Source organism: Macrobrachium rosenbergii, chromosome 48, assembly GCF_040412425.1.
Source record: "Macrobrachium rosenbergii isolate ZJJX-2024 chromosome 48, ASM4041242v1, whole genome shotgun sequence".
NCBI classification, from domain to species: domain Eukaryota; kingdom Metazoa; phylum Arthropoda; class Malacostraca; order Decapoda; family Palaemonidae; genus Macrobrachium; species Macrobrachium rosenbergii.
The window spans coordinates 26,893,975-27,003,974 of record NC_089788.1 but is presented as its reverse complement, the minus strand read 5'-3'; the positions used below and the strand labels follow the sequence as shown (position 1 = coordinate 27,003,974).

General features: G+C 38.6%; 2 protein-coding genes across 4 annotated transcripts; one reads left to right on the top strand and one right to left on the bottom strand.

Annotated features, from left to right (window-relative positions):
- Window positions 1–3,814: 3,814 nt before the first annotated feature.
- LOC136831311 (juvenile hormone epoxide hydrolase 1-like) lies at window positions 3,815–30,805 on the bottom strand. 2 transcript variants are annotated; one of them, XM_067091504.1, is made up of 10 exons: window positions 30,630–30,805; window positions 17,163–17,342; window positions 16,579–16,757; window positions 15,375–15,610; window positions 15,010–15,142; window positions 11,634–11,836; window positions 11,127–11,289; window positions 10,327–10,407; window positions 4,886–4,990; window positions 3,815–4,458 (listed from the first exon to the last, which is right to left on the bottom strand). In XM_067091504.1, the coding sequence occupies exons 2-10, from the start codon at window positions 17,340–17,342 to the stop codon at window positions 4,353–4,355; spliced, it is 1,386 nt and encodes a 461-aa protein (XP_066947605.1). In that variant the 5' UTR covers window positions 30,630–30,805; the 3' UTR covers window positions 3,815–4,352. The 2 variants fall into 2 exon arrangements, with proteins under 2 accessions (XP_066947605.1, XP_066947604.1); XM_067091503.1 differs by lacking the exon at window positions 30,630–30,805 and adding an exon at window positions 30,359–30,377.
- Window positions 30,403–61,720, top strand: LOC136831313 (juvenile hormone epoxide hydrolase 1-like). Of its 2 annotated transcripts, none has more exons than XM_067091506.1 (10): window positions 30,403–30,441; window positions 41,342–41,524; window positions 50,935–51,113; window positions 51,250–51,485; window positions 52,186–52,318; window positions 52,775–52,977; window positions 55,121–55,283; window positions 56,246–56,326; window positions 58,132–58,236; window positions 61,479–61,720. In XM_067091506.1, the coding sequence occupies exons 2-10, from the start codon at window positions 41,342–41,344 to the stop codon at window positions 61,576–61,578; spliced, it is 1,383 nt and encodes a 460-aa protein (XP_066947607.1). In that variant the 5' UTR covers window positions 30,403–30,441; the 3' UTR covers window positions 61,579–61,720. The 2 variants fall into 2 exon arrangements, with proteins under 2 accessions (XP_066947607.1, XP_066947606.1); XM_067091505.1 differs by lacking the exon at window positions 30,403–30,441 and adding an exon at window positions 31,886–32,082.
- The last annotated feature ends 48,280 nt before the right edge of the window (window positions 61,721–110,000 follow it).

Sequence of the window (110,000 nt, the reverse complement as noted above, 5' to 3'; positions counted from 1 at the left end):
AATGTATCTGCGTATATAAGAAAGACACATAGGAGTACAGACAATAATTTTTAGATATGAGTAAACTGAACCAAATGGTCTAATTTTATGACTGATATTATATTATATTAATGGTTGGTGCAAGGACTCTTAAATTTACATTTATTTATAAATTTTTAAGCAACCGTGTTGAACATTTTTCATCAATCAGTTTAGAGTAGAAAGAAGGAAGTATTTGTATATATATTATCACAATATAGCCACACAACTTCATTTTGTATATATACAACATACTGCTCGTATTAAGCTTCAATAAGACGGGATGGTTTAGAATCTGGAATCTAAACCATCCCGTCTTATTAAAACAACACGAGTGGTATGAATATTTATATAGATATGTATAAATATATATACATACATATATATATATATATATATATATATATATATATATATATATATATATATATATATATATATATATATATATATATATATATATATATATTCTGTATCAGTTCTATAAAGGGAAGACCAGAAGTAGCTGTGGAGAGGCATATGGAGAAAAACCAACGCGACTAAATATGAATCACTTGAGTTATTAATTGCCATTCGAATCAAATATTAGGAAGCTATGAATAAAATCGTCTTTAACGATATCTGAGAACGATTATGCACACACACACATACATACATACACACACATGTACATATATGTATGTATATATATATATATATATATATATATATATATATATATATATATATATATATATATATATATATATATATATATATATATATATATAAATATTCATACTACGTGTGTTAGGTTTCAGTAAGACAGGATAGTTTAGATTCCAGGTTCTAAACCATCCCATCTTATTGAAGCCTGATATGAGTAATATGAATACATATACACTGTGAAGCTGTGTGGCTATATATATATATATATATATATATATATATATATATATATGTATATTTATATTATCTATAAATATGAATATTAAATTATATATACAGTATTTAAATAGACAGTAGTTAGATATATAAATCTTGTGCTTTCTTTATATCAATGCTCTTCCTTTTTTGATATAGGCACAAGGCTGATTGTACAGAGGTCTGAAGAGAGAGAGAGAGAGAGAGAGAGAGAGAGAGAGAGAGAGAGAGAATACTACCCAATTCTCAGAAAATGATGCAACGCTGATATCCGGACGGATTTGTTCATAATGCCATCAGTTAAGTTTTTCTTACTCTTACGAGGTGCTTCTGGTAATCCAGTGTCTTCTTTGGCTTCTCAACTACGTTTACAAAGAAAGAATAATTTGGGCGCGCGCGAGTGGAAGGGAGAGCTTTTCCACATCATACCAGGAAAAAACGGATAAGTCGGAGGAGATTGAGAGAGAAGGCAAGTGAAGGAAAGAGAGAGAGAGAGAGAGAGAGAGAGAGAGAGAGAGAGAGAGAGAGAGAGAGAGAGAACAGAATTTACCAATCCTGCACTCACCTGTAGTGGGTGGGGAAGGGGGATGAGGAAGCAGTGATCATAGTTACTACAGAGCGTAGAAGGTTTTTTTTTTCGGGGCCGCAAAACTAAAATGCGTAGTTCCGATAACGATGGTTGTCCTCATTCAAGATTTGTTCAAATGTGACCTTGTTCACCAATCTTAACGAAATACTGATAACCCTCGAATGCTAGCAAACCAGATCTTGAATTGATTGAACTGAATATAGAATTTAGGCCAAAGGCCTTGAGAAAAGGTATAAAAAAACTGACAGAGATTAGGATTTCTAAATATGAACTATTGAAGCATTTCAGAGATTACAATATTATAAACAACCACACACACACACATATAGATAGATAGAGCGATAGATAGATGGATAGATGGGTAGATAGACAGATTCTACTGGTCCGTCTTTAACAGATAAGTATGTAATTGTAGAAACTGTGACTGCAAGAGGACACTGTGATTATTACAAATACATACACACACATATATATACATATACTGTATATACTATATATATATATATATATATATATATATATATATATATATATATATATATATATATATATATATATGTGTGTGTGTGTGTGTGTGTGTGTGTGTATAAGACAAGAATGTACTTTCGAGTTATGACTGAAGAATGTCACCCACAGTTAATAAGTGATCTTAACAGCTAAAATTGTCAAGTAGCTGTTATTCTTGATGGATGAATAAACAGAAAGACACGCTCGTATTCACTTACAAGCCGCTTTTTTCTTAATATTGAGTGATTCCACAGAAAATCAAAATAACGGTCACAGCCAAGTTCACTACAACTGCTGTATCCATGTCCGAAAGCCTTTTCCGTACCATACCAAATGCTACAGGTACGGCGTCATTCACCTTATCTCCCCAAGTGACTCGGTAAGTTTTTATCACTTAGATCGCCAGGTCAAGATTGCTCGTATCCTTGCGCCGATAAAAGCTGGGCTATGCAGAATACGACAGTTTTACCCGTAAGTAAAAATTTTACAACAGTAACTTGTAAACTCTTGAAATGACAAAGACTACAGCGTTCTCTCAACAATTAGCCATAGCCTCGGTTCTTGCCAATCCGTGTCACTTACGTTTTCCCAGTAATATTCCTTGGAAAATTCATCTTATACTGGGCATGTTCTACTTGACCCATCATGAGATGCCGTGCCTCCAGTGCTTAGCAGTGAATAAACAAAGTTTTAATACCGATATGAGACATATTACCAACTCCTCGCCCTGTAAAGCATTCTATAATGTTTCTATGTGAAATAAAAAATCAAAGTTATAAATGAAAAGCCAATCATTCCTTAGCAAAACGTTGCTTGGAATAACTTTATTATGAGAGAAGTTGGAATGCAGGTAAGACTAGGTTACGAACCGGAAAGAAACTTCGGTGTTATGCTTCATTTCTCATTCGAACTTTACTTTCAGCCTCCCCTCCTTCTTCCGTGCACATCGACATCACAAATCACTTCCATTTTCTCCTGCTGCACGACATGTTTTGGTGTTTTATTCCTTCGTACTCGTATGCCGATCTCTCATTTCACCCGCTGTTTTCCTGCAAGGTCTGGACCATGGTCTAAGTAGACCTTGTTTACCTGGTTTTACCACGTCCGCAGTTGCCAGTGGGTAAATATGCCTCGTCGCAAGCAAGTTCCGTATGTACCAACAACCTTGGCGCGCACGACGAGTGTTGAACCTCGTGAACTGCAAGCGTGGCTGGTGACGTCTCGGGTCGTGGCTGGTTGCACGTTCACGGTTGTGCTTGTGCAGCCGCAGCGGTGGCGTCCATAGACTTCATTTGCTTTGTTGTCGTGACAGTTGAGTTTCTTTGCTTTCGTCTGGACACTTTGGCAACTTGTGCACGTTAGCTTTAATTATAAATAAAGAAATAAATGCTAAATAACGACACCTTGCGTGTTCAGAGGCAAGTAAAAGGAGTGTATTTCAGCGCCAAAAATCTCAAGCAAAAGACAATGGAAGGCCACAGGACTGCATTAACCAAAGTTTGAGAATATTTTTTATATTGTCACTACTATGGTCTGGCAACTGGAGGAGATATCTAAGGTGATTTGGCTGTCAGATACTTTTATTATTTACGCAGGACATAACAGCAAATGTGACACACCGCTATAATATTGCCCAAATAAAATACTCACAAAAGTACATAATATATATATATATATATATATATATATATATATATATATATATATATATATATATATATATATATATATATATATATATATATATATATATATACATATACATATAATCTTGGTAGGTACAAAGAAACAGCTGAGGAGAATGTCACATTCATTAAAACATTCAATACTTTTAATGGTACAAATCCGTAAATTAGACTAAAATGTCAACACAACTGACGGAAACATTCTGTACATCATAATAAATCTCATGATTGAGGCAGTAAAGATGCGTTGAATGAGATTAAAAGGATAAAACCGCCATAACTGTTCCGATTTCATTTCATTCTGCGCTGTTAGTTATCGGATCACTGAAGTGAAGCAATGTTGAGTTTGGTCATAACTTGGATGGGTGGCCTTTAATGAATGGGATGGTGTTGACTTAGGAACTCCAGTGACTGTCTCTTTGTAAGTATGGGTAAGAGACTAGCAACCTCGTTTCAAAATCTTGCTACAGACCTCAGGAGTCTGGTGCTAACGTTAGGTAATGGGCCACAGTGAGTCTCTAGAAGCCTACAGCCAGTGATAGTATTTGTCTCGTGTAATTTTTTAAGTATTCTCTAAAAGTCTAAACATGTATGTATATACATTCTTGCATGTGTGCGTGCGTGACTATGCATTTCTGAATGTGTACATTTTACACATTCTTTCCCCTTTCAACAGTCATGACAAACTGGTGAATATCTCGGGCGAGTGACCTGGGTTGCTCCATTGCTGCAAAATGTCCACCCTCTGAGTGTTCTCTGTATCAAAGAATTAAACAAAGTATTAAAATATAAAAATAGCTATTGTTGTCATCGTTGTTTTATGAAGGGTAAAGGATGGGTGTGCTGGATGATCTGAATGCAAAGATGGTTGATGGGGACAATTATGATATAGCACAAGGAGGCTACTGTGGATTTTGTTTTTCCTCTTATTATCTCTATTAATCATAAATAATCAGAGTGATTATTGTCTTATTATATGTGTAAAATAAAAATCATTCATTTATAAGACAGGAGAAAATTTATAATGTTTACAAGTAAATGCAACCAAACTACTTGTATTTTACAATTTTATGCTTTGCCAAAAAAAAAAAAAAAAATTACGGTGGTATACATCAAAAGATTAAAATGATGACAGATATATTGGTTTGTAATTAATGAATAACAACATAATAAAAGGCCTTACGCATAGTAAACAATATTGTGGAATTTGTGAGCTACCAGATGCTTGGGCATGTCAAGGAGTTCTTGAGGGAAGGAAGAAAGACCAGCTGGTACCACGCAAGGTATCCTGTGGGAGACAATTTCGGTTTTTAGATGAAAAGCTTTGGAAACTTCTCTTTGCTTCCATTTATCCTGTTTTTGTCCTCCTTTGGTTTGAGCTGGATAAAGCGCTAGGTTGTCCATCTCTCTAGCCTTGGCATACGACAAGAAGACATTCTCTGTCACTAACACTTAATTCTTCAGTCTAAGCTAAGCATATGACGAGTCTTCTACAATTTCAAACAAGGACTCAGTCCTAGTACACTTCACTTAAGGCCTGTCCACACTAGGAAGCATTGTTTGGAAACAAAGTTTGCAAACTGTTTGCAAACAGTTTCTTGAAAACTGTTTGTAAACAGTTTGCAAACTGTTTTTAACAGTGTTTCCTGTCCAGACCTCAGTTGTCGTCAGGATGCCTGTTGGTACATTAGCCTCTGTTTGTGAGGAAGTTTTTGGAAAAAGTTGGGTGTCATGCTGACTTGCGCATACCGGTTTGTATATGTATATGTATATATGAATATATATATATATATATATATATATATATATATATGTATATGTTTATATACGTATGTATATGTATATATACATTTATATATATAAATATTTATATATATATATATATATATATATATATATATATATATATATATATATGTATATGTTTATATATATATATATGTATATATACATTTATATATATAAATATATATATATATATATATATATATATATATATATATAAACATATATACATACATTATACATGTGTATATATACATATACACACAGAAACACTAAATGTTTCCATTCTGGATGGGAAACAAATATTCGGTAAAAAGTGCTTGCAAACAGTTTGTAAACTTTGTTTCCAAACTGTTTCCTAGTGTGGACAGGCATTTACACTACAGTTTCTTGACTGTCTACGATCTCACATTGGTCATATAATTTAAATACTTCGCCTCACTCATCAATATTCTCCAGTCCTCATTTTCCCTGCTCCTAAAACAAGTGATTTGTTGCTTTGTCAGTTGGTCTCCAATTTTCTTTACATGTCTGGGCTATCGCAGCTCATTCTGATCCAGGCTTCATCTGTGCCGGCAGTCTCATCTTCTTAAGGATTTGGAAAATATATATTATGTAGATTCTTCACAAACTCAGCATCCGCTATTTGAATCAACCAGAAATAAAGCGCGATTCACCAGACCATTCTACTAATATTGACATTTGGCTCTTTTCAGGGGATAAGACAAAATAAATCAGTCACTAATTGATTTCTCTACTACAGTCAATCTTCAACTCTTTCTCTATCTTGACATTTTATCGCTCACCTAAATCATATTTGTACAGCTTAAATGACACAATCTTTGTATAATCACTTTCATACTCTCACCAGTCTTTGAAACCTTTCCTGACTATCCACATATATATATATATATATTTATATATATATATATATATATATATATATATATATATATATATATATATATATATATATATATATATATATATATATATATATATATATATATATATATATATATATATATATATATATACATATATATATATATATATATATATATATATATATATATATATATATATATATGTGTGTGTGTGTGTGTGTGTGTGTGTCATGATGCATACCAAGTGTCTAGTTATTGCACAACTAATCACAGATTTCAAAAATATACCTCACTTCAGCCAGATACCTGAACTCTCATAAAAATAAAAATTACGACTGAGTACTCTAAAGGTAACAGTGATACCTTAAAAACCTTGTTAACCAAAACATGTTTATCACTTTGCCTTATGCACATAATTAATCCTATTCACTGGTGGTCAATAAATGAAACACTATTTAAAAAAAAAATTTAAATACAAAAATTTATTGTTAAATTCAAAATTTATAATTAGAATCCACAATCTGAAAAAATTATTATTACTTGAAAACAACACAAAATTTAATTAATTCTTGAGTTAAATTATTAAACAAAATTAAAACACAAAAACTTTAATTTATCAAGAAATTAAATTAATCAAGCAAAATTTAAACTATCAAGAATTATTCAAGATTTGAAAAGAAAATCTTAATAAATGAAAATTGAATCAAGTATGTAATGTTAAATTATCAAGAAATATTTAAAATGCTAAGTAAATAAATGTTAAATCACCAATAAAAATCAAGAGATTGCAAACACAAGAACAAAAAAATACACAAAAGATTTATCAATAATAATTTCACTAAGGCAAAATTTTCCTAATACACCTTATTATACCAGGGTAATAATAAGTAAAATTCACTTTACTTTACACAAGCTTGATTAAACCTTTGCAAAATCCCAGAATATGCAGGTGCTTGGATTCACAAAACACACTTTTTTATGGGGCGCCGTTACAAATGAAATAATTTTACTAAATTCAGATCTCAAAAACTATATTTAATACCAGTGACCACAAATATTTTACGTTAATAATTACTCTCTTTTTAAGAATGAGAGAGAGAGAGAGAGAGAGGAACCAGGCTGATCAGTCTCGAAAATCAGAATGAATCGATTTTTGGATTCCAGTAGCAATTCAACAGTCATATGACATCATTAAGGCATTTTGGGTGCGAGATACAAAAATTCTTCTAGAAAAAGGGAGGTGAAGTCACTTCTGGCAAAATGTTTTGAACGTAATCTTACAAAAGATGACGCAACTGTCATGTGGTTCTGCACAATGCTTGTCCATATCTTTCAAAAGGGCATATGTGACCAGAGTCATGTATGTAACATTACAAAACCTTCGTCTTTTTCTCATATGAGACAAAGCTTTTACAGAAATCTTTACATGATCAAACAGATGGGAATTGCTATTCCCAGCCTGTCATCGTGTTATCTTTTGTGGTGACAGCTGAAGTGAAACAAACCCTTCTCTTGATCTAAACTGGTGACAGATGGTACATCTGGTCTAAAACTCGAATCTCACTCTTCTGCTACTACGCTATTATCAAGAAAGATACTATTAATTCTAAATCACTAAGTCTTTTGAGATCTGATACCACTACATAAGATGTTTCAATAATTATTATTATTACACATAATACATCATAAATAAAAGAGTAAATATATCAAAATTATAGGGGATATACATACTACAAGGCAACATCATGAATATATATATATATATATATATATATATATATATATATATATATATATATATATATATATATAGAGAGAGAGAGAGAGAGAGAGAGAGAGAGAGAGAGAGAGAGAGAGAGAGAGAGAGAGAGAGAGAGAGAGAGAGAGAGATTCTTAAGTTTTATGCTCTTGATTGCTCATTATTAGACCTCCATAACAAATCAATGCATTAGGGGCTGACCTGGATACTTATTATACCTGAGGCTGCAACTAGAAAGTAGCTGAAGAAATAAGAATAAATTTTTCAAATTGAAAAAAGTTTTGACAAAAAATATGACAAAGCAAATGGATGGCAGTCAGACATGCATAAAGGGGATATACAGATATAACGATGGTAAAAATGGATTAATATTTCATCTAAGTAAGTTTAGGGCAGTGGTTCCCAACAGGGCAATTTGATTGGTAAGGGGGCCAGTTCGACAATGAGTTATTAACAGTGAATTTTTACCAGCAAGTCTGTGTGAGTATGTGTGTGTGCAAGTTTAACACATACGATGTATATGCAGTATGCATACTTATAAATACTTTTAAGCTCTTTGTTTTGGGAGAGTCGGTAGAGCTGTGGACTGGCACTCGCTAGGCTAGAGTTCGAGTCTCCAGCCGGCTGATGAAGAGTTAGAGGAGTTTATTTCTGGTGATAGAAATTCATTTCTCGCTATAATGTGGTTAGGATTCCACAATAAGCTGTAAGTCCCGTTGCTAAGTAACCAATTGGTTCTTAGCCACGTAAAATAAGTCTAATCCTTCGGGGCAGCCCTAGGAGAGCTGTTAATTGGCTCAGTGGTCTGGTAAAACTAAGCTATACTTAACTTGTGTATGTACATGTGTAATTGCATATAATATATTATCACCATCATTACAACCATCAAACGGCTTTCATAGTTTCAGTGCAGTACGAAGAAGAGCTCTCGGAAATACAAAATGACGAGTCAGTTAAAACTTCATTCCATATGAAAGGAACGACGGCTGTTCCACTCTCCGACCGGCCAATGAAGAATTAGAGGAATTTATTTCTGGTGATAGAAATTCATTTCTCGTTATAATGTGGTTCGGATTCCACAATAAGCTGTAGGTCCCGTTGCTAGGTAACCAATTGGTTCCTAGCCACGTAAAATAAATCTAATCCTTCGGGACAGTCCTAGGAGAGCTGTTAATCAGCTCAGTGGTATGGTTAAGCTAAGGTATACTTACTTATGGGCTCTGTGATGAGGCAGAAACTAAATACCCAAATTCAACCAACTTTTCAAGAAAACTGTCGCTACCGTTCCCATCTTCATATTTAGCTGAATGTGGCTTTAGTGCTGTAAATGATTTGCTATTGAAGAAAAGAAATCGACTGGATATTGCTAAACGAGGTGATTTGAGACTGCCTCGTATAAAATCTCTCTGCAGCAGGCTTGAAGCACAAGGATCTCACTAAGACTAACTTTAGTAATCTTATCTGGAATCGAGCTCAAATTCTATTTTGCATTCGATAGGTACCTTTATTTTATTGCCCAGTAATTCAAATGATGGAAGTATTACAACAGATAGCACTTAAATTCAAATGATTTTATATTGTATACATTTCAATTCTCTGTTGTATGTTTTGAAACTTTATTTGCTGTCTTCGTATGAGACAATACACAGATATTTTAAAACTATATTTTCTCGGTCTCTCTCTCTCTCTCTCTCTCTCTCCCTTTATTACCAGTGAATACTTTTTTATTATCACCATCATAATTTTAAATATCACTTAATATTCTTTTTTTTTACAATTTCTTAGTAATTCCTTTCTCAGAACTTGAACTGTCCTTTGGTTTTTTGTTTTTCTCTTCCATGGAGGCCATGTTCTTTGGAAGTTTCTTTAAATCAAGTTAATGGTATTTTAGGCTTCCTCCACGTGAACAGGACTTCACTTTTTGAATACTAAGAATTATATATCAGCACAGGGGGCATCAGGATTTTAGAGGTAATTAGGTGGGCCATGGCCAAAAAAAAAGTTGAGAACCACTGGTCTAGGGTATGTAGGGATGTTAGAAATGATAAATAAATGCATCATATATTCTAAAAGATGGAAAAATGCAGTCAGTCATCGAAATACAGGAAAATAGGAGCATAAAAAGGGAAAGAGCCAGGTCAACGAGAATGCTGACGAATCAATAAACTGTAAACAAAAAATGAGTGAAATTACCTTTCTATGATTCCAAGGGCCTCACTCTGCGCTGTGTTTTCAGCATAGTACCGCATGCTGGTCGTTATGGTTCCCGTGTACCTGTTGTAAAGCTTTCAAGTTATCAAGCAGCAAACAGTATGGGCGTAAGAACTGACAGGGTGAGAAATAGGAAGATATGTATTAGTGGTAAAACGGAAGGAGGGGATTTCATATTAAAGAAGAGTAGCAATGCATGTTTAGATAGTGGGAATAGTGCTGTCTATAAAGGGGGTTTCTGTGTGGGTGTATGGTGGGGGGGGGTAATGTTGGAAAAAAGACAAATCATGAATAGAGTATTATCAATAATACAAATATGGAACCGAGTATTAATTATGATTAAAATCTGGAATACTACCGTGCTAAAGAAAAACTAAGAACAAAGTAAATTATTGATTAAAAATCGAGAATATAACATCGTTACTTAAAAATCAGGAATAAAGTGTTACCCATAAATATTCGGAATTAATGAACATTATTACTAAAAAAACAAGTATTAAGATATCAGTAAAATTACGGAATAATAATAATAATAATAATAATAATAATAATAATAATAATAATAATAATAATAATAATATGGCTCCATCGATCTTCATGCTGGCCAGGATCCTTGCCGAAAGGCGTTGGACCTCTGCAGTCTGTCCATCCAACCGAAACACGCATACAAGCCATGCTTTTATCATGCCTTTCCTTCTCGCACGTCTCACAAACACGGCAGAGATCTCACTGACCCAGTACAGCATTCTAGGAACAACCTGGTCAACACTCCAACAGCTTACCAATAGACACAGATGTTATCCAGCATTTCGTCCAGGGATATCGGAAAATCCTCCTGTAGAAGGCCTCCGTCGGGCAAATGGGGATTCGCTTTGTGCGTCCACGTGCTGAATTTCTCCAGGATGTAAGCTGCAAGACCCACTGGACTTTGGTTCAGCCCTGCGCCTGTAATTACAGTTTTTGGGTTCAGTCGAGGTTTTTGAGAAGCGGTTGCTATGCCCATGGTCTTCTTCACCTTATGAGAAGCCCACCACAGCCAGCGAATTACCAAGTACCCACGTCAATCCTTATGCCAACAGAAGCTAGAGTCATATTACTGGAAAAGCTGCATGAGAGGCTGAGTATTTGATGTTCTCCTATGTCTCATGTTCAGACTTCTATTGTAAATATCCCCAACTCCAAAAACAGTTCAAAATGACGTTTCTACTTATACAGTACAACCCCCTTTGCTCTTTCTTCAGCCAGTCGTATCTATAGCGGACCGTCGTCGTTGCTTTTGTCTCACTCACCTATTGTATCGGGTTTCGTCGCCTGGATGTGCATGTATCCAGATTCCCTCAGCATCCTAGCAAAGAGTTCACCAAGGGGATACAGCCGGTTCTCGTCCTTTGCATCCATCACAAGACCCGTAGGGAGCACTGATCCCAACAGCATTTTGGCCATAGAGCCCGGGGTTCTGGCCATTATGAAGTTCACGTGGACTCCAAGTATGCTGTTGACAAATGAGAGAAAATCAGTTTACTGTACATTCTTGTTATTTTCCATCATGTACACCCATTCGTGCAAAACAGGCCAAAACGACCATTAATTGCTCAGTAAGCTTTCTCATTCACTCGATAGGGTCTTATGCCTCATTAGGACCCGCTAATTCTTGTAACAGGCTACTAAGATTCATTACTAGTTTGAGAAAGCCTTGGTATTTTTTTGCATGGAAGATGCCCTGAACCCACACTTAACTCTTCTCTTTTTTCTGGTGTTCTGACCAGTGCCGTTTCTAGCTATAGACGGACTAGGCGATTGCCACCAGGGGGCCGTCAAACCGAAATCTAGGTAAGAAACCCAGAGTATACTATAGACATTGAATTTTCAGTTTCGGTGGGTTTTTGCGCGTTTGCGCGCGCTCATGTTTAAATACCACCCTCCATTTAAATGCCACGTAGTCGTTCTTGACTTCTGTCAAAACATTACATATCGCAATTTCTTTATTACTTTCGGATTTTCTCATTTTTTCGTGGTTTCTTGCTATGTTTATGTTTCTCGGATAGATAAACGTTTGTCCTCGAGTCATTTCATATCAAAGGCGGTTAGTTGCAAAGCAACTACTTTGTATCGCACGTCGTTTCATATCAATGTCTCCATGAAAGTTTTTTTACATTTTGTTTGAGGTACCATGAATGACTGAATTCAAGGATTTTATTATATTCCTTCGTTTTTCCGGGTAATATTACTTAGTTCGATTCGTTATACAGTTGTTCTCCAAGATGCCTAGGCCAGGGAAACAAGTGAAACAACAGAAAGTCCATCCATAAAACGTTCCTTAAAACATAAATCGTATTCAGTGGAAAGCCTGTTGACCCAACCGGTGGGAAGTACTGTATTATGAAATGTGATTGTATTGAAGGTGTGTTTAGAAAAATGGTCTGCCCATATTGTCGTGAAAATTCTGATACTGACGTGAAAATATTATATAAATTACCTGACTGTTCCATTTTTGTTATGTGCAGAGGATGTGAAATTATTATAAATGATGATGATATAGGTAAGTCAAGCTTTTTACCATTAACTTCTATGGTTGTTTAGGTAACAATACTGTTGGGGTTAGGCTACAATGGGTTTTCAAAACTGATTGGGTGCTTGAGTTTTGGGAAAATTAGTAATAAAACTTATGGAAGATATGGTCAACACATTACTGAATTGGATGTAGCAAAAGTGAGAAATTTACTTATATACCATAGAACTTTTCAAGTAGTATATTGATAAACATGGCATTGCACCTAGGAGAGACTTATTACATATGGATGTCTCATTTGATGGGTCCTGGCACAAGAGAACAGAAATGCCTCTCCAAACAAGACTGTGGAGATATTGTCCAAAACATAAAAATAATACCAAACAGGTGCTGGACTTTGCTGCTGCACAAGCAGTTGCATTTCCAAAAACTGGATGATCAGGCATTGAGCAACCAGTGTGACAACCTCTGCATGACATTAAGCACTGGAAATGAAAGTGACATTGATGGAAAGGAACTGGCCGTGGAAGTCAAAAACTTGCAAAGGTTACTCTCAGATGACACGACTGCTCTTGAGCTCCTCACCTTTATCCACAAAAACATTTGGAGGAACTGTATCCCAGTCTGTGGGTTGCCTTGAGAATCGCCTGCACTCTGCCTGAGACTGTGGCCTCAGCAGAGAGGAGCTTTTCAAAGTTGAAGCTCATCAAGACCTATCTAAGGTCTTACATGGGACAGGATCGACTCACTGGTCTTACAATAATTAGCATCAACTATGAGGTGGGCAAGCAGGTGTCACATGAGGACATCATTGATGACTTTGCGAATAAAAAAAGCTAGGAAGCAGACATTTTGAGGACAATACATTGTTACTGTGAATAATGTGAATTATCAGTTGTTTTTCTGGTGTGTGACTGTGATGTTAATTAAGCATTATTTTAAGTGTTGGTTTTTTTATTATCTTTGCACTTTGAAATAGATGTGAAATAAATAAATGTGAAGAGTAATAGTTTCTTGCATCTTAGTAGACCATCTAAAGGGCTAGGAATCGCTTCATCACAGTTGGACAAACCCCTTGGGGATATATGAAGTACCTACCTACCTATTTATCTAGGGCCCCCGAACAGCATCTTGCCTAGGGCCCACACAAAGCTAGAAACGATCCTGGTTCTGACTGATATCTGTATTATGAGCCAGTGGAAAATTACAAAACCACCTACAGCTCAAAATACAAAATTAAGCAGAGGGCTGAAATTTAGAAAGGTGGGTAAATGCTCTCCGCAGTGCAGATATTCTCAAGTTTTGAAAAAAAAAAATTGGAACATTACTTCAATGAGCATTAAAGACAATGCTATGGGACAGGGGTACCCAAACTTTTTAGTCCATTGACCCCTTCATGGGGTCCTTGATCCCTCATCGACCCCCAGGCATGTACAAAAAAATGAATTAATAATAATAATTAAGCAGGTGTGCAGTTCTCACCGTTCAGTGGGTCGAGCCCGCCAGGTGACGAACTACTTATTAATCATAATTCCCTTTTGGTATTATTTCTGAGGTAGAGTGAATTGGGTGTTAAACGAAATTTGTAGCTTAATGTTTGTATACACACACACACACTACTCGTTTTAGGCTTCAGTGCGACGGCATGGTTTAGACTCCAGATTCTTTAATTTTCATAGTACTATGGAAAACACAGATCCTGGAATCTAAACCATTCTGTCTCAATAAAGCCAAACTCAACAGCATGAATTTATATTCACTGAAGTTTTATATATATATATATATATATATATATATATATATATATATATATATATATATATATATATATATATATATATATATATATATATATATATATATATATATATATATATATATATATATATATATATATATATATATATATATTTGCCCTACTCCTATTTCCTTGCTAAGGTAGCGCACATCCCTACTCTTATTATGGCTGATCGCTTCTTATTCATGATGGACACTGTGGTGTTGCCACATAGCTATATTCATGATTGCTAATTGCACCTTGTTCATGGTGGGCGGTGTGGGGTTGCCACATTCCTACGCATTTGACGCCTGATTGCACCTAATGAAAGGTGGTTGTGGTGTTACTTCATCCCTATTGCATATGTTGCATAACTTACTTCTCAGGGTACATAGTAGCCATGAGGCTGACAACAAGGGTGCCCCAGTCACCACCTTGCACGTAGAACTTCTGGAATCCAAGCCTCTTCATAAGCTTCAGAAAGATCTGTGCTGTTTGCAGCTGCCCCAATCCTGTTGGAGAGAACAATACCAGTCCATAGTAGGAGTGGAAGTAGAAGAAACTGCCCTCGTGAAATAATTAATTCTATTGTATTAAAACATGTTATTAAAAATTGTTTGGCTAATTAAATAAAAAGATCATAACAATAATGATAATTATGATGATGGTGATGTGTACTATAATAATAATAATAATAATAATAATAATAATAATAATAATAATAATAATAATAATAATACAAACCTTGCTTAACAGAACTCTGAGAAAATCCAAAGCCTGGAATCGAGGGACAGATGACGTCAAAGACCACACTGCTTCCATCCTGTGGAGTTGTCAGTAAAGGCAGAATGTTGTAGAACTCGACAATGGAACCGGGCCAGCCATGAACCATCAGAAGTGGTAATACCTTCACCTTCTGGTTCTCATGCAGCTGAGGTACCACCCTCATGAAGTGGATGTCAAGCCCTTCAATTTGTGTCCTGAAAACATTCAGAAACCTCGTTTTAATCTTCCCACTTCAGTTTGAGGCCTGTCAGATCGTGCGAAGCCTTCCTTTTTGTCCTGAGTTAGGTCCAATTCAACACGATGACTATAATGAGCACAACTGTTGTGCTATAAGAATAAATTAAAATCACCTTGTGTTTGACTAAATACATTAAAAACGCTAAAACACACTACCTTTTCAAGACCAACTGGTCTCCTCTTCAGGTGATTACAGTATAAAAAAATGAAAGGCCAGTACCAATCTACGAATATGATTGTATATTCTTCCAACGACCTGACTGCAGAAGAGGGATACAATGTTGGCTGATCTGTTCTTCAGAGTTGTTGATCAAGGTTGGCGGCGTGAATTGCATAGGTTAAAACTTAGTATTGCCCTGATGAGGGCAGCTTCAACTATTTTCTTTTTGTGTGTATTATTTGCTTTCAATAACAATTCAATCTTTTGCCAAAGAACACTAGGGTTGTTTGATGATACATAAATAAATAAAGCACTATTCGCATCACCCTCTTTTCCATATTTATGCCCTCAGTCTCTGACCAACAGATCTCTCTGATTCGTCCTTACAAATATTTTTAAATTTTACACAAGCAACAAAGTAGACTCCTTTATTGTTTTCATTCCCAGTATTACCAAAATTACTCAGACTTTACCTATTGTACAAGGATAATTGTTAACAACATGGACATTTTAGTCATTCTTAAATCAGACGTCTATCCACAATTACTTTTGTAGTATGGAAAACTAACGTCAGGGGTGAAATGAATAACGTTTTATTCATTCACATCTCATCAAATAACTGTAGAGAACCATGTGGCAGTAGAGTTCTGAAACTTGGTACTAATGAAAAGAAACTGTCGCCAGACCTTTCAGCTGAAGACTGACTATTTTCTACAGGGTATTTATGGGAATATGTGGCTTGACGGGTGTCACTCCTTTACTTACTTAAAATGAGAATACTGATTCAATCTTTTCTCTCGCTGTTTCCAGTCGTAAGAGTTCTTCCAGTAATGGACTATTGTCTGAAGGGTGGTCTGATTCATACCATAGGTGAAATTCGCACCTTCCAGAGGAGATGTTATGCGCAATGGAAGGTCTAGTCTAACTTTAAGGCTGTCCATATCCTGGAAATAACGGTAACTGGTAATGTTTAGCGCCTGTTTGGAAGTCATGAGTCATGAGTGGAGAGTGTAAAGGTGGTGTCACATGAACATTTTCTGGCAACCTGCAGTATCTTTCCACCAAACATTGCCCCTAGTAGTCACATGATAAAATCTGAAGTCACACATGTTTGTGATGTGTTATCATTTACTAGACACATGACTTCAGTTCTGTAACAGAATTGGAAAAAATTGGTACAATGTTTAACAGCTATAAGATAACGGGAAGCATACTTTTCTGATGTAACTGTATTACTTTCAAGTGAAAATATGCCTTTTATTTCATTTACTAAATTAACAAAAACTACAGCCCCCACACCTATATTCAACAGGTAAAATTGAGAGAACGAAAACTAAGGAAAAGCTTGCCTTTTCTGCTATGTCAATTCTGAATGGTCTGATGGATGTATCCTCTGCATGTGGTTCACCAGGGCCCCACCAGGGGTCTAGGTCTAGGGTAGGAACTGGAGGGATTCTCATGAACCTGATGGCCGCCATGTAGGCCAGTCCCGCTACAACAATTGTTGTAATGTAGAGCTTTGTAGGCATCTGTAAATTACATAATTTAATTAAAATGGAATTTACTTGCAATCTATCTTAGTCTCCCAAGATGGATTGCAAGTAGATGAAGGCCTTATCTGTTAGCCAGCTGTCTTTTTCTATAATGATTATTACAATTACTAAACTACCGGAACTTATTCAAACGCTGTCCTTAACCTTTCTTGTGAAAGTTCCAGTATTTTATCATACATATATACAGTATATATATATACATATATATATATATATATATATATATATATATATATATATATATATATATATATATATATATATATATGATTTGAAAAATACTGGAACTTTCACGAAGGCTTATTGTTATTATTGTTGTACTCTATATAAAACATAATGTTTATCCACTTAGAAGGAATGGCTCCTGGTTCACCCCTCCAGTTATCAACAGGTCTTTAGGATGGGGTAGGTGAAAATGCCACTGATCACACCACACACACGCATATATATATATATATATATATATATATATATATACATATATATATATATATATATATATATATATATATATATATATATATATATATATATATATATATATATATATATATATATATATATATATATATATATATATATATATATATATATATATATATAGGTATATTTTATATAAAAAGTATATTGAATTTTTGCCTTAGTGAAATTATTATTGGTAAATGTTTTGTGTATTTTTGTGTTTGCAATCTCTTAATTTTTCACATTTTATATATTGGTGATTTAACATTTATTTACTTAGAAATATAAGTATTTCTTAATAATTCAACATTGCATACTTGATTTAATTTTCATTTACTAAGATTTTATTTTCAAATCTTGAGTAATACTTGATAGTTTAAATTTTGCTGGATTATTTTAACTTTTTGATAAATTGACCTTTGTAATTTAACTCAAGAATTAATTAAATTTTGTGTTGTTTTCAAGTAATAGTAAATTTTTTGTATTTAAAATTTTTTAAAAACAGTGTTTCATTTATTGACCACCAGTGAACAGGATTAATTGTGTGCATAAGGCAAAGTGATAAACATGTTTTGTTCCTTTAGTTTTGCTGAAGTGAATTAAGACAGGGAAACAGTTAAAGTTGTTTGATGGAGTGATGCCCTTTTGCTCTAATATATTTCTTGTTTAATTGTTGATACCTCACACTTCTTTTGATAAACTTAGTCTGATTTCTCACGCAATTAATAATATTTTTAAGGGATCACTGTTACCTTTAGAGTACTCAGTTGTAATTTTTATTGTTATGAGAGTTGAGGCATCTGGCTGAAGTGAGGTAAATTTTTGAATTCTGTGATCAGTTGTGTAATAACCAGGTACTTGGAACACATTGTGGCAATAAAATTTTTGGTGCCCAGACCTGAGAACAAAACAAAATATCACTTTGGTTTATGGTTGATACTGGTGGTGTTAGGGATTTTTTGATAGGAGAGTGATCACATAGTTATTTTTTTATATTGTATTGTGAATTATTTTGTTGAGTAAGTTAGAGAAAATATCTTTGTTCAATGTTCAGGAGTTTTTAGCAGCTCCTTCCATCCAAGAGTTATCTGAATCCAACCTGACTAAGGCACAGTGGACGGCTTTATCAGTGGAATGTGGGGGCAATGTGTCTAGTGGTATGATTAAGGCACAAATCATATGTATTGCGATCCAAGCATTGATGGACTCTGGTGAAATAACTGATGAAGATGAGTTAGAATTAGCACAAGAGTTGTTGAATGTAGTTGAGGCAGAATTTATAAATAAGCAAGAGAAAAGTGATGCAGAGGTAGAGCTTAGACGCATAGCTGCAGAAGAAAGCTTGATTAAGCTGAAAATGCAAGCAGAAAAAGAAAGAGAAGACAGTTTGATTAAGCTGAAGATGCAAGTTGAAAGAGAGAAAATACAGGCAGAAAGAGAAAAAGAAGACAGGGAGAAAATAGAAAGAGAAGAAAAAGCAGCAGAAGAAGAAAGAGAAAGAGCAAGAGATGGAAGGGAGATGGAGTCAATAAAAGCTCGATCCACATTACCTGTGACACCATCTAACCCTAAGGTACTCAAGAGCCTGTATTTGATGTGGTAAGGGTGCAGAAGTTAATTCCAAAGTTTACAGAAGAAGCTCCAGATGAGTTTTTTTGACCACTTTAAAAAAGTGGCTTCAGGTATGGGATGGCCAGAAGGTACATGGTCAGTCTTGTTACAGAGTGTTCTCATTGGCAAAGGGAGAAGTGCCTATTTAGCCTTATTAGGTGATCATTGTGAAGAGTACAGTGTACTCAAACACAATGTGCTACAAGTTTACCAGATTCCCCATGAATATTACAGTGAAAGATTCATATCTTTGAGAAAGGATGACAAGATTATTTTTTTGGATTATACCTACAAAGTAGGATGTTTCAAACGATGGTTGGAGGCTGCTAAAGTTAAATCTATGGACGAACTTGAGGCGTTGGTAGTCCTAGAGAAATATGTTAGAGGAATTCCTGAACACATAAGAGCCTATTTAAGAGAAAGAGAGAGAGAGAGGTGAAGAGACTTGACAAAGCTGCTACACTGAGTGAGGACTATAATATAATTTGTAGCAAAAGGAATTATAATGTCAAGTACCAGAACCAACAATGCTCAGGTTTTAGGTCTCATCCAAATTTCAGGAACATTACAACTGGGAATCCTTGTAGTGGCAATACCAGTACAAAGCCAGGTAATACCCCTCAGCAATCGAATGTCAAATCCTCATCATCCAGTTTCCCAAAACAGATACAGAAGACAAATGTCTGCTTCAAGTGTGGAAGAGTAGGACACTACAGTCGAGATTGTCATCAGACAAAACAACAATCAAAGCCAGTTGGTCAAGTGGTTAATGGTAACCAGGTGAAGCAAAATATGCAGAGCAGTGTGGGGAAAACTGAGACTAAACAAGCAGAGTGTTTAGCAACCAGTGGAAATGTAACCTCAAGCAGTGAGTGGCTGAGCAGCTTGGAGGCTTTTAAGCCATATATCTATCAAGGTACACTGGCAACTCAAGGAGGGAGTGTGCAGGTACCAGTCAAGGTATTACATGATACTTAGAGTAACCATAGTGTGGTAGTTCGTAGTGCTCACCCACAGTTGGAGAAGAGTCTCTCAGGAGATTCAGTTATTTTGAGGGGTATAGGAGAAGAGGTAACTCCTAGCCTATATGCCGCTTGCACCTGTCGTGTGAATTGGTGACAGGGAATGTTGATTTTGTGTTAAGGAATCACTAGCTGTTGAAGGTGTACATGCTTTCCTGGGCAATGAAGTAGGTGGTGTACCATTTGTTCCTTGTCCTATAGTGACAGACAAACCGTTGAGGATTAGTCCTATGGTAGATTTAGAGAAGAATAACCCCCACTTGTTTTTAAGTTGTGTAACTACCAGGAGTATGAAGAGAACTACTTCTGCAAGTGAAGAAACTGAGGATTTACTGGCACAAGAAGGATGAAGTGAAGGATCTTTGAACTTAGAAGAGCTGTTCCAGGAAAATGAAGTTTCCCCTAGTGTTAGTAATGAAGAGATTTCCCAAGAAGAAGAGGATCCTGTCGTTATTGAAGAGACTCAGAGTAGTCAGAGTGTTCCTGAAGATAGTAGTGAAACTACAGTAGCAGAGTTAGCAGATATTGAGAGTTCAGCCATTGAAGTTGGTCAAGTGACTAGAGAGAAGAACGATACAAAATTGGCTGATTTGTTCTTCAGAGTTGTTGATCAAGAAGAGATGCAACAAACTCATACCTGTTATTATCTAAAGGAAGGATTGCTAATGAGGAAGCATCGACCTGCAGACATATGAGGAAATGCTGAATGGGGCGAATATCATCAAATTCTGATTCCATGTCCATTGAGGAAGCAAGTGGTAGCAGTAGCGCATGAGTCTGGACATATGGGAATCAGGAAGACTGTTGAGAAGATTATGAAGTATTTTTTCTGGCCTGGACTTTACAAGGTTCTGTCAAGAATGTCAAGAATGTTACACCTGCCAGATAGCTTGAAAACTGAATGAAGCCATTCAGAAAGTCCCCCCACAACCCATAGAAGTTAGAGGCAACCCTTTAGCAAGGTGATTATAGATGTGGTTGGGCCACTTCTGAAAACGAAGTAAGGAAATGAATGTATGTTAATATTAATGTGTCCTGTGACAAGGTATCCTGACGCAATTCTTGTAAGAAATATAAGTGCAAAAGTAATTGCTGAGAAGTTGATGGAATTTCTCTCCAAGTTTGGAATACCAGAAATTGTGCAAAGTGATAGAGGAACGAACTTTACTTCAAAATTGTTCCAGAATGTGATGAACTTGTTAGGAGTGAAACAACAGTTGTCAACTGCTTATCATCCAGAGACTCAAGGAGCCTTGGAAAGGTTCCACCAGACATTGAAGAGTATGTTAACTAAGTATTGTTATGAATAAGGAAGAGAATGGGATGCTGGTTTACCCTTGATATTGTTTGAAGTTAGGAATGCTTATCAAGAAAGTATGGGATGTTCACCTAACCAGATAATTTTTGATCGAGACGTGAGAGCCCCATTGAAAATTCTTTCAGAAAATTGGGAGGAAAATCAATAACTTGAGGAAAATGTTAAGAGAAATTAGAAAATTCTCTTTAGAAAATCTGAAACTAAGTCAAGAGAAAATGAAAAGGAGATATGATGCTAAGAATAAGCTAAGAAGTTTTAGTGTAGGACAGCAAATTCTAGTGTTCTTACCAGTGAAAAAATTTCCCCTTACCAATAAGTTTCAAGGTCCTTATAAGATAACAGAGAAGTTAAGTGATCGAACTTATGTGACTGAAACACCAGGAAGAAGGAAACAATAGAGGAAGGTACATGTGAATCTTTTAAATCCTTGCTTCTCGGAGGCTAAAACTGAAACAGTATCAATAACACAAACAACTTCACCCACAGAAGACGATGATGGCTACGAACTGGGAGCTGAAAGCAAGATGAACAATTCTTCCATATTGGAAAATTTGGAGGATAAACTAAAACATCTGAGTGTTGAGCAAAGTAGTGAATTAAATGCAGTGAGTAGAAGTTTCCCTGAAATTTTTGCAGGTGTACCTAGGAGTACTGATCTGACAAAGCATGAGATAAAGATCAAAGAAGAGGAAAACCTTTTAAACAGGGCGTATATCGTTTATCACCTTTTCACAGAGATGTTTTGAAGAAAGAAGTTGAGTATTTATTGCAGCATGGATTAACAGAACCCAGTTCAATCCATTACAGCTCTCCTTCTGTGTTAGTGAAGAAACCAGATGGCTCATTTACGATGTGTACTGATTATAGGAAACTGAATTCCATCAGTTTGGCTGACAATTATCCCTTGCCTCTTATTGATCAATTACTTGGTAATATTGGGCAAGCCAAATTTATTTCCAAGATAGATTTGTTGGAAGGATATTATCAAATTCATTCAGATGAGAATGCTAAATTGCTGTCAGCTTTCATTTCTCCTTTTGGACAATGTCAATACACTGTTTTGCCTTTTAGTCTGATGAATGCACCTGCAACATTCCAACGAGTGATGGATCAACTGCTTGGATGCATAGAAGGCGTAGGTGGATACCTTGATGGCATTGTTATTTGTTCTAATACATGGGAAGAACATCTGAATATTTTAAGGAAAGTAGTCATGAAACTACAGGAAGCAGGACTAACAATCAACTTACAAAAAAGTGAGTTTGGAAAGGCAACTGTTCAGTATTTGGGATTTGAAGTTGGAAAAGCCCTTCTCGCTCCTGTTAACGCTAATGTAGAAGGTATCCATAAGGCTAACTGCCGCGCCCCCACCACCCACCCTGCCACTACCAAGAAATAGCTACAAAGATTTTTGGACATGGCTGGATTTTATTGCCAATTCTGTCCGAAGTTTTCAGCCACAGTAGCTCCCCTGACTGATTTTGTAACCCTACTGTGTAAAAATAGAGAACATTTTTAGAAAGGACAATGTAATTGCAGATTATTTATTGCATTGTGAATCACTGGATTCAAACCCAAGATAACTAATCTTCTGAGGGGAAGAATTTCATGATATTGTCTTGTAAAATATATATCTTTCCATGATTTTTATATATTTACTGTTCTAGTTTATCATGTGTTCTGTGTAATGATAATAATTCTTGAAGTGTCGTATGTGTAGTGTCAGATCTCAAAACAGTTAGTGATTTAGATAATTTAACAGCGTAATTTAGAATTAACAGTATATCTTTAATAGTAATGTAGTATATCAGCAACACGTGTGTGGCAGCGAAGGCTTGTTTAGCTTCAGTTGTCATCACAAACGATAAAGTGTTGACAGGTCAGGGTGACAATAGGCTGCTCAGTTCTGAAAACTAATTTTGATACTTTGTCTTGTTTTAAAAACATGCCGTTTATGATTAGCCAGCTGCCGTCTGTTTTGATTGTGTTAAGATGTCATTAAAATCTTTGTCCCATACAATTTTCTGGTAAAAACATGTACCTTTTTGAGAAATACGAACAAGTGTTGCACTGAAGCACATGGCAATTGTGTCATGTTTAAGAGTAAATTTTTCTGATCACTTATTGTTCTAATGCACTAGTTTTGGCCTCAAAACATTTTGCTCAGGACGTGACATCATCTTCCTCTTCTAGAATTTTCTCTCATATCTCATTCCCAAAATGCTCTAATAATGAAGTCATCAGATTGTTTCATTTCTAACTAGAATCCAAAAGTTTGCTCATGCTGATTTCAGAGACTGTTCATGTGGTTCTCTCTCTCTCTCTCTCTCTCTCTCTCTCTCTCTCTCGAAGAGAGAGAGAAGTTATTAATGTAAAATAATTGTGTGGTTATTGATATTAAACTTAGCTTTTGAGATCTGATTGTAGGAAAAGTGTGTATATTCATAACGGTGCCTATCAAAAATTGTTTTGTGAATCTTGAGCAGCTGCATTTCGGTGATTTTGCAAGAGTTTTCACAAGCTTGTGTAAGGTAAAGTGAATTTCACTTATTATTACCATGGTATAATAAGGGATATTGAGGAATTTTTGCCTTAGTGAAATTATTATTGGTAAATCTTTTGTGTATTTTTGTGTGTTCTTGCTTTTGCAATATCTTAATTTTTCACATTTTATATATTGGTGAATTAACATTTATTTACTTAATAATTTAACATGGCATACTTGATTTAATTTTCATTTACTAAGATTTTCTTTTCAAATCATGAGTAATTCTTGATAGTTTAAATTTTGCTTCATTGATTTAATTTCTAGATAAATTAACCTTTGTAATTTAACTCAAGAATTAATTAAATTTTGTTGTTTTTAAGTAATAGTAAATTTTTTGCATTTAAAATTTTTTAAAAGCAGTGTTTCATTTATTGACAACCAGTGAAGGCAAAGTGGTAAACATGTTTTGTTCCTTTAGTTTTGCTGAAGTGAATTAAGACAGGGAAACAGTTAAAGTTGTTTGATGGAGTGATGCCCTTTTGCTCTAGTATATTTCTTGTTTAATTGTTGATACCTCACACTTCTTTTGATAAACTTAGTCTGATTTTTCACGTGATTGATAAGCTTTTTGAGGGATCACTGTTACCTTTAGAGTACTAAGTTGTAATTTTTATTGTTATGAGAGTTTAGGTACCTGGTTAAAGTGAGGTAAATTTTCGAATTCTGTGATTAGTTGTGTAATAACCAGGTACTTGAAACATCATGACTATATATATATATATATATATATATATATATATATATATATATATATATATATATGTATGTATGTATGTATGTATATATGTATATATTTATATATATTTTCATGATGTTGTCTTGTAATATGTATATCATCCCACAATTTTGATGTATTTACTCTTCTATTTATCATGTGTTATGTATAATAATAATAATTGTTGAAATATCATATGTAGTGTAGTGTCAGATCTCAAAAGAGTTAGTGATTTAGATAACTTAACAGCATAATTGAGAATCAATAATGCATTTTTAATGGTAGCGTAGTATATGAGCAACATGTGTGTGTCGTAGCGAAGGGTTTGTGTCATTTCAGCTGTCATCTCAAAAGATAAAGCGCTGACAGGTTGAGATAACAATTGCTGATCCATTCTGGAAACCAACTCGGGTTTTTCATTTTGCTTTTAAAACACACCAGTCATAATTAGCCAGTTGCCGTCTGTTTGATCATGTAAAGATTTCTGTAAAAGCTTTGTCTCATATGAGAAGAAGACAAATGATTTTGAAATGTTACACACATTGCTCTGATCACATATTATTCTGATCACGTCCCATGTGATTTTTTTTAATCACCTATGCCCTTTTGAGAGTAAGAGCACATGTCTTGATCGATTACATCATGTTTTGCAAGACTGTGGTTCCAAACATTTTGCTTCCTTCTTCTAGAACTTTCTCTTGTATCTCATTCCCAAAATGCCTTAATGATGTCACTTGAGTGTTTCATGTGCTACAGGAATCCGAAAATCTGTTCATTCCGATTTTAGAGAATTAGTTTGGCTCTCTCTCTCTCTCTCTCTCTCTCTCTCTCTCTCTCTCTCTCTTCAAAAGAGAGAAGTTATTAACGTAGAATATATGTGGTCACCGGTGTTAATCTTAGCTTTTGAAATCTGAGCATAAGAAAAGCGTATTTGTAACAGCACCTTATAAAAGGTGTTTTGTGAATTTAAAGCAGCTGCGTGATTTTGCAAAGGTTTTCACAAGCTTGTGTAAGGTAAAGTGAAATGTACTTATTATTACCATGGGATAATAAGGTATATTAAGGAAATTTTGCCTAAGTGAAATTATTATTGATAAATCTTTTGTGTATTTTTGTGTGTTGTTGTGTTTGCAATCTCTTGATTTTTCACATTTTATATATTTGTGATTTAACATTTATTTACTTAGCATTTTAAATATTTCTTAATAACATTGCATACTAGATTTAATTTTCATTTATTAAGATTTTCTTTTCAAATTTTGAGTAATTCTTGATAGTTTAAATTTTGCTTGATTAATTTAATTTTTTTGATAAATGAAAGTTTCGTTATTTTGTTTTGTTTAATAATTTAACTCAAGAATTAATTAAATTTTTTTTCAAGTAATAGTAAAATTTTCAGATTGTGAATTCTCATTATAAATTTTGAATTAAAAAATAAATTTTTGTATTTGGTGTTTAAAAAAAACAGTGTTTCATTTATTGACCACCAGTGAATAGGATTAATTGTGTGCATAAGGCAAAGTGATAAACATGTTTTGTTCCTTTAGTTTTGCTAAAGTGAATTAAGACCAGGGAAACAGTTAATGATGTTTGATGGAGTGATGCCCTTTTATTCTAGTATATTTCTTGTTAAAATGTTGATACCTCACACTTATTTTGATAAAATTAGTCTGATTTTTCACGTGATCAATAAGCCTTTTAAGGGATCACTGTTACCTTTAGAGTACTCAGTTGTAATTTTTATTGTTATGAGAGTTCATGTATCTGGCTGAGGTGAGGTAAATTTTTGAATTCTGTGATTAGTTGTGTAATAACCAGGTACTTGGTACGCATCGTGACAATACACACACACACACACATATATATATATATATAAATATATATATATATATATATATATATATATATATATATATATATATATATATATATATTTGTCACAATGTGTACCAAGTACCTGGTTATTACACAACTAATCACAGAATTCAAAAATTTACCTCACCTCAGCCAGATATATGAACTCTTGTAACAATAAAAATTACGACTGAATACTCTAAAGGTAACAGTGATCCCTTAAAAAGCTTATTAATCACGTGAAAAATCAGACAAATTTTATCAAAAGAAGTGTGAGGTATCAACAATTTAACAAGAAATATACTAGAAAAAAAGGGCATCACTCCATCAAACAACTTTAACTGTTTCCCTGTCTTAATTCACTTCAGCAAAACTAAAGGAACAAAACATGTTTATCACTTTGCCTTATGCACACAATTAATCCTGTTCACTGGTGGTCAATAAATGAAACACTGTTTTTAAAAAATTTTAAATACAAAAATTTATTTTTAAATTCAAAATTTATAACTAGAACTAACAATCTGGAAAGATTTACTATTACTTAAAAACAACACAAAATTTAATTAAGTCCTGAGTTAAATGACAAAGGTTAATATCAAGAAATTAAATTAATCAAGCAAAATTTAAACTATCAAGAATTACTCAAGATTCGAAAAGAAAATCTCAGTAAATGAAAATTAAATCAAGTATGCAATGTTAAATTATTAAGAAATACTTAAATTGCTAAGCAAATAAATGTTAAATCACCAATATATAAAATGTGAAAAATTAAGAGATTGCCAACGCAAGAACACACAAAAATACAAAAAAGATTTACCAATTTCACTAAGGCAAAAATTCCTCAATATACCGTATTATACCATGTAATAATAAATAAAATTCATTTTACCTTACACAAGCTTGTGAAAACTCTCGCAAAATCACCAGAAATGCAGCTGCCATTATGAATATATGCACTTTTCCTGCATTCAGATCTCAAAAGCTAATTTTGATATCAGTGACCACACAATTATTTTATGTTAATAACTTCTCTCTCTTGAAGAGAGAGAGAGAGAGAGAGAGAGAGAGAGAGAGAGAGAGAGAGAGAGAGAGAACCACACGAACTATCTCTGATATCAGAACGAGCAAACTTTTGGATTCCGGTTAGAAATGAAACAATCAGATGACGTCATTATTAGGGCATTTTGGGAACTAGATACAAAAGAAAATTCTAGAAGAGGAAGATGACGTCACTTCCTGAGCAAAACGTTTTGGGGCCAAAACTCGCACGTTAGAACAATACGTGATCAGAGCAATGTACTCTTAAACAAGACGCAATTGCCACGTGCTTCAGTAAAACACTTGTTTGTATTTCTCAAAAGGTGCACCTTTTTAACAGAAAATCATATGGGACAAAGCTTTTAACGAAATCTTAACATGATCAACACAGACAGCAGCTGACTAATCATAAAGAGTATGTTTTTAAACAAGCAAAGTACCAAAATTGGTTTTCAGAACTGAGCAGCCTATTGTTACCCTGATCTGTCAACATTTTATCTTTCGCGATGCCAACCGAAGCTAAACAAGCCTTCGCTACCACACACGTGTTGCTGATATGCTATGCTACTATTAAAAACGCATTATTAATTCCAAATTACGCTATTAAGTTATCTAAATCACTAACTCTTTTGAGATCTGACAGTAAACTACATATGATACTTCAACAATTATTATCATTACACACAACACATGATAATTAGAACAGTAAATATATCAAAATCATGGAAAGATATACATTTTACAAGGCAGTATCATGAATATATATAATATATATATATATATATATATATATATATATATAATATATATATGTGTGTGTATGTGTGTGTGTATGAAAATGCATATATATATATATATATATATATATATATATATATATATATATATATGTATGAAAAATGCCACTGATCACACCACACACACACACATATATATATATATATATATATATATATATATATATATATATATATATATATATATATATATATATATAGTGCATATATATATATATATATAAGTGCATGTGGTGTGATCAGTGGCATTTTTACCTACCGAGGTGTCGGGTTTACTTTTAGGATGAAGACATATGGATGGGTAGGCACGCTATATTAAAAACATGTTGACATGAGCAGTGAATGGGGTACCTGGTATTTTAACAACTGCGGTGGTCACACCCGTGGTTCAGAAGGAGATGGGGTTTACACCTGATGTCACTCTGTATTAAAAACCTTCTAACTTCTATTAACCTTCTTTGTTCTTTCCCGGGAAGGGCTTACAAATTCATCCCAAAAAGATCTGTTGAGAGCCAGAAGGGTGAACCAGGCGCCACTCCTTCTAAGTGGATACACATTATGTTTTATAGAGTACAACAATAATAACAATAAGCGTTCTTTTAAGGCAGCTTCAAGCATAAACGAGATAGTGGCCACTGCCACATTTATTCATCCGCCCACCATAATCAACTGACCGACAGGTACATAATTCACTGCGGGTACAATTGGTTTTAACGATCTGCCCCGATTGGCGAGTCTTCGCCCGTGCATATCTCGCCAGGGGATGAGCGTGCTACCTCTTACACCAGAGGAAAAAGAACTACAAGAACCCCACAAACCGGCTTATTAATAATTATATTCCCCGCCAGTATCATGGCAACTGTATCAAAGAAGTAACAAGAACAACAGTCTAACGACAATAGTAATAAGGAAATCTTCTGCATTACCCAATAAGAATAAAACGATTCGAGCTTTCAGCAGAAATAATTTTCATTGTCAAAAGTTTTAATTACGTTTTAACATTACAATTTACCGTCTAGCATTAATTAATAATTTTCATGGTAATGATAACATTAATCTGTAACCAGACAGTAGAATCTTAATTAATGTAATTCTAACTCCACCAAGGGACAGTTTTATCAGTGAGACAACGCGCGCTCAGGGTCCAAGGTGAGATTCAAGTTTTCGATCGCATACTTGGACTTGGGTGACTAACACATCCAAAGTCCTCTAACAGTAAGAAGATTAGGCTAGGTCGTAAAATGCTCTATTCTTTCCGTAGAGTTTCCGCAGAAACTATGCATTCCTTACTTGTTCTATGTAACAGGGTAATCATGTTTTAAAACACACACACACACACACACACACACACACACACACACATATATATATATATATATATATATATATATATATATATATATAGAGAGAGAGAGAGAGAGAGAGAGAGAGAGAGAGAGACCTATATCAAGTACCAAAATTAACATCAGCAATGACAATCACTTCAGCCATTTCTATATTTAGTTTAATTATTATACCAATAAGTCTTGAATAGACAACTTATCTTAACTAATCGTTCTATAGCAATAACAAAATTAAACAAATACAATGATGCAATGAGAGATATCACAATTTTTCTTCCTCGCACCCTTATCGATCACCACCTGATGGCGACTAAGGGCCAGTCGTTCCTTCCTTCAGTTGCTACGTGACCAGTCCCACCCAGTCAGCGTGAGTCAACAGATATCACGATTACGTTACCATTCTCAAGGCACTTTGTCACAGAAAGCAAAACTGCACTTGTTTGATGAGTTATTTATTTTGCAAGCATGTTTTTTGCCCAAGAGTGATCGTTAAACTTCGGCATTCCATCACGTGGCCGGCTTGTATTTTCTTTGATGTCAAACTGTAAATCTTACCGTAAATGAGCTGAAGGAGAAGGACCGGGGTTGAGTTGCTTTCAGTTGTGGCAGATTATATTACAGACTCTGAAACGATATTGACTGCCCTCTAAACTTCACCACTCGAGTTACTGTCGGTTGCTGTGGACTGTGACTTTGATTTTTACTATCAAGGCCGGGCTACCCGAATGCCCAGATTAAAATAATTGAGGAAGTGGCATCTCTGTCAGTGGTGAGACCAACTAGTGTGACGTTTTCCAGTATTTTTCTTATTTTTTTTTCGTACAATTGCTCCTCATAGCTTATCAGAAAATAACGGTCTGATAAAATCCCAAAACCGGTCAGTGGAAGCCAATTGTAACGAAGTAGATAAACACAAAAACAATGGAAATGCTTGCATGTCCACGGCATTAACATTTGAAAAACAAAATCCACAGTTTTACTGAACATTTCGTTTCTGATAGAAAGTAATTATATATGGAGGTCTTTCTTTCACGGTTCTAGAAAATTTTTTCAGGCAGATTTACGAGATGTTAAGTGGATATGAAATTGACAGTTGGCAGTGAAGAAAGGCGGATTATTGCAGCTACGATTTCCTTTTCATATCAAACTTAGACAATTAGATGAGTTATTATTTAGGATGAAATGATTCGAGAGCCTGTTAACCTTAGGAAGGAAAAATAAATAATAATTATATTATTTTACACACCCCTTCACAAACACACACACACGGGTAATGGATAACATATGAATGAGAAGTACCTGGCAATTAGACGGTTGTGGTTTGTCTCAACGAGAGAGAGAGAGAGAGAGAGAGAGAGAGAGAGAGAGATGAGAGCAAGATGGAGATGAGAGAAAGATGCAAGATGGAGATGAGTGACGTAATGTGTATAGGAAGGTTTTTGATGTTTATGAGCCTTCAGTGCAGCTGTAGGAAACTGCTGATGTTTGGGAAGCACTCTTTCCAAGGGATTCATCTACAAATTAGTTGTAAAGGTGTGAATGTGGCAGTGACCATTTCCTTGTTTTTCTCTGAGCCACCTCCTTCTGGATGAGATATATTGAATTCAAAAGCTCTGGGGCTTAATAAGGTCTGTATGTGATCTTGCAAAAGTACTGATGTCAGCTCGGGGCAAGTAAAATATCTGTGAATAATATACATGGAAAATGGTTTACATGGAATAAAAAGAAATTTCTAAGTAATACCTATTTGGCATCTGGTAAGGCATGCGATGAAAGATGTACATGTCTGCCCGTATGGCAATGTTAACGACGAGTTGCCAAACACTCTCAGAATACATACAGTCAGTCGTCGATCGTTCTCATCAGAGCAGAAGTGGTCGCTCTACTGTTCACTTTGTAATGGCGTGACTCCGTTCAACCACAAACGTCTCCATCGTTTCACGCTAAATTTTAAGCGAATATCATTGCAATTCTTAGCACAGCCAGGCCATCAGTAACACAACTGGAGGTAAGAGGGTACATTCTGAAATTCAGTTGGTGATCTGGACAGGAATTTTGTCCCTACAATATACTTTTCAAACTGGTTTCCCTCTCGTTAAGACGGTTAACTAGTTCCAGACCAAGTTTCGTTTCGCTTGGACATTTAGACTCAGCCGCGTTTGTTGGGCGCGGCACTCATAGTAATGATTTATTGTCAAGAATAAAGATATAAATTATAGAATGTTAGTAAAGGAAAATATAAAGTAAAGCAACCCAGGAAGTGAAGTTTATCTGGCTTTGCCTTCCTGTTTGATACCCATGTACGTATGAGGTATGTTGCATGTTGTACATGTATGAGTTAGCCATTGATGGCTACCTAACAAATTTTTCTTTATCCGTTCCCGCTTCATTTCAGTCTTACCGGTGTTCGTTTCCATCGGCCTTTTAAGATATTAAGAGTGGTGAAGAAAGTTACAGTAGGATACCACGTCGTAAGTGGAATCTGTGAAAAGCTAAATTATATATACATTATATATGTATTATATACAGTATGTATACATATATAATTTACATGCATATATATATATATATATATAAATACACAGTATATATTAAATACACGCATATGTCTGTCTATCTATCTATCTCTATCTACCTATATAATATATAATATATATATATATATATATATATATATATATATATATATACATATACATATACATATACATACACACACACATGTAAAGATTACTGTTAACGCTCAAGGTGGTTGAAATGAGGATAGTTCGACTATTTGCCGTATCGCTGAACTGGAGAACCCAAGTCGATGGATCCCCTATGAAATATACAGTAGTATTGTAACAAGCACTGATCTCTTCTATTTATAATCTTTACGAATATTCCTGATAACAAGGCGCCATTGAGATGGGAAGATACGCGTCTTATAGATAACATCCTCGATCTCTCTCACTTTCTCTCTCTCTCTCTCTCTCTTTCTCTCTCCATTATATATATATATATATATATATATATATATATATATATATAAATGTGTATTTATATATATATATATTTATAATAATTTATTATTATATATATATATATAATTTGCATACATATATAAATACGTAATATACATATATTTTGTATGTATGTGTATATATATATTAGTAATATATATATATATATATATATATATATATATATATATATATATATATATATATATATATATATATATATATATATATCTTGCAACCTCCTCCCCCTTACAGCTGTCACCCATGTAGGTCTGAGTTTTTGAACTCTTCTGGTTCCCCGAGGAGCTCAGTTAATCCTGTCACGTGTTAGTCTCCCAATCAAGGTCCAAGAATAAATGTCGAACCATCTCCATCTTTCCCTGTCTCATCTACGGAACTGCCTAAAATTTCTTGTAGTATCATTTCTCAGTTTATTCTGCCAAATGACTCTAATATTCTTCATGAAGCTTTCCTTTAAAAACGGCAAAATCTTTCAGAGAATGTTGCATAGTGAAATCCACGGTTCTTGTTCATTTAACAGTACAGACCGTAGTAAACTAATATATGAGCTTACTGTCTTTTGCAGTTTCATTTTACTTGATTCTCAAATCTTATTCATTCTGCCCATTGTTTGATTTGCCATTTTTTTTTTATTTGTCTCGCTCATTTCCAACTCATGAGAATCTGTGCTAGATATCAATTAAAAAGATTAGCCCCTAAAAGATTTTTGTTGACGAGATTTGTAAAGTTTACGTCTTCCTGATCGCCAGAATATTGTGTGTCAACTTTTCATAGGAATAAACCTCTTCATCCCCAACCACCTTTTTCCTGATAACGTGAGAACGTTTAACATGGGTGACTTGACATTTCTATAATTTACATCAGCTAATATTAGTTTTGCTTCTGCTTTCTTCATGGATAATTTCAGTTAGCTTTAACATAATCAACGGAGTAACGCAACCCCATCTATAATATTTGCGACTACTTTCTTCATGGATAATTTCATTTAGCTTTACATAATCAACGGAGTACCGGAGTGAGGCAAGACCTTCCATAGTACTGGTCTGAGTATGGTGTCAAAGGCCTTCTCGTAAACAACAGAGGGCATCAGAATGGGGGTTTTGAATGCCAAACGCGGCTACCCACTCTCCTAACACAAATATGTGATCCATGCAACTTCCTCCTTTTCTCAGACCAACTTGATTGTCTCCCAAGAATTTAATAAGTCTTGCCCCATCCTGTTGAAAAACAAGCATACTGAATATTTTCATCGCAGCTGACGGAAACGCAGTGCCTCTGCAGTTATTACATTTAAACAGGATACCTTTTGTTAGTGCCTTTGCCCTAACTTACAGTTTTAACCATCAGGCCGTGTTTCCTCAGTCCATATTCAGCAAAACTGTCTAGTTGGTATACAAGATGTCATGTCTTTTACAGCTAAAATAATCTGCAGTGATTGCGTCTTAGCCCGGTGCTTCTGATCTAATAGGCTTCTTTCAGATTCCAACTAAAATACCGCGACTTCATTCATTTATACATTCAGGTCGTCTTCAGCTTATTATTATTATTATTATTATTATTATTATTATTATTATTATTATTATTATTATTATTATTCAGAAGATGAACCCTATTTAAATGGAACAACCCCACAGGGGCCATTGACCTGAAATTCAAGCTTTCAGAGAATATGGTGTTCATTAGGAAGAAGTAAGATGAGGTAAGGGGAAATACTGAAAGAAGAGATCTCGCTTATTGAAAAATGAAAAATTAATTAATAAATTAATGAATAGATAAAAATTTATTAAAATGCAAGGAGAATAGTATTAGGGTAGTAATGCATTGCATCTTCGCTTGAACTTTTGAAGTTCCAGTTGAACGACATCCTCAGTTAAAATACAATTTATAAAAAAGTGACAAACAAGAGACCATCCGCAGATGGTCCAAGTCATAACTACTAATATTAGGAAACAGAAACCTACCACCACGAACCACTCCAGAGAAAGATATTTCCAGGGTAAATCCCTCTCTGATATTTTGGGAAATGAAGCAGATATTTCTGCTATCATCTCTTTTTTTAGTGTGTTAAAATTTTTTAACGATATTTAATTTACTTCTTAATATATATATTACATCACGTAGAATGTTAATGACATTAAATTTTTTATTATGTATATATCACATCATTCATTAAACTTCATACCTTTATTTATTGGTCACATCACTTCATTTATTTATTAATCATTTCCTTGATGAATTCATAACCTCAACATAATTTATTTTCTCTTCATTACGGCCCTGAATGGCCTTCTTGGCCCCAGTGCCTGGGCTTTTGCCCTAAATATCATAATCCATCCATCCATCTAAAAGAGGTAAATCTCTGGAAGAAGCAGACATCCATATCGGAGAAAAGTATTCTGGTGAAGAAAGGACAAATGACCTAAAGCAAGCTGTATTGATTTTATCACTTATAAATGTATGAGGCCTTTCGTACAATACCTAACTTTAGTGCGGCATTTGCCCAAAATTTCATTAGATGTTTCCCAAAAGTTACACCTAGAATAGTTAAAGTTTTAGACTCAATCAGCAGTCCCATCGACATGGAGGGGAGGATGGGGTGGAAAGTCTGTACGAGATTGCTAATCGATTGTGTTTTATGTTTTACTGGAGTTCAGCCTCACACCCCACCGACTACACCATTCACTAATCCGTTCCATGTCCCGATTGAGACTAAGGGCAGCTTCATTTTCTCGTAATTGGAGACATAGGTCATGGTTCGCTCAAGATCCCATCAACGACAACTCGTTGCTGCGTACTTGTAAGGAAATCTTGAAGTAATACTAAAACGTATCTACCCACTCCAAGATTCTGCGTTTATAAATAAGTGCCTTATAATTTACTAAATCGAAAGCAACGCTAAAATCTATTTGAATTACTCTACTCAAAACCTTTATCAAGGTTCCCTTGCAAATGGCATGTCAAATCTAAAAGACCATAGCAGGTACAGTACCTAACTGCTTCCTATATGCATATTTACTACTAGCAAACAATCCATTATAGAGTCCACATACTTATATAGGGGCTTAAAAATAGGTGTTTCTGCAACTTTGGAGAGCACAGGGAGAATAGCAATTGGCCTGTAGTTACTGCAGTCTGCAGATATGTCATTCTTTAGAACAGGCACTGTATTGCTGAGCTTGGCCTCATCCGCAAAGGTACTACATCGACATAAACATCTATAGAATCTACTAATCTTGGAAGACGACACACTGGAAACTATTTTAAAAAACAAAGAGAAGAGACCATCAGGATCTTCTCCGCCCCAGCTATCAATGTTATCCAGAATTTTCGTTAACATTCCTTGTGCGAATTGCAAATCTATATGAATAGGTTCAGGCTAACAAATATCAGGGAGAGTCACATCCTCAGCTGATTGCTCAGCTTCAGAAGCTTGATGAAGCAGTTCAGCTTTTTCCTTAGGGCTAGTAATCAATCTACCATCAGCTGTTAGTAGAGGTGGAATGGAAGTGGTGATCACTCAAATTAATCTGCCTATTAATTCTTTATTCATGACCTCACAACTTCCTGATTCCCAACGCTCATTCCACAAACAGTTACGGCGCACTGCCCTTCGAGAGCTATTTTTATAGGTTCAGAGCTTTATAACTCGTGCAGTGAACACATGACAACTTCATGTCTACTCTCATTTTACTGGTTTCTTTTGTACATTCCGTGTTTTATTTATTCTCTCTGATTTCACAGGTTTTTTTTTTCTTAGGAGATATTCCGTCGCTGAATGACCTCATAGGTCTCAGTGCTTGGCCTTTGGCCTAAACTCTATATTCCATTGCATTCGTAGATTTTGATTTCAATGTCACCTTCCATGATTGCTTCATTTCCAGGACTTCACTCATTTTGAATGTTTGTGTCTATTCCAAGACCATTATACTTCTCTATAAACAATCTCATAAGATAATTCTCACGTAAAAATAATATGCCAAAAGGCGAAGTCCCGTTCTCTGTTAGCCTCGTAACATGAAGTTAGTATTTGCAGAAACCTCCAACCTTCATGAGAGTTATTGTTGTCGATTGCAGAAGCCTCTCTCTCTCTCTCTCTCTCTCTCTCTCTCTCTCTCTCTCTCTCTCTCTCTCTCTCTCTCTCTCTCTCTCTCGTAGAACCCCAGAAAGCTTGGAGACTAAGCCTACTGTCAGGTGACGTCTTGTAGCTGGGAGCATGTGAGTGTACTATTCTGTCCTCGGTCTTCACATCCTCCTTATTATCAATTCACATCCTCCTTATTATCTTAATTGATCTTGTATTTAATGTATATATGAATTGTTACTTTAATTGCAGTAATACCATTTTTGATCTGACAGGATGGCTTTAAAGTAAAATATATTAAGTCACTGCCTCTCTCATTCGCATAGACAATTTACACCTGTACAATATTTCAACGCCAACATAGCACGTTCCTTGAGTAATTGGCACAAGTAATCATCAGCATCACATTGGACCCCGTACTATCTAATGTGTCATTTTCGGCCTAACTCATTGTCTCGTGGTTCTTGGTTTAAAGATCGTGTATTGTAATATATTTAGACATTCTGTCTTTTCAGCTTCTTTTTAGCATCATCCTTAGCTTAAGTAAAAAAAAAAAAAATCCTTTGATATACTAACACTTGTTTGTTCCAACACTTCTTTCAAACACTCGAGAACTGTCAGGGGTCTTGGCAGGTTCTCTTTGCTGTCACTCCTCGGTTTTGTATCATCAGCAAACACAGCCATTTCATCTTCCATTCTGGGCATCTTATCTTATCGGACAAACTTGCTCAAACACTGGTCTTCCAACCATTGTAATAATGATCAAATACACGGGGACATAGGTCACCTTATTCTACCTTCCATTTGATATACTTCTGTTGGGAGCTTCACACAAGGGAGTGTCATTTATTGATTTATGTGCTGTAGTGCTCGTACTACATTATTTATTTATTTACGAACTGAGAACTCCCAAACTATGTGCTAAATTTCTTCTAGATTTCCTTCTCTGCCTCCTCACTTAATCTTGGACGTGGCAAAGCAGATGCGTTCTCACCTCCGACGGAATACATTTGCGAGATTTCGTGTCATCTCCTGGGCACCGACACTGAGAAGCTAAGCTGTTACCTTAAAAGCCGATTCTTTGAATAAGAGAATTAATCAAATCTCCGGCGAACTTGCTGCCCAAAGCCGCTGCTGCGTGATTCTTACGGAAATTCTCCTCTTTCGGGATTTCGAAGGCTGTGATACCATAACGAGAAAAATATTTTAAATCTAACATTTATAAAAAAAAGGGAACACGTGTGAGTGTGTAGACGTGAGCGAGCGAACGCCCAGTTCATGGTGATCACAGACCAAGCAAATGGTAGAATTAACCTCGTCAGCATGATGATTCCATAAGGCCTTCCACGATTTTGCACTCACTTTCAGATTTGCACTGAGTATCCAGTATGTTTGGCAAAAAGAGAAGGTGCACGCGCCTCGCATCGGAATAGCGTTCACGCCATACTTCGGTCTACGTGGCTCAATTTCTGCCGGAAAAATTCGTACGACTTCCATTTGAGAGCGCCGTGCTTCGTATCCTAGTTGATTAAGTTATTTACTTTTAATCTGTTGTTTATGTGAATAATTGATTATTTACGTTTCATATGCAAAACAATCTCGTCTGTATTTTTATATAGCTCATATTGTGCAAAAGTGCAACAACAATAAAAATCAAGTAAAAAATGCGCCGAAGTTTCTTCGTCGCAAGCGAGTTTTCTGTGCATCTTGTAATCAAGGCCACCGAATATAGACCTGTCTTTCGGTGGTCTCAGTATAATGCTGTATGAGCCGCTGCCCATGAAACTTTAACCACGTTCCCGATGGAGGCCTGGCCTATATCGTTGCCAGACACACGATTATGGCTAACTTTAACCTCAAATAAAATAAAATACTGAGGCTAGAGGGCTGCAATTTGGTATGTTTGATAATTAGAGGGTTGATGATCAACGTACCAATTTGCAGCCCTCTAGCCTCAGTAGTTTTTAAGATCTGAAGGGGGACAGAAAAAGTGAGAACAGAAAAAAGTGAGGACGGACAGACAAAGCCGGCACAATAGTTTTCTTTTCAAAGCTAAAAACTTACAGTTCTGTTGAAATTTTTCCACTGGATAAACAAAATTGTATTATTTTCTCTGACTGAAGGTCTGCAAACACATTATATATATATTTATATATATTATATATATATATATATATATATATATATAATATATATAATTATATATATATATATAATATATATATATATATATATATATATATATAAATATATATATATATATATATATATATATATATATATATATATATATATATATATATATATATATATATATATATATATATATATATATATATATATATATATTCTTCTTTTTTAACGTGCTTTTTCCCATTTTTATATGGGGTAAGCATGATGCCTTCTTTTCGAAGGACTTTGATTTGGCGTTGGGACAGGCCGTAGCCTCGATCGGCTGCCCTGCCTGACATCGCTTAGATCCCGGTAACGATGTGTACGTGTATCGTACCAATCTCCAGCTCCCTTTCTCCCAGCAGCGATGAGAACTGGGCGGTTAGGTCGACAGTTCGAGACGTGTGAGGTGACTGGATAGAAAAGTTGGGGAAAGATGTCAGGTGTCTTATGCGACCGTAGAATCAACATAGAGGTTAAAGGAAGAGTGTATAAGACAGTAGTGAGACCAGCTTTGATGTATGGAGCAGAAACATGGCCGGTAGAGAGAGTGCAAGAGAAGAAATTGGATGCGGCAGAGATGAAAATGCTCAGGTGGATGTGTAGAGTAATAAAAATGGACACGATAAAAAATGAAAGAATAAGAGGAACTACCAAGGCCCAGAAAAGAAGACTGCAGTAGTATGGCCATGTGATGAATAGGAATGAGACGTATGCAGGGAGGAGAGTGATGCAGATGGAGGTGCCTGGTGGGAGAGCGAGAGGAAGACCAAGGTGAAGGCGGATTGATGTAGCTGGAGATCTGAGAGACAAACAATTGTCAGAGGACGACGTATTTGACCAAGCCAGGTGGACGAAAGCTGTCAGAAACATCCACCCCGCACAGAAGTGGGAAAAGATGCAGAGAGAAATATAATATATATATATATATATATATATATATATATATATATATATATATATATATATATATATATATATATATATATATATATATATATATATATATATAAGTGGGAAAAGATGCAGAGAAAGCAGATATGTATGTGTGTGTGTGTGTGTGTGTAACCTTCACACGGGCAGTAACGTGAATAAATAAATAGGTAAACAGGCTTAGACTACCTTGGGTCTGTCATTGTCTTTTCTTTTTTTTCTGATTCTTTAACTTGACTGTGGAACTGGTTGACCGCTTCAAGTTGAATGACTTATTTTTTTTGTCTTATCTTGCAGGGTGGGTTGTGGTGTATATTTTAAATTGAGTTCCACTGTAAAAACCTTTATAAAAATATCATGCTAATACATCTTTAACAATAATATTATATTTTTGTAAATACAATACAGTAGACAAGCATTCAACTCTGCAACATCTCGATTTATCAGTATTTTTGGATAGTTTTCCCTTGAAAAATTTGATTTCTAAATTGGGAAATGAAAAATGGAAATGAAACGAATAAACTTTATTCAACCTGTCCAAAATCACCGAAAAATCAAGAATCTGGAGTTCACTGTGTAAGTTGTTTAAAGGTCACGAGTGTGCAGCAGAGGCAAGGGAGGGGTCACTGTGCTTTTACACACAGTCCTTGATACCACATATATACTGTACCATGATTAGTGCCTAAGCCCCTCTCTGCTCATGGCGAGACTTGGAGGAATCGGGCAGAGGCCGCTGATGACTTAGGTGGCAGACCTGTGGGCCCAACTCAACCACCTTCTCCATAGCTCACAGAAAGGGTTGTGGTGCCATTGAAAGTCCTTGAGCGGAACTTGAACTCACCTTGTGGTGAACCTGACCCATAGACTTCATATAATGTTATATGTTTACCTTTGTTTTTTCCATACAGTTAAGACCAGTAGATTTCCTGTTTTGTTATTTATTAACACAATTGTATGTGTAGAGTCGTGGTCATTGTGGCCAGTAAATTTCATACAATGGTTATAGATGTATGTTGATACTTGGGTTAGTTTCAATATCATTACTCTGTGTTTTCCAGATGGGAGCAATCAAGTTTTTGGTCGTAGGTGTCTTGGTTGCAGGAGTGGCCTTCAAGGTGGCAGAGAAGATGCTGGTGATACCACCAATTCCAGCAATAGATCCAAACCCATGGTGGGGGCCTGGCCAACCCCAGCCTGAAGATACTACCATCAAGCCTTTCAAGATAAAAATACCAGAGAATGTAAGTTTACAAAGAAGAAAAAATTGGTGTCACATTCCATTACAGTTCTTTGATTTAATTTTATGAAATTTCAGCCAGGCATTGGTGTACTTCTTGCCATTCATATGTTAAGGCAATGAAAAGAGGGAGTTGGAGTGATTGGACAGCAAGATAAAGGGATATAAAAAAAAAAAAAAACAAAGTACAAGGATCTAAAAGTAAAAATGAGAAAACCCCCACAATTGCACTAAGAAGCAGCAGTTAGAGAAGCTGGACAGCAATATTCAAGATAGGGAGCAGAAATAGAGGCAGAGTAAAAGGTCAAAAAGTGGATGCAGCTGGAGGCTGAAGGGATGCTGCAACTACCCTTTAGAAATGCCTCAAGTTTAGCATGTGAAGTGCAATGCTGGCACTACGTCCTTACGGGTACAGTGATTGCTATGTATATTTTTGCTTGAATATATATTATATATATATATATATATATATATATATATATATATATATATATATATATATATATATATATATATATATATATATATATATATATTATAAATATTCATGTAATCGCCATTCGACCTACCTTCCTTGGTTTAATCGAAATATGAAAAGCTCTCTCTTTGTTAAAGTAAGAGGGCATGCTAGGTAGGGAAGCAAGCGAGCAGGAGTTGTTATGCCCAAAGCCCAACTGCCAAAAGGGGACAGGATAGGTTTTGCTAGGACCACCCTTAGCTAGATTGTACCTTAAGTTCACTTTTCTATGACTTTTGTACTGGCTAGTTTTTTGTCATTCTACAAACGATAACTGCACCCAACCCAAGTTGGCTTGTGGGAGAAGCCGAGACCAGTGGCGACCCAAGCTTCCACACGCTTCAAAGGGTAGATGCAGCGTAACTCCTGACCCAAACATAAGTGTTTTGGGCAGCCCACCTGACCTTTGTCTCAGTCTCGAATTTGGGAAAATTACCATCCCAATGGACCAAGGACTTTCGATGCGATTGATCACTGCATTATCTATTCCAGCGAATTGTGCGCACCCTGGAACCTGACCACCATCTGTTTGGAGAAGAATTAGCATCCTTGATACCAAGACCCTCAATTCACGCACTTGAAATTGCTTTATAGATGCGTCACAAGAGGCCCCAATCGCGTTATTTACTCATTTATGTTGAAATATCTTTTGTCTGAAGTGGGATGAAGTCGGAGCTGTTGTTAGCTCCCGTAAGAAATCAGTTAATAATATTCCTTGTTTAACTAGATGTTTGAGTAATGTTGTTGATTTAGCTCATGTGCTCAAAATAAATCGCTATATTCAGTTATCTAGTCTCAGCTGGCGACCTAATGTAGTTATGTTAACTTATCTGTCTTTTTTAGGAGACTTTCAGCCTTAATTGATAGGATTACTTGGGTCTTAGGTTGAGCAAGGCAATATAAATTCTATAAATTAAACTCATCAGATGAATGACCCATGTAACAGTGTCGACCCCTGCTGATATCTCTGGGATTAGAAGTAACATTCTCTAAACAGAGATAAAGAACTTGGAATCAAATTAAATACCAATTATTTCAAAGATAAATAGTCAGATCATATTAATTTCATGCTAAATTCTCCCAAACAGTGATACAGGCAAAGGTAAGTAATATTAATAATACCAATGTTATAATAAGAAGAGTAGGTAGGAAAGTGTGTTTTAGATGAGAGCAGCTATAATTTGCAATTTACAATAATAAGGAAACGTTTACCGCGTTTCGAATACTGTACTGAGCCAGACCCGCATACCAGTCAAGGTCGTAATAAGTTACTAAGCAAAGATTTAATATTTTGCTATTAGCTGGCCAATAATTAATGCATGATATTAAATTTTTTGAACTACTTAGCTATTGCATGACAGTACTGGGAGAGCGCGTGCTTAGTGCTTCTCTCGTAAGATGGGATGGACAATTTACAGTCCATAGGATATTTCTTACAAATCAGCAACCATGTCAGCCCTAGAGAGAAGGCCACTGATTGAGCGTCATGAAGAGAATTACTTTCCCTCATGCGAAATCATATCAAATTCCTTTTTCCATTAATATCGCAAATGAATGGTATCAGTGTTTAATTTCATAATTTGCCTTTTACACTAATGTAAATCAGGCCAGTAAGGACGTCACGTGTCCATTCCTTTGTATCTTGAAGGGCCTGCAGTAAGTATAGCCGACACCTGTAGGATTTAATTTTGGGGCCAAAAAAAAAAAAAAAGAGAATATCATAATAAATTCGTTTTCTGTCTTTATAACATAATATAACTCACATTTGTGGTATTCTAAGTTAAAACTTACATTCCCACCTTAGTCACGTTTGTTTGTAAGAGGAATTCAAGTGTTTAGTTCTTTTGTATTGTAATAACATAGCGAAGAAAGGCGGGAGGTTGTGTATTCCTCTGCCAGTCGGTGTCCACTTGCTCCCAGTAAAGCCGTTGTGTTTTGAGCCATCAGCTGTGTGTGGTCACATGACCCGTCCGCCATCTTAAGAACGGGTTGCCTGCGAGCCAGTAGCCGCCATCTTGAAGCTATGTTGTTGTTGTTTACCTGTGTGACGTCACGAATAACGTCTGCCTCACCTGCTCGACTTAGCAAACTACTTTGTCTTGTGCATTACCATACTCGCAAATCTTAGAGAAAAAAATATACTTCAATTAAAGGGAAAATTAGGTATAGGATTTGATACAACAGGTAAAAGAAAGTTAATAATTTAGTCAGGGAATAATTTACTTAGGAAATGTAACAAAAGTTCCTACACAAATGTACACTTTTGCAGGGAATTATATATAAAAAAACCTCATAATTTAACCACACTTCTCAGCCTAAGAATTAAAGAATTTTATCAAGAATCAAGAAGAGAATGGTAATAGGGCATGCTAATATTGGCAGTGTAACCCATTACCTAACATAGTCAAAATAAGAAGTATTTCAAAAAAGAAACCTGCTCGTGTACATTTACAATTTTCCTTTTTTACTCAGGCAGTGCGAACTTCGCTTGCTGGATACTTTTCTTTCTCGCTCTCCCTACCTCTCCCATTTCTTTTATCCATTTACATAAGCTTTTAAGATAGCTCAGAAGTGTACATGCACTGTCTTCATTGAAAGAACGGGCCGACATAGGAATAATTAATTAAATTAAACAAAATAAAAAGAAGCACCTCTATCCCACAGATAGACGAGGGTAATTTGAGATTAACCACAGTTATTGAAAACTGTCTGCCACGAGTGGGGTCTTTTATCCAGACTCAAGAATAAAAGCCTTCCTCCCTCCGCATGAAAGGAAGTAACACAGCTGGTGCTAGGAACTAGAAACCCATGATGGCCAAAGCAACCAAAAATGATGTTTCTTTTCCACAGTACCACTAATCTGAGGCACTGTCACAAACTGAAGCGCTTACCTATCTGTTTCTTCTTACCTTGCCTTTTTCTCCTACTTATTAGTTACACTCTGCTTGGGCAGAGTGCCTTTTTCCCCTTAGTACAATTAGTTGTACTCCAAGACAAGTGTTGGTTCCTAGGAATGCACTGGCACCATAGTGCCACCAAAGACAAAAGTCCTTTGTGACTACATAAGCTACACCTGTACCTAGAGCTACTGAGTACCATAATTGTGACCTTTGCACGGCACACTCAGCCACAGTGCCACCTTATTAAAAGGTGCCACACCACTGAAGTGTCACCCAAACCTGAGGGACACTTCTTCAATTCCAAAGTACATCCAGTCAACACAAGTAGACTCCCTTACCTACCAGAACCATGGCTACAGAACATCACAGAGCCTTCATGGATCTGGGGAAGGAGACAGGTCTCATGGGACAAGAACTCGCCAAGTGGGTTAAGGAACAGCTGGATGACTTGGCCAAGCAAGAGAGGAAAGAAAGAGCGCAACAGTGGAAGGAAAAGGAGGAACAGGAAGTATGAAGTGGAACAGAGGAAGTATGCTGAAGAATAGAGGAAGTATGCTGAGGAACAGAGGAAGTATGAAGCAGAGCAGAGGCAGCTGAAAGATGCAAGAGAAGAGAAGAGAAGACAGCATGAATTAGTCCTCAGGGAAAGCGAGCAAGCTCTCAAGGAAAGTGAGCTAGCTCTCAAAGAAATTTAGCTCAAGTTGGAGAAGGCTAGAAGGGAAAATGCTGAAGCTCAGGCTACTCAACAAGCCTCCAATCCCACACCAGCTGCACCAAATGCTCCAATCTCAAGCATTAATTCCCTAGTCCCCAAGTGGCCTGAGGAAGAGCCATAAGCACCGAGACAGAGAGGGCCTTAGTGCTTGCCAAGCACATAGAAGGAAAAAGCTAAGGCAGCCCTCTTCTCACTGGAGAAGAACCAAAGAGGCGACATGGTAGAAGTTCGTAGGGTCATAATGAAAGCCTACGAAATAACCCTGGAGAAATGGAGACAGCGGTTCCGAGGTCTTGCCAAGGAAGTTGGCTGGTCCTGGACTGAAAGGGCCTGTCACAAGACCCATTCTGGTACCCATTGGTTCGACTCCCTGTCGTGCACTAAATTCGAGTTTCTATTTAATCAGATCATGCTGGAGGATCTTTTCCAATGTGTGCCTGGACTCCTTGCTGTGTATCTCGATGACAAGCAGCCCACCACACTTATGGAAGCCTGCCTTATGGCCAATTCATGGGAAACTTACAACCAGTCCCACAGCACATCTCAAAGGCTCTTAGTGCCACCTGGGTACCTCTCAGGCTTGACTCGACTGAAGAATGGACTGCCTAAAAAAAAAGTATACCTTAGTTTTACCAGACCACTGAGCTGACTAACAGCTCTCCTAGGGCTGGCCCGAAGGATTAGACTTATTTTGCGTGGCTAAGAACCAGTTGGTTACTTAGCAACGGGACCTACAGCTTATTGTGGGATCTGAACCACATTATAACGAGAAATGAATTTCTATCACCAGAAATAAATTCCTCTAACACTTCATCAGCTGGCCGGAGACTCGAACTCGGGCCTAGCGAGTGCTCGTCCACAGCTCTACCGACTCGCCCAACGAAGAGCTTACGGACTGCCTAGCAAGCCTACATGTACCCACTGTAAGAAGGTGGGGCACACTGGATCTGATTGCTGCTACAAGTTGGGCCCCAATAAGCCTACTACCAATAACCAGAACTCCTCTCCTTCTACTTCCACTCAACCCTCTCCACCAATAGTCACTGCAGGTAACCGAGCCCCCACAAAGGGCTCTTGCCGATCCTGTGGTGCTGCCGGCCACTATAGTGCTGGACATCTGGCCTGCTCAAATCATGTCCCAGCCACCAAGTTTGTGAACTTGATAAGCACCTTGTTCTCCGTGGCTGGGCCACAGAAGATACTTCACCCCGAGAGGCTGGATACCCAGTTCATCTCGGTGGCACCCCTTAATGGCTGTAGCCTGCCAGTGGCCCTATCTTTCACGGAGGACACTGCAGCCGAGTTAGCCTGATTGCCAGGCCCCAATGCCAGCCAGGGCCATTGGTTGATGAGCAAACTCGGTAGGAGATGAAATGGGTAGAGGGCCACACCAAAACCATTCCCACAGTCAAGTTCAAGGTCACGACACCTTGGGGCACGCTACCTCACCGCCTTGGCATGGTGAGTGGAATCAGGCACAGAGTGGATTTCCTGTTGGGGTGGGACCTCCTCTGGGAAAGCCCTTCCCCAATGCCTCTTTGCAGCTACGCTACCTCCTCAGTGGAGGCCCCGACTGTAGGATCACCAACTCAAAGCACAGCCACTTTGACTGGCATGCCACCAAAAGAAGAAGAACCACCTTATGCCTGCCGAAGTGGTCAGCAGGAGGGGCACACGTAAAGCAATTCCAGGCCTAGTCCTCCCTCTCCACGAAAGGACACTGAAAGAAGCAGTACTGCTGTAGAGCATGCAAGGTGACAGGCCACTCCACTAATTGGGAGGGCTGCCCAAATAAGCAACGCCCAGTGGACGCCCCAAATCAAGACTCCCCAAGAAGCTCTGACCTCCAGCTGGGACAGGAATCTGTCTCAGCCCAACTCAAGCCATCCACGAGGTATTGCACCTCTGGACCCCATGTCAGGCATGCCTGACCGTCAGTCTCTGCCAGTGCCACTTGTGAGCTCTGAGCAGTGCCATGCTCCGTCTGTCTTGGACGCTGAACTACTACAAGAATTGGATCCTGTGCCAGATCCAGATCATGAGACGAATCCTCTTCCAGGAGATCCAGGACCTGTCGCAGCACTAATTTTAACAACCTGTGAGCCTCTGGCACCCGACACTTCCTCACCAAATCCGTCCCCAGAGGATGAACTCCTGGTGGATCAAACTGCTACACCTTCTCTGGGAGACCAGGAGCTGGCCTCCCGGATGCAGAGGTTGAGACCGCTCTTGCTCCAGTTGTCGCAACAGCTGGAGTAGGGAGCCCTCCTGTAGCCTCTGAGGTTACCCTTGACTTTGCGGCCGCTAGCCCTTCTAGCCTTTCCCCAGAGTCGGTGCCCTCATCACCTCCTAGGACTGACATAGATAGGCCTTGGAGGAACCAGAAGAAGAAGAAGAAGGGGCAGAAGAGAGCCAAGTAGTTGTAAGAGCCATGTGCTCATCCTGGCACTCGTGCCCTCTTGGCACAATGCCCTTTCCATCTCAGAGTGATCCTGGCTCTTGCCCAGAGGAGGTAGCCAACATGATCTCTGTCTTAGGAACAGCCTAGACCAGAGGAGTAAGTAGTAATAGTAACCTCATCAGTTAAACCTTGCAATGAGCAGCCGTAACCACGTAAGTATATCTTGTGAAGCCAGTAATCGTAACTGTTGTGAATAGAGCCACTGAGCTCATGACACGCATGGCCTAATACCTACGTTGAGGCACGCACTTTCCATATAAAGAAAAACTCATCTGAAGAACTCAGATTATGTCTTTGTTTACTGTGATTGCAAATTCTAGTGTAAGGCATTGCATACTTGCAAGAATATTGTGACTTAGCTAGTTCATTGTCCTTTACGTTGGTGCTACGACAGTGTTCTAGTAGGTTATGTCATAAAAGACACAATGGAATGTACTATTTGGCTAGGACTGAATATCACGATCATCAGAGGTAGCACGTAAACATCTGTAAGCACTTTAAGTAGTGTTAGGAGTCTGTAGAAAGTAAGTGATTAAAGCTCATATCCCATTCTAGAGTCAGGTAGATCCTTAGCTAGTTGCATTGCAAGGGCCAAATCTGTTCAGGGGACAAGAGTAAAGTAATCAAGGTGAACAGCTTACTTAGTACAGACCTTCATGCCTAAAAGGGAATGAAGGCCTTTTTAAGGGGGGGGGAGCTATCATAAATAGTTGTAATCGCCGTTCGACCTCCCTTCCTTGATTTAATCGAAATATAAAAAAGCTCTCTCTTTGTTAAAGTAAGAGGGCATGCTAGGTAGGGAAGCAAGCGAGCAGGAGTTGTGCCCAAAGCCCAACCATCAAAAGGGGTGGGAATTTTAGTTTAGAGGCATATCAGACAGGATAGGTTTTGCTAGGACCACCCTTAGCTAGATTGTACCTGAAGCTCACTTTTCTGTGACTTTTGTACTGGCGAGTTTTTTGTTATTCTACAGACGATAACTGCACCCACCCCATGTTGGCTTGTGGGAGAAGCTGAGACCAGTGGCAACCCAAGCTTCCACACGATTCAAAGGGCAGATGCAGCGTAGCTCCTGACCCAAACAGAAGTGTTTTGGGCAGCCCACCTGACCTTTGTCTCAGTCTCGAATTCAGGAGAAGAATTGCCATCCCAACGGCCAAGGACTTCTGATGCAATTGATCACTGCATTATCTATCCCAGCGAACTGTACACGTCTTGGAACCTGGCCACCATCTTGTTTGGAGAAGAATCAGCATCCTTTATACAAAGATCCTCAATTCATGCGCTTGAAATTGCTTTATAGACGCGTCACAAGAGGCCCCAAGCTGTTGCGTTATTTACCCCTTTATGTTGAAATATCTTTTGTCCGAAGTGGGACGAAGTTGGAGCTGTTGTTAGCTCCTGTAAGAAATCAGTCAATAATATTCCCTGTTGAACTAGATGTTTGAGCAATATTGTTGATTTAGCTCATGTGCTCAGACTAAATCGCTATTTTCAGTAATCTAGTCTCTGCTGGTGACCTAACGTAGTTATGTTAACTTTTTTTGTCTTTTTTTAGGTAACTTTCAGCCTTAACTGATAGGATTACGTGGGTCTTAGGTTAAGCAAGGCAATATAAATTCTTTAAATTAATAATTAAACTCATCAGCCAAAAGACCCACGTAAATATATATATATATATATATATATATATATATATATATATATATATATATATATATATATATATATATATATATATATATATATATATATATATATACATATATGTATATACTGTGTATAGTTTGCAAATTTTGCTGCCAAAACACATCACAAAGCTAGGTTGAAGGGTTAAGTAAAAAAAGTTTTCTGTGGGAGCACATCCCAGACCATGGACTGCTATGAGTAAACTGCCTGCTACCGTACTCCAAATCGTACTGAGAGGGTTGTACGTAATGCATTATATATAATTTCACTTTGCAGGGGGATAGCTCCAAAGATGGCTGACCTTTTGGTTCACAAGTCTCTTTTGGACGAGGTTGATAACCTGCATGCCCTTCTCCACTGCAGTGGCGATCTGCCATAGTTAAATAATTGTGAAGCACCTAATTTACTGCTTAGATCAATGGAGGCAGATGGTCTAAACCCTCCCCGCAGGAGATGGTTTGAAACTTCTGGTACCTAACTCTTGGCAGAGGTACTAAATGGTACTTTGAGTTTCTTTTATGTGAGATTCCTTTGGCAAGAATCTAATTACAACTAAGCAGCATACTTCCAAACTGGTATTGAAGTCCTAAAGAGGTCTGCCCCACCCATTTATCACATGCCTTACTTAGATTGTTTCCTTCCTTAAATGAAAGTTCCCCCTTTGGTACGACTGTTAGCTCGATGCTGTTTTTCTCCAAACTCTTGCATGTCATGAGCACTCAAAGGAATCATATAGGTTTTTGTGTTTGATTTTTTAAAATTCAAGGGCCAGCATGATAGACAACTAAATGCTCTTATCTAACCCAGGTCTGATGAAAACCTATCTTTTTAGACAACCTAACTGAAGAGCAAATCAAAATTTAACCAGAATGTACTTGGCCTTATATATTTTACACAGATCTTAATGATGCTGTTTGATGCAGAATGCCATACTGTAATATTTGCTGACAAGTATTGCTGTACTGCTTATATTTGAAAGGAAATAGAATTTCGTCTCTTATTTTAATCAGATTGTTACATTTTTAAAATAAAAATATGTATTTTTTATTTATTGAATTTTTAAACTTTAAATGAAAAGCACAGTTTGTATTGAATATCTGGAATCTTCTTAAAAAAAAAACCAACCCTACAGGATGTAGAGGACTTGAAGACCCGGCTTGGACTTCCATTAAGGCTCACGCCTCCCCTGATTGGAGCCAATTTTACTTACGGCATGAGTCAGAACACCCTCGAACAGATAGTCACTTACTGGAAGACCAAGTACAATTGGACGGAGCGAGAGAAGAGGCTGAACCAATATCCACACTTTAAGTAGGTGTTCCTTAATTAACATATATTAATAATAATAGTAATACCAATGACATCAGTTAATAATAATAGTAATAACAATGACATCAGTCACATCAGTAATAATAGCAGTACTACAGGTAACATTAATTTTACACAGGACACGGATAGAGGGTCTAGACATCCACTTCCTGAGAGCAAGTGCCAAAGTCACTGAGAAAAAAGGAACGAAAGTAGTTCCTTTGTTGTTGATCCATGGCTGGCCAGGCTCCTTTGTCGAGTTTTATAGCATTTTGCCATTGTTGACGAAGCCTCAGGACGGCAGCGACGTCGTCTTTGAAGTTATCTGTCCCTCCATCCCTGGCTACGGATTTTCACAGAGTTCTGCAAAGCAAGGTTTGGTCAATTAGTTTTCTGATGATACCATGTGGGGTGGTACAGTCTACAGTCTGCTGTGCGTGGCACACTTTAGGCGGTAGTCAATTCTTTTTCAATCCCTCTTTGCAATCCCAAGCTGTCTGTCATTTAATTTGGTTTCCACCCACCTAGCTGTCCAGCTCTTCTATGCGTTGCGCTGATCCGACTTACAAACACAACTTGCTGGCCAGTATCTTGACAGTCTGGCATTACCCTCTCATTAATAACACATCATTCATTGAATGTTTTGGGGAAGATAAGTTAAGTAGAAAATTTGTTTTCAGAAGTTTATTTTCTTTATATTCTTACACTCATTATCCAAATTCTTCATCCATAGTTAAATTTTAGTTTGCTAAGATTTTAGTATTTTTTCCAAATTTGTTTTAGTTTTTACTTACATTATTTTTTTGTAAGTGAAGTTTCATCTGGGGTTCATTTTCAAAGTTCAGGGCTTTAATCTCCTAAGGTTGATCTTTGTTCCACTTTTCAACTTTGCTACGATCCTTCTTCAGGTGTCTGCACAATTTTTTTCGCTTTTGATCCTCTAACCCAGCCATCCAACTTCGATATTTACCTCTCGTGTAGGAACAATTCTTTCAAGGCAGCCAGAGGAGTGGTTGGAAGGGTTATACTCTGTGGTATCGGTAAACAGCTGAATAATGATGCGAATAATTTTCAGGTCTTGGACTTATGGAAACATCACAGATCTTTCTGAAGCTCATGAAGAGACTGGGCTATGACAAGTTCTACCTCCAGGGTGGCGACTGGGGTGCCATCATCTCCAATTTCATGGCCACAATGTACCCCGACAAGTAAGATACGCTATTACTTTATACAGTTAAGCAAAAAAAAAAAAAAAAAAAAAAAAGCACCATGCGGTAAGATTAACGTATGGTGAGACATGAGACCTGTTTTAAATGGAAAAACTTATTTGATGTTGCGCAATATGGCATAGAGGATTTTGATAAAAGAAACATTGCCAGAAACGAGGGTTTTGTGAAAGCACTGGCAGAAGGGAAGGAAGCTTAACTAAATAGACTTCAACTAGCTTAACGGGGACTTTATACTTTTACCTTTCCTGTCACAAGACCACTAATCTAGGGGATCTAGGAGATGATGATGATTAATCAAGCATTCTGATTCGTTCATGAAAAGACATGATATTACAGTTTGCATCAGTTACCGACACGTTCACGAGGTGTGATTTTGTTAGGCTGCAATCCACTCTTTGTAGCTATTTATGTTATTTCTTCACTGTTTTTCCTCAGTATCTTAGGCGTGCACCTTAATATGGTTGCTGTGAACACTCCGGGACCAAACATCAAGTTGATTCTGGGTGCTGTCTTACCCGCAGGGATCGTAGTTGCAGAAAAAGACCAAGATAAGCTGTATCCCTTAGGAGATAAATTTTCTATGATAGCTCGCGAGACGGGCTATTTGCACCTTCAAGCTACCAAGCCAGATACTGTTGGTAAGTCAGGAATGATTTTCAACGAAATTTTATCCAGCATCTGTTAGGAGCTGGGATGTAGCATTTACTCTAGGATATAAACAGTAGGGCCTCGATTGTTGTTGCCAATCATCAGAGGAAATGTCTATCTATCTATCTATAAAATTACACTTCTCCTACCTGCGCTTCCCCCTTTATCGCTCCTTTCTCAGTGCAAATATGTGTGTGTGTGTGCGTGTGGAGTGTCCACCAGGTTGCACTTAATGGCCATAAGGCAAAAGAAATCGCTCAGGTGCAAATGGATGTGTACAGGTAAGATCAAACTGTACCAGTATCCATATGGAATATGGCCTTCAAGTAGGTACACCGAATTGTCCAATTTGCCAAGTGTTAAACTTACTTTTCTAGCGTACTGAACTGAATATTTGAGAGAGAGAGAGAGAGAGAGAGAGAGAGAGAGAGAGAGAGAGAGAGAGACAGAGAGTAACAGTCATTAAAACTTCACGTAATATAGTTTTATTGCATAATTTTTGTTTGTCAATCAATATTTTTGGGTAAATTATACACAATGTACGTACTGTGCCCTATGTTTAAAATGGGACCTTAGAAAATTCAAGTAACAAAGGAGCCTCACAAACATAAAGTACGCTACCCTCATATTTTATTATATGTTCAACATTAGTAAATCTGGTCATTGTGTTTTCATTTTCTTGTTACATTTGTATGTGCACAGCTTTCATATATAGCTCCATAAATTACGTACAATACAATAACTTTGGATGTCTCTTGTTTGACGATAGTAGTTTTTTGATCACATAATCCACTAATAGTAACGTACACCCAGAGGGAAATATATATGTTAAGCATATCAACCCGGTCCCATTATTATTGAACTCACTTAACCTTGGGAATAATAAACACTCACAGAGAAATGTATGTGATAAGCACAGCCCCCTAACCTACAGTAGATTGGAATATATGCCTCGTTGAGTTAATATGTATTGACGCTGACATTCACTTAGCTCAGTTTTCATAGGAATTCTACACTCCTGATTACACTTGCAGTGGTCAGCATCCAGTTCTCTGGAGGTTCCTCCTGAGGTCCTCTGGGATTACTTATAGTGCTCCCAAGATGACAGGTAATACTTTCACTTCAGCTTGTCATATTCTCCTGATTTTCATCTTTAGATCTTGGCAGTTTCCTCTATTTTTGTCTTTAACTCTTGTGTCCCATGTTATGGCTACATCTGTCTCAGATATGGGTTTCTTTATTTACCAGGAGAGTGTCTTGTCTTTGAGCCTGTATCACATGGTCAATTCTTACCTCATATCCCCAAAGTACCCTTTTTTTTTTTTTTTTTTTTTCCAGAACTTTTTCTGGGTTACCGCTGTAACACATATCTGTACTTGGTAGGCTATTTTCTTTGCAGATCTTCCTGTACAAGGCTTGGGTGCCTGTGTCATGCCTTGTCTATTATTAATTTTGAGCTAAATCTGGTCTCCAAACCCTGTTTATATTTGTGGCATATAGCTGATATTGATATTTGTAAGTAGTTTTTGATTTTGTTCTACCATCTACATGCTTTTAACTCTCTCTTAGTCAGCCATTTCCAACTGCCGTTTCCAGCTACATCCCAAGTCTGCCTCTGGTACTGGCCAAGCATTTGCTTGTTTTCCTCTTTACTGTTCCCTGTCGACTGTTATCCTCTCCTTGCACTGATAGGGCTCTTTATCTTCAGGGATGTGTTTTTCATTCCAAGCTGCCTTCAGTCACTCATCTTCGCTCTGTTGAAGGTACTTCTCAAGCGTTCTTTTCTCGATGTTGATACAAGCCTCCACACTTTGCATTCCTCGTCCTATTTCCTTTTTTAGTAGCTAAAGTCTTGCCAGATTTGTTCTTGACCTAGCGCATTATTGATGGCCATCACCCTTTTTGTTTTTCTGTACATGTTTTGTAAGTATTCCTTTGCCTATATATCTTACTACTGACACAACACAAGTATTTATTGATTGCTTTTATTGTTTTGACCATTGAGCTTGCAGTGTAGTACAGTGTATTATTATTATTATTATTATTATTATTATTATTATTATTATTATTATTATTATTATTATTATTATTATTATTACACAAAATATTGTTTAATTGTTGCTTTTACAATAGGTGCTGCCCTCAACCAAAGTCCCGTTGGCTTAGCCTCCTACATCCTTGAGAAATTTAGTACCTGGACCCATCAGAACAATCCCCATTTACCTGATGGAGGGCTGTTGCAGAAAGACTTCCCAATTCCATTGGATGAATTACTGGACAACATCTGTGTTTACTGGTAAGTTGGGGGGTTGGAAGATTTGAATGGCTTTTTCACAAAAGATAAAGTTTCTTGTTCCATTTTTTTCATCTCTGCATCTCACTATCCTCAACATATCGGGCTGTCCTAAAGCCTCTGTACCTTTGTGTTTCACATTCCCTGAACCGATTTATCCTTCCTTGATATTACAGTACACTGAAGCTCAGTTTCTTTTGCTTATTTACACATTAACTTATTTGTTTATGCCTTCTTTCAGTGATATTTGTTATTGATAACAGTTCTGTTATTTGTAATGAATTTTATTTAGTTATGTTATTTCAAAACTATGTACCATACAGTATATAGTGTATATTGATTTCCTTATAAATCTAACAACAGTGTTCTTTTCTTGTGCTGGTTTACTCACTTAACTGTTGGATTTAAGAAAGGGTCTAGTGCCTGGTCTGAAGGCTGTAGCATGTGGCTTGTAATCTCTTTCACCTAACTTGTTGCTTCGTATAACACTAAGATCAAGACCCACATGCCTGGTCACAGTCCCTTATAGGTGTGTACTTGGCCAAAGGTTATGGTACCTGAAGAAAAGCTCGAGCCAGGTTGAAAGAGGTAGTTCTTGGTGTGATTCTATTGTAACTGGTTTGAAGCCTCTTGTACATTGGTAAGATCTTTGTTATCTGGCCTAAAGGCTTGGCACCTGACCTGATTCTTTAGTATCGTCCTGACAGTATATTGTTTAGGAAAAGACTGGTAACTCATCTAAATCTGTAGTACTTAGCTTATAGATTTTAGTACCTGCCCCAAAAATCTGTAGCATGGCAAAAAAGCTCCAGATCTCAGCACTTTACTCAAACCTTCCTCCCAAGCTTTTCACTCAAAGGGTGTTGTCAGAGGTTGGCCAAATGGATTCGTTTCAGGCAGTGCCTGATTCTGAAAGCCCTTTTCTTTGAATGTTTGAGAGACATTTCTGCTTCCTTCCACGATAGGTTTACTGGAAGCATAACAAGCAGCATGCGATACTATGCTGAAAACTTTGGTCGGATGTCTGCAACCTTCCTCATGGACAGGTAAGCGCTTGGTAAAGTTAGAAAATTTTGTCTATGTATCTTGTTAACTGCATTAAAATCAATAGAGAATTTCACCATTATTAATAATATAAGTGTATCTGATTTAAAGTATTTTTTGCTAAGACCAACGGAATTTTGCATCAGATGCTCATACTAAAATCAAATGCATTTAACAAAATTATCTGTGCATCTAGGGGTTTTGTTACATCTGTAGGTGGCATCCACAACTTTTTTATTCTTTTTACAGTGTGGGTATTATATTTTATTTTACCATATACGTCAACATGAAATTGAGTATACGTACCATAATTTTCATTAATACAATAAAAACTGGTAATATATATATATATATATATATATATATATATATATATATATATATATATATATATATATATATTTATTTATTTAATATACTATATATAGCTTTTGTAAAATCAAACTGTGAATGGATCTAAATATAGAGCCAAGTTTAAAGATATGTATAAGCTCATTATCTTGCAAAATATCAAGATTACCAGTAATAACATGATTATGATATTCCCCTTTACACTTACTATTGATATATTTCACTATAAAGTTCATCAGTATTATCAGCGCTCAGTTTACTTCTTAGTGTAGTTAGACCAGTGGGCAGAGTGGCTTTGAATCTTAAAGGATTCAGAATTTTAATTCCTCATTTAAATGTTTGTCAGATGTGTAAGGATCGTGATATTCAGTGACAAGATAAGATTCATCGCTATAATTAGCTTCAAATAACTATATTTGATTTTTTTATTTGATAATTTTGAAGGATCACCAAATCGAGCACTTACTGTACCTATTTTCAGATTTGAATATTTCTACATGATGAAAATTTTACCCATGCTTTGTTCCAATTCCGAGATTTTACTTCTGATATAATAATTAAATACTTTAAAAAACTTCATTAAAATTTCATGTAAAGTCAATTTAAAATCAAGACCCTTTTTTTTTGGCTATTGCTTGTCTTACTGGGTCTGCCAATTATACTACTGTATTGTATTTATCAAAAATATATGTACATATACATCATTTCTTATTGCAGTAACTTTTGATGAATGTGTTCAATCCATAGGGATAAGCAGTCTTGTGTAGCAATACAACAAATTTCCAGTCCATTCCATTGCCTATGGTACCCCCAGTACTTAGTATGTCAGTTTTATTTCGGTTTAATGAACATATTTTAAATTGCTCCAGTTCATATCTGTAATTTTAAAAATCACCATACTTTTATTACACAAACTTCTATGATGATTAATTGTAAAATTAAAAGGCGATCCAGTTTATCTGAGATACCCAATACTGTACCCCTCTTCCAATCATTTATTCAACACCAGGTGTGTATAGCTGAATCGCGAAGATATGAAATGTGATGGAGAAATGTCATTATACATGTACAGTATTTAGAAACATGTTCAGTTTCATTGGCTGGAGGACATTTTATATATGTATCTAATATCTTTGTCAATCATATTGACTATATAGTATTTCAAATTATTGGAAAAGGAAGATAGTAGATAAGGTACTTTACTAAGGTAACAAGATGATAGGAAGGTAAGATATTAGATAAAGATACATTAGAACTTAGATATACAACATAAAATCTGGTAGAATCTCTGTTAAGAATATAAATACTGGTTTGTGTTGCTCGGTGTAGAGAGAAGTAAAGGTAAAGAATTTCATACACTAATGTACATGCATAGTATATGTAAACAGTATTAGAATGTACAGTTTGTTCATTCTGCATATTGCCATTAATAATAATTTGGATGCTCACCATGCAGGATACCATGCGAGGTCCCAGCTGGCATAGCAGTTTTTCCCCAGGAGCTGCTCAACCAACCAAAGAATTTCATTGCCCACAAGTTCCATGACATCGTCACATACACGTAAGATTTATGCCATTCGTGGTTGTCTCATGTTTGTGATGTCTGACCTTGTTCTGTTTCACGTTTCCTATCGCAGTGACCTTGTTTATTTTGCTTTCACAAACCACATGTGATCCTGCTTAGTATTACTTTCATTGCCTGATCCAGTGGGTTTCACTTTAACTATGACCCTGTTAAGTAACTGTGTTTGATCAAGTGAGTTTCAGTTTCACTAAATCCGATTTTGTTTAATTCACGTTCACTACTTCTGTTCCTCTTTATTTTACTTTTACTGTACTGTCTGATCCTTCTTTAGTGTTGTACTTACTCGCAGTGTAATCCAGTTTGTTTCACTTCTGCTCAGCTCTGTCCTATTTGTTCAGTTTTGCTGTGTTGGATTTGAATAGTTTATTTTTTACTGAATCTGATCCTGTTTGTTTCATTTTCACTATTCTGTTTCCATATGTCCACCTTATTGTATGTTTACCTGATCCTGTTTGTTTCGTTTTCACTATTCTGTTTCCATATGTCCACCTGATTGTATGTTTACCTGATCCTGTTTGTTTCATTTTCACTGTTCTGTTTCTATATGTCTACCTTATTGTATGTATCTGATCATATTTGTTTTGCTTTTTGTTATCCAGTTTATCCACCTCTTAATATCTGACCCTATTTATTTCTTCTCAGTATGCCCTATAAAATGAAAACAAGAAAGACGGGCCTTATGATAAATTCTTAACTATTTTATAAAAATTATTTTATAGCACATTAGAAATTTTGTATTTTTATTTGTAGATAAAATAGTTGATATGTATGTGCTTATTCATACGATGAAAAATGGCTCTGTTGAGTCTTCTTTTAATGGAATAATACAGTGCCTTTAGTTTCTAACGAATCCGCTGCACATTGATGCTGCTGACAGATTTTGATCTAAGCAAGAACATTAACAACTTCTAAACTATTTCAAGCACAGACCTGCATTTTACCTATATATTATGTACAGTGACTACAATAATGTACTGTGGACCCCTGCTTATTCGCGGGTTAGCATGAACGGATTCAGTCATTCGCGGATTTTTTCGTCGAGAAATATTCACTGAATACTGTATTTTCATGTTATTTTTGTGACTCAATACATTTTTATAATAAAATTATTTAATAATTTTCAAATATTAATATTAGTGTATATACAGCAAAATATCAGTAAAATTTGTATTTTTAATGCATATTAAATATATACAGTAGGTATTGTACAGTACCTGTGAAATCCAAGTGTTTCCCCTGTGGACTGTAAAAAGAAAACGGGACAGCTTCAATACTAAATGAAAGAAAATTGATGTACTATAATGTATAGAGGTAACTTGAGCAGGTTTCACCCTTACCCTTAAAAATTTAAGGGCAGGGGTGAAAACTACTCAAATTACCCCTTTACTTTCAAGTGCATCGTTTTTCTCTCATACAGTAGCGGGACTATCCCGTTTTCTTTTTACAGACCCCAGGTGAAACACTGGGATTTCCCAGGTACTGTACAGTACCAATATATATTTAATATGCATTGAAAAAAATACATTTTATTGATATTTTGCTGTATTTACAATAATAATATTTGAAAATTAGTAAATAGTTTTTTTATCATAAAAAATATAGTCACAAAAATAACATGAAAATAGGCAGTTATAAGCATTAAGGCTATGTTCACATGGCGTTTTTAACCGCATGGTGAGATATGCACAGTCGATTGTTCAATGTTAGCTTATGGAAACGTTCACACAAACCACGGCAGTTTCCGATACGCTGCGGTAGCGACATTCCCCTCGCCAACGTGCGATTGCCGGGTCGTGTCGCGATACATACAAGTCAATGACATCGTTCACACACACAGCGGTGAACCGTGCTTTTTGAAGACAGCAGGTGCTAGCATTGGCTGTGTGTCAGCCAATGAGAAAAGAGAGTGTGTGTTACCATAGCAACCCTGGCCAACACGCCTGGTCCCCGTGATCACAGTCACACACACTATTGCATTGCTGTCGCTGTCAACTGTTAACTATGGAGAGGGATCATTTTTGATACCAATTTATTCATAAATGAAATTGAAAATAAAAAATTTTTCTTCATGCTATCTTAAAGATGAGTACAATTTTACAAATAAACCGAAGGTATGTCTATCATGTAAAACTGGGTGTACCCAATGCCGTCTTTGGCGCTGTTTGCGCCGATTCAGTCTGCGATTCAACAGCCAAACGCAAGCTATTTCTTCCACGCCCATTCTGACACTGGATGTCACAAAAAAGTATATATATATATATATATATATATATATATATATATATATATATATATATATATATATATATATATATAATATAAAGAAGCATTACCACGCGGTGGCTGCCACGGTCGAAAACGCTTCTTGTGAACGATTACAGTGTTGAACGAGCGATGGCCGCTGTGGTTAAAAACGTCCTGTGTGAACCTACCCTTATAGAGGGTTTATTTGGTGTTTCAGCTATTAAAATACAGTTATAAGTGTTTTTAGAGGGGGTTCCAATGTATTGCGGACTTTCGGTATTCTCAGGTGGTTGTGGTACCTAACCCCCGAAAATCAGGGGGACAACTGTACTGGGCACAGACGATGCTGTGGGGGATGTCTAACCCTAGCTAGAAAGATTGAATTATGTTAGATAAGTTTTGGTTACATCCTGTAAGGGTTATCCCAGTAAGTCAAGTTTGTTACGTAAGATAAGTCAAGTTTAAAGTTTGGTTAGGATATGCAAAGTTTGTTACATATGATAAGTCAAGTTTAAAGTTAGGTTAGGATATGCAAAGTTTGTTACATATGATAAGTCAAGTTTAAAGTTAGGTTAGGATATGCAAAGTGAGGTTAGGTTACTTGTGTTTGTATAAAGTTATGTTAAGTTTCAAGGGGTTTAAAAAGTAAGGATGGAAAGCATGGCTAGGTTAAAATATTTCAGGTTATGTAAGGTTATACTGAGGTTAGGTAAGGTGAAATAGCTCATATTTGAAAAGATGGATTAGGTTAGGCTAGTATTTATATAAGGGTAGGTAAGGTTAGGCTAAGCATGTTCATCATTCATAAGGAAGGCAATTGCTCCAGAACCCGTGGAGACTGGATACTAGTAATCCGCGGATAGCATACACTGATGACAGTTTCTTTCCATTTACTGCCAAGCTGTTGAGCCTTTCTTTCATGTTTTCCCTGACTTGCAGTTTACTGGTGTCAAGTCCTTCATATCTCATTTCAGAGATCAACCTGCTGGAGGCCACTTTGCTGCCATGGAACGTCCTCAGTTGTTGGCTGCTGATATACACAAGTTTGTTTCAGCTGTTGAGAAGAGGAGATGAAGGCACTGCATAGTTTTTCAACAGCAAAAAGAGAAAGAAGCAAAATGATAAGTTGTGTTCACAGTAATTCTATTTAATGAAAGGCAGTTGTAGAAGTAAGACTTTTTTCTAGTTGGAAATAGAGAATAAAGGAGTGAGACCAGTATTTTTTCATCGGCACCTGATTTTTATAATTAAATGTAAATGGAATAGGTTTTTGAGGGATGAATTTTCTCCGAGGGTAAAAGTGAACTTTTTTTCAGCATTATTACAGAAATAATAACTGTAATGTGAATTATGAATGAATAAATACAATTCATCACTCTGCAAAACATGTGCTGAAAGAGTCCAAGAGTCTGGGGACTCTCATTTTTAATCTTACTGGAGTATTATTATAGGTGAGTTTGTGCATAATCCTCCATAACAAGCTAGTTAAGCTATGTAACTTGCCTTGAAAGTTATTTAACACAACAGAATATGTGTATGTAAAAATTGAAAAAAAATATATAGAATCTTTTTGAGGCTGAGTGTTGAGAGAACTGGTAAGAGTTTTTACCTTATCTGACCCTCACCGTAGGGGATTATTGTGACGATGGGTATGAGTAAGGATCAGAGTTCACAGCTTACTGATTTATTCAGACAGCAAACACACAGGTCAAAGGCTCTTGCGAGCGGAAATGTAGCGCCTGACATCAGGCTGGTAAAAATATTAAACATAATCACTTGTGTTTGTTGGCAGATGGAAATATCCACATAAATCGGTACATGATACAGGATTGAAATATACATACGGCTGAGAAGCTGACAGTGCAATGCATATGATGATGACAATGCACAGAATATGGGAAAAACAATAAAGAAGATGCATGTACAAAAGGTGCTTGACGGATGCTGTATTTCTTTCGTCCGCGCGGGGCCGTTGTTCTGGGATTAATGGCCGGTACGATGAAGGTGTGTGGGGTCCACGTGTGGACACCCCATTGTCATCAGTGCACCTCACACGGTGCACTGTAGGCATTACTCAAGGTTCTCTGCAGCGTCCCTTCGGTCCATAGTTGCAACCTCTTTCATTCTTTTTACTGTACCTCTGTTCATATTCTCTTTCTTCCATCTTATTCATATTCTCTTTCTTCCATCGTACTTTCCACCCTTACCTAACAATTGTTTCATAGTGCAACTTTATACCTTTAAAACTTCCTTTACTCTCAGTATTCCTTTCAGCGCTGAATGACCTTATAGGTCCCAGCGCTTGGCCTTTGGCCTAAATCTGATATTTCAACTTATCTGATCCTTCTTTGGAAAGGTAATATAGTTTCAGAGGACGCTACATTGAGCCTCCCTGAGTCAAGAAAAATCATGTCTAACAAAACTTTGCTGTGAAAAAAAAAAAGGTCTTGAAGTCTATATATAAAATTAGTCTTCAGGCATACCATATTAACTGTCAAATCCACGCTATCGTGACACTCAGAAAATGAGATTTATTTTTATTGAAAGACTTAATATTTTCAGGCGTAATTGAAGTGGGGCTAATTCTATAAACTTACTGCTACAGATTTGAAGACTAAAAAATAGCATCCGAACTTGTTCTTTAGGTATAACATTAAATAACCAGATATACAAACGCTTTGTTGTGGTAGAAACATTTTGGACCATGTGACAACTCGTGAACATTCCATTGTGGGCAAAGGGGACACAATTTACTGAAAAAGTTGTTCGTGTAACACTGCCTTAATTCAAGTTTAGTCCACTTGAATTAAAGGTTATTCTAAGTATTAGCTCCGCGCCTATTTTTACCTAGGAAACTTTTTTTTCTACACTTTTAGGGCTTCTGATACTGGCGGTGCATTTGTTTGTTGTCGGCCAAATGGAATGTCCCTTGGCCTTGTTTAGTACTGCCCAGGGGGCCGGGGTGGGGGCCGGGCGGGGAGGGACGCCCGGCCGCGGTACCCATGCGTTAACAAGTTATTGCACTAGCCGGACGGGATATGAACCGTTCCAAACAGACGTGCCCGTGCTCTGTCTTGTGAAGATCGCTTATGGAAAACCCTTGTTGGATGGACTTTAGGGGTTAACTACAGGTTAATTACATTCGTGCGACAAAAATTGAAGGTAAATCCATAATTAGCAACCAAAAAACTGTAGAAAAAGTAAAGTTAGAAGGAAATCGCCGCCGAGGAGCTACTATTTAGTTCTACCGAATTAAAGACCTTCCACATTGTTGCACTGTGCTACCAAAATAAATGAAAAACACCATTTCAGTTGCGCCTTGTCTCTATAGACCGATTGTTAGACTTGGCAACAACACTCAAGAACAAAAGAAGAGTCTATCCTTGACCGAATTGCACTTCAGCCACGGATACCAAGGGTCACCGTGAAATTCCGCAACGCATGTCTTTCCTATGCTTTAGCTCCCACATATCCCCACCCGCCCAGCCTCTTGTCTCATCCAAGTGACTTATACTCTTCTCCCAGCGATTATGTGAAGGGCATGCCCAAGCCGTCCATCTCCCTTTTAGTACTATCTCTTTATGGGATTACTTTCTCTTGCCACGTAACTGGTAATATTTTCCTGAAGCAGTACTTTCCAATTGTCAAAATCTTTAGGATATAGTTTCATTGTCAAGTTCATATAACAATACAGAATCTTACTTACATATTTAATTTCAGTCTACTGTATTTGATTTCCAAATCTTATTCAGCCTGCTCATTGTTTAATTTGCCTTTTTTAGTCTTTATCTAAATTCCATCTAAAGAGAACGTGTACTGGATATAACCCTTCCTAAATATTTCAAAGGTGCAACTTCACTCTTGTTTCATCCTCTTGTGCCTGCTCTCTCCTCATGACTTCCGTTTTCCTAGGAAGTATTTTGAGTCCCATCTTTGTAGATATATGACGAATTCTACTAAGCAAACTTTATAAGTCTTGTGGTGTTTTGCTGATTGAAACAACATCATTGTATAGTTAAAGTCTGCCAAGTTTCTTTCGTTACTACATGCCAAACTGTCTCTCATCTCTGACCACTTTTTTTTTCAATATAAAATCCTTGAGAAGGGCAAACGGCAACGGTGAAATAACATTTGCTAATAACATCCCGCTATTTCACACCATTGTTAACTGCAAATTCACATAAACTCTGCATCTACTTTGTTTAAGGATAATTTCGGCTGGCTTTACAAATGGGATGGAAACGCCATAGTGACGCAAAACCGTCGGTAATATTGGTCTGTAAAAGCTGTGAAAGGCCCTCTCGTAATCAACTAAGCCAGTTGAAGTGAATATTTTTAAAATTCCATACACTGCTGCGCAATATGCCCTAACAAATATTTGATCTGTGCAACTTCTACCTTGTCCAAAACTAGCTTCTAAATCGCCAAGCTTTTTATCAATTTCTTTCTTGCGTAGTGGGATAGTGCCATCAGTGGTGCACCTCACGTGGTGCACTGTAGGCATTACTTAAGGGTCTTTGTAACGTCCCTTCGTCCCCTAGCTGCAACCTCTTTCATTCCTTTTACTGTACCTCTGTTTGTATTCGCTTCCATCTGACTTTCCACCCTTTCTAACAATTATTTCATAGTGCAATTGCTAGGGTTTCCTCCTGTTACACCTGCTAAACCTTCTTACTGTTAATTTCCCTTTCAGCGCTGAATGACCTTATAGGTCCCAGCGCTTGGTCTTTGGCCAAAGTTCTGTATTCTGTTCTATCAATTTCTTTCTCCAGCCTGTTGAAATTAAGCGTGCTGCCCTGTAGGGGGATAGTGCCATAGTGCACCTCACGAGGTGCTCTGTAGGCATTACTTGAGGTTCTTTGCAGCGTCCCTTCAGCCATAGCTGCAATCCCATTCATTCATTTTACTGTACCTCCACTCATATTATCTTTCTCCAATCTGACTTTCCGCCCTTTCCTAACAATTGTTTCATAGTGCAACTGCAAGGTATTCCGCCTATTACAGCTTTAAAACCTTCTCTAATCTCAATTTCCTTTCCAGCGCTGAATGACTTCGTAGGTCCTAGTGCTTGGCCTAAATTTGATATTCTAGTTAAACGTACTGAATATTTTTATTACAGTTGACTTGAGAGCAGTGCTTCTATTTACTACATTCAGTCAGACCACATTTTGCTGGTCCTTTTGCTCTAACTAAAAATTTCCAATCCTCAGGCTTTTTCTCATTCCCATATTCTGCAAAACAGTCTGTTGGTATATAAGGTGCTATTCATGTTTCAGTTGGAATTACCTCGGCAATGATTCCTTCATAACCTGGTGCTTTTTTTAAATAAATAAATAAAAAAAAATTCACTTCAGAACTGACTTAATTCATAAGCACATTCAGGTCTTCTTTATCTTCTGGTATATCAAGAAAATGATCGCCCCTCATATCTCTTATTCATTACCGCACAAAACTTTTCCGTCCAGTTTTACCTAATTATAAATTTTTCAGCATTACACAAAGAAAAACAATGGTGTCACAATATTGTTTGAAGGTGGTCTCGATTCAATAAACGGCATGATTTGAAATCCAGGTAAGCAGGTTAATCCAGCCTAGGAACCCAATCTCGCCTGTTTCCATACACGAGAACTAGTCGTCATTGTTTTCTTTCACGACTGAATTTTGAAAAATTAGGACGTAAACTGTATCATCAGTTACTAATATCTTCTAGGCAAGAAAACAATCAAATAAACGACTTCAAATTTCATCCTCAACGCCTATTGTTTGCAACTACTCGACTAAACGGTTTACGAAATTGAAAAGCTCGAGAAGAAGAAGCAGAACGGAAACTAAAGTCTGACGGCTGCAGCTGCCAGCTGGTCGAGTTTCCATCAGGCTCAGGAATTATAAGTTGCTTAGGCATTGTGTACCAGTGTGTGCGCGTTTATTTGTGTAAAATTTGTGTGCGTGAATCTGTGTGTACTTCATGGAAGTTCTTCAGTTTCTTCGTCTTCATAACAAGGTATGACATTGGTAGTTTGTTATACTTTTGAAATACAGTACAAAAAAAGTGTAGGCCTAAGGTTTACCTTCGTGCTATCACCAAAGAAATTTGGAGTAGATAAAACTTCCATTGAAGTTCTTCGACTAGATCTGGCCAATATTACAATTAAAAAAGCGACAATTTCGAAATAAGCGATAACTGTACATAAAACGGCGAGGCGTTGCTTGCTATTACACTAACCCAAAACAGTTTTCTGTAAGTTCTCGCCGGCAAATTAATGTTAGTCATTGATCAAGGGGTTCTACCCACGGGTATAAACTAGTTTGATATCAGGGTAACATTTTAAAAACTACTTAAAAGGATACGTGTTCTCTGATTCTGATGGCGATGTTAAACGAACTATTTATCGATGGTGATGGCGCCAAATTGGGCTCTCACTGTCCGAATAATTTTAGCGGTAAACAGTTTTTTTTTTTTTTTTTCAGGGAATAGTCTGTCTCTTACCTTAGGATACTTCCTATCTATTTCGAAAGTAAACGTATCACATAGAGCGATACTCTTATGAGAATTACAAATTTTCCGTAGATTTGGCTGGAAAAGACTGTAGCCTTTATGTACATAGGCCTAGCCTAGGTTAAACCTCATAAGTGTTATTCTACTGAAACAATTAAAAGATCTTATACCTTGAAGGATGAATAACATAAATCATTACTCATTACATCCTTAACACTACCCATTCTGTAAATAACTTAATCAGTTAGAACGTTATGCCCTAGGGTTAATTGTAGTTTTTTTTTTATAGAATTGGTTTATATAGACTCTAGCCTCATTGGTATAGGCCTAGCATGTGGTGAAACTTATAACAGTTGTCTTTACAACAGCAATTAAAGAATGATTTTGTTCCTAGAATATTATAAAACGTAATAAGCTCATGTGAAAGCTCTTTTGACTATTTGAGTGTCTAATTCTTTAGACCAACTGACTCATGCTTACAAGTTTAGTCAAGTATACCCTACTGCTGCAGAAATGTTTAAAAATAATGAAAACATGACAAGTTTGACGATTAAACACTTGCTGCTTTGACCGTTTCTATTTCGTTTGGCACTTGCATGCCGTAATTCCACATTGTATGGAAGGGCTTAGTGCTAAATAACATCAATACTGAATTGAAAAAAAATCAGTAATTTGTATTTAAAAAATGTAACAACGGATAACATACCCTACCCGTTTATAAGTTAGCACTCATCGAAAAGTGTGTAAGATTTTAATTAGGCTAAGCTTTTCAGTGTTCGGCACACTAGAAAAACACATCTTTAATTAAGCCCACAATAATATATTTTTAAATGTAATTTATTTGGATTAACAAAAGATGATAAAGCTTTTGCTGTATTTAGTAACAAAGGGGAATGCATTCTTGTGCGTAGGCAATTAGGGTATTTTTACTTCATACCAGCCCTGCCCACTTACGTCAACAACTTAATAGACTACTATAGTACTCGAAGTCCGAGGCCGACGATTTTTATACGGTTTTCTTGGTAGTAAATAATTGGTGAATGTGATAAAAGGCAGAAACGTATAAAAAAACGTTAGAAAGGTGCTCCTTGTACCATCACTGGGAAAACTAAAACAATGAAACTACATTTTGAATGCCTAGGCTCATGTCATTAGGCTTGCAAGGGATAAGTACATTAATAATACATAATTTTTTTTTTTTTTTAGATAAAACTTTTTGCACCATTTTAGATATCGATACACACACTGTTTCCATAAAGTACGGCCCATCTTTATTAATTGCAAATTCTCTAATGTTCTCCCGCCTGAATTTTAAAGAGCTATTATAATGCTACCCTCATGCCTTGTGCACCACATGGTCCATTGTGCATCATAGGTCTAGCCTAATTTATTCTTATGACGAGATGTCTACTAACTTTAACAAAACAGGCAATATAAGGAAGGTTATTGAAATCAGCATGGGAGTAAGTCAATGGGAAGTATGCAGCATTCGGACTAGAAAGGAACTGTGTTATTATGGAGTCAGTCGTGTCTTTTTTTTTTTTTAATTTCCCTTACAACATAGTTATTTTTATTAGTTAAGAAAAAATTATGAAGAGAAAGAAGTAACTATAACACGCATGTTAGACACTGGTAGGTATGAACGGGAAGTATACAGTACTTCTCTCATAACAAACCTATTATAATGCGTCTGTTGGACTTTTTCTTATTATATATAGCTCGTAAGTTATAAATTGATTATACAATCACTATTAAAAAAAACGTTCAGTCAAGTCGCTTTGACATATTTATGATATGTATTACGTATTAAAAACAAGAAATTTAATTTTAGAAGATGAGTGCAAACTGCCAACTGAGAAAAAGCCGTTCAGTTGCAGCTGAATTTCAAATTGGATAATTTCCCTCCAGTCACCGGCCGATATCATCAGCAGTGTTGCCATGATGAAGTTGCTTATTGCAGATAATATTTCGACGACAGATAAGCTGACGCCGACGAATAGTTAATTAATGAACGTTAAATATGAGATCAAATGTTTAATATCAGTTGCTACTTTGACTTGTTATCTACGCGTCACGTACTCCGAGGTGCTATAGTCGATTCACTTAAGGTAGATTCTTGGGCCTACGAGACGTTTGTTTGGCGGCCTCTGATTGGCTGGTACTGGGAGGTATGCAGCTCGCTCACTGTTGCATTTTAACGTCTGTAGCTCAGAAAACTTGAAATATCTTTATATTTCATCATTTATCTCACGTTTTACACAAGATAGGACAGTTTTTGGTCATACCATAGAATTCGATATTAATTGTACAACTAAATCATGATTTCCTGAAATCAGTAAGATAAAACACAAAGGAATTACAACGAGTAAAAGTGAAGAGAGAAGCATTTCATTCTTTATACCTGTTTTTACATATCGTCGGATTTTGCATCATTGATGCGACCAAGATAAAATAAAACTAAGTGTTTTCATATAACAAATTCACCCTGAATACGCTGGTGCTTTCAGATTTTAGATGCGTGTGATATGTGAAGAGAAAATGAAGAATATGTCTTATTATGTTGCATCCGTTCTTGACTCAGTTTGGCAGTAGAAACCGAGAGACGGTGATCTGCAAAGCTGAGGCGCCGTTGACAGTTGCCACTTAGCAATGTGAGAAGTTAACAGTTTCGACAATATTTACCGTATTGGTATGTCATTACATTTTCTGTAAATAAAGGCATAGAATTCCCATTATGAATGTCGAACTTTTTCACTCCAAAATCATATAATTATGTCCGTACGTCTGGACATAATTATCTGATACGAAAAAATGAATAATCATATGGATGCATCTGGATGTGTTGGCTTCAATTTAGGCTAGGTGAGAAAGTTGCATACTGTAGGCTACATGATAAATAACAGGCCTCCACAATTATCAAATATAACATTTATATAGATGAATAAACGTTCTGGTGTAAGAGCAGCTCAAACAAATTCTGAAAAAGACAGAATTTTATATTCGTTATATCGCCAATAGATTTTATGGTAAGAGATAAAAAGATGTACTTTCGTTCATTGAATGAACATATAAAAACCATCAGCTTTTCGTGTTATTGACCAGAGAAGCAAGCGGCCATAATAATGAACTCATAATTATTTAGCCTGTTATTTACCATGTAGCCTACAGAATGCAAATTTCTCATCCAGACTAAATTGAAGCCAACACATCCAGATGCATCCATATGATTATTAATTTTTTCTTATCAGATATGTCCAGACATACGGACATATATGATATTAGAGTGAAAAAGTTCGACAGTTATAATGTGAATTCTATGCATTTATGTACAGAAGATGTAATGACATAATAATACGGTAAATATTGTCGAAACTCCAAACTTCTCATATCGTTAATTGGCAACTGTCAACGGCGCCTTATCGCTCTCGCTGTTTGCAGATCACCACCTCTCGGCACTACTGCCAAACTAAGTCAAGTACGGATGCAACATAATAAGACATTTTCTTCATTTTCTCTTCACATATCACATGCATCTAAAATCTAGAAGCATCAGCGTATTCAGGGAGAATTTATTGTATGAAAACACTAGTTTTATTTTATCTTGATCGCATCAATGATGCAAAATCCGACGATATGTAAAAACAGGTATAAAGAATGAAATGCTTCTCTCTTCACTTTTACTCGTTGTAATTCCTTTGTGTTTTATCTTACTGGTTTCAGAAAATCACGATTTAGTTGTACAATTAATACCGAATCCTATGGTATGATGAGAACTTTCCTATCTTGTATAAAACGTGAGATAAATGACGAAATATAAACATATTGCAAGTTTTCTGAGCTGCAAACGTTAAAATGAAACAGTGAGCGAGCTGCAGACCTCCCAGTACCAGCCAATCAGAGGTCGTCAAACAAACGTCTCGTAGGCCGAAGAATCTACCTTAAGTGAATCGGCTATAGTACTAAACACCATATGGTAAAAGTAAAGTAGATGGCCGCACGAAGATATCGTTTATTAATATAAATTGTCTACCACACAATATAGAAATGGGTGCATATAATACTTTGATTCTCGAGCGGCTAGTACTAAACACAGCGTCCCAAGGAGCTCCCACCACGTTTAGTACTAGCACCTCGGAGTGGGTGACGTGTAGATAACAAGCCAAAGTAGCACCTAATATCAGACTAGGATAGGACGACCTGAGAGATGTCGCCATCATATAGATATCCTTATATACGAATACATTGAAAAATGCTTGCACGTGATTATGGTAACCTCGTGTCTACATAACTGTAACAGTCCCGATAATGGCGTACCAAGTTATTTACTGAAGAAATTACAGAATTTATCAACATGGTAGCCAAATCAATAAAGAACAGAAGTCCACAGTGGCATGCCCATCTTATAGAGCTTCATTAGCCATCCGTTAAAGCAAGAATTTAATAAAACGTATATATTTTGACATACAAAGCAATAAAAAAAAAGAGCGCACACGGAAATTCATGTCAGTGAGAACATAAATAAGCGTCTGAGATGTGAGAAATTTAGATTAATGGAGCCTCCGCTTATCGGCCTATTGGCTAACATCAAAGTTTAGTGAAGTTTAGGGATTGGAATAAGAAACTTCTATACAATACCCAATTTATGTAGTAAGGTGTTCCATGAATAAAAATGACCAGAAAACATTTTTAAGGAAAACGTGTTTCAAAACAATTGTGACAAAAGAACAATTAATTTAAGAAAACTATGAATTGGCAATTGGTGGCTGCCGGATGGACCAAATGAGGGCAGAAAGGTGGACCTCCAAAAATAAAGGATGATGATGATGATGGTTGCAACTATTAATGAGCTGAATTCCCCTGGAATAATTATGAATAAAATGACTATTGACTGGAACGTCTTATTTTTTGTTTTCCATTACGGTTTCGTTGTTACGGGCAGGTGTAAGGCCAGCTAAGTCTAAAACAGAAACAGCGATATACCTGAATTGCTTTTGAGGATTATACGACACGACGTGGGAAGCATTATGGCAGAAGTGTTCGTTTGGTTTAAGTTTATAATAGCTTTGTGAGGCATTTAAATTTAAAGGATATCTATAGTAATAGATTTAAGTTCGAAGAGTTGTACAGTAAGCCAACAAGTGCACCAGACAAATGCGAACAGAAGAGGTGTGAATTTGTTAGCGCATTGGCAAAACTCAAAGCTTTTAGGGTTAACTGTGTGTTACACCTAGGGGGGGCTTTAGAATTCAAGGTTGATGCTTGTGTATATGATAATAAAAAATTTTCTGAAACAGATTACAGTATAATGTTCAGATGAGGTTTTATTGGTTTTGTTGTAGTTGTTTATATTTTTCTCAGCTGTCTGGATAGAACTGTATGCGATGACGTTCAAGTCAGTAGCTAAGGGACGAAGAGGAAAGGGGTGCAGGTTACTTAGGATGCTGAGATCGAAGGTAATTTAGGGTTTTATATAAGCACCTTACCAAGTAATTACATAACTATAGTTTCTATTAACTGGCAGCTAGAATTTTTGAAATTCACAGTAGTGCTACTTTGTTTTGGTTAAGCAACTAACCCTGCCCACTTTTGGGGTAAGAGAGGAACTAGTCCAGCAAAAAGGGTTCAATATGTTTCTGCCGGCTGATGGCTGTACTTCAGTTTTTAGCAGCAGCTTTGTTGACTTTGTTGACTTGTCGACTATGTCTGATTCTGGTTCCCAAGGCTTCCGGTATTGCAGCAAAAACTGTAATACTAGGATAACTAAAGCCTGTTATGACCCGCACACTCTCTGCACATCTTGTAGGGGTCAGATTTGTTCGCCTGATTTGACTTGTAATGAATGTGAACATTGGAATGGCAAAATGTGGAAAACTTTAAATAGTCACTTACCAAAACTAGACAGAGACAAAATATGGAAAGCTAGTCAGGTTCCTGCTAAGTCTGTGTCTGATTATGTTTCTTTACCTTTTATTCCTCCTAATCCCAGTTCTCATTCTGTTCCACCATCTCCTCTCCTTGACTCCCTTACTCCCAATCCCGACACCATTGCCAGCCTTGAGTCGAGAGTTAATAAGAAATTTGAGTTGTTAGTGAATACTATGGAACAGATAGGCGCTTCAGTGAAAGTCCTTATGGGCAGGTGCAGTTTTAAGTGTTGGTGAAGTGTCAATGGAGGAGGTGGCTGTCTGTCCTGCTGATTCTCCTAGGTAAAGGTCCCTGGCAAACTCCCCTAAACCTGGGAGGAGCCAAACTAGTAACCCAAAGTAGGTTGGTAGGGTCTGCCCACAGGCAGCCACCCCCTCAGTCGGTCCTGTTGCCGCTTCCCAGGTCATGACAGAGTGCCACTGAAAAGGCATCTCTATGGAAGTAAGTCATCTTTCTTCTAGCCTTTCTTCAAGTGATTCGAGTCCCAGACGCCAGTGGCATCTTAAAGACGAATCTCGTCCTTTGAAGAGACATGCTATTGATGTGTCTCTTTCCCTTGCAGTTCCTGTAAAGAAGCCCAAGGAATCTTCTCTAGCAAAGCTGTCTTGCAGTTTTTGGGACAACCCTGAATGTTTCTCCCAGGATCACCCGGAGTTAGAGGGACAGCTGTCAACAGTTAAACGTCTAGTCCTTCTTGCAAGCACTCTTCTTTGGCTAGGATTGTGGATGAGCCCCCATCAGTGGCGCCACAGCATTCTCCTGGATTTAAGAAGGTAACTGAGCAACCTTTAGCGCCCAAGCTTCCTGCTCCTACTACGATTATTGACTTGGGACTCACTCATGCTTCCGAGTGCCCATTTGCTACTGCTCCCATAGTGCCCAACTGTGTTGCGTCCGCGTTGGGACCTTTGGCGTCAGAGTGTCTTTTGGCTCCGGAACACCCATTGGTGCCAGAGCTCCTATTGGCGCCAGAGCTCCCCTTGGCTTCGGAACATCTTTTATTAGAACGTCTGGTTCTTTCTAAGTGCCTGTCGGCGCCCGAGCCTTTGTCTGTGCATGAGCATCATTTGGCTCCTGAGCTTGTTTTGTCTTCTAAGCACCCTATGTCTGCAGAACCTACCCGGGCTCCTGTGCTCCCTGTCGCTTCTTCTTCTAAGCTCCTGATATGCACTACTGTATTGGGGGTTTTGGATTCAACCACTGCCCAGCTGCCCCTTCATCCTTAGTGTCTGGCTTCGTCTCAACAAGCTCCCACAGTAGTGGACCCTTCCTTTCTGCCCATTCAGCGACAGTTAGATAATATTTTGGGGCTAATCAAGAAACTCCCTACGACACCTCAACCTGTTGTGGAGTTGTCCCCCATTTCTTCAGAGAAGGAAGAAGAAGTAGACCCTGACCCTGTAACTCTGCCAACTGCTTATGCTTCATTGCTAAGGTTTTTGTTGGCAACATTTCTTCTCACCTGTAGCTCTGGCTTTCCCGGTGTCTACATATTTAATGGACTACCAGACTGTTAATTCTTCGAGACTACCTAAGATGGTACTGTCTTCCTCTGCTAAGAAGGCTTTAAATGAAGTAGAAAGTTGGCTCTCAGGGAAGAGAGAGCAGGGAAGAGCCTCCTTTAGTTGCCCTCTGTTGAGGCTCTCTCAGAGGAGATATCTGTCTTACGCAACTGGAGAGGCCCCGTCCCTGGGTACTTCTGCCTCCTCCCAGCGGGACTTCTCTGGTCTGATAGACTCGTTCCGGAGGTTGGCATTCAAATCTTGTTAAGATCCTGTTCTTGACCTCAGAGGTAGACCATTTGATCAAACACCTGTTTAAAGTTTTCGAGGTGCTTAGTATTTTAGATTGGGCAGTGGGTGCCCTTGCTCATAAGACCAAGGATTGTCTTCATGTCCCGGAGAACTACACCTCCGATTTTTTGGGTGTTATCTCTTGTCTTGACAAGGGTATAAAGGAAGGATCTCTGGAGCTGGCTTCCCTTTTTGAGATGAACATTTTAAAGAAAAGGGAGCTGTGGTGTTCTTATACCACTAAAGGTGTGACCCTTTCACAGAAGTCCACTCTTCTTTATTCCCCTCTGGATAAACAACATTTGTTCCCACAGGCTGCAGTTCTTTAGATTTCTTCTGGCCTTCAGAAGAAATCTACTCAGGACCTCCTCGCTCATTCTGCGAGGCACCCTAGGGAAACTCTGACATTCTCCTCTAGGACGGTTTACCCTGTCCAACCTCAGCCCTTTCGTAGTAGGAACAGGCAAAGAAGCTTTCCCAGACTGCGCACTAATGCCTGGTTTGACTGTCGGGCGATCAAGAAGTCCTCTGCTAAAGCTCCCTTACATAAATGAGACCCGCATCCTCTGTATGCCAGTTGGAGCAAGGCTCCTTTGCTTTTGGGAACAATGGGAAGTGATAGGAGCAGAAACCTGGACTGTGGAAGTTTTGAGGGAGAGATACTCCATCCCATTCATATGGAATCCTCCTTTGACCAGCTTGCCGGTCGTATTGATGGCCTAATCAATAGGCTCCAAGAAGATTTCTGCCCTCTCCCAAGAAGTGTCTTCCCTCCTTGAGAAAGAAGCCATCGAAGTGGTCGAGGATACCAGCTCTCTGGGGTTCTACAATCAGTTATTCGTAGCCCCCAAGGCCTCAGGAGGCTGGAGGCCGGTCCTGGATGTAAGCACCCTGAATTTGTTTGTCCAGAAAACCAAATTCAAAATGGAAATGAGCCAATCTGTCCTAGCATCCATTTGTCAGGGGGATTGGATGATTTCAGTGGACATGAGGGATGCATACTTCCATGTTCCAGTTCATCAGGACTCAAGGAAGGTTTCAAGGTTTGTTTTCAAGAACAGGTTGTGTCAGTTCAGAGCCCTTTGCTTCGGCCTAGCCATGGCTCCCCAGGTTTTCATGTGAGTCTTAACTCCCATAGTGAAATGGTTGCATCTGATGGGGGTCAACATTTCGCTCTGTCTGGACAATTGGCTCCTTCATTCTCAGTCAAAGGAAGCAAGTATGGAGGACCTGCAAAACACCCTTCTTCTAACCTAGGAGTTGGGCATTTTAATAAATTTTCAGAAGTCACAGCTGACTCCTTTGCAAGAGATAGCATATTTGGGGATGAGGATAAACCCTCTGACTTTTGGGTTTTCCCTTCCCCAAAGGATAGAATCCTGCCTTCAGAAAGTGGAAAAATTCCTCTCCCTTCTGTCTTGCTCTGCAAACAACTGGATGAACCTTCTAGGGACCCTCTCTTCCATAGAGCAATTCGTGTCTCTGGGAAGACTGCACATGAGGAACTTTCAATTTTATCTACGAGCCAGTTGGAACAGGAAGAAGCTTCCAGACACTTTTGTTTTCCCAATAACTCAGGAAATCAAACGGGACCTGCTGTGGTGGAAATCAAGGGACAGACTGTCTCAAGGGAAGTCCCTCCTTCCTCTGAGCCTCAACCTAGTGTTTTATTCAGATGCTTCAGACCTAGGTTGGGAGCTCTCCTGAGAGTTGAAAGCAATTCATTGGGGATTACAAGAGTTTGATCTGGAAGTGTTCGGAAAGACAGTGATGGTCCATTTGGACAATACCACGGCACTGTCTTACGTCAAGAAGCAAGTGGGAACACACTCTTTTACCCTTGGTGAGGCAGTAAGAGCTTTTCTCTTGTGAGTGAATCAAAATCAGGCGAAGATCCTAACCAGGTTTATTCAAGGGAAATTAAATGTCTTAGCGGACGAACTGAGCCGCCGAAAACAAGTGCTCCCTACAGAGTGGACTCTGGATCCTTTAGTGTGCCTAAAACTTTGGAAACTGTGGGGAAAGCCAGTTCTGGATCTGTTTGCAACCCTGAAGAACTTTTGTCTTCCTCTGTATTGTTTGCCGGCCCCAGATCTGCTCTTCCTCTGTATTGTTTGCTGGCCCCAGATCTGTAAGCATGAGTGATGGATGCAATGCTTGAGGACTGGTCAGACAAGGATCCACATGCCTTTCGTCCATTCAGCATTGAAGATGGTAAGGGAGGTAATCAACAAGTTCCTGAATCACCAAAATGTAACAATGACTCTAATAGCTCCATTTTGGCCAACCCAGGAGTGGTTCCCAGACTTGTTGGAGCTTCTGACAGACTTTCCAAGGCTGTTGACTCAGAAACTAAATGTACTCAAACACCCGCATTTCAGATGGTTCCACCAAAGACTGTCCACTCTGGCCCTGACTGCATTCAGACTGTCAGGAAACTGGTGCGATCGAAGAGATTTCCAGGGTCGGTTGCCGATGCTGTTGCTCGATGCAGACACCAGTCCTTGAGCAATGTTTATCAAGCCAAGTGAACAATCTTCTGTTCATGGTGCTGAACACGTAATGTCTTGTCTTCTAAGGCAACTGTAGCTGAAATTAGAAATTTCATGCTTTATTTAAGATGACGTATGGGACTATCTTCCTCAACTATTAAGGGTTACAGAGCAATGTTGAGCTCTGTATTTAGACACAGGGGAGTGGATCTCTCCTCTAATAAGGATTTGTCTGATCTTATTAAGTTGTCTGATACGACCAAACGTAAGGAAGAGAAATTAGTAGCTTGGAACCTGGACGTGGTGTTAAAGTGGTTTCCTGTAAGTTCAATCTCTGAGAGATTTAACAAGGAAGATTGTTTCTGGTAGCATTGGCTATAGCTAAACTTGTTAGCGAGTTGCACGCATTAGACAAGAGAATCAGTTTCAGGGTAATGCTAGTTGTTCATTTACTCTTGGGTTTTTAGTGAAGAATGAGACCTCTTCCAATCTGTGGCCTCGTTCCTTCTCTATCAAAAATCTGGTAGATGTCTTAGGGCCTGAGGAAGAGGAAAGGACCCTTTGCCCTGTAAGGGCACTTAAATTCTACTTGCAAAGAACTGAAAAGATTTGTGGTGCATCGAGCAGCCTTTGGTGTTCAGTGAAAAATCCTTCGTGTCCTCTCTCGAAAAGTGCCTTAGCAATTTTTCTTAAGGATCTTATCCTGGAGGCTCATTTGCAGTTTAAGATTGATGACTTACCTTTAGTGAAAGTGAAAGCACACGAAGTGAGAGCGGTAGCCATGTCCATTGCTTTTAAACATAATTTGTCGCTTTCCTCAATTATCCAGACAACATATTGGAAGTGTAGGTCAATGTTTGCCTCTCATTACTTGAGCAAAGTCGAAACTATATATGAGAATTGCAGTACCTTGAGTCCGTTTTCCGTTGCCAGCATGGTGATGGGAGAGGGAGTGTAGGAAGTATCCCTTCCATACCTTTTATCTTTGCCTTGAAATAAGGGTGTTGGCTTGTAGGGGAGCCTGGGGGTACTATGTACTGATGCCAGGGCAGGGGCAACTTTTTAATTCTTTATCTGCAATCGGAAAACTCCTTCACAGTAAAGAATCTCACTAAGTAGCAGGCGCTTCCTGGCTATACTGCCACGCCGCTACTGGTTGGGATGAGTGCCAGCCAGAGGCAGTACTCTCCTGTAGCAGCTCTCTCGCCAGGGTAGGAACTAGCAAACATTTTACCAATATTAGCATTTTTCCATTCTCATTTCATTACAATTTTTAATGTGTTTGAATAGATAGAGCCATGCATCCCACCTCCTTCAATGTGGGATTCAGCTATGTAATTACTTGGTAAAAGTGCTTATATAAAAATAACATTTTTATAATAAAATAAAGTTTTATATATACTTACCAAGTAATTACATGATCAGAGCCCTCCCTCCTCCCCTTGCACGGATAGGAAGGCATAAACATATTGAGCTTTTTTTGCTGGATTACTTCCTCTCTTATCACGAAAGTGGGCTGAAAGTGGGCGGGGTTAGTCGTCTAACCAAAACAAAGTAGTGCTACCGCGAATTTCAAAAACTCTACCTGCCAGTTAATAGAAACTATAGCGATGTAATTACTTGTTAAGTATAATATATAAAACTTTATTTTATTATAAAACTGTCATTTTCGATTTAATTTTAGTATTATTGACAGGTCTGTGGTAAAGTACCAATTTTTACCCAATGTTCATTATCAAGGGCGTCTATTTTGGAACGACCTTCCAACCTAGGTTTAAAGGCCGCCATACACGCAACGATCGTCCGTCGCGATTTCGACCTAGCTCAGATCGCAAGCAGATCGTGGTCACCTACACACTATTCCCATGATTGCATGCGATCATCAGTGCCATCAAAGACTTCACTGTGAGCAAATATGGCATCTTCTCGCGATGAGCTGCATACATTAACGTTGGGAATTGCTGCTGCGGTTTATTTCGCTGACAAAGAGGGTAAACCGAAGAGGGGAAAGGAGGAAATGGGTTAAGCAGTGGATAACGAAAACAAAAGAGCTATCACATGATGCACTGTTTAATGAACTGAAGTTAGAACCAGGAGATTGGTTTAATTTTATATCTTTTAATTAGTTATCTTTTAATTATATATATATATATATATATATATATATATATATATATATATATATATATATATATATATATATATGAATATAAGAAGGCCCATAAAACACTATTTGAACGTTGCAACCATATATTTCGAGCACTTCCCTTTGTCCTCATGTTCACTGGTAAAATATGGACAGATGAAATGTTACAGGAGTATATATACAAAGCATATGTAGTTGTGGCATTAAGTCTCCGATGGTATGCAGGTGACCGTTCCCAAGAAGGATGGAAAAATAAACAATTCCCTGGTGGTTTTTGGCCTCATTAACTCCTGTTTTGCGATCCGTCTGGTGGTCGTGTTTCCTGGAGCACCTGTTTGAGAATAGGTTTAAGGATTAACCCGTCGATTTCATCCGCTTTCCAATGTCCTGACAAGTTCATATTGTTGGATTGATTGATGATAGCAGATTCCAGCATCTTTCTTTTTGTACGGACAGCTACTTTTACACTGTGGCATTACAGTAAAAGACATTCATATATATATATATATATATATATATATATATATATATATATATATATATATATATATATATATATATATATAATTTATATATATATACCATTTATATATATATATATATATATATATATATATAGCCTACTCATTTTCACTTAATGAATGACTTAATGAATCTAGAATTGATTGTGTTATTATTACGAAGACATAGGCTATAAAGTATTTTTTGTTTTACTATAGAACTACCAGTTTCATCAGCTACAATAACTTACGCCTACTGATTTATTGAATCTAGAATTTATTGTGTTCCTGTTATTTTAAAGTCATATAATGACTACTTCTTTTGTGGCCGTTGGGTCTTTCTCACGTAGTTTTTCTAGTAGTATTACGTAAGCATCGTTCCTCTTCCCCTTGTCACAATATTCTTTGAATTTTACTTTCCAAATACAAGGAAGATCTTGATAAAGTTGGATGAAATCTGTCCAAAATTCTCGATCAGCGTATGTTGTCATCCTGAGATGATAATGCGCTAAGGTGCTAACCAACTGAGGATATAGCATGATGAGCCCATGCTCATTGCGATCATAGAGGGTTTATATCCGGAGGTGGTATCTGCATAGAAGTACTGGTAGCTCGGTGGTCTTCCACCAGGGCGGTGCTGCAGAGCCTTGCAGCCATCTTTAAAGGTCTGGTAACCACGCAAATTGAACAGGGGCTTAAGGCCTGTTCACACAAGGCAGAAACCACATGGATGGAAAAAGTGGTGACCATACATATTATGGCGGTTATCCACTTGGTTCATTCAGTATTAATATGGAAGCGGAGGAAGTAACATGTGTGCGATATGTTCAAAAGACTGTATCCACAACTGAGAGAATATGAGCCCAAATTCTTCATTTATAAAATAATTTGATGATTTACTTACACTGAATAAGGATGATAGTTCATCAAGTAACACTATGCAGTGTATTCATTTATGTGTAATTATGAATACATACATCCACACTTATATATACATATATATTATATATAATATATATGTATATGTATGCATATATATTATATATATAAACATATATACATATATATGTATATATATTTTTATGTTTCCTGGTGCAGCTAGTTTTTTAGATTCGAACTTCATTACTGTACTCTACAATGACCTTGCAGCAGCATATAAAACAGAAAGCAAAAGGAAATATACAGGAGCTTAGGCTCTTTCTCAAAGGGAAAATGCATGAAACACGTGGGTACAAAAATAGGTATATTTACATAACAGACAAGATCAAGGGGGAAAATGAATTAAATGAAATTAAATTGCTGCTGCAGTTGAAGGTCCTCCAAAAAAAAGGGGCGGGGGGAGGAACAGCTTGTGAATGCCAGGAACACGGACCAAGGAGAATTCTGCTATGATCGTCCTTCTGAAACGATATGGGATGCAGGTTATGGTCTAAGGCTGGAATTTGGGGAATACTTTTTACTCGAGGGTGCACTGAGCAGCCTTGAGGTTTGACTATTGACTTGAGCAAGAGGGCAGTGAACACGTGGGTCGGGACTGAACCAAGAAACTCAGGGGATATCCAAGATACAGGCCTTGGAGTTTAATTAATGCACAAGGGCGAAAGTAATGTGACTAAGCAACTCTTTCAGGGTACTTTACTGCCCAGCAGGAGTGTAAGGCTGAAGTCGACATAGGGGCTTCGTTCCAGTCCTTCTCAACGGCGTCCGCAAGAGGTCCACGTGTGTGTGTAGACAAAGGCCTCCCACCAAAGACGTACCCATGGGTCGTAGATCGGTGGAGTGATGGAGGGGCGCCCTTGTGATGATAAAGGGCTGCAGTTGAGTTTCCGCTCACTCTGGGATTTGCAATTCACCACTTGCAACGGATACTGGCCACGTGGTTGGGGTACAAAACAAGGGGCAACAATCCACGTGGCAGCGAGGAGAAGGGGGGGAGGAATGTCTGAACTTGTGACCTCCTGCATTCGCATCTGGGCTGTGTGAGGGTGATGCGCTGGCGCCGTGGCCTTTTATTACTTCTGATTGGGTGCAAGGGTTGGGGGGGGGATGGCCTGACCCAGGTCGCAGCTCCTGTACCAAAGAAAGGGCGCCAGCCAGTTACTGCCCTAGGCTAAGATTATTTCTTGAGCGTGCCTTAAGACCCTCTGGATTTCTGCCCTGAACCAACCCGAACCAGATTTCACTACCTCTCAGAAGTTCAAATAGACAGAAGCCTATCTATGGGCCAAGCAAAGCAGAAAGGAGGGTGTTTTTCAGCTTATTTTGGCGCTAATCTTTACAGCACCCCCTGCAAGATGACATCCGCACCTGCAGTCGGGTGCGAATGTTGATAACAGCAAAAATGAGCGAAGAAAACGCTAGGTTCTGCTTTGATACAACTGTTAGCTTACTTTACTTACAAAACTCTGCTGCAATACTGATAAATGACAAACTGAAAGTTTACTCTAGGTGCAGAGTTCAATTTAGAACATACAATAAGAAAGTACCCTTACTTGAAAACTAATTATTGCTGAAATACTTCATAAATGGTGATTCTACAAATGCTTTACTAATTTTACTTTACTGAGGGTAATAAGGCACTCGACAAAATACACAAAGAACACTTCAAAGGCACAAAAGAACAAATAAAATTAAAAGACAGGCTGTAAACTGAAAACAAATGTAAAACCACTAACTGCTTACGGCTATTCAGGAAATACATGCATGCGGTTAGTTATGCCTTGAAGAGGCGGTATAAATGACAATACAGCGTTGGTTTCCAATGGTATCCCCTTTGCTAGAAATTGTAATGACAATATTCAATACATCTTTTCAATTGATGGAAAATAATTGTCTACAAACTCAATGAGTAGCTAACAGCTCAAGAGAGCGCTAAATCAGGTGACAGGAGTTTGACAGTTGGGTGAGCGAGCGAGGCAAAGATTATTCGCGGGTTTTAATTCGCTAAACTTAAACAACGCTAAATTTTTACTTCCATGGCCCACAACTCAGGTGTAAGCTATAAATAGATACTTGCTCGAAGTATGAATGGGAAAATAAACAAATGAAAGGGGACTGGACAGAAATAGATTTCTCCACAAAAAAAAAAAAAAAAAAAGAAAAGTTAACTAAACAGAATGACACAAGTGAAAGGGCGGCGTGAACTGCTTACTGAATGTGGGGCACGTTGCTGGTATTACAAAGGTGACGTCAAAACTCGCAAGGGCAGGAGTCTTGTGACTCGAGATTCGTTAACAAATAAAGAAAAAAAAGGACAAATAAATAAAAGAGTAAATGATATACGCAGAAGAGCCAATGATAATAGAGTGAGGTATTTATTGTTTATGTATGAATTTAACGTCCGTCGCCAATAGCCGACGACCAGGACTATCTCTCAGCCCAAGGGCTGGAAACCCAAAGGGCGCGACCCCTTCAGGAAGAGCTGACATGCATGCCTTGTGCCAAGGTACAGGCGCCAGGGCGTGCCACTTCCCACTCTGCATCTTTACTGCTTCATAGTAAAATGATTAATGCATTTTAAAGGGGATGATATCCCATATTTTAACTGCCTCTTGTGGTGGTAATTAAAGAAAAGCGGAAAGGAAAGATCGACAGAGAAGGATGAGGGATAGAAGTTCCATAGGAAGGAAGAAGATAGTGGGGGGCCTTGACATCCTCTTCTGGATGAGAGGTGCCAAGACTTTCGAAAGACTAAGAGACTACCCTGACTGTTTCCAGCCCTGGGGTGAGGGGCCGGGTGCAATATGGCCCAAGGCCTCATTCGCTATGATGTCGGGGTAGAATATCTGCAATTTTGTTGTCGGTACATTTGATATGCTTGATTCTCCAGTTATAATCGTGGAGATCGAGGCATCACCGCATTAGTCCTTTGTTCTGATTACAGAAGGTTGTCAGGTACCTCAAGGGGTTATGGTCCGTATATACTGTCAGCAGGAACTTGTGATTGGCATGATATGATTCAAAATGCTTCATGGCCAGGACCATTCCCAGCAGTTCTTTCTCTATGGTACTGTAACGGGTTTCTGCTGGCTTCAATTTTCTGGCATAGTAAGCAACTGGGTGCCTGACGCCATCTTTCTCTTGGAACATTACTGCTCCAATTCCCACATCGCTGGTGTCAACGGCAAGACAAAAGGGCCGCTCATAGTCGGGGGTGTGGAGGATCGGCGGAGTGACTAAAACTGCCTTGAGGTGATCATACTTCCTCCGGCACTCAGCCGTGTACCTGAAGGGCGCTTTACCACGGAAAAGGTTGGTAATGGGTGCAGCTGCGTCGGCGAAGTTCGGGATGAACCGCCTAAAGTACTGCACCATGCCAATGAATCGTTGGGCATCCTTCTTTGTGCGTGGGTAGGCCATTTCCTGGATGGCCTGGATATTTGCCACCTCAGGTGCCAGGCGCCTGTTCCCTACTTGGTGACCCAGGTACATGATCTCCCCGACCCCGAACTGGCACTTCTTGAGATTTATTACTAGATTAGCCTTACCCAGAGCTGTTAAGATCTTATCCAGTATCGCTATGTGTTCTTTACCCAAGTGTGGGCATATGTGACGATGTTGTCAAGGTATACTACACAGTTTGGAATGCCCGCAAGGATCTTATTCATTAGCCTCTGGAAGCAGCTGAGGGCATTCTTTAGGCCAAACGGCATGACCCGGCACTGGTAGTGTCCGCTGGGTGTGATGAAGGCTGTCCGAGGGCAAGACTCCTCTGACAGGGGGACTTGCCAATACCCCTTCTCCATACTATCTTACTCAGGTAGGGCGCACTGCCTAGACTGTCCAAGCAAGCCTCAATCCGGGGAGTGGGATAGGGCTCGGGTTCCGTGGCCTCATTGAGCTTCCTAAAATCGACACAGTCAATCTCCTCCACCTTCCTTAGGGACTAGAACCACCGGGGAGGCCCAAGGGCTGTAGCTCTGCTCGATGAGGCCAAGGTTGAGTTGGAGCTTGACTTGGTCCTCGATCCGGCGAGCCTTCCCCGGGTTGATCCGGTGATATCCCTGGACAATAGGTTTTACGCCATCTCTGATGTTTATTGAGTGTTGCAGGACGTCCGTGCACCCCAAGGAATCCCGCACAACCTGAGAGTGGCGATGTAACAGCTTCCGGATGTCCTCCCGGTGGATGGGCTCCAGGCCTGGTGTGATGAGATCCAGGTTCTGCAAGACTTCAGAATTTGTTGTAGGGTCCCAAGCCAGGGTGGCAGTGCCAACCACGGCCCCAAGAGCTGGAGTGCCTCCCTGGGGTGACTCTTTGCTCCAAGGGTGGAAAGATTTTAATAAATTAATATGGAGCCACTTGGCTCTCCTCTTCCCGCAGGCGACTAAGTAATTGAGGGCCCAGCGCTTCCCCAAGATTTTGTGAGGCCCTGTGAAATGCGTCTCCAGGGGCTTGGTGGCGCCAGTCTGAAGGACCAGGACTTGGTCCCCCAGCTCGAAAGAACAGGAACGGGCCGTGACGTCGAACTTCATGTTGACCTGTTCCTGCGTGGCTTCCTCAGAGGCTTGGGCGACTGCCCAGGCCCCCCCGGAGGTTTCTTTGAATTTGCGGCAATTCCTTAGCCCAATCCACCTGGGCGGGGTCTGCTCAGGCGTCGTAGAGGATGTCAAGGGGGCCCCGGGTGGAGTGAGCATATAAGAGCTTGAATGGGCTGTAGCCCATGGTCTCTGAGGTGGCGTGGCGAGTGGCAAACAGGGCATAGGGGAGGTTTTCCTCCCAAGTTCCTCCTCCTTCGTGCTCCAGTTTCCTGATGGTTGTCGCCAAGGACTGGTGGAACCTTTCGATGATGCCCTGGCTCTCGGGGTGATATGCAGTGGAGGTGAAATGTTTGACTATGCAGTGGAGGTGAAATGTTTGACCCCGTGGCTGGCCATGCTGTCCTGGAACTCCTTTGAAGTAAAATGCCGTCCCTGGTTTGGTTGAATTGTGGCGGGGAACCCGAAGCAGCAGAAGAACTGCACAAGGGCCTTGACGGCATTCTTGGAACTCTCGCTGCATACTGTGATTGCCTTGGGATATCTCGTGAACCAGTCAATGATCGTGAGGCAATGCATTTTCCCGGACTTGCTCCTGATCCGCCCTTGAGGTGTAAAGTAATCTACTATGACATCCCTTAAGGGGACACTGGCCGAAGGGATGTTCCAGAGGGGAGCTTTAGGGACCACCTGGCAGGTAGGGCATGAGGCTATGAACTTCTTTATATCTTTCCGGAGGCCAGGCCAGCAGAACTTGTCCTCTAGAGCTCGGGTGGTCCTCGTTACCCAGAAGTGCCCACTTATGCCTTCATGGGCAAGACCGAGCACCTCCTGATGGTGAGCATGAGGGACCATCACGAGCTTATCCCTAACATTGGCTGGGTCATGTGGGCCCCTGGTGATTTTGTAAAGATGTCCTTGTCCAGTAGGTGCACCTCATGGACGAGGTCCTCTATGTCGTGCTCAGTTGTGACAGCCTCCTGGCGGAGGTGCCGTAGGGCAACGTCCTCTTTCTGGGCCTCTATCAACTGTTCCCTGCTGAGGGAAGGCTGGGATGCGGTGGCCCCAGTGATGAGGAGGGTGGTAGACGGCGCTGGGACCTCTCCCTGCTCTGGAGTTGTGGGCAGTTCTTGTAGCCAGGGGATGGATCCCAAGGTCAGGTCTGGAGGGAGCAGGTGGTCCGCATCCCCTTTGGAGGTTTCGAGAGGAGCATGCGGCTGGGGAGGCTCCAGGCACCTTACAGGTACCAGAGGGTTCCTCCACTGGATCAGGTCCTGACCCAGAAGGAGGACTTTCCTGTTGTGAGGGTCTCTGCTACTCTGAAGAGGTGCTCTCTCTCCCGGGAGGAGTCACTCGTAGTGACTTTGAGGTGGACGGTTGGAAGGTCTTTCCTGTCCCCATTTATCCAGAGAATCGTCATCTTCTCTCCTTCTTGGACGACGGCTCCAGGGGGAACTTGGGCGCGGACTATCAGACTCACCTCTGACCCAGTATCAATAATGTTCTCAAGCTTCTTGGGGGGACTGGACCCGTCCAGAGGCGCAACTCTGACAGACTTAAGCCCAATCCACCCGGCGGGTCGTCCAGGGCAGGCCACAGTGCCAACCATCTTAGGTCTGGCACCGAATCTAGAGCATTCTTTGTTAGAGGCGGAGAAGTGTCCCAATAATCTGTAATCCCGGCCGGGGGGGGGGGTGCAGGCACCCGGGCGGGGGCCGGCTCCTGCCACAGGGGGTGGGCTAGTCAAGGGCGCCGGCAGAGGGGGCGGCTCCTGCGGTGGAGGGTGCGAGGGCACAGGGAGCCTAGTCTGGCATTGGCTCGAGGAGTGCCCCAGCTTCCTGCAATATCCGCACACCAGGGGCTTCGGAGATGGCTCGCTCTAGGGTTGAGGGGCTCCTGAAAGCCAGGAGGGGGGATGAATCTTTCTCTTCAGGGAGCTCTTCTGGGGGTGATGGGTGTCCCAGAAATCAGCTAATCGGCAGCAATCTGCTAAGGTCGGGGAGCTTTGTAGGCAATAAGGACCTTCCCTCCAAGGAACTTGCCCAACACCATGGAGAGTTTGGTGGCACTCAGGGGGCAGGCCTTTAAGACTGTCTTGGCGGTGTCGAGCCACACCTCAGGCTTGGCCTCCGTCCATTTTGGCATGCAGGTGAGTGCCTGGCTGAAGGCACTCATCCCCTGGGTGGCAGGTGGAGGCGAAGGGCCACGTTGTTGCAGCAGCGCAAGTTCATGGGCACGCTGCTTGTCCTTTTCTTCCCTTTCCGCGGCCTCTCATCTCTCCTGAGCCTGTCTCTCTGCTTCTTCTCGTTTCTCTTGAGCCAGTCTCACTGCTTCTCGTTCCTGTCTCTCTGCTTCTCATTCCTGTCTCTCTGCTTCTTCTCTTCTCTCTTGAGCCAGTCTCGCTGCTTCTTCTCTTCTCTCTTGGGCCTCCCTTTCCGCCTCTCTCTCTGCCTTTATCGCGTCCATCCTCTCCTGTACCCAGTCTTTTAGTTCTTTCCCGGAAAGGCCGAGTTCCTTCCCGGAGGACATGAAGAACTTGAAATCCTCGCTCTGCTGAGATCTTGCTGTCATTTTTCAGGTGGGAGAGGACGCAAGTATTACACAAAATTAATTTTCCAGAGGGAGGGGAATTTGGAAATTTTCCCAAAGGACATATGAATGATCGCCCGCCCCGACGCAGCAGGCTACAGAGGGGAATTAGGAACTGGAATTCTCTGGTCTCCCAAGGTACCAACAAAGCAGGTTGTGTGGGGATTAGGGTTGGTAAGTGATTGGTCTCCCAAGGTACCAACAGAGCGGGCTGATTGGGGACGATAATTAGCAAATGATTGGTCTCCCAAGGTACCAACAGAGCGGGCTGATTGGGGACAATAATTAGCAAATGATTGGTCTCCCAAGGTACTGATGAAACGTGGCTGACTTAGGGGACGAGATTGGAATATATAGGTCTACCAATTTACCGATGGAGCGGGCTGATTGGGGACAATAATTAGCAAATGATTGGTCTCCCGATTTACCAACGAAACGGGCTGACTTGGGGATGAGATTGGAATATATAGGTCTCCCGATTTACTGACAGAGCAGGCTGATTGGGGGTGATAATTAGCAAATGATTGGTCTCCCGATTTACCAACGAAATGGGCTGACTTGGGGACGAGATTGGGATATATAGGTCTCCTGATTTACTGACAGAGCGGGCTGATTGGGGACAATAATTAGCACATGATTGGTCTCCCAAGGTACCGACGAAACGGGCTGACTTGGGGACGAGATTGGAATATATAGGTCTCCTGATTTACCGACGGAGCGGGCTGATTGGGGACAATAATTAGCAAATGATTGGTCTCCCAAGGTACCGACAGAGCGGGCTGATTGGGGACGATAATTAGCAAATGATTGGTTTCCCAAGGTACCGACGAAACGGGCTGACTTAGGGACGAGATTGGAATATATAGGTCTCCCAATTTACCGACGGAGCGGGCTGATTGGGGACGATAATTAGCAAATGATTGGTTTCCCAAGGTACCGACAAAGCGGGCTGATTGGGGACGATAATTAGCAAATGACTGGTCTCCCAAGGTACCGACAAAGCGGGCTGATTGGGGACGAGATTGGAACATATAGGTCTCCCGATTTACTGACGGAGCGGGCGGATTGGGGATGATAATTAGCAAATGATTGGTCTCCCAAGGTACCGATGAAACAGGCTGACTTGGGGATGAGATTGGAAATATTGGCTCCATAGGAGAATTCCCACACAGACGAGGTCTGATTAGTGAGAGCGCTTATTTTACTTACTGAGGGGAGAAGTTTTATTCTCAATGGCAATTAGGTGGATGGTAATCCCAAATTCATAATAGATGTGCAACACACACAGCAGTATTAAAAGCACAAAACAAAACAAGCAAAAAACAGAACAATAGAGAACATATAATGTCAGACCCCCCAATAATGCAAACAATTTGGCGGAGCGAGCTGAGGGAAAGCAAAGTAAAATCAAACAAACAAATTTTCACACATTTCCTAACTGTGCGACGAATGTTGGTCAAGGCCATTCGCCTCCCTGTCTGTTATCTTATAGGCTGCTGGGCCCGCTGTCTGCGACGAATGAATGAATGAAGTTAATGTTTGTAAACAGACGCGGTACTTCCCTGAACGGAGGGAACGAAACGACGTTTATTGAACTCTACCAGTTCTTCACTTTACCTAGCATAATATATGATTTCGCCCTATTTCTAGACGAGAGAGAGGTTAGTCAGCAATGCTAATCTGACTTTTTGAACACGTGTTTGCAGTCGATTTCTCGTGCCTACTTAAAAGATTCAATTTCAAAATCACATGTATTCACAGGAGGAATACCCACACTATTCCTTTAATGGGTTAGAACCTAAATAACCTATTTGAATGGCATGCAAGCTGCGTGTAAAGGCTTTCAAAAGCTAAATTTCGGCGATCCTCTCTCTCGTTTTCCTTTGACATGCGCCCTACTATAAAAAAATTCCTAGGTTTAGTCACATTTGCTAAAATTTCCTACGCTAAATAAACAGTTTACTTACGCAGAATTTCCTTGGCCTGTTGAGCTGGCTTTTCAAAGGTTTGTAATCTGTCTCGTATCCAGCTTAGCTGAGCTAATTGCTGATTTTACAAATTGCAACACAAACGAAACAAAAGGGGAGGGGGGGGGATGCAATCGTTACGAGAATCACTGGTCAGGTCGCCATTTTTGTATGTTTCCTGGTGCAGGTAGTTTTTTAGACTCGAACTTCGTTACTGTACTCTACAACGACCTTGTAAGATAACCAGGAGCATATAAAACAGAAAACAAAAGGAGATATGCAGGAGCTTAGGCTCTTTCTCAAAGGGAAAATGCATGAAACACGTGAGGACAAAAATAGGTATATTTACAGAACAGACAAAATCAAGGGAAAAATGAATTAAATGAAGTTAAATTGCTGCTGCAGTTGAAGGTCCTCCAAAAAAGGGCAGGCGAGGAACAGCTTGTGAATGCCAGGAACAAGGACCAAGGAGAATTCTGCTATGATCGTCCTTCTGAAACGATATGGGACACAGGTTACGATCTAAGGCTGGAATTTGGGGAATACTTTTTACTTGAGGGTGCGCTGAGGGCGCCAAGGACAGCCTCAAGGTTTGACTAGTGGCTTGAGCAATAGGGCAATGAACACGTGGGCCGGGACTGAACCAAGAAACTCAGGGGATATCCAAGATATGGGCCCAAGAGTTTAATGAATGCACAAGGGTGAAAGTAACGTGACTAAGCAACTCTTTCAGGGTACTTTACTGCCCAGCAGGAGTGTAAGGCTGAAGTCGACATCTGGGCTTCATTCCAGTCCTTCTCAACGGCGTCCGCAAGGGGTCCACGTGTGTGTGTGTAGACAAAGGCCTCCCACCAAAGACGTACTCGTGGGTCGTAGATCGGTGGAGTGATGGAGTGGCGCCCTTGTGATGATAAAGGGCTGCAGTTGAGTTTCCGCTCACTCTGGGATTTGCATTTCACCACTTGCAATGGATACTGGCCACGTGGTTGGGGTACAAAGCAAGGGGCAGCGATCCACGTGGTGGGGAGGAGAAGGGGGTGAGGGAACGTCTGAACTTGTGACCTCCTACATTCGCGTCCGGGCTGTGCGGGGGCGATGCTCTGGCGCCGTGGCCTTTTATTGCTTCTGATCAGGTGCAAGCGGGGGGATGAGGGACAATGACCTGACCCAGGTCGCAGCGTCTGTACCAAAGAAAGGGCGCCAGCCAGTTACTGCCCTAGGCTAAGATTATTTCCTGAGCGTGCCTTTAAGACCCTCTGGATTTCTGCCCTGAACAAATCCGAACCAGATTTCACTACCTCTCACAAGTTCAAATAGACAGAGGCCTATCTATCGACCAAGCAAAGCAGAAAGGAGGGTGTTTTTGAGCTTATTTTGGCGCTAATCTTTACAATATGTAATATATATATGTATATTTGTTATATATATACATATATATGGACATAATGACCACAGTCACATGTGGAACAGAAATAATTTGACTCACATCAGGACCAAAGCCAGGTCTTTCTAACTGAAAGACCTAGGTTCGACCCTGATGGGAGTCAGAAATTTATATATATTGCTACGAATGTCCGAGGGATACTCACTTGATTCTGGGCAGCAGTAGATGAATGCAGGGAGTTCCTTTTATTTATTACACATCTGTCTCAATATTAGGACAATTCGGAGATAAACAAGGGAAATCTATGGCTTAGGGCCTTCTTCATGTGAGGGAAATTACGTAAACTCAAGGGTTCTCTTAACTAATTATATTTACATAGCAAACACAGATCAGAAGAATGATGAATTACTGGGCAGGTAATAATAAGGGCCTTCTAAAATAATGTATCCTACACAGAATAAATATTCTATTCTGTCGATGTCTTCATAACAGGAAACATCACAGTGGGAGATAGAAGGGGGGACTGCACATGGATGGAGCCGAGAGATTCCACAGTTGAGGCCTATCCTCAAAATATGCAAGATGGTTACTTGCAGTAATAATAAGACTCTCAAAGGGAAACTGAAAAATGCACAGATGATGCCAAATAACTCAGTTCAACACTAATGCATAATTATGTTAACACTGAATGCTCCAACAAAGATTACTGAAGGTGATTGCACAATGGAAAATAAATGAAAACAGGCAGAGAAATAACAGGGATCGTGACTGACTAAGAGACCTTATTCTGGCACATTACCTTCGTCAAGATGACGGTGTCCTCATTCAATAGGGCGCTGGTGATGGAGGAGGGAATTATAATGCCACTACAAAAGTACACTGGTTTGAGTGCTGGTGTCAAACACGTGGGAGGTTCAAACTGACAGCCAGGGTAAGCACATATGTCCTCGGGTGGTGTTCTGGGCGTTCTCTCTCTCGATTTCTGTTGTATTGTCTATAAATAACCTTTGGGGATTACGCTGTGGCGTCCAACTAGGTTTTCTATAATGACGACCACATGGCATCAGTTAACCCTTGTGGAGGGTTCAGATGTTATTTTAATGTCAAATTGGGCTTTTCATTACATCTGCAACTGATTTATTTTTTGGGGTGGTGGCTGTAGTGTCGGTATCGCCTGAGTGACATGTCAGTGACGTCATCAGTTTGGATGGAGCATCTTGCTTGCTTCGCTGTGCTCTGAGCAGTGCAATTGCATTTTGAGCGTGTCTCATATACTGTATATAGCAATCAGCAGTTCGCATCGGCGTTTAGGAATTAATATGAGGAATATTTTATTGTTGCATTATTTCTGGGGACTTTGATAATTGGATAGTATTTTATTTGACATTTGTTGAATTACTGTGTGTAAACATTTCTTATGCAAGTGTGTATATATTTTTTAGTTTTGTTAACTGTTTTTTTTTTTTTTATAATTACACACGTACGTGTGTTATTTTGGGTGCATACGTGTGTGTATGTAAAGTGGGTGAGGTTGCTATAAGTTGATTCAGCAATCTGTGCCTTGGAGACAGGAGCAAGTCTCTGAGGGTTTGGCGTTAAGCATTTTTTCTATAGGCGTCAGCAAGCCTTGGAGGGGTGATAGAGATGGTGAGATGTTGCTATGAGGGGGCAAGGGATGAATTCTTTTTTTCTCTCTCTCTCTCTCTCTCTCTCTCTCTCTCTCTCTCTCTCTCTCTCTGCTCGAGCTCCATTTTCTATCCGTGAGAGTGGGTTCCCATCCTCTGTGCCTGCGGAGACTGACTTTTTTTGTTGTTGTTTGGCCTTGAAGAAGTGAACTTGGCCACTTTGACCCACCTTGCAAATCAGCTGTGCTCTCAGCCAACATTTTCTTTCCATGGGACTTTGGATTTAATTGTGGGGGTTAGTTAGTTTTGAATTTAATTTTGCGGTTTAATTTAATGATGGGTTTAGTTAATTGTGAATTTTCTTATGGGTTCACTTAACTGTGAATTTAATTTTAGGCTTACTTAATTTTGAATTTAATTAAGGGTTTAATTAATTTTATAATTTGATTGTGGGTTTAATTAATTGTGGATTTAATGGTGGGATTTGATTAGTACCTTCTTTTGAGTTTTGGGAATTAATTGTTAGAGTAACGGGAATTAACATTCTAGCTTTCGTGTTGTATGGGAGTTATTTCAAGGGAAAATTTTTTTTCTTGTGTTTTCGGTAAAGGGCGTACTTTCACGGGACTTGGGAATTTTTTGCATTTGTGATTAGCTGAGAATAAGTTAACGAATTCATGTACGGGGAAGAAAGTTGCAAAAATGAGGAGAGGAAATAGTGATCAGAGATTCCTTAGATCAGCCTATGGTTGTGCAGGATGTGGAGATCCAGTCCGCTGGTCCGAAGAAATTTATTGAAATTCGGAATAGCCAAAGATCAATGGTTGGCTTGAGTTCTCGGATCCCACGGGTTCGTTGCTTTGATTGCAATATGCAGGACACATTAAGAGATTGTGGCAGTTGTAAGAGTTATGGTCATCCTTGGCCGTCTTGCCCGTCTCGGAGACAGTATGATGATAGGCCTGCATTTCGGAATTTTGGTAGCTCAAATAGGAAAGTTCCTCACGCGGATTCTTCGAGGGGATCTTGTGATTGGCAGACGTTGCCTAAAGACCGATCAGTTGCAAAGGAAAATAGATGGATGTTTCTTGGGATATAGGACTTCTGGGAGAACCCTCAGGGTCGAAGCCAGTTGTAATTGGGTCTGTACATGGTATAAATGTAGGGGTCTTTATAGATACAGGCGCCTCCATTAATCTAATGAATTATGAGTTGTTCAGATCGATGTTTTCCGATCGCTCTTTGAGACCTGCTGAGGAAGCTGTATGCGATGTTCAAGCAAATAGGTTACAGATTTTGGGACACATAGATGTAGATTTATCTCTTGGGGGTAGATCTTTGACAGAACCATTTTTGGTTATACGGGGGAGCGCTTTGGGGAATACGTTGTTACTGGGTCATCCGGCATGTCGGAGACGAAAGATCTCGGTTCACACGGGGGTTTGCGGTATAACTGTGGGAGTACCTGGGGTGTTTGTGTCGTATGAGGTGACAGATGCGAGTGTAGTGGATGACGATGGCTCGGATGTACAGGAGGATCCAGGAGTAATTGAGGAACACGTATCGGGGGGTGAGAAGTGTTGTAAGGAGGTTTTGGTGGATGATGTGGTGCTGGGTCCTGGTATGGTTGCGATGGTGAAAGTTTGAGTGAAAGGAGTGCATAAACCCAGGCAGATGTGTGTGGATGAATGTAGCCAGGGGCGGATTAACAGTACTTGGGGCCTGAGGCTACTTCACATCAGGGGCCCTTTTAACAGACATGTACACATTTATCATATTTTGTTTTAGCACATGTTTCAATATGAACAATATCAGTTAGTGTACTATCAATAAGTTTTACGTTTGAGTTACATTGAAACGATTGATCTATTATGCTGTATCATACTGTATAAAAAAGAAAAAACCCATTACAAACTAACAACAGAAAAACAATGAAAATATTAAACTGAACAATTCATGTATTTGTATAATTCACATATGAGGCAAGTATTACTAATCAGATGAAGGTAAGTAGTTACAGAAAATCAATCATATTAGATACATTTTATATATATATATATATATATATATATATATATATATATGTATATATATATATATATATATATATATATATATATATATATATATATATATTTGATAAAAGATATCTAACATTGAAGGTAGCGTTATGTGCATGAGGAGGAATTTGGTGGACTGTGTATTGTGTTGGTGATCATACGTTATTATACAACGGTTATAAGTTATATAATAACGTATCACTACCACCACAATACAGAGTCCACCATATTCCTCCTCATGCACATAATATTACATAACACCTTCAATATTAGACATATTTTATCAATATAGCTATATAGCTATTCTACAGTTGAACAATTTCAGTTATATATATATATATATATATATATATATATATATATATATATATATATATATATATATATATATATATATATATATATTTGATTGATTATTTGATTATTTGATTGATTGATTGATTGTGACAAATAAAATGATAACACAAAACATAACGCTTCACAAACCAAATGCCACACGCACCAGTAATTCACCTCAATACTATCAATCACTCGAGCACAATCAAATATAGTGCAGACCCAATTCACACTTGTTCACATAAACTCAACTACTCACAGCACAGTGCATGTCCAACACGTTTCTGTGCCACGTGAACTGTACTCGTTGGCTCCTCTCACTATATACACCACACCACTACCTCGAGGTTTCCCCAGCTGACATGAACGCGTTACACTCCAGGTTTGCAAGTCTCGTAAATGTACTATTGCCAATTTTATTGATATATTTTCTAATCATCACCTCATCAGGGCCCCTCAGTACCCAGGGCCTGAGGCTGCAGCCTCATTAGCCTCAATGTAAATCCGCAACTGAATGTAGCGAGAAGCTGAAGGGGGTTTTGTGTACGGGTTCTATAAATAGTGTAACGAGTTCAGGGGAAACTTGTGTGGAATTGCTAAACTGCAATGATTCAGTTTGTAATTACCAGAAGGGTACTTATGGAATTGACTTTGTTGACTGGGTCGATGAGGATAATTCATTGAGTATTGTCGGGGATTTTTGTAGTTTTTCTGAAGAAGAGCTACAGGTTAGAAGGCAAGTTTTTAGGGATCAGTTAGCCAATGCTGATCATAAAGAATATGCTGGGGGTGCAGATGTTCTGGCCGAGTTTGCGGACATAGTCGCACTCGAAGGGGATAAGTTAGGATTAACAAATGTGTTAGAACACAAGGTTCACTTGGAGGAAAAAACTAAACCTATTTTTGTTCCTTCATATAGGATTCCTTTTAAGATTAGGGAGCAGGTAGAGGAAGAGGCCATCGTTAGGTCCAGTTCGTCGCCTTTTAATTTCCCATTGTTGGCAGTGCTTAAGAAGGATGGTTCAGTCCAAGTTTGTGTAGACTTTAGGAAGTTAAACGAGAAAACCATTCCTGATCGCTACCCGGTGGCGTGTTTGCCAGATTTATTTATAGAGATTGTCGGGAAGAATATATATTCCTCAACTGATCTGATGCAAGGGCATTTGCAGGTAACGCTTAGCGAGGAGAGTCAAAAGTACACGGCCTGCTCTTTGCCAAAGGGGCATTATGAGTTCACACGAATGCTGTTTGGTTTAACAGGATGTCCGATGACATTTACTGGGCTAATGAATACAGTTTTGCATGGTTTGTTAGGGAAAAAATCTTCCTGTACATGGATGATATCCTAGTTGCCACTGATTCAGTAGAAGAACATTTAGAAGTTCTCAGGGAAGTCTGTAGGAGGCTTAGATTAGCAGGTTTGAAGATATAGTTAGCTAAGTGTAATTTTCTCTAGAGGCAGATAGTATATTTAGGTCATGTCATTTTTAAAGGGGGTGTTAGAGTGAATGATGATAAAGTTAGGGCAATTGCAGAGTTTGCCACTCCCAAGACTAAAAAGCAGATTCGGTCATGTTTAGGGATGGCCGGATTTTTCCTTAGATTTGTGAAGGGTTTTTCTGTTCTGGCATCTTCCTTGACAGATGTTCTGAGGGATGATGTGTAGTTTGTATGGGAAGGTGGACAGCAAGTAGCTTTCCAAAAAATTAAAGATGCCTTGGTAAATCCCCCATTGTTGAAGTTTCCTGATTTGGAACGTCCTTTCACGTTAATAACAGATGCTAGTTATGATGGTATGGAGGGATGCCTTAAGCAGAAGTTCGATGGAAGACTCCATCCGATTGCATTTTACAGTAGGAAGTTTAAGACACGAGTTAGTAATGAACAGTTGTGGTCGGTAGTAGATAAAGAGGCCTTTGCTGTGGTGTCTAGTCTGATACACTTTAAGATGCTCTTATTAGGAAATCAAGTAGAGGTTCTGACAGATCATAAGCCGTTGTTGGATCTTTTTAATAACCCGGATCTTTCCCCAAAAAGAGCCCGGTGGTATTTGACAATCAGAGATTTTGATGCTAAGCTGAAGTATATAGAGGGTAGACAGAATGTCGTAGCAGACACCCTTAGTAGTAGTTTTGCTGATGAAGAGGGTATTCAAGTATGTTATGTATCGGGAGATAGCATAGATTGGGATATTAGTTTAGTAGAAGCGAAGCAAGATGACGACGAAATTCTGGGAGACGCAAAGGCGTTTCTTAGAGGGGAATTAGTTAGGAAGGGTTATAAGCTGCCTATTACAGGGCTTGAATTATATCGTAATTTATTAGTTAGGAAGATTAGATACAGACTGAGAAATAGTGAAGATAAGGGTGATACGACGCAAATAGTCATTCCTAGGAGTTTAGTACCTACGGTGTTAGATATCGTTCACAGTAGGTCTGGCAGTCCGCATTTGGCGATCGAGAAAACATATCAGAATGTACGGGGACAATTCTTTTGGAAGAATATGCTTAGTTCGGTAGAAGACTTTGTGAGAAGTTGTGCAGTATGTAATGCATGCAAGCCATGGGTCGTTTCTTGTAAATTGGGTTCATTCCCAGTCCACATGGACCTGTTTAGCAATTTCTGTGAATCTAGTTATGGCCACAGGCACCTGTTGGTGATTGTTGACGAATTAACTAGGTTCGTAGAGATTTTCCCGTTGAAGCATAAAACAGCGAAAGGGGTGCAGTAGCATTCTTTAACGGGTATATCTGCCGGTACGGGGTGCCAGAGGTTCTGGTCACAGATAATGGGAGGGAGTTCGTAAATAGGACTTTGCATCTTGGGGATGTAATGGGTATTCGGAAAGTCACTATTATTCCATATAGACCAGAAACGAATGGCCTGTGTGAACGAGCAAATAGGAAGGTCATTGAAGCTCTTCGGATGACCGTGGGAGGTAATGATCCAAATTGGGATCGGTATCTTCCAGAGGTCCAACATAGTATTAACACTATGTTAAGCAATACTATTGGAATGTCTCCCAATGAGGCGCTGTTTGGTTACCCAGCGTGGGGTGCGTTCGATTTGTTGTCCAGTCCATCAGGTGACGATACAATCAAGTCGCTGGTATGCACTGCGAAAGAGAGATATGCGCTTCTTGCTAAGAATCTTGAAATGAAAACGCGAGACATGGTAGATAGGAGCAATGCAAAGCCAGATGGAGTTAAAGTGGCTGTTGGAGATAGGGTTTATGTGATGATAAATGTCAGGAATCAGTTGACCTATAAGCTAGGTCCTAAATTTGAAGGTTCTTTCTGCGTTGTAGAAGAAAAAAAGGGGAATAAATTTGTGGTTCTAGATGAGAACACGGGTGTCTCGGTTGGCACATATATATATAAAATTAAAAAGACCGGTTAATGGGAATCACTTTGGGTTAATTCCTGGGTTGTATGCGGTGATGATAATTTTTTTCTTTCTCTATGTTTTCTGTCTGTTTTTTTGGGGGGTTGTAAATGGGCGTAACTTGTAGATTTTTTAACTGAGGAGGGACGTTAGTCTGCAGTTACACAAATCTTTGATTGTCCAAGTTCAGTTTTTGCTCTTATGTTACAATACTTTGTTAAAATTAAGTGCAAAATACCGTGGAGTTTTATAGGTATATGAATTTTTTTTTCGTTTTTTATTTTGATGGATCGCATCTGTGGTTAGGGACTACATTGTTCGCAGTTGGCGTTAGCAATTGGTTGTTTTGAGTTAATGGTTCGCATTCACATGACTTTTGGAGTCGTGACATAGACTAATTTCGTATTGAGATTAGGCCCATGTGTTGTTGTAAGAATATTATGATGTATATTTGTCGTCTGACGCAATATCTTTGAATACAGAATAAAGTTTTGTTACTTAGGATTTCTTGTGGTGGGGGGGTGGTAATTAGTGTATCAGAAATCAGTTAGGGTTTAGGATAGGGTTAGGAAGACTTTAATATGGCTTCCAAGTTTGGGTATTTGGATGTTTCGGTTCTCTTTTTGAATTAAGAAGGCTGTGCCATTGGTAATTGTAGTTGTTATGATCACAGGAGTGATTGCCAGTATGTCAATTGCTGTTTTGCTGAGAATTGAGCAGGTTTCGACAGTATTTGCTACCCAGGGTAAAACTTTGATGACTTTACGAGATAGGTTATCTCTCAGATGTTCAGGATTGCCTTTAATGAATTCAGTATATTGGTAGGTTTCTTGGGTAGCTTTTTACTGGGTAGAATTTTTATGAATAGTATTTCAGAGTTAGTGTACCTGATAGAGGATTGATTGTGGAAATTCCAGTTAGCAACTTGGAATCATTTCACAGTTTTATCGTATGACCTTTGCCCTAGTAGTTTTAATAGTTCAATAATAACATGGTATAGTGAGTAGACTAGTTACCTTTTTGAGTTGACTGTCGATATGACCGACTTACGTTATACACCACTTCCTCGCAGCAGAGCTGTACGGAATGTCTTCTATGAGCCTCAACTTATACAAGTTAGATATGGGAGACGTCTACGATACGCCTGCGCTTTCGTGAGAAGATCCAGGGTTTTGGAGAGATGTCAGGCAGGACGTCTACAAATCGCTGTCGTTGCTGGGAGACATCTGTTTGGCACCAAGGATTTGTGAGCGCCGCATTCAACATAGGTTTGTGCAGTCGCAAGTCATTCAGCAAAGTTGGATCGCCAGGAATTCAGGACGCGAAGGCAACCATGGGCTTGCGTAGTTACAGGCCGTTGGATCACCAAAAATGCAAGATTTCAAGTGTTGCATTCCATAAACGAACTGTTATTGGAATAACATCTGTGTTACGAGACATATAATTGTCGTATCTAGTGCATATGTTTTGCTATGATTTTGGAGTTGGCCCCTATTGAACTTTCGATTGGACAGTTATCGTATCTGGATGAGGTCGACCTCGAGAGGCGAGATCGTAATATATATATATATATATATATATATATATATATATATATATATATATATATATATATATATATATATATATATAATATATATATATAATATATACAAATTTTTGATTCACATCAGGATCGAACTAAGGTCTTTCAATTGAAAAATCTGGTTTCGATCCTGATGTGAGTCAGAAATTTATTTCTGTTCCACTTTGTGATTGTGTGTTGATTATGTCCATATATATATATATATATATATATATATATATATATATATATATATATATATATATATGTATATATATATATGTGTGTGTGTGTGTATATATATATGTATATATATATTTATATATATATAAATATATATACATACATATGCATAATATATAATATATACGTATATATGAGTCTGTGGATGTATGTATTCATAATTACATATAAATGAATACACTGTTATTTGATGAACTATCATCCTCATTCAGTGTAAGTAAATCGTCACATTATTTTATGGTCATTCTGAAATATAAATGAAGAATCAGGGCTCAAATGATCTCAGTTGTGGATGCTCGTATATATATATATATATATATATATATATATATATATATATATATATATATATATATATATATATATATATATATATATAAATGGCATATATTCCACAGACCTATCAATGTTAACATGCTTTTTGTTGAGGATGTGATACAAGCATGTAGCATTTTGAATAATTTTATAAGGGCGCGAGGTGCTTATAGGTGGTACGAAGATATGCTATTTCAAGCACCGTTGATAAACCTGTCTGAAGGAAATGTACCGAGAGGAATCATGTCGCTGCCTCTGTAAGAGATCAATTTGCAGTATATTGTAAAGAGTATAGAATTAATTCAATAAAAAATGTAGATAACTACGATTTTTTTCTGTAGTCTTTATCAGAATTGCAGATAATTTTAAGTAGTTCTTCCCGACACTTTTACTTTACTATTTTGTCATAATCATCTGATCTCATGTTCCACATGGCTGGACGTTTTTCAACTTCATCAAAGAAAATGTCGGTGTCAAAGCGACTAGTCTCCATTTTGACGTGTGGCCCTTCAAATCTGCGTGGTCCCATAAACAGACACTATAGCAAAGTCCACCATGCTTTGCAGTTAAGTCCCGCCCACTGATTACGTCACGACCATTCCTTGAAGCTGATTGGTTGGCAATGGTTTTGAAAAGTTGGTTAATCTGTGGTTCTTTCCGCTGATTATCACAAGGAAATGTTATATTTTCCTTGCAATAAAATCATAATACACATGTCCCTAAAAATTGTAAAACTCAGGAAAATATGAATGAAATCAGGAGTGTTGCGTGATGCTGCAATGTTGTGCTTCGTTTTCATAGAAATGCTACAGCAGCCTCATATTTGGTCATCAGAGTAATATAGTTTTTTATCCCTTTTTTAAATAGCCTATTTTTCAATATAGTTCATTGAGAGCAGTTTGATAGTTGTGAGTAAGGCTGAGACATTCCTATGATTGATCTGTGTGTGCCATCGGCTACGTGCCCACAAGTTTTACTTTCATTCTCTGTGGTGTAAGTGGCGTTACAATTACTATGGCCATCCACGTATGAATGTGTATGTGCACTTGCTTATGCGTTTGCACTCCACTTTATGCGTATACATCATAATATCTTGGAGTTAAAACTATTATTTTAATTAAAAGCTACTCTATTTCCAACAGATATGGGTAGAAAACTTTTGGCGATAAGAAATTGACGTGTAGGCCCATGCCCTATCATTGTCTGAAAATGTAAGAATTTGATGTGTAGGTCTGTGCCCTGTCATTGCCTCAAAATGTTAGAAATTGACGTGTAGGCCCACTCCCTGTCATTGTCTCAGTATATAAGAATTTAATATGTACTCCTATGACCTGTCATTGCCTCAAAATATAAGAAATTGACGTTTAGGTCTGTGACCTGTCATTGCATCAATTTATAAGAATTTGATGAGTAGTCCTATGGCCCATCATTACCTCAAAGACAAGAAATTGACGCGTAGGCCTAATCTCTCAATGATATTAACATTTGACATGGCTGCATAAGTCTGTGCTTCATTTCAATTAATGTGGTTTATGTGGGATCGCTTATGTAGGCCAACACAAATTTAAAAGAAAAAAAAAAGTAAGATGCTTGTGTATTTAGGCTGCCCATAAAAAAAAAGGATGCACAGACAAAATGATCCAAGATCTTCCTAATGATATATAACTTAATATGTCTTTTATCGGAGACATCAGTTGCGTATTTCACAATTCTGGGAACTCAGATCTGTGGTGTTATCATTCCTGCACGAAACTCAGCATGACCGAACGGAGTCAAATCCGTACTGGTAATCATTTGGACTGTTAACTAGTGTGACGTTATTCCCCCTTCGAGAGCTAGCCAATCACTGGCGTGCATTGGGCGAGGCTTAGCTGCAAAGAGCGGTGGACTCTGCTGTAGTAAACACGTGTATCTCGAACCGGGCGATTGCAAGGGGAAACTCAGACCGCGGCGGTGCCGCTGCGGGTAACAAATCCGCACGGTTGTGTGTGAGTACATTGGTGTACACCCCTGTGCTCTGCCCTTAGCATCCGCCCGGACGGAACCGCGCGGATGCAACGCCGTGTGTGAGCAGGGCCTTAGTGTGATTGTGAACTTTTTTTCTTCCTTAATGTTTAATGAGCAAGTGTTTAGTGAATGTTTAATGAGCAAGTGTGTAGTGAATGTTTAATGAGTGTTTAGGGTTCGGTGAACGTTAAGTGAGTAAATGTTTGGTGAATGTTAAGTGAGTGTTTAGGGTTCAGTGAATGTTTAGTGTTAAGTATTCAGTTAATGTTTAGTAAGCATTTAGGGTTTAGTGAATGTTTAGTGTGCGTTTAATGAGTGGTTAGGGTTTGGTGAATGTTAGTGTTTAGTGAATGTTTAGTGTATAAGTATTCAGTGAATATTCAGTGTATAAGTATTCAGTTAATATTTAGTGAGTGTTTACGGTTTAGTGAATGTTTAGTGTTAAGTATTCAGTGAATGTTTAGTGAGTATTTAGGGTTTAGTGAATGTTTAGTGTGTAAGTGTTTAGTGAGTGTTTAAGGTTTTGGTGAATGTTAGTGCTTAGTGAATGTTTAGTGTTTAAGTATTCAGAGAATGTTTAGTGTATAAGTATTCAATGAATGTTAAGTGAGTGTTTACAGTTTAGTGAATGTTTAGTGTGTAAGTATTTAGGGAGTGTTTAAGGTTTAGTCAATGTTTTATGAATGTTAGTGTTTAATGAATGTTTAGTGTGTAAGTATTCAGTTAATGTTTAGTAAGTGTTTAGGGTGTATTCAGTGAATGTTCAGTGAGTGTTTAGGGTTTATTGAATGTTTTGTGAATGTTAATGTTTAGTGAATGTTTAGTGTGTAAGTGTTAAGTGAGTGTTTAATGAGTGATTTGTGGACGTTCAGTGACTGTTTAGTGTTTAACGAGTGTTCAGGGGTTTAATGAGCATTTAGGGTTTAGTGAGTATTTAGTGTTTAATGAGTGTTTAATGTATAGTGAGTGCTTAGTGAATGTTTAGTGAGTGTTCAGTGTATAGTGAGTACTTAGTGAATGTTTAGTGTATAGTGAGTGTTTATTGTTTAATGAATGTTTAGGATGAAGTGAGTGTTTAGCGAATGTTCAATGAGTGTTTACGGTACAGTGAGTATTTAGTGAGTGTTTAGTGTTTTAAGAGTATTTATTGAGTGTTCAGTGTATAGTGAGTGCCGAGTGAGTGCTGAGTATTCAGTGAGTGTGTAGTTTTATTGAGTGTGAGTGTATAGTAAATGCGAGTGTTTAGTGAGTGTGTGTATAGTAAGTGTGTGTGTATAGTAAGTGTGTGTGTTTAGTGAGTGTGTGTGTATAATAAGTGTGAGTGTTTAGTGAGTGTAGCTGTATAGTAAGTGTTAGTGTTTAGTGATTGTATATTCCTGTTTAGTTAGTGCTTAGTGACTGTATGCAAAGAAAGTCCTGTAATTGACAGGAACCATTTATGCTAGTCATTGCTTAGATCCAAGAGCAGATGCTTAGGCCTTGGCCACAATAGTTGGAGTGCTTAGGCCAACCTGTTTTTGTAAGGCAAATTTTGTCTGTGAAATTGGGTCAAGTAATAATAATAATAATGATGATAATAGTAATATAATAACAATAATAGTAAAAATAATAATATTAATAGTAATATTAATAAGATAATAACACTAAAAAAGAAAAAATCATAATAGTAAAAACAATAATTGTAATAAAGAATTGTACTACGAGCTGGACCGAGACCTTTCAATATGGCGGCCGATCTTCGATATCGGGTGTAAAATCGGGAGCCCGAACCTAGCAATGTCAGGTTGCCGACGAGATCGCGCTATCACGAGTCTCAGCCCAATTTTGGCAGCGCGATGGCCCCATACACACACCGATTTACTTGCGATACCGATATCATGCGATAATTGTTGCGTGTGTGGCAGCCTTAATGAATTCTACAATCACGACCTGCCTAGTTTCATGGCGCACACTTGAACCCATCAAAACCCGCAGTCCAGCTAATATGTAAAAATTACACCCTTGTACTAACTGATATTTAAAATGACACAAGTGTATTAGCAATGTTGATGATACAGCGGTGATGCAAGTAATACCTAATGAATAAGTACATTGTAATGCAGTGGGTGACCGTGTTGAGAAGTGTCTTGGAACTTGTCTTTCACACGATAGTGAAACAAGTTGGACCAAGGATCAAATAAAAGAATAGGGTTGAGGGTAGGGTGAAAGCGTTGCTTTGTGAAAGAAAAGATTAATGAAAAGTGCAACAGACCTCAAGTTCCCGGTATTAGTGGGGATGGATCACAGTGCAGGTGTTGGCTTATGGTGCGCGGCAGATAACCGATAAAGGTAGAGGTACCCCATCATCCATCATAATAAGTTTGTATTTTACCGCCAGCTGTTAAAGATGTCATAGTTGCGGCCGGATTGGTCGATCTGGCTGAAGAAAATTCAAAACTTAAAATTACGTCCCCCCCCCCGCTTTCTCTCTCTCGCTCTCTGAACTAGTCATAGAATTGGAGTAAGAAACAATTTTTTTTTTTTCATGTCAGTTCGAGTTCTTGCACCCATAAGATTAGAGAGAAAAAGATAAATTTAATTTTATACCAGCATGGGCTCTTGTACTTTTGACCAGTCCATAAGTGAGTGTGAAAGATAAATTTTTTTAAGGCAGACCATAGAACACCTGATGATTGGGAATTGAACGTCAAAGCATTGCACTTACGAAACTAAGGGAAATATTCAATATACTTGTTCTTATTACACCACAATCTGGAGAAATTGATAATACTTACGAGAGTCTAGTCACAGGTGCAAGAGCCCATACTGATAATACAAACATATATATATATATATATATATATATATATATATATATATATATATATATATATATATATATATATATATATATATATATATATATAATATTATAATTTCTCCAGACTGTGGTGTAATAAGAACAAGTATATTGAATATTTCCCTTAGTTTCGTAAGTGCAACGCTTTGACTTTCAATTCCCAATCATCAGGCTTTGTTTTTTCATTCCATATTGTAGCAAACAGTCCAGTTAACATATGAGGTGTCATTTCAGTTTCAGGTAAAACCATTTCTGCAAAGATATCATTATAGCCCGGTACTTACCATCTCCTGAGTTAGTGTGTTAGAGTTCCGCTTCAAAAACCATGAATTCAATCATTATTACATTTAGGTGTATCACTGTTTCTGGATTATCACTCAGATTATCTCTCATGCCTCTTATTCTTGATCTTACAAAAAGATTCATCTGAACATTGACTTTCTTTTCTGATGTTGGAGTTGACCCATCCTTCCTTTTGAGCATTGTTTTTTTTTTCCTCATCATCTTTTCACTCTTGGATAACATTAATAATTCTTCAGGCAACCCAAGCACAAAACCAGTCCTCAAGTAGGAATTAACCCGGTATGTATCCACCTCCTCTGAGGCGCTAGTACTAAACATGGCAGAAGCTCAATGGGACGCCGTGTTTAGCACTAGCCTTTCGGGGATCAGGGTATTATGTACACCCATTTCTGTATTGTGTGGTCGACAAATTTTACATTGATAAACGTTATCTTTGATCCCCGAGGGACTAGTACTAAACATGGCGTCCATTGACGCATTCTTCTTGGCTTTCCTCATCTCCTCCATGAAATTTTCCACTACGTACCTTTTGCTTTGGTCTGCTCTTTATTTTTATCAAAGGTCATATGTATAAAGTGTATATTTTTATAAATTATGTATATATATATATATTTTATATATAATTATATATATGTATATTATTTGTATATATTTATATATAATTATGTATTTATATAAATATATATATTTATATATTATATATATTATATATATATATATATATATATATATATATATATATATATACTGTATATATATACATAAATAAATATGCATATATATATTCTGTACATATATACATAAATAAATATGCATATATATATATATATATATATATACTGTATATATACATATATATATATATATATATATATATATATATATATATATATATATATATATATATATATATATAATTATATTGTAGGGTCCCACATGGACCTAAATGATCGTCCATCTTACCTGGCCGCCCGAATTCATACCCTGCGGGCATCCACTGCTCACAGAGAACATCTCCTGACAAGCCCGCGGGGCATGCGTGGTAAGAAACAGAGCCAACAGCATACACTGTTTTCAGTGTATGCTATCTTCCATAATCATGTTACGTCAAATGTATCATTCCTACTGGAAGCAATAAAATGTCAGCTTTCCAGCTATAATTATCAGAACTCCGTCCTTAACTTATGTATAGAATTATGTACCATTTTCCATTGTCAAACAAACACAGTTGAATGTATGTTAATTTCTATTTTGTTTGCCTCGTGCCAGGCACTATGTTTCCACTTGCAAGAGCTCTTGACCTGTCTGTTTGTTGTCTTGAATAAATTAGTAAGTTTGTACTGTAGATGCAGCCTCTTACTCACGCCTTCCCTACATTTGTGGCCACGGAGATGACCAGCCCAGCCAGCCCCAACAATGCCAGCCTCTCCAGCGACACCGTCGCCACCACCTCCATACTGCCCCCATTCATACCCCACAACCCAGAAGCTTGGTTCTTCAGGGCGGAGACGACCTTCTGATCAAAGAAAATTATCTCCTCAGCACAAAGCAGACCCTGTCCCCGAATTCCTGCCTGACGACGTTTTTGAGCAAGTCGCAGGATGGCTCGCAGAACTTCAAACTCCTGCACCTACGAATCACTGACAGATCAGCTGAAGTCATCCTTCAGCATGCCACCCGCCCTAAGAGCCAAGGAATTGCTGGACAAGGTGGGGGGCAGCCATAGGAGACGAGCTGCCATCGCACGTCTACAAGCAATTGCGGCGGCTGATAACGCTATCCGCTGCAGATGGCCAACCTGAGTCAACCCTGGACCTTGTGAGAGAGGTCCTCCTCACAAAACTGCCCTGCTAAACAGAGGCGGCCATGCCCAACACCTCCACCATGCCCATCGAGGAATTCCTAAAATTGGTCGATGCAGTACACATGGCCCACAAGACAACGGAACCCACCCAGCCACCCATAGCAGCAGCAACACGACGGTACCAGTAGTCAACCGACATGGAATCCAACAGCGACCCAGAGGGACCAGCCGGCCCCATCCGCAAATGGAGTTTCCTCAAACAATTCATCAAGGAGAAGACCAGGCAGAAGAAAGACGAACCACCAGAGGGAATGTGTTTCTTCCATTGGAGATTTGGGAAAAAGGCCCACAAATGTGACAAAGGCTGCCTGTTTTCAATAAACATGGAAGAAGGTCGCATCCATGACCCAAACAACTAAACGCCAGCAGTGAGCAAACCGGTTGCCTTGTAAGAGAAACTGAATCTGCTTACTGCTGTCTTTCTTGCAGGTACAAATGCAGATGTTCAACATGCTTCCTCATAAAGGACAGGAGGTCGAACACAGAATTCCTCATCGACACGGGCATGCAAATCATTCATGCCAGCCAGCCCGCACAAACGACTCAACCCCCCCTCCGACCCACCAACATCACGTATCCACTACCAGCAGAGCACCATTCAAGATCCACAGGAGGCAGACAATGAAACTGTCATTCAATGGAAAAGACTACAACTGGACGTTCATCATGGCAGACGTAATGTTAGCACTTTTAGGAACAGACTTCTTGAAAGAACACAGCCTGCTGGTGGATGTAGCATCAAAACAGCTGAAACTGAGAACCGCCTCTGCATCATCACCACAACAGCGGATATGACAAACCGTACCCATCGCATCAGCCACCCCACTGCCAGAAATAAGACACCTCCTACAAGAATTCCCAGATGTCTTCAAAGACAACCTGCAGCACAACTTAACCAAACCAGGAAAGCACAACATCCAGCACCACATAGAATCAGAAGGTCCCCCACGCTTGCTACAGACGTTTAGCCCTGGAAAAACTCACCCATGCCAAACAGATATTCAGGGAAATGGAAAAGACAGGAATATGCCAAAAAGATGCCAGCCCATGGGCATCTCCCTCTCCATATGGTACCAAAACTCGACGGAACATGGCGGACATGTGGAGACTATCGGCAGTTAAACATGAAAATGAAACCTGACAGATACCAGCTGCTGAACATAGCAGAAATCACCAACAAATGAACGGCGCCCAAGACTTCACCAAATTGATCTGCTGAAGGGATATTTCCAAGTTCCAGTAGCAAAGAAAGACACAGAGAGGACAGCGATTATCACCACCTTCGGCACCTGCACATTTAGTTACATCTGCTTTGGCCTTCGGAATGCGGGGGCAACCTTCCAAAGACTAATGGACAAGCTTCTGGGCGATCTTCCCTTCTGCATTGTCTACGTCAACGAGATCCTGGTATTTAGCCGCAACTTCAAGCAACACCTAAAAGGCGTCAAAAGGGTACTGCAAATACTCAAAGAAAACGGACTTGTAGTAAAGGAAGACAAATGTGAGTGCGCAAAAGCGACGGTGGAATTTCTGGGACATCAAAGAAGCCCAGATGGCATCAAACCCCTCCCAGCAGAGGTGAAAGCAATCACCGATCTCCCGACACCATCCACAGTCAAAGCAGCACAAGAATTTTTAAGACCAATCAACTACTACTATTGATTTATACACAATATTGCTATAATCTTGAGCCAAATTTATAACTGTTTAAAAGGAAAACCCAAAAAATTATGTTGGTCAAATATTCAAGATAACGTATTTTTATCAACAAAGCAGGCAATAAGCTCTGTAGCCACATTAATCTCTCCTCTACCCCATAGGTCCCTCACTCTGATGACTGACATGAATAGCATGGTGATGGGGGCGGTGGCCAGAAGCAATACCAATAAGGCAACAGATGGCAGAGAGCGGTGTGAAAGCTCTCACAGGAAGGGTTAGCAGACATGGAGTCCTACAAGTCATCACAAGTGATAGTGGGGCCAACTTCACATCCAGTTTATGGCACACCCTCGCAGACAATTTGGGGACAAACATGAAGGCCTACAACCCAGAAACAAATGGCATCATTGAAAGGCTACACCGATCGTTGAAAACATCACTCACTGCCAGATGTCAAGGCGGGAGCCTTAGAAAAGAGTTTACCTTGGGTCCTGCTGGGCCTGAGAACGTCACCACACGCAGCATTCA

Bases quoted from the DNA above. Each gene is read 5' to 3' on its own strand.
- LOC136831313 (XM_067091506.1), top strand. From the start codon at position 41,342: ATGGGAGCAATCAAGTTTTTGGTCGTAGGTGTCTTGGTTGCAGGAGTG. The intron at 55,284-56,245 runs GTAAGTTGGGGG...CTTCCACGATAG, and splicing joins GACAACATCTGTGTTTACTG to GTTTACTGGAAGCATAACAA. The intron at 58,237-61,478 runs GTAAGATTTATG...ATCTCATTTCAG, and splicing joins CATGACATCGTCACATACAC to AGATCAACCTGCTGGAGGCC.
- LOC136831311 (XM_067091504.1), bottom strand. From the start codon at position 17,342: ATGCCTACAAAGCTCTACATTACAACAATTGTTGTAGCGGGACTGGCC. The intron at 15,611-16,578 runs GTAAGTAAAGGA...GAATGTTTTCAG, and splicing joins AATCAGTATTCTCATTTTAA to GACACAAATTGAAGGGCTTG. The intron at 4,459-4,885 runs GTAAGGCCTTTT...TCTTTGATACAG, and splicing joins CACAATATTGTTTACTATGC to AGAACACTCAGAGGGTGGAC.